We start from the raw sequence: 144,179 nt of genomic DNA on the forward strand, positions 1-144,179 counted from the left end.
AGACGTAATGTAACACAATATTCATTTAGTGTTCTCAGTAATGATAATAGCATTGCTTAGCACTGTAGTTTACCTCTGGTGTGTGGGTCAGTATGCTGCTTCCTATGAAGACGGCTTCATCGGGCTCGCATCAAATGCAGATGAGTGCAGGATGTTGAACTCCTTCAAGGAGCGGGGAGGGGAGGATTTGTATTAGTGATACTTGTCATGTCTGCTGTAAATCAAGCTGCTTTTTTTTTCAGGTTCCTAGGTTGTTGTTGTTTTGTCTCAGAATGCTGTGTGGCAGGGATGAATGGTGGTGATGTTACATTATCATGTGGCTGTCGCTTTCACTCCTGCTGACTGGTCTGTGACAGGCCCACACACACACACACACACACACACACGGTCGTGTCAGGAGCAGGCCTGATTTATTAACTGCTGAAACCCTAGATGACGTTTGCCCACACAATCAATACAGAGCACAGCCACTGCCTGGCCCTCTCTGGGGTCATGTGATGTGGAGCAGCGCTAGGCAAGGAAGGACACACACGCATACGCACACACACACACGTGCGTATACACTAAACTGCGGAGTGTATTGCATTACTGTATTGATGGGAAATGGATCCAGTCCAGTGTTGGCTGCTCGCTGCCAGTCAGAGACAAGAAGGGAAAACTTTCATCATGGCTGTCAGGGACATCGCTGCTGCCTTGTTTGACCGTAAATCTTCCTAATTGTGACAGAATACTTCAACATCATTAATTAAGCATGTTTTCATTTAAAAGCACTCGCAGGGCACCAGGCTGGGTGCTTAGGGTAGTCTGCCAATGTGCATAGCTGTGTATTTTTCCTGTGTGTGTGTGTGTGTGTGTGTGTGTGTGCTCACAGCCATGCACAATGTGTGTATGTTTGTGTTGTGTGTTTGTGTTGTGTGCACCTTGATTCCCCCTGTATGAGTGGGTGGCTTAATCGCCATGTTTATTTACACTCCTGTTGTCTGCAAACAGCAGGCAGTGTGGCGATGGGTATGAGCCAGCCCTTAAGGAAGTAAAATAGCAGAAATTAATTTAGTCAATAACCAAAACAAAGGCTTATTCTTAGAATTCCATTCATTATTCAGGAAAGGGCTCAGGGATTGTTTATGATGCGCATTTATTTTTTATGCCTTGCCTTTTTGGGTTTAGTGCCCCACATCTCAGGGAAGGAATTATACAAGAGCATGCACAAAGGAGAGGAGGAAGGAGGGAGGGAGGGAGGGAGGGAGGAAGCGACAGAGAGGGGGAATTGTGTCCTCTCATTGTTCAATTAAGTCTGTCGGTAATGATCAAGATGAGATGATGGCCATCTTCCTTTTATAGATAGGAATCTGTGACTGTAATAACTGGAATAAGGGAATCTCAGAGCAGCATGGACTTCGTGCCTTTGTTGCAACAGTAACAGACTAGGAGGTGCGTATAAAAGGTTTTTGGTGTGATAATAAAGTGTTGGGAGCATGTGATGTATTGTTATAGAGGGCCCTTGTGTCTGTCAGGTGATTATGTTAATGTATGGTCCATGGTTACAGAGTTCACAAGGAGCACTCTGACTGGCATCAAGGTCTAATCGATTTCATTGCTATTACTGAACAGAAATAAATAAAGCTGATGGCTGTGGTTAGGGTAATTATGCCACAGCACAGTGAATTGTTTGATTTTCCTTATTAATTGTATTTATTTAATCCATTTCATGCTTTTAGTTGTGCACTCTGGGACTCGGAGGGAATGAATAAATCACTCTTAGGCTCATTAGATTCCCCCTCTGGTTGGGATGTGCCACTATTTTGTCAGAATGAAACTGGCGAGTGTTATAATTTCCCGCCGGTGTGATTCACATGAAAAATATCCACATACTCATCTACCAGCACATGTGCACACGCGCCCACACGCACATGCGTCTGCTCCCCATCTGAACTCCTGACCTTTTCCAGCCGTCTGATAGCCATTGACATTTGCCTCTTGAGCTGAGCTCGCTCACGTGTTGGAGCTGATGGGAATGGATGATGTTATTGCCGGAGGAGGAAAAGAGAGGGAAGGAAAAAGGAGGTGGGGAGGGGGAGGGGGACGGGGGGGGGGGGTTGAAAAGAGGAGGACCAGGGTAGACAAGCTCCTCGTGCGGCCCCCGGGAATCCATCTGGACCCCCCGCTCGCCAGAAAGGTCACAGGGCGACTCAACCTTACATCCTCATTACAAAAGAGCCGTCGCTGTGACTGTGGACTGCAGCGTGGCTTTACTGCTCTGTCACACAACCTGTCATTTGCCCTCACCATCCACAGTCACCAGACATAGGGGGGGGGGGGGGGGGGGGTATTAGATCGTCTTCCTGAAACATTTTGATAGATGCATAGATTAAGGTGTGTTTGTGAAAAATGTCGTGACTGCGTAGGTTTTGTCTTTGTCCTTGAAGACAGTGGCTGGAATGGAGGGCTGCACCTGGTCGGCGGTTCTCAGCACCTCTTGAGAAAAGCAGGACACTCTGCTGCTTTACCAAGGGAGCCTTCTGGTGGCAGAAAGAGGCAGGGCAGCGCAGCTGATCTTTAAATACAAATTAACGTCGATATACCTGTATGTTTTATACTCCAGGATTGTAGTTGAATCAGCATCGTTCAAATAGTTTTTGGTGCAAATTGAGACTTTTGTCACGTATATTTCTCAGAATATCTGGGTGTGTGGATGTGTGCACGACCGCAGCCGTTTATGTGTACGTTGCGTGTATGTTGTTTGTGCATGTCTGTCTCAGCAGGCCTGTCGTTGTTGTGTTTACACTTCACTCGCCACACCATGGGAGCTGAGTGTCAGTTGAGAGCTGAGTGCCTGTAGGTGTGTGAATACGTGCAGGTTCAAAAGCCCCAAGCAAGTGTGTAAACAGACCTCGGTGTCAGTCGTAAAAGCATCCTTTAGTCCTGCCAAATGAAGATTGCAGCACTCTGAATACGGCACTGGTGTGTTCCAGGCGTGATGTTAGTGTGGTAATATAGTAGTTATTTGTATGATATGGGCAGAAGCAATGCAAAATAACTCCACATCCCGTTTGATGTTGAGATGAGAGAAGAAAACAAATTGTTTCTCAGTGTTAAAATAATTGACCGTAATGATCACACATGAAATGATGAATTTGACCTTTATTGTACTTTTTCCGAAAGTAGTGATCACATTTTCAATTTGAGTATCTTCATCCAGTTTTGGAGCAATAGGATTTTTCTGTAATCTCCTCGTCTGATCTGTGTCTTTGTGTTAGCACACTGAGCCTAACATGTGTTATTACTTTGCGTTACTGTTTAGATAGCATCCGAGAAGATATTAATAGCTGGAGCATAAGGAGAGCAATGAAAGATGAACTCTTGTAAAAGGCTGTGTTAATTTATTTATTTTTTTCACATGAAATGATGGTCAGAATCGATGGAATGATAGTTTTATGGTCCTGCCGAGCTGCCAGCCTCCGTGCGGCTGCAGGGTTTTATGGCACAGACTTGAACTATTAAAATCGATGGCCATATTTCAGGGAGTTCATTTGGTACGCTGGAGTTAAGACTCTTTCTCAGTCATAGCAGAATTATTATCCCTCGCTGCACATTTTGAGCAGCCATGTAAATAGGACTCTTTAGTAGCACTGTCTTCATGTCATCTTCTCCTTGTCCTCCACAGTGCTCAGTATCCGTGGAGCACAGGAGGAGGAGCCCCCGGATCCTCAGCTGATGCGACTGGACAACATGCTGCTGGCGGAGGGCGTGGCCGGGCCGGAGAAGGGCGGCGGGTCGGCAGCTGCCGCAGCCGCCGCAGCGGCCGCTGGCGGCGTCGGTGCCGACAACTCAGCAGAACACTCCGACTACCGGGCCAAGCTGTCTCAGATCCGACAAATTTACCACACAGAGCTGGAGAAATACGAGCAGGTGGGGAGGAAGAGTATTTTCTCGGTTATTATTCTCTATTAATTAGCTTATTGTAACACATGTTCATGTTGTCATGTAAGTATTTTATCAGTAAATGCAAAAAATGCATGTACCATACCATAAATGTGGATTGTAGACTTCATTGACCTGCTAAGCCTTAATACAACCCTCCCAGATCTGTTTTAAATGTTATGTTCCCTTCACAGTCAATATTTGGGGGAATGTCCTGTTTTCAGTCCAAATTTCATTGTTTCATGACAGAAAGTTCATATCAATGTTCTCTCCTCTTCCAAACTCCTCCCACTACGCAGGTGACGACTGTAGGATGTGTTGTAATTTTAAATTTCTCTTTTCTGTTTAAATGTGCAACTACTGAAAAAGTTGGACATCGTCCCGACTGGTGGTGGATATGGACAGAGGCAAAACTTAAAAAAAAATGTCAGTGATTTTAATCTTTATAATATGTTACATTGTTGACGTGCACAAATATGTGGCTTGACGTAATTCAATTGCAAACATGTGTAAGATGTAGTGGGGATACATGACGCAGATTCACACCACTTCCAGCTCACCTGACCTCTGACCTCTCCCTGCAGAGAGGAGGAAGCGAAAAGAACGTGTTCTTTTCTAGGATAACAAAAACAATATGAATAAATGCAAGAAAAATAATGAGGGATTGATACTTTGTATTGGTCCTTTTTTTTTTTAATGGAGTCTACATGTTCCCCCTGAAGTTCCTGTGTTTCCTTCTACGGTGAATAAACACGCAGTTGAGTTCAATTGAAGACTCTAAATTGTTAAGAATATGAGAGTGACTATTGTGTTTTGGCATTGTGTCCTTTTTTTCTTGTCCTTTGTCTAATGCATGCTGGAAAAAGCTCCATCTGTGAACCTAAATCGGAATACGTTGGTGAAAATGACGGAGGAGTTATTATCCTGAGAATTTCTAACTAAGAGTAATGCTCTTGAAATCAGCTCTCATGACAAGACAGCCTTTCAGAGATGTTATCTTCAGCAGGCAAGCAGCCATTATATCAGTCACACACCGGCTCTTTTCCAAAGACTGTAACGTCTTGTCATTCCCTTCGGAAGTCAAAGCGTCCTGGGTTTGTCATCTTCTCCGAGGAAGGCTAGTCATCGCTAACTGTCACAGTCAATACACACCTGAGCATTTTTGTGTCACCGCGCTACGTACACCTCGCGCACGTATGAGTGAGTAGTGTCTGCCGTGTGTGTGCAAGCAGAACGGCTGCTCGGTGCATCACTTTGACTGACGTAACCCTGGTGTTGACAAGCAACAGACACCTTGACTCTGAATGCAGTCATATCCAGTGACTGATTCAGACAGAGACAGAACAAGGTAGACTGAAAGATGGAGTAAAAAGAGAGGGAGACAGTTTAAACCTCTTGAACGTTAACGGGACTGAAAGCCAGCTGTCATTTTAGATTCCTCTTCACTTGTCACATCTTCTCTTCCATTGAAGAGAAGTCTTTTTAATATTCAGAACACCGCGAGTCTCGCTGCCTCCACTGTACGACTCCACTGCTACATTTGTTTGCCGTCAAACAGCGCACCGTGTGTGCTGCTTTAATTTAGACTGCTCTTATTACCTCCAACGCTGTTACACTGTCAGAACTGCTTCTGCGAGGCCAAGGCCCACCCAGTGAAGGTGCAGCCTCTCCAGAATCCAATTTCACCCTTTTGTTCTGTCTGAAGCCGTTGAGCCTCCATGGTAGTTCTTCTTTTTATGAATCCTGTCTGTCTGTGCATCCAGGCGTGCAATGAGTTCACCACCCATGTGATGAACCTGCTGAGGGAGCAGTCTCGCACACGACCCATCTCGCCCAAAGAGATTGAGCGCATGGTCAGCATCATCCACCGCAAGTTCAGCTCCATCCAGATGCAGCTGAAACAGAGCACCTGCGAGGCCGTCATGATCCTGCGCTCGCGCTTCCTCGACGCCAGGTCTGTATGTGTATGACGAACCTTTAGTTTTCAAAGATTGTGCTCCAAAGTGTTTTTTTTAATTATTTTTTTAGAAAGGTTTATTTACTTTTGTTGCCATTGGTCAGACGGATTCTATTGTGTGTTTAACTGGATTTTTTTGTTAAATTTCCTTCTTTGTTTTTTTAAATCTAAATGCATTTTAATTACCGTTCTTTAATGCTCCAGCACTTTTTCATATAAACTAAACTATCCTGGTTTAAATGAAGGTGCAAATGAAGAACGTTAGTGTTTTTTGTTAATTAATCTCTAATCTGTCCGTCCCCTTTCTGCTCTCTTTCCAGACGAAAGAGGAGGAACTTCAACAAACAGGCGACAGAGATCCTAAATGAGTACTTTTACTCCCACCTCAGTAACCCTTATCCCAGCGAGGAGGCCAAAGAAGAGCTGGCCAAGAAATGCAGCATCACAGTGTCGCAGGTAACCAGAATAAACTCAGCGATCTACTTAGATTGTGCTGTCAATTGTTTGGTCACAAATATTCTAAATTAGTGGCACTTTAACCAGCTGACTTTGATTGGAGTCACTTAGTAAAGCTGTATTTTACAATAAATGCATTCTCAACATTTTGGGTAAAAATGACCTCATTGTTATCAATGTTGCGGTTATGTTCAGTTGATGCTAAGTATTATTAACAATGGACAGATAGGTTGATACTAAATATCAACACTGACTGAAGTGAATCTCAATTTATAATCACTTGATACCACCATCGGCTGACTTTTGTTGCATTCATACAGTATTTTATGAATGGTATTTTGAATTTGTACTTTTTCAATTTATCGTAGATCCTTGTTCTTGTATGTTCAGAATGGGTTCTGTCCAAGCAGCAGCTTATGTTTACTGTGCATTTGTGATTACACAGGTTGGTGGAAAACAGTGCTATAAGAATAGAAGAGTAACATTTCCAAATAGATCTGGTCCGTTACTTTATTGTTTTAAAAAAAGAAGCATTTTGGTGTTGATTTATTGTTTGGTGTTTTACAACCAAACCACTGATAATCCGCCATGTGCCATGTGCCAATTATGTCATAGCAGCCTAGACTGCTGGTGCTAAAAGGTGGTACTGAAGAAACCAAAATCCAGGCTTAGGTATTAAGTATTACTATTCAACACTGCAAATAAAATGCTACCAGTTCCTCGGACTCTCATTGGGTGTTTTTGTTTCTGCTTCAATTTGTTACAACTCAACAGCTGTGTCTCCTGTCATTGCTATTTTGACAGGTATCAAACTGGTTTGGGAACAAGAGAATCCGATACAAGAAAAACATCGGCAAGTTCCAGGAAGAGGCCAACATGTACGCAGCGAGGACCGCAGTCAGCGCAACCAGTGTGTCTGCTCAGGGCAGCCAGGCAAACTCCCCGTCAACTCCCAATTCAGCAGGTGAGCTGAATCACAAAGCAGACTACAGACCACTGGGTTGTATCAAAAAAAAGCTTTATAGATTGAAGAATTAGTCAATTCTTTTCATACCGGTGCAGGTCGATGCACGAGATAGAGCACTATGATGTTCTCATTCGTCCCCCCTGAGCTCCAACTCAAGAATTTAGTCTCTTCTTCTCTTTAACTAACCCGGTAATATAATGCGGCTCTTCTGCTCTTCTTGTTCCAGTATTTCTCTTTCTTCGCAGCCTTTGTCGTCTGTGCCTCTCACTCATTCTCCCCCCCCCCCCCCCCCCCCCCCTGTCTCTGTTATTGACCTCTTGGTCTTGTGGACGTTAATTTTTCCTGCCTCTTGTCCGGTTGACCCTGTGCATGCCATTAAGCTGCTCAGAGGGCAAGCGGAGTCTTTTGTCATATAGAGACTTTCGCGACAGTATTGGATTAGGACCGGGTGTTGAAATCAAGTTACGCGATGGTCTCTTTACATCTGGGGAGCTGGGGTCCATTAAAGGACGAAGACAATTCTTTGGGTCTTCCTGCAGATCAATTGTTACTTCCTTAATGAAACACTAGCAGCACGGACATTTAACAACAATATAATCCATAAGGCCTGTTTTAACTGGACTTAAACAGTTTTATGACGATTATCTGTCTCATGGTTCTTGCTGGTTGATTTTTCCTCCTGAATTATGGTTCAGTGATATTTTAATGTGCACATACTGCATCTGTAGCGTGCATGTTTTGTAGAGAAAGCCTTTTCCATGACGCCTGCTGCCCTCAACTAACCCACTTAATGCTCTTTTGCTTATGCATGATCATTTTAACTCCTTTTTTCTGTTCCTCTTCTCTTCCCTGTTACCTCCTCTCTCTCTTGTCTTTCTTTGTCCGACTCTCTCGCTCCCTTCCTTCTTCTCTGCCTCTGTGTATTCTCAGGTTCTGCCGGCTCTTTTAACATGTCAAACTCCGGAGACTTGTTCATGAGTGTGCAGTCCCTCAATGGGGACTCGTACCAAGGGGGGCAGGTTGGGGCCAACATACAATCCCAGGTAGGCGCCTCTCCGAGCTTAGAGAACCGAAAGCTGACAAAACTCTTGAGAAAACTGTTCAACCACTGTCCAGTCTAGAAGTGCAGATGCCCCCAATAACTTGACCTCCACAGTGAAACAAAGGTTACACTTAGCCCGAAGCTTTACATTAATGTGGAAGCCATTGTCAACCCACAGTTGAGTAGACGACTGCAGACAGTTTTGGAAACGGTGCAACATTCATCAGCGCTCCTGACAAGAGTTCACATAGCCACTGGTGCACTGTAGCTCCCTGACCTTGCCCCAGTGGACAGTGATGACCAGCACAGTGTTTCTAAGTGTTACAACTCTCACCATAGATTAAGGAATCACCACCCGTGGTGATATTCTGATTTGGTTTCAGTGCTTTTGGCATAATTTTCTCTATCCCTCCATCCCCCCTTTTCTATTCAGATCAGCTCTCCAAATGCTTTAGGTCGTCATGAATATGCAAAAGGACAACCCTTAAAAGAGGTAAAGAGGTCTTCAGGGTTGGCCTTTAATTATTGAGACTCATGTAACTTTAAGGGGATTATTCTTCCGAGGATGTCAGAATGGCCTCGCTCTCAGGGCTGTGCAATTAAAAGAAAGACAAAAAGAAAAGACAAAGTACAACTTTGAGTAAATTGGCCTGCTGAGTAGAGAAGTCTTATGTGTTGTGAAATCCATATGGCAGGTGTGTTTTCATGATGCATAACCTGACGGGCTGCTCTGCCAAAAGCTACAAAGCAGCTTCCAGTGAATCTGTGAAAAAAATGGCGGCAAAATGATGTAAAATGTGACCTCACTTGCACCGTGTTTTTATTGGCAGCCACGATGGGTAAACGTGTTTCGATGTGAAATTTAATTAGAGCATTTGCTTTAGTGTCACGAAGAAATGTCTCTTTGTCTGCGTATACACTGAATACTATTGTCAGTAGTGTTCAGCTACATGTTAAATAACGAGTTGCAAAGTATATTTAATGTCTGATTTTGACATATTGTTTCACCACATCTACAAATGCATTTATAATTAGTTACTTCTTGTCGTCTTTCTTGTATTTTGTCCGTTTGCAACGTTTGTTATCAAGCTTGTAGTGGCAGTCAAATCCTTCTGATTCGCTGTTTGTAACCTTTTCCTGTTTCTGGTACCCTTTTACTATCAGACTGACCTTTCCTTGTGCATGGCTGTCTTTGTTATCCAGAGCTTTTGTCTGACCAGGCCTTTTGTCTGTGTGTCCCCGTTGTTCCAGGTGGATACCCTTCGCCATGTTATCAGCCAGACCGGAGGATACAGTGACAGCCTCGCAGCCAGCCAGATGTACAGTCCACAGGGCATCAACGTAAGACCTGTAAACAAGCCCCTTCTTCTCTGTTCCGTTCTCAACATTTTCTTTGCTGTCTTAGTTTGCAATGATGTCCCCAGTTGCAGGATGTGTATATTGTGTAATTCTGTGCGTACGCTAGGATGCCACTTAGCAGAGTTTGCCGGTGTTGAGCTGCTGTCCAGCCAGTTGCCCCCCCCCTGCTCCAGTCGTGCCCTAGGTGGCAGGCAATGAGGCAGCCACCAGGCTGAGTAGCTGGACACGCTCCTGGTCTGTCGGAGGATATTAGCGTTAGCGAGACACCTGCAGTCGACAGGAACAAGGACACAGGTGTCATCCTCCCTCCCGATGCTACTCTCGCCTTGGCACCATAGGACAAGTCATACCTCCCTAAACTGGCGTCACAAAAAAAAAAAAAAGTTCCAGGTTGCTAATTCTTAAAATAACTCTTTAAGTAGCCTGTCACAGACCGGGCCAGTTTTCTAGGTCTCCTTGCTGGGCTGGGCGGGGCGGGACAGGCAACACTGGAGGCAGTGTGTTAGCATGTAGATCCATAGCGACAGGCTGCGCGGGGTTGAACAGAATCAATACGACAGTCACAGGGACAGAAAGAGCGGGGCTTTGGGCTAACAGTCCAAGCACATTGGTCAGATCATTCATCCACAGGAACAGCAGCACTGACAGCCAAGCCTGCAACACCCCTCGTGCTAAAATAAGAACATGGATGCATGAAGCCAGTTGCAACATACAACAGGCTCCACTGGACATAGGTGTTCAATACACTGTGCTGGTGTGTGTGACTGATGAAAGCAGACAACACTTTGTTTATGAAAAAGTGTAGAACCAAAACTACCCTCCAAACTATAGTGCAATTTGGGCTTGGCAATTAAACAATCGTTTTCACAGAGCTAACCATACGATTTTGTGAAAAATAAATAGCCAGTGAACATAACAAAACATCCCACTAATCTTCTAACAATCTGGATACAAAATATTGTAGCCAGAAATTACACATTTTCTTTCTCAAGTTGTACAACAAAATATTCTAAACCAAAATATTTTTTTTATTTCTTTTCAACATTTTAATAATGCATTCACTTTTTTGTATGTTATGCTTTTGTTTTACAAACAGATATATAATCTCTAGTTACCTGAATTAGGAAATACAGTTGCAAATTGAGAGTGGGTAAAAAAATCTTTTAGTTATTCAACAAACTTCTGTGTTCCTCAAAGATTTATTTTTCAGAGCAACAGATGTTTACCGCTGTGACTCCGATGATTAAACTAAGGATAGCGACAACAACCAGGGGCATACAAACAGAAGTTCAACCAATCGATGAGTCGAGGATATTAGGAGGTCGTAGTATAATAATCAGGACAAACATAGTTAGAAATGAGGCACCATGAGAAATAAAAAAATATCATGCTGGTGATGAATTAGAAAAACAGAAAACGTAGCATTTATCGTTAAAACTAATTGTGACAGTTTATTGTGAAATGTATTTTTGGCTGTCATCCTTCCCAATTAAAAACAACTATTTTTGAAGACTCACAAAAGAATAATAACAATTATATTGGTGATGATGATATGAGTCTCTAATAGTTCTTTTATAAAAAATGCACTTTAACCAAAAAAATGCAGTCTTTCAGCAAAGCCAGTGAATTAAGTGTGTTTATTTAGCGCAGATGACGTTTTTTTCTATTTAAGATCTACTCAGTGAACTCTTGTGGTGCACCTCTCCTTCTTTATCCTTGAACAGCAATTACACCCCTCAAATTGCTGGTGGGTGTTGCCTCTCTCAGAGACTGGAAATGTTTTTTTCTCATTCTTTCCTCTTTTTTTTCACCCTCTTGCTTCTGAATAAGATGACAGACAGTCTTTACACAAAATAACAGGGTTTGGAAATAAGAGGCTGCCAAAGCACGTCCGCCGCTCTCGCTAATAGCGTGGAAATTGCAATTAATGTCTTTAATGGTCTTTAGTCAACCTTTTATCGTGATTTGAGAAGGCCTCCATTTTAACGAGCTATTTTTTTTACTGTGATAATGTATTCTTTTATCAACCATCTCGGGGGTATGTTCTGAGATATATGAAAGGTCTGCGTATTCTGTGTTTCATCTCTTCTGTTTATCTCACATTATGTCAGCCGTTGGGAGGGAGAGATGAGGGAAGTGGCGGGATGATATTTCGAATGAAGAGTCTCTTAAAAACAGTGTTTGGCAGTTTTTCGCACTGACTGTAAAGTAGCTGTAGTAGCAGACTAAATATACGGACTCAAAGCCCTTCTATCTCAAATTGAAATTGTTTTCTACGTACTGAATATATTTTTAAAAGCAACACATGACCACGGTGATCATAGTGACGCAATATGTCTTGTTTCATTCATTTTTATTAATACTGGTGATATTATATATCTATAGTCATGTCAACAAATCCCATGGAAAGAACAAAATAAGTATACACTGTGCCCATGTTTATGGTAATGAGGAATCTCTGCATCCCACCGAACATTGAGACTCACTGATGTGTTTTTTAAAAGTTTACAATAGTAACTCTCGTAGCTCTATGGCACATAGGAATACGTTATATCAGGCTTCATCTACACAGGCAATACTTGTTAGTGGGATCAATTCATTGTTTGTTTTGGTTTAATCCTTAAAGACACTTTTATGGCAATATTGTATCTTACAGTGTTACCATGAAGCTAACTATTTCCTGTCTTATCTAAACAGACAAACGGTGGCTGGCAAGATGCTCCGACTCCTTCGTCAGTGACATCGCCCACAGAAGGACCGGGAAGCGTTCATTCGGATACTTCCAACTGAATATATCCATCTCTACACCGCATCTACACAAACCATGGACTGACCTTGCTATTTACAGTATTAAACAAAGGAATTCACTGCCCCACAGTTTGGAAAGGTACTGTGAGTTTCTAACCAGAAAAAAAAAAAAAAGTAATATTTCCTCTGCTTATAACGTTGGACATTTGGGATACAAACAAAACGTTTGACAATAAAAATCAAAACAAGACCGCAATCAATGGAGACGTTTGTACAGATTTCACATTATATTCAGAGGGCTGGGGTTACTTATTCACTCGTAATGTTTTCACTCATAATGATGAAATGATATGATAAAGTAAATAAATCAAATCATTGGTTTTAAGTGAAAATACGTCATTCTACCTCTCAGCCACGAAAAAAAAAAAGTAGAAAAAATATGTCAGTGACCATTATTTGTTTTGTAAAAATGAAACTTTTGTCTTTGCAAGCAAGAGGCACATCTTACTTACATTTTGTTGTCTCTCACCTGTTCTACGGTACGCCATTTAGACCTAAATATTGCTCAGTTGTTTACAATGTTTTGCTTGATAAAAGTATGTCCATCTTCCCCTCTGTCTCTGACGAGTCAAAACCAGAGTTGTGTCAGGAGATTTTACCTCTAAGGTAACCCTGTGAAGTATGTTATCTGTAAAACAATAAATAAATACTTGTCATCAAATCGGACAAGCTTGACATCATTCATTAAGATGGAGGAAATAACTTAAAAGCAAACCATTTTTTTTATTCTGTTGGTTTTGGTTCTGCAGCATATTGGTGGAGTTACAGTGACAGAATTGCGGGATTCACTGACGCAGTTAGAAAAAAAAACAGGAATTTTGCTCTATGCTGGACAAGGAGAAAACCTTTTCTTTTAATTTACTTGAATGCTTTATGATATTTCTTATTATTTTCCACCTTCACCACTACAGAAGAAACGTTTTTGACGATGCCAAAATGCTGATTTAACCAAAACAAAAAAACGGTCAAAAAAAGTCATCATGAAGTCAGTTGTAATCTACTCTTTCATCAAATATAAACAGCATTTATGTCTTTTTCTTCTCATTTAAATCACCATCTCCTGTTATTCAGCTCTGGTGCTACAATCAAGTGAATAACACTGTTCCATTGAAAGGAATACGAGATGAAATATCACTTTCTACGGAGGAGAAAGTTTGTCAAGAGCGTCTGTAACTGAGTTTGTTTTTCAATACATGAACCACAATCCACTTAAACAGGGAAGTCATTATGTTAATAGAGTTTTATGGTGGATCCTCGCTCCTGAATCTACAGCACAGGTCCACAAATGCTTCAGCACGGAGCCACTGATCATCGCCATGAAACGAGCATCTGGATGCACCTGAACTGCTGCTCGGCTCTAACGAGGACCCTTTGGTGTAAAGATACTGTTATGTTCCTCATTTTAATGAATGGTGTCCTCTTCTGGACATTTATTTCAGTATAAAACATTCAAGTCGTTATACTATTCTGCTGGTACTGCTTTAGTAACCCTAGAATTGACCCCAAAACAAATGTAGACATTTGAATTCATGCTTGTCTCTGTACTGTCATACTGATTCTTTCTTTCAGTATAAAACATTTATGAACATTGTAAATGTTACCCATTAAGCACTAAAGAAGGGACAAGTCATTATGTCAAATAATGTGTTTTCTGAGCAGTCTAACCTTGTTTATAGACACTTTTTATGTTGTGTGGCTTCTTTGTATTTTGTTATTTTTTTATGGTATGCTTAATGTAGGCTATTACTTTTTTTTTTTTTTTTTTTTGCTTATACCCACTCTGGTGAATTGGCTCATGAACTTTCAACATGTGTTTATGTGCACCATTGTGCTTGACTTGCTTTGTTGGAAAGGGTTTTCAACACATTAAAAATGATATGTAATACTGCGAGATTATACATTTCAAAAAACGTCTTTTTATTGTTGAGTTTACAAGAGAGCAAAATGCTCATTTCATGTTGCTCAGCATCACGCTGAGGCATCTTACGGTCATCACAGTCACTGTTGTGAGAAGCCAAGTTGTTGTTGTGATGTCAATCAAGGTTAGTGGCTGCCAGTAGAAATCATCCCTCTTATGCTCTCTCTGTGCTCCCTGCCTATTATTATGGCTCCTTTCCAACATGTTAGTGTACATGCACAAGACAAACACCTGCACACGATGCTACATTCAAGTCTATGTAACAGTGGAGAGATATCAGTGACTCTGACAGAAAAAAAGAAAGATAAAAAGATAGGCAGTGTTTGTCAGGATTTCAGCTTCTTCTTGGACTTTCAGGAGCAAACAAACCTATTCAAAGCCCCTTCTATCTGAAAATGTAATCTTTTCAATCTATTTTCAAGCAATACCTGCACCAACGCATGACCGTAGCGATAAAGGTATTCATTTTAATTAAAGGATAAGTCTGGTGTCATTCTATGTTTGTGGTGTATAGTCAACAAATCTCACGAAAAGACCAAAACATAAACTAAAATGGGTTCATTGTCGCTCAATACTTTTTAATACAGTTTTGAAGATGTTTCAAAACTGGTCACAAATATGTTGCATTTAAAAAAACAAAAAACAGCTGGTCACTGTAGGTTTTTCTTTGAGCACACACACCACTCACACAAACATTCTGTTTGTCACCCAGTGCAACAATGTGGCTCATTGATGTGTGGGTTGTTCTTGACAACAATGGAGGTCCATCGCACAGAGGAATACAAAGGAAGGAAATACCCAACATATTTTGTATATATTTGGGTCATCTTACCGTTTCTGTCATATCCCAAATCTGAAGGAGGGGAGCAGTCACATCCTTGATAGATCTCCCCCCCCCCCCCCCCCCCCCCATTCAAATTCTGCAAACAACACCACTGACACTATCCGGCTGGACAGTTGTATGTCTGACAGAATTACTTTCATCGCGACTGAATATTCATAATTGGCCCAACAACGGGGGCGAGGGTACGAGGGAGCAGTTGGTTGTAAGGTCTGCGGACGGTCGCAGGCCTTGACTGCTGAGCGAGTGTGAAATGCCAAAGCCAGAGACTGCTCCGCTGCGCCTGGAGGGCAGTGAAAGAGCCGGGCCTGCTCTCACCAACAGAGGCATCAAAAGCAATGTGACAAGACTTCATCCAAAAAAACATCTTCCGGCTTTCGCTCTGCACTCAGACGCTCATCGGCATGATTATCACAGCATCAAGTCGGCTGCGTCGTCACCTTAAACTCAAATTGTAAAATAAGTTGTGCAGGGAATGAAAACTGTTCTCTGTATAGTTTTTCGGAGAGATTTCGTGTGACGCAGTGTACAACACCTCCTCGTTCCTCGGGGGTGGTGACACAGTGCGCGCTGATTGAAATCTAATGTTGCTGTTGACATCTGCCTCCCCAGCTGTCATTGTACCACTGTTTATAATTACAGCTGCCGTAGAAGAGCATGGGTGGGTGGCTCAGACACCTCGTCTCCCCCTCACACCGGAGCCCAGCAGACTGCTCTAATGTGCAGTGACACAACAGCCTAGACATACTGCTGCTGCTGCTGCTGCTGTTGCTGTTGGACTAACTGACCACATGAGTTCCTGGGTGGTTCATCCTAAATTCACTCATTTACACACTGTCACACAGACACAAATTATATTGTGCAGGAGACTGGGTGTGGCACGTGGAGCTCTTAAATTACAGGCTGTCAAGTCTTTCTTTTGTCTGTTGTCTAGGCAGACAGGATGAGACAATGTTTGAGAATGTTCAAGAGAGTAAATGCATCAAAAAATAATGGGAATATTGAATCAGATTACAAACAACATGTATTGAGCAGAACAAAAGCAGTGTACAAAAAGGCCAGAAGGCGCTGTCCCTCTCCACAAGATGGCGGTGCTAACACGTTTTCTCAAAAACATCCACAAGTTGAAGGTGGTATTTAAATAAAGTTTAAGGCGAACATGTAATTATTGCCTACTGGGGATTTTGTGATGAGTTTGGCTGGCACCGGATTGACACTATTTTGCTTGTATTCTGCTTTTCACTTCTTTTTGTTTTCTCGGTTACTCTTGTGTACCTCCAAAAGCATTTATTTTTCTTTTACTCAACTACATTTATTTAGCTATAGATTAAGATTTTACATCGAAAACATGGCAGCTTCTGAAACATGATGTATTTCTATGGATTTAATTGCTCAACTGTAGGTAAGTAGGTGAGTTGAGCCTCACCTTAACAGAGTATGGCTTGAAAAAAATGCTTGTACACGAAGGATTCAGCAATATTACTTCAATAATACATATAGTAACTCTGAAAGGGGTCATTCTGCATAATGGATAATTTTACTGTTACTCTGTGGTGGAAGAAGTACTCAGATATTTTACTTAAGTAAAAGAAGCAATGCCACAGTGTATACATATTCGGTTACAACTGAGAGTACAAAAGTATTCAAATCAAAATATTCTAACAATACAAAAAGTAAAAGTGCTCAGAATGCAGGATGGCTCATTTCAGAGTAATATATCATTAGTTTATAATTTCACTTTAATGTTGCTTTGTATACTGCTGAGTAGCTAGCAAATTTCACCAATAATCAATAAAGTTGTATCTTTAGCCAAAATAATACATGATCATTTATTTGTCAAATATATATTTTGTATAATTAATCTGCAAAGTAAGTAGTAAATAAAGCTGCCAAATAAATGCAGTAAAGTAAAAAGGACTTGGCAATAACATGTTGTAAAGTGTAAGAAGTGTAAAGTAGCAGAAAATGTAAATACTCAAGTAAAGTAAAAGTTATTTAAAATTATACTTAGGATGGGTACTTGAGTAAATATATGTACTGTATCTACATACCACCCCTGTTTATTCCTGTCCATGTAACTGATGAAATATTGTTGTACTTCTACTTTACTTTTTAAATTGTGAGTGCAGGACAATTTCTTAAAATGAGGTATTCTTATACTGTATCATTACTTTGAATAAAATGCGGTTCTGTGTACCACAGCCCAGGGCCGTGGCCGGCATAACCTTCCATAACGAGCTCAAATGAAGCATCCATGTTAGTAATAACTAAGTGTTATGTTGCCCCTGGCGGTAACAGTGGGGTACTACAGGCCACAGACGGCTGCAAATCGTTTGATAGTTTCAGGGAACATTCCTCCGGCCCGATGCTCCTCCTCTCTCCGCGAGCTGCCAAATCCTCCTGAAAGCGTCCACTGCTGCTCTCCTCAGACGAGAGCCTTTTCTTTTTGCGTGTCGGAAAAGAAAAACAACATGGCAGACGTTGCTGTCCAATCCCACGGAAGAAGCGGCGGCATTGTGGTAATTAAATAAGAGACGAATAAAAACACGACAGGGAGTTGCAGGACAAGTGCTGCATGGCGTCACTACAGCACCGGACAAAAGTTTACTCTGTTCGTGCAGTTTCTGCGCATTCGGACAACTCTGCGCACCTTGTGCGTGTGTAGCTCCTGCAGAGGCACGCTGTCTCAGGCCAAACTCGTTTGATGTTTAATGCTCAACAATGAAGCCACGTGATGCTTTGCGTTTATCTTTTCCCTCCCAGATTAACGATGACTGGCCAGGCTACAGTTTAGACCTCTTCAGCTATCCGGCGCACTACTGCGGAGATTTAGACTGCGTCTTCATTCCGCACGGCGTGATCATGGACAGGTACGACACCGACCTTCAGATCCCGCTGCCTGTCAAATCAAAACTGTTCGAGCTAACCAGATGTTTCGATGGTTGCGTGAGAGCTGTGCGTGACTTGTGGGGTGTAATTTGTTGCGGGCTGTGGTGTGGTATTTAACTGTTGGGGTTTTGGCGTATAATCTATAAAATGATCACTGTGACGCTGAAAATCCCCCCACAAAACAAACAACAACAACAACAACTCCTAAACAGACCATTTATACGGCATCCTGAGAGCGCTTTGCTACACAATCCCCTACAGTTAATGTCATGTTTAAAGCTAGAATATGTATAGAACGTTTATTAGACAATCATAGCATACATGAGTCAGAATCATTCTCAGTCAAAGGCTTTAAAATGTTGAAATCAATATGAAAGTAATACTCCCCCCCAGTAGTGGTTAATCACTATGGTAAAATCAAAAGTGATGATACCGTCATAACATGAGACTCGCCACACGTAAAACAAGAGCAAGAAATGTATTTGTTAATTATATTGAGAACTAGGGCCAACACTATCGATTAATCTGCAAGTGAATCGTTTATATACAGAACGCCAGATAATCGTGAAAAATCCAATTGTTCATCCCACATCCCAAGGCCACATCCTCCAACGTCTTGTTTGTCTGATCAACAGTCAAAAACCCAAATGCATTCAGGTATGTATTTACTTTCACGTATGGCAAAAAGAGCTTAACATTTTCACATTTAAGATGTTTCTGATTAAGAAATGTCTAAAACAATTACTCGATTATCACAATAGTTGTGATATGTTTTCTGTCAATCGACAAATCTCTGCAGTTCAAATCGGAATCGTTCATTCGGCTACATCAGCATGTAAACCAATAACATAAAACAATCGTATTATTATCATTTCATTGAAAGCTGAATATTGCCCAGCTGTATTAAAGGTCTCATATTGTAAAAAGTATGATTTGTTGAATGTCTTCTTTAAATGATAAAGCAGGTCTAAGTGCCACATAAATACTGTGAAGGTATCGAACAATCAATCCATAGAGAAATACACAAAGCCCGTATTCACAAACCGTGCCTTTAAATGAGCCCTCAGGATTTCTGTATGGTTGATGTCACACCTCTACAACAAAAACAAAGAGCATTTCACAGTTTTAAACACTCTAAATGTGTAACAGTGTATTTCCTTGTTGCGGTGTATGTGAATGACATCAGCTGACAGGAATTAAACATGGACTCAAGCTGTTGTCCATTAAAATGCGCTGAAAAGAAGCGTTTAAGACAGGGTGAATAAAGTGATATTCAAGGTTTCAAGGATTATTCAGACACAATATAAGAAAGATGAAAAGGCTTTTTTTTCTGAATAAAGCTTGTAAACATGTTGTAGTTGAAACCACAAGTACAAGTATGACCCTGGAAATTAGCATAATACGTCTCCTTTAAAGTAATTATTGTACTTAAAAATGCCTCATCTTGCATTGTTCAACAAATGAAGATATCGAGATCAGCACCACAAACTGTTCACTTGTCCTTTAGCCTGTGGCTTAAGCTTCCACCAACTTCCAATGAAATGTGTTAAAGTATTTGAGATAGCATGCAAACAACAAACAGGAGTGTGAACATCTGGACAGATTGTTGTGACACAGAGAGTCCTGGATGGTAAGTTAGCCTACAGACATGAATCACCCACAGCTGTGAGCCCAGGACCTGTGAGACAAGACCACCCCTTTGCTTTAATGCGCTGACGAAGAAGTTCACCTTTCACGTCGCTTACAGGACCGAACGTCTGGCTCGAAACATCATGGACGACCTGGGGGACCACGACATCGTGGTGCTGTGTGTGCTGAAAGGAGGCTACCAGTTCTGTGTCGACCTGGTGGACAGGATCAAGTCCCTCAGCCGCAACTCCAACCACACCATCCCCATGAGGGTCCACTTCATCCGGCTCAAGAGCTACCTGGTGAGCCTCTGCCCACTGCTACACAGACGACGTCCCTGTGACTTAGTCATGAGATGTGTGTTATATGTTATACATTATGACGGTGGTGCATTTGTGGGTCTTTGCCTTCAATGTGCTGTTTTCATGTGGCCACCTGAATACCAGCGGCTTTGAAATGAGTATACAGATGACATGTGATTACCCCGTGTGCTACAATACACTTACACCTTTAATTCATCATTTGTTTCAGGTTTGATGATTCCCGTCCATGCGTGTGGCAATCGTTATGAAAAACACTACTTAGCTAATGTGGTCCCGTGCAATTCAAAATTTTTATTTTTGTGTTGTGATTCCCTCAGAACGACCAGTCCACAGAGGATCTTCACATACTCGGAGCAGAGGATTTGTCTTTTTTAGCAGGAAAGGTAATGTTCTTCTTATCTGCACCGTTGAAAAACAGCTGGACTCTTGATAAAGAACTGATTCTGAGTCCAGTGAAACATAATCACACGCTCTTTTTCAATAAAACAAACCGAGGCGTTGAGATGGTGGGTGTTGATAGACGGCAGCCTCAAGAGGGCAGCCTTCCCTCTGATCTGCTATCTCCCTCTCCATCCCGAGGAAGTGCTTCTGCCGCTTCTGTAAAGGAGATCAAAGATGGCAGTTTCTGATCAGATATAACTTTTGTAATGTCATTGTTTAAGTCGAAGCAGAAGGCGGACTCTTGTGTAAATGGGAGGATATACTTGCTGTCACAGCAGATCAGGAGGACGACTGCGGTCGAGTTGTTACAGGCTCACTCTTCATCTGCTTGTCTTGTTATCATGTAATCGATATGAGCACATCACTGGACTGGAGGCTCTGTAAGTGTGTGTGTGTGTGTGTGTGTGTGTGTGTGTGTGTGTGTGTGCTGACTGTTAACTCATCTGATAGTTTATACTATTTACTAAAGGTGATATTTACAACCTGATTACAACCCTGTGGGTGGTCACGAGATTAATTGAAGGGGTTGTAAATAATAAGAAAAAAAACACATTCTAACGCACAAAATCATCTTTACTTTTGAGACGTTTCTCTAATCGAATCTAAGCTCTTCAAATCATAGACATGCACACTACCACAAAGAATAGCAAGTAGACTTTGCTGTGAGTGAAGGAGTAACGAGCAGAAAGGGTTAAGAAGTGCTTTTGCCCTTTTGAAATGGGTTGCACGAATACCAAGTGTCACATTAAACAGAGCAAAGCAGCTAGTGCTTTGATTTAAGTAGCTGGATCTGCAGAATGTTTTACCTTTCGCCATTAAATATGAATAAACGATTAATCAAGTGTCGCAACGGTTGTTGATTCGATTTTCATTTGCACATACAGTAGTAGTACAGTGATGTTTCTCTGCACACACCTGTGCGTACAGTATCTGCATGTGTGAGTGTGTGTGCATGCACAGGGATGAATAACTCAACCTCTACTACAGCAGTCCTACGTCAGCGAGAGTATTCCTCGGTAAAATAAATCAGCTGATCTGAACACTCGCAGTCACCCGCCTCTTAGCTGAGCACGCACACACACACACACACACACACACACACACTAATATGTCCTGTAGCCAGGCGTGGCATGAATGTCTGAAACATGAATAGGATATGAGGTAGTAAGCTCGAGTCATTGCCTGCTGCTTTGCTCACAGTATTTTAAGTGTGCCTGTGAAATCCCTGAGCTCCCTGTGATGTATGGCTAAATTTAATCACCTGTTTGTAACAGAGTGCTGCGATGTTTTGCTGGAAGAAGTGAACTAATTGTGTGACACGGAACATATGACATAGTTCACGTTACGCCCTCCCTACAGTGTATCTGAGGGTAGCTTCCCCTTTAATATAACAGCGTATTCCTTTGTCTTTCTCCAGGGTTTACTGCACTCTTAATGAATCTGTATGAGTAATGAGGCCTTGACGAAGCACGTGACTACATGCTTGGCTGAATCCTTTGTTTGAAAAGTAGAGTAAACTGCACACAGTTACATGGCAGTTAAAGTTGTTTTTGGTTGTTTTTTTTTGTTCATCGTGACCTAGCTAAGTTGAACTGTTGGACTGCGGCTCTTCATATAAATAGTGCCCAGTTGTCTCCAGCTGATTAGGAAAACATTTGCAGAATCTCAGCTATTTCAGTGTGACATTCAATGAGGGACCGTGGGGGACATAGGTTTCCAAAAGTGGAGTAGGCTGACATTTTTCTGCTGCATTCATGTCCCTGCTGTGCGACTGACATCTTTTTAAATCTGTGTGTGGTTCATTAGCAGATGCAGCAGTTTTTGCTTTCTGTCCTCAGCCAAGAATAATTGTTTGCCTCTCTCCCTCTCTTCTCATCCCAACATGCTCTCATAAGAACGTACTGATTGTGGAGGTGAGCCAACCATGTTTTTTTTTTTGCTTCTCTGTTTTCCTCTGAACCAAATGTGGGCCTATTATATTTATTGTCGTGGTCGGCTATCCGGGTCAAGAGGAGCCGTTTCAAGTTTTATTTTCGACATGAGGAACATTTTTAATTGGCTGACCTATATTTGTGAATAAGAGCTGTTTTTTTTCCCTCAACCTGGTCATGAACTCTCTCTTGTTAGCCTGTATTGGTTAAAAGGTGCACAAGGGAAGGAACGACATTTACAGCAAATAAATCAATGTATTCATACAGTCATGGTTACTTATGGTGTGCAGATATTGCATAATTAAACATTTTTTTATTGCAGTATTTTTGAAATGGATCCCTTTTAAGTCTTGCATTTTCTTTGATTCTTTATTCAGTATGTGTCTTTTAGATATGACACTCGGTGAACAATGGATAGCAACGAGCAGGCCAGAGCATTTAGCAGCCAAGGAACCAAAACGGACCTCAAAGAGTGAATATTGGACTTTCAATCATCAGTTGACAAAGACACAGCTCCACATAAATGCTAAAGCCGCTCACAGTTTGCTAACACGTTAGCCGAATCAACTTAAAGAATCAACAGCTTTTTCTCATATGACAATCTGTGAAAAGCTTTTTTTTATAAAACACAGGCAACTTAAAGTTGTTTTGATCTTTGTTTGATTCGTTTTTCATCCTTCTTTCTTTAAGTTATAAGAAACAGGATTCTACATGAGTAACAGGAAGCTAGTGCTCTCTCCGCCGTACTCTCTGCTTATATGCTGTCACAAGTGAAAAATGTTTAATGTAAGTGTTTAGGGACAATCCTTTCTACATAAAGGGCATGTTGACCTACACCTACATGACAAAGCATACCACCGCTCTTAACCTCTTCCTGATAAAGACGCCAGCGGCAGTTTTGTGTAACACCACCCGTTGGTTTTTTGATTTCCTCTTTTCAAGTGGAATTCATTTCTAAAAACAGCTCATAAACAGTTATGCAATACAAGTACAGTGTGACCAACTTCTTCCTTTTCACTTGTACTCGAGTGTGAGATGGATCTGTTTTCCGTCTGCATTTCCGTATTGGCACTCTCTTGCTTTTTTTCAATGGAGTTTTTCTAACTTTTCCTTTCCAGGCCATTGTAGGCACCGGAAAGACAATGGAGACTCTCCTGAAGCATGTTGAAGCCTTCAGGCCCAAAATGATCAAAGTAGCAGGGTACGTTTTTTTTCTGCTGTAAAGAACTTAAAAACTAAACCAGGCCTGCTTTGTGAATCACTTATTTTCTGGCCTTCCAGTCTAGACAGAGAGGGAAAGAAAGAGACAAAGAAAGATTAAGTTTCAAGTACTACTGCATTAAAATGAAAACCTGTCCTACGCGACGGGTAGAAAGAGATATTGTGTGATAATGTCTGCTTTTATTTTCCCACAGATTGCTGGTGAAGAGAGTGCCACATAACGCAGCATGTCTTCCTGACTGTATGTACCTGACCAACCCTTTTTATGTGTTTATGAGTCAGTGGTTCATTCGCACTTATTTTTTTGTTGCAGCTCGCTAGTCAGTGAGTCAGTGGGCCATGGAAATACTGCATTTAATGTTCCCCTTTGTCTTTCATTTCAGATGTCGGCTTTGAGATACCCGATCGGTTTGTGGTTGGATATGCCTTAGACTACAATGAGTATTTTAGAGACTTAAATGTAAGTCGGTAAAGTCTTTTTTAAAATTTAGACAACAGTGAAGAGATCATAATGACTGTCTGGTAAAACTTAGCATCATCAAACAAAGACTGTTCTTTCTACTTTTTTTTTAGCACATCTGTGTGATCAGCGAAAGTGGGAAGATGAAGTACAAGATTTGAAAAGAGGATTGCAAAAGGAGGCGGATGTCGTCTTAACAGGAAGCCTGAACATTTTATCCCTGAGCTGCCACTCACACACAGCTGCTATCGTGACACTTGATCTCAAGCATGCCCCGCTTTGTTATAACATTCCTTCCATGAACGGTTTTTAACGACAGACACCGTCATTTAACTGGTCATTTTAGAAAAGCAAGTACATGCTTCACCGTCGTTTGAGAGTTGCAACTTCATTCTTCATGTTTTGCAGACGTTATTCATATGTACAATGGTTACTGGTTACTATAGTTTGACTCTAACACAAATATATTTTACTTCTTGTATGCAATGTAAAGGACGTGATAATCACGACCTTTTATGAATGTGATCAATATTTGTTTAGTGTGTGATGAAGTAACATAGGAAACATACTGTAGCTTCTTTTTAAATGAAAGGGAGTTGTTTTATTAGAAAATTAGTGATAGAATTTTACATTTTCTTCACCTGTACCTGTACGGTGTTTCATTAGGTAGTTATCTTTGATGCTACGGGGCAAACAAAGTAGTTTATAAACTAAGTGTACTAACTACCTATTTTTGTTTATTCAGTATTTGAGGTGTAGTGGGATACTGTTGTCATTTCTGTGTTTCCTTTCATAATTTAACATACCAGTATAGTATTTTTTTTTAGCAATTCTGTGTTATCTATCACTGCATTCTCTTCACACTGTTTTGTTGACTTACAAAATGTATTTTCCAATGTTGATAAAACTAGTTTGAAGTGGCGTCTTGGTCAGAGTAACCTTGTGTATCTCACATGCTTTTCTTAGGCTGATGATATAAAAGGGAGGGCTTTGAGTCATTGAAACATCATGTTGAATGCTGTGTTTAAATCAGGTTTTTTTTATACAATCCTTATAGTATTAAAGTGCTGTTGAAAATATTATCACAGATTTCTTAAACTCCTAAACCTCTTGTTGACTGCTGTATGTTTGTGTCGTTCTGATTTTAGGAGTGGCTAAAGCCGCTTCCTGAACCGTTGGGCTACCATTCTTTGATAAAAGAAAAATTGGCAAACTACAAATGAACTAGAAGGAACAAAAAGAGTCAGTCGTGTTGAGCTGTTGTGCTCTTTGTACACATCTGACATATGACTCAGTCTTGAAGCAGGGAACACAAAGTGCCATAAAAACTCAAATGTTCTTTTCTCCGTGGTACTTACAGTGAATTTACTTTGTGACCTTCTAACTCAATTTAGCTTGCAAGAATTAATGACTTGACGAGGTACTCCAATAGAAACACATCACACTATTACCATCCGAGGATTTAGTCAATAGTTTTGGAAGTAGTGGAAGAAGTCTTCGGATTCTTTACTTGGGTAAAAGCAATAACACACTGTATAACTACTCCATTATGAGTAAAAAAATGTGCTTAAATTAACAAAAACTAGGTATGCAGAAAAGTGCCGTCTTTAAGTATATATTATTGGATTATTATTTCTGATGCTAATGTGTAAATACCATTTTACAGTTGCAGCTGGTAAAGTGGAGCTAATTTGAACTACTTTTAATAGCGTTTGGAATTGAATTTTTAACAATACATCAGTGAACACAGACGGAACGCCGCTACAATCAGGAATAAAAAATAATCTTACAGTATTTGGTTAAATGTACTTGGTTATTTCCAACTCTTTTTTTTTTTAAACACTAGACTTCATAAAGTCCAGACAATGAAACAAATAAGAAATGACAAGAGAGGTCAAGAAGAAAAACAAAACAATAACATTTTTTGGGATGTGGTTCAGAGATGTTCGGGTACCAATGGAGTTGGACTAACATGTCTGAAGTTATTTACCAACACTTCTATCCACGGTATAGCTGCTGACGGTAGGCCTGTCTGGGCAGGACAGCTTTGTGAAAGTCCCCTCTCTACACTGACCTCTGTAACAAAAGCTGCCAGTCCCAAGAACAGGTGGTCCCTTATGGCGGAGAGGAATAAAGGGGACATGTGTCAGGGCCCTGAGCTTCCCATGAGCTTCTTTTTTTGTTGGTCTACAGACACAATCTGCTCAAGATTTTGTGTCGAGTATTGAATTCGTGTTTTATCTGCTTTTGGGAGCAGACCATGGCAGCACTATGGGAGCAAAAGATTATATGCCGTGTGGTGGCTTGCCTGTGTGTGAACTCACTTTCCATATCCACCATCATCCACATGCCAGCCCTGCTCGACCTCACTTTGAACCAGGACATGTGACTCCTCGTTCAGCCTGGTTGTTTATATGAAACAAAATCGGGTACGATAGTGACAAATGCCTGATATGTGCAATGTGGATTGGATAGTGAGTCTGTGTATCTTCTACTTTGACGCACACAGACGGTGTCTGTTCCCGACTCGTTGAAATGGTTAAATAGCACCACTTTTTTTTTTTTTTTACAAGCGCGGCTCGCTTCTTGTAAACTCGCACCCGATTGGCCCGATCAAACTCAACGCCGCGTGTGATTGGCTGACAGTGTCCTGTTGACCGAAGGTGGACTCTAGAGTCGGGAAAGCTGGAAGCGAAAAAAAGAAAAAGAAAAAAAAAATCAGCCACGAAACTGCACCATGCGCCTCCCCTGAGTAGGTTTGGAATAATCACCGGGAAGACGTCCGTACAGAAACTATATTAAATCATGTCTGGCCATCTTGGACCTCCACAGCTATGATTTTAGTTTGTCTTCTCGCTTTTATGGACAACCGCCGCCGCTGTTGCCCGTCTGTAATGACGACTCTCAACTCCACAGGTAACTTTGTTTAAACTCCACCGTTAGCATCGGTGCTAACCGATAGCAGCCTGTTGTCTCAGTTGGTTTTACTTTACACGCTTTACAGTTTGCGTTCACAGCGCGTATAACGTGGTCAGCGGCCACAGCGCACTATGTCGTCATTTTAACTTTTTTTTTTTGTGGTGGTATTTTAATAAAAAGTAACAAGGAAAAGCTACTTTTGTTGGTCGCTTGAGAACAACAGCTCGACACGCTCTGTTCCTGACTCGGTTGACCATTGAGCTCAAACAAGAGACGCTCAAATAAGCCCTCTCTAAATCACATAAAAGGCGGTGTTGTGATTATAGTACACACAGTATAGAGAACGTGAGTGTCTCGTGCGTTATACTCCCGGCTGTAAACGTTTTTTTTTTTTTTTTGTAACTCAATTTCCAACGTGACGGACTTTTGTGTCGCCTGTAGTCCACTTGTTGCTGGCCGTTCATCATGTAGCGAGTGTTGACGATCCACATTGTTGTGCCTCGAGCCGAGGTTTGGTGTCGCGTGAAGAATGCGGTCATGATTGTTGCTTTGTCACAACACTGTCTTTACCACGTCCACAAAAAGGCGAAACTCCGTTAAGTGTACTTGGAATACTTTGGAACAGTTAGCAGCTTTTTCTTTAACTAACTTGTTCTCACGTTTCATTATATATTGTTACATTGTATTAGTCCAAATCAGCCAGTTTAGAGCTTTGTAAAGACCTGTTGCATAAAGCTGATTGTCCAAAATGAAGAACGGGTGATCTGCATAATGTGGGTTGAAGCACTAAGGTATTGATTCGTGTTGTTGTTTCACAGATGCCATTCCTGAGCAGTTCGTGTGAAGATACGTGATTGTAAATGCAGTTATAACACATCTCTTCCTCTTATCTCCCCCACAGAAGGACTAAGGAATCGAGCACGAATGGAGGAGTGAATTGGACGGAGTGGAACATCTTTTCTTTCATCCTGCTTGCTGGAGCTATACCTTTTTTCGATATGGGCTTTCACGGATAACAGGATTTGAAGTGAAGTTGAATGATGGCATCACGTTGGGTTCATTCTTGCGAGGATGATGAGAGGCAACAAGCTAGATCTTCTTTCTGCGAGGTAAACGACGACCACAGCTCAAAACCTCATACGTTGTGTGCCTTCTTATGCAATGATGAATTACATTTTATTTAAATGGTGGTCGTGAAAGTGATTTTTTTGGGAGGGTAACTGACTGGTTTCTCAATTAGTTGTTAGTGGGGGAGTGGTGTGTTTGACACTTTGGCCCAGCTGTTTGAGATTGTAACACCTGCTGAATTGTTTTGCTCCTTATCTCACCAGTGCTTCATTGTTTTGGTTCTTTTTTAAATAATTATAGACATCAGATTTTCTTTTTCTTGTAACCCGCTGGGGTGGATCATGGTTCATGTGGAGATAAAAACAACAACACAGGTTTCCATTGCAGGACAGCATTTTATTAGATTACATTTTAATCAAACTCATCACTGGTGGAAGTGGGAGGAGACAATGGCATTGAAGCAGTTTATTCAAGACCCGTCTTTCAGGTTGTTAAGCTGTGACCCCGTGTGAGACCAGACAGTACACCATCTGCTCCCCTGAAAGCTCGTCGCCTGAATGAAGACCCTCGTGGTGAACTAGGTAGCAACCCTGTACTGCTGAAAACGGAAGGGCGGCTATTTATAGAACCCGTAGTTTTTCTTTCATTCCCTCCATTGCCTTTAATGTAATATTCAGCTCTTTACTAATGCCTCCCTGCTTCTGCGTGAGTGGTCTGTGAACGAGGGATCTAAAGCTCCTCGTGTTGTCACTTAGATGTATTGAATTTGATCCGAGATCGTCGGGTGCAGCACAGGAGAGCAAAAGTTACCTCCGTACCCAACGCCACATTAAATCAATTCAAATAACAGACTCCGTCTCATTAGGTTTGTTTTCAGTTTATTTATACTTTACTGTATTTATACATTATATATATATATATTTTTTTTTTCTAGAGGCACAGGGATTTTTTGGGAAGTCTAAGAACATAAATTAAGAACAATAACCCATTTTCATAGGGGAAAACAAACAAACGATGCTATTTTAACACAGGGCTCATCCAGGAGTCACACTACAGAGACAGCTTGTGTTGCCTTTTTCACTGTCACAGCTAAAAACCTCCGGATAATGTGCTTACCTTTGCTACCGCGACCATCTGAATACAGCCTCTTGGCTTCAAAATGTGTTCGTGAATGAATCTAATGGCACTCAACGATTCCGATGCAGAAACATGTCCTCGTATTCTCTGAAAATAATCTTTTGCCTAATACATAAGAAACCGTGTTTCAGAGGAGTTCTTTCTAGCAGTGTTGCACGGCGTGAGGTGCAGGAAACCCTTCTGTGAGCAGTCCCTCTAATAAGGCCACCACACAAACCAATTCATGTGCTAATTCTGAGCCGGAAACCCCCCCCCCGGAGTCTCTGGTCCTGGGATTTTCTGGAAATGATGACATTGTGGATTTAATGACTTCAGTTTTTAATCACCTTTTTTTGTTAAATGTGACCTCACAAAAAACAGCTCTTTGATCTCAGTTGATGAAGATGATAAATGTGTGTGTGTGCCTTTTGATTTCACTAAGAGAACGGGAGAGGATGGTTTCTGTCTCAGATGTAGCGAAGCACAGAGAGGATGAAATGAATGGAACTGAGGTCTTAAAATTTAAGCCTTTAACGTTTTTAATAATACAAATGTACTGTCCTGTATCACAGAGAATAATGTTCAGTGATATTTACAAAGTCTATTCTTCTGAAGAACATAATAGAGTTTTTCGAGTTGTCTTCCAATGGTAGCTACTTTAATGCTTTTAAGACGACACTTCCTCAGTACACTAGTCACGTCATATACATAAGAGACAAAGTTTGCTGCTTGCTTTATTGTATCAAACTATATTACAGGATCACTTTGAGCCTCCTTGATGAGTAGACTTTGAGCTCTGTCATGATTCATAATACCTGTGCTTGCTATGCTCCAGCAGAATGACAGAAATGAGAGTGGAGGGAAATTAATTACTGTTTCAGACGATGAAGCATGCTCCATATTTAGCACTGCGGGGGGATATTGACATACAGACCCACCCCCCACCCACCCCATGTTCCCACAATCTTGGCCTCATTAAAGCTCAGTGTTTATCTCATTCAGGCTGGCTGCCTTTTACAGAACCCTCCGTGCCGGCATCGTATGGCTAACTGATGGCAATCGGAGGGGAAAATTGACATTCAATTGGATAGAAGAAGCCTTATTATCTGTGACGTCTCGGGGGGGGGGCCTTAGAGACGGGCTGTGGGATTCAGTTTTTCCTCCTTCCACAGTTTCTGTGCAGGAATAACACCCATGTCGTCTTCCATAGAAAAGCCAGTGATGTTTTCTGTGTCCTGTTTGAATCGCTCACCTTTGTAGCTCCAACACTGAATCATTGGAGATGAGTGAACAGACGGCTGTTTTCCTTTTGTTAGATCAGCTGTTTAATTCTGCTCAAATCTTAAATGCATATCATACAAGCGGATGAGAGTGGAGTGTGTGAGACTCTAACTTCTCACTACAGCACTCATTCGCTCCGAGTTTGCATGGTTGCTGGCTTGTTTGTTTTATTTATTTTTCTATTTTTGTTTTGCATTTAGGATTATGCAAGGGTGATGCACAGCCCTAATTCACTCAGTCACGTAGTTTGTTCTTGTGTATTCCAGGAAGTGTGGAAATACATTCTTTTGTGTATTCACTTTTGGGATGATTATATTTTCTGTTTATATGCTATAGAATGAACACACACACAGAGAGACTGGCAGACACATAGTGACAGCCTCTGGCAGGGAGTGGAAGGGCTCTTTTATATAAACTTAAAAATGACCTTTAATGAACACATAACTAATACACAGAGTTAAGACTTTTAAATTGTCCTTTTTAAAGGGGAAATTTATTTTTCAGGGTTTTATTTACATGTTTCTGGACATCAGTTACAAGAACAACAACATGTGGCCAGATCTATTTTTTCGACTATTTACCACATATTTATCATCACCGCTATGATTGTTTTAGCTGTTGGAAGTTCAATATTTTAACAACAAAATATTCAAAATGTAGCATTAGATTTGTGCCAAATTAACAGACGGCACACAAATCAAACTCACAATATTGGCGGCAATTTATGTGTATATTCTGGCATTATTTTTGAGGATTGGATGATGTTTGACGCCAAAACATTTATGTTTTCACAACAGCAGACGTTGAATGGAGCAAACAGCAGCCCCTGAATTACAAAGAGGGCCTATTACAGTACTGCAAGAAACTGGTGCATTGTGGGTTGTTTATAGCTTTAGAGGAAAGGTTTAGATCCTTTCAAGCGTGGCCACATCTATGGGTATCTTCCAAAATGACTGCCACCGTACGCACAGTTTAAACTTTAAAGATGGTTGTTCACAAAACAAAAGAATCTTGAGGAAACGTAATATGTTCAACATAGGCTTTGTTTACATGTAAATTAATAATCAGGAATCCAGCAGGTGCATTTTTATGTCCCGACTAATATGCTCAGTGAGTGATGGAAACACATTTTTACCGAGTAGAGCTCGGACACATCGTAATGTCAATGCAACCTCCGTTCAAGTTAGCGTTTAGCTCTGTCCTGAGCAGGACTGTGAGAAAGCCCGTGCTGTCAGCAGACGAACCGGTCACTGCGATTACACCGAGCCAGCGTGCCGACTCACAACATAATACGCGTCTCATTGTTCCAGATGTTTTCATGGCTGTTTCTCCACGGCTTATTTGGGACCTGCGAGAGAGACTCGGAGACTGATCGGAGGTCGTTAAATTGGTGCATCCCTACTCTTCTGTGTCTCATCTCTATGTTAGCCCGGCACTGGTGTGCACAAAGCACACACCACGTGTCCACATAGGCGGAGTAATGATGCTCTTGACCGTGTCTTGCACCACACATGGCTGGAACACCCAAGTCTCACCGGCGGCCCTCTCTATCATTACCTCAGGCTTTTCACAGTTAAGTGCTCCGTTTGGACGGGACGTGGTGTGGAATTTAGCAGCCGACAGAGAACTAGGCTTCTTCACATTTTAAGACTGTGTACTTGTCTGATGTCATGTGTTGCTTGTAATATGTCATTAGGTGACGTGAGCAGGGGTTTTTAAACATACGGGGCCATGCAGTGTGGTTTTATATTTGTTAGAATGAAGACGGCGGAAATTCCAGTTCTTTTTTCAGTGTGTACCGAGCCTCGAGATAACTACATTTGTGGTGTGTAAACAGCTGTGCGTGTGCAGTTTTCCCCCTGAAATATCTGATGTTAGTGGGTGGGATTGGTTTGCCTGCCCTCTGTGGTAGTGATACCGCCGAGGTAGTTGTTTTACAATCTCAGAAAAATGACCACTCTGTGAAAAGCTTCAATCTAAATAGACGAGAAAGGGTCTGACTTTGTAGTCTTAGTTCATTTAACTTTGCTGCATTGTGAAACAAATGTAAGGAAATGTCTCACAATGTCACATGTCTCTCAAACAGCAGATCCCTGAAAAGGACTAAAACAAAAGTAATTCTTCTCAACTCCAGTTTTTCTGCGGCTTTCAGGCCCCAAGCACGTAAATCCTTAAAAACCGTTTATGCATATTTACTTTCATTTTTAAAAGAAGCCCGGTACTTTCCTAAAACTACTGAGCATTGTAGTTTTTGCAAATATCACTGAATCAGGAGTAAATGGTACATATTTTGGGGGGGGGGGGCTGTTTTCTAATGCGGATTAATACATATTTGGTGTTCTATAGTAAATATGTTATGGATTCACTCAATTAACAGCAGTGCCCACGTACACTCACTCGTGGCTCTTTGATGTTTTTTACATTTTTTTTCTGTTTTGGGATGAACCGAAATTTGTGTCGTCACTCTGATGCCACAGCCACACTACTATGTTTTTTTTTCTTTTTTTAAAACGCATTAGGTTTCTGTCTAGCGTCCATACTTCTCCGGCGTTTTAGAACCAGGCGGCAACCTGCGGTTCTGCCGAGTGAAGCCAATGCGGAAATGTCATAAAACGTGCATTCTCTCTAATCCTAAACGGAGATGTTTGAAAACGCAGTGAAAACCGCTTTAGCAAGCTTTTGCCCGAGCGATTTACGGCAATTCCCGTCTCCAGCGGTGTTATCAGCCCTTACACACCGGCATGCGCATGCCTAGTGTATGTGAATGGTCATGTGACGTGCGTTTTCAGGCACGGTGGTATGAGCGGAGATCGTTTATCACTACTTGAATCCAAGAAATATCCAACAGAAGAGCAGCTGACTACTGAAAACTCTCCCAGCTGCCTCACCCAGTGCAAACATCAGTCTAGCATTCTGGTGATTCATAAATGGGTGAGAGGCTTTGTGGGCAGGAGAGGAGAGGTGTGAGTTTTGATGTGGTTTCTCTTTCATGTGCTTGTTCCTTTCAAGTAAAAGTAGTCTCATAATCTTTCTCCTTTTGTTGATTCCCTTTTGACCTCTTGTCACAGTTAATCTGGTCAGTCAGGTTTACATCGTACTCTTACTTTGTTCTAATCTCCATCCTTATCATTGGTGTTTTTTTATGTTGAGTAAGAGGGTAAACCATGAGTCTGAATGTGGGTCTGGGATTTATTGACCTGGAATGTCACAACGCAATTAACTATGCAAGAGGCAATGATAACTATGCTTGGCATGCACTTTTGAGGAGGCCCACACCCCCTTCTGTCCTCCATATCTAAAGATCAGAGGGTTGGAAATCGCCCAGTGCACTGGCCGCTAAATCAGATCCAGTTGACTGGGATTGGCTTGCCCCGGAGACACGAGGCAACGCAGGCATTTCAAACATCCAGTTGATCAATTGTCATATCTCCACAAGTGATTTGAATGTCTCCTCGTGGCGTGAAGGCCCCACCACTGTGTACAGACACAGACTACAACATGGAAGTGTCCGTATCACAGTCAGAGCTTGGTTGTGCACAGTAAAACCTGTTTTGCCAGATTCATCGAAATACATGCGTGTCAGCTGCACCTGCAGGCCTGTTTCCCAGCCAGCCACTGTGGTGTTATGAGTCCTAACTCTCTGCAGGTTGTACTTTTGAACTCCTTGTGTCTTATAACAGCCCTGGGTGCCACTAAAAAAAAAAATATGCTTTTATCCAAGTAGCTTGTCGATGCCTCTTTCAGAAACGGATGGTTGAACACAGAAAAAAGTTGTTGCTGAGATTGAGAACATGCTTTGGTACACACCTCCAGGCACACAGTTTGTTTAGAATGAAACATCGAGTGTGAGGCGGACTGCTCATCCTGTGACATAGTCTGAGATTGTTTTTATAAGTTGGTGTGAACAAACTACTTCTAATGGGGTTTTTTTTTTTTTTTGTTTCTTTGCGTGTCCTAGTTCAGCACCGGCTATGTTTACATGCAAGTAATTCACTTCTGACATTTTGCTCAACACATCTGCCCGGGCAGAGATAGTGTGAATGCAAGCTCATCAAATTCCTCACATTGTGGGGGAAAGTCCGGCGGGAGGGGGAGGGGGAGGGGTTTGTTTGAGACAGGGTGAGGATACTTTTTCAGTGTGGAAAATACAAAAGAGAGAGTGTTCCTTAAAGCCTCACTGGAGCAGGGAATATGATATGGGGAGACCTGAGTGGGAGGGGTTGCTCACATGCACACATGATTCCACAAAGTTGTGAGGCTATAAATGGCCAGTAAACAACACAGGGGTGACCAAAGCCCCGAGGCCCAACATGCTCTGCTCTCCAGCTGTGGAAATGGGATACTGTGACTTCACTGTCAACACTGGAACCAATTCAATTACATGATGACTTTAGCGACGGTGTTGTTTCGGTAACATTGTCGAGGTATTCCAACATTTAAACCTTCAATTTTAAGATGTCATAGCTACATGTGTTTCCCCGCCTCAACAGCGTGAATGTGAAAGTAGGACTCCTCCATTTAAATTCCTTTTCTCCACTTTTCCCTTTTTGTGTAGAATGAATCCCCAGAGTGGAGGAGCATGGCCGATTCCCCCGCGGCGCAATACCCAACAGAAGACGAGGCGTTCTCATGGCCGCGACCCAAAACCGTGCGTCTGCGGCGTACTTCCCACGGGTTCGGCTTCACCCTGCGGCACTTCATCGTGTACCCGCCAGAGTCCACCGTGCACTGCTTCCCGGTAAATTTCTAAGGATCGTATTTGCTATTAAACCTGTCTGAAAGCTTTCATGCGTTTCATACACCGGAGCATTGTTTGCTTATCATGTAAGATTACCCCGAGTCAATAAAAAGGCCGGCGCCTAAATCCTGTGACCGTGAACAACAAAGTCACTCGAGTGTTTCTGTGTTTGTTACAGGAGGAAGATCACGGCCACAGAGGTAAGCAGAAAAAAATTTCTCTTCATGCCCGCCCCTCAGCACCGCTGAGTCAGCGTAGTGCCTCTCACTTCTAATGACTCTTAATCCATCCACGCTTTCACTCTTTTTGCTTCCTTATGAATTGAGGACAATGCAGCTCCTGTGTGTCACTGACCTTTGTGAAAGCATGAAAGGTTTGGTCCACACCACCTGTTTCTGTCCTGCACCGAGCCACCTCTTCGTATTGTGTTGTTCTTGCCGCTCTTCCCCCTCACCGTTAAAAAAAAAAAAAAGTCTGTCAGAAAGAGGTGGCCTCAATGGTACTGGGCTGTGTGTGTGTGTTGGATTCTCTGTCCTCTTGTTAGTCTCATACAGACAAGCCTGGCATGCCCAGTACCCCCCCTAGTTAGTGCTTTGTCATTTTTCACTGGACTCGTCCTTCAATCAGAGGATTGCTAGTCCATGTGTCTTTGGGCAAAACACTTAACCCCAAATTACTCAGTTAGTTCTGATGGGTACAAGTACAAGTTCGTTCACCATTTACAAGCACAGGCGGTAACTAGAATATTTTACAGAAACAGCTCCTTTCGTCAGGGCTGTTTAGCTGAAGACAGAACTCGTTATCTAAAAGCAATTCACATCCAGAGGAAATATGATGGTGATATGTTTTGATTAGTATGTCTGTGGTGTTTAATCTTGACCCGTGTCCCGCTTATTGCCAGAGCATCACAAAATGACTTTTATCAAGCAAGACTTTGTAAGTGATTTGAAAGTCTGAATTGAGTTTCCAGCCCCGTACGGTCGCCAAAGAAGGAAACTTTCAAATCTGCGTGAGACTCTCCATGAATGAAGCAGAAGATGTACTGAACTCATTCAGGGCTTCTCCAACTAGAATGTGTTTCATTCAGATTTCCCCGATAGGAATTATCTTTGATTGAGTTAACTGCGTGTGATCGGTGTTTTATCGCCGAGAGGTGAGCTTGTTTGTGGGCGGAGCTCTGCGTTTAGTCTGTGGCCTTTTGTTTACCGTGAGGAGGTTGCCGTCTCTGGAATTCTATTCGTGTGGAAGTCGGTACTTCTATTAGACGTCTATATTCCTCAGTACAAAGAAAAGCACCGCTGTAATTCATCTTGAACATGTTGAGGAAGCAAACAATTGCACAAGTAATCTCTTTGTTTTCATTAGCCATGAGGAAACCTGTGATATACTGTATCACCCAGCTGTAGATGTGGGTAGAAAGCTGACGCGCGCTTGAATCTGTTTACAGTCCTGCACTAGTGATACTTGTTGCTTCCTGAACGGACTGTATATGATGTATGTACACTGTGAATCGTGGAGATCTGCACACAAATATCCAGCAAAGACACTAACAGCCTTTTTAAAAGCCGCAACCGAGCTTTTTATCTTGATGCTCTAAATAGCAGTCCAAGTACAGCATCTGCCCAAACCCGTGAGATACGATGGCATTGTGGTGTTTGAGTCTGTCACCCACACGCAGAGTTTGATCATTGTTCAAATTTAAACTTCATGTAACCGTTCAGCGGAGCCACCTCCCCTTTTTAAAGCAGTCATGATTTATGTTGCACTCAAACACTTCAGAAGGCCCTGTTGTCTGGAGCTTTGTTGCTTCTGACCGAGTAAGCCGGAGAATATTAAAGAATCCTGGCAGTTGCTTAATGCCGGACACGGGGGCTCATAGGCAGCGAGCCAGAATTGAAAAGGGGAGGGGGGGGGGGGGGGGGACAACGTGGGATGATTTTTAGTCCAGACTGGGCTAGCCTGTCTCAGTACCACATCAAAGACATAGCAGTAAGCAGAAATCAAAAAGGAGGGAGGAGAGAGCCGCAGGCTTGTACCGCTCATGCAGTCTTATTTACTCATGAATCACTTCAGAATAAAAGTACACTTTATCCGTAATATTTAGTCTATGCGGCAACTTGGATTATGGATATGAGAAGTCCACTGAGTAGTTCAGTATTAGACCGTTGTGTGTAGAAAAAGTCTTGTCTCTATATTTTACAATCTACAGTTTAAGCCACAGGGAAAACAAACCCGACCTCTTGCTTTGCCCATCAATGATGTCATTGTGTTGACCGCCTTTTCACACAACTGATTATTTAGAGGGAGTTTTGTTCTGAAGAAGGCAATATGTGCCAAAACATTGATTTATGAATAAAAACATTGCGTCAAGGTTATGAGTGTGCCGCTGTTGTCCCTCCACAGGGCCGCACCACCATCAATCCTCTGATTGTGTTCGAGTGTCAACAAAGCTCTGTTGTCGCCGCCCTCGGGTCAAGTTTGGGTGCACTTTGTGATCTAATGTTCTCTTGTCAACTCGTCCCTCTTTCACATTGGGAAGAGTTGTCTTTTACTGCAATCACAGCGGCCATTTAGTCTGCATTTTGCTGTAAGTGCTCGTTGAACACAAGGCACTGTTGAGAGTGTTTATTCTGAAACTGCGAGCTGATTGAAGGCTTTCTTCAGTGTTTAGTTTTTTTTACTCACAGATCACTCTGTCAATGTATAGTCTTCAATGTTAATGAGCGTGTACACAAGCCAACCGCAGGCCCTTTGGGCAAGTCACGTTTCTACAAACCTCCCTCACTGTATTCCCCAACTGATTTAAATTGTGCAAATGAAACCTGGCAATGTTTTCCTTTGCTTGGACGGGGTTTTAAAGGAACAGTCGCACCATTTTGTGTCTGTACTGAACACACAGGGATGAAATATTAACCGCATCTCAGCTTGGGTAATATAGCGAATAAGTGTAACAGATTAGGTGCCAACAGCATTAGTGAGGTGGTGAGTTTATGTATGATGTCTGTGTTTGGGTGGTAAATAATTAAGTCATTTGTTTTGCTCCTTTTGTACAGTTGCTGCGCGTTAAGTTGATGTTAAAGTAAGTGCAAGTTGATGAATGCAAACTGTCAATGCACAAATGTTTGGATCTTCAGATATCCTGTGTCACTATGCATTTAAATATTTACCGTTGGCTCATGGATGGGTTTCTGAACGGCTCCATTGTGGAGTTAGTGGTGCAGTTCTCTAGCATGCCACCAGATGGCGCATGTCTTGCTGCTGTAGCTTTGTGGGACTCCTGTTGCAGTATTACATAATGTGAGTCCCCCAGGATGTGGTTCTGCATGAGTAATCTTGTGTGTGTAAGAGAGAAAAATGGAGGCAAAGGTGTGTCTGTGAGGTTTACAGATTACTGCTGATTATTATATTATTGATTAATTAACCATTGAGTCTTACTAAGCAAACTGATTGCCCTATTCCTATGGCTTAAACACGAAACATTAAAAAAAAATAGCAATATTGTATCTTTAACGGGGCCAAAGGTGTTGTTTCTCATAAATGTGTGTTTCATTTGACACTAAGAATGTTTAACTTCTTTTATTGATCACGTCAGGACTTTTAAGAAGCTACCGTGCCCATTCCCATGTTGGTCTTCCCATCCACTTCAGTTAGTGAGCCATCGTGCACTGACTCACTACCAGAATGTTAACTACTGGTGAAGGCACTCTTTGGCTCTGCCCAGAGCTGTTTCTCACTTTATAAGGAAAGAGTGGGAGTCGTGCAGCTGAGCACGCTGTCACTCTACCTTCTTTCAGTCTCTCTTTCTCTCACCCCCTCGCTCTTTCTTTTCTTTCCTTCATTTTCTCTTTCTGCAGCCATGCAGCTGCTAGGAGACAGGAGCAACGTGAGCAAACAGGTTCCCTCTCTGTAGCTGCTGTTATCCACCCCACACCGTGTCCCCCCTTCTGAGATGTTTTTCTTCTCTGAGTCAATTACTGATATCTATTGAAAAAAGATGTTTTAATACGGGGCATGCATTGGTCTGCTCTGCCGTCTGACTCACATGTCTCCAGATCTCGTGACAAACCTCCCAGTTTCTCTCTCATTCTCATCCACAGCCATTGTTCTCTCTTCTCGCCTAAATGTCAGCGAACTATTTACCGCTCAGTCTGGCACTCATTAGTAGGTTTTTGTAGTTTGTTGTTTTCACGTTTCAAGTTCAGCTTTCATTTTGTTACCCTTGCAATGGACTTGCTTTTATGTCTGTGCATTACGTGGTTGTTGTGTGATACATCCCGACCCGCTTCTTTTCATCAGGGAGGCAGCGGAGTAGGCTTGAACCAATGGACACCATTTTCGTGAAGCAAGTCAAGGAAGGAGGCCCCGGTCACGGAGCTGGGCTTTGCACAGGTAATGACCAATCATCAACCAATCGGTCTCCTTCATTTACCAACACCTAGCAGAGATTGATTGGGGGGGGGAGTACTCAGAAGTCATGACACCACAAGAAGCCAGGCATAATCCTGTAACTGATGTCATACAGAACACAACACTCCCTCTTAAGTAATTGCACTGATGTGTAAGCAAAAAAAGAAGATAAAAAAAAAAAAATGCAAGCTGTGCAGTTTTCAGTGGCGACCTGACAGTGAAGAAAAACAGAAGGTGCTCCTTTTTGTGCCTCTTTACTGGGGAGATACACCAGAGAACATCAGGTGAATGATTTTATCTAGATTTAGATTATTTGAGCACTGAATGTACGTATCCTGACTGATAATACTTTGGTTGATGCAATCTGCTAGTTTATGTTACGTCTGTCGTCTTATTTGATGTGATATTTTTGTGTGTCTGCTTTTGTTTGTTGTTATTTGTGTTTTTATGTTGTGCTTGTGTGAAACCTTTTACGCTGCCATCTTGGCCTGGACCCCTTTGTAAATGAGATTCACAATCTAAATGTGATTATTCTGGTTAATAAATAAAAAAAACACAATAAAGCTTTTACTACGACCCGCCTCTCTGTTACTGATGTCTTGCTGCTGTTTTTTTTAACGCCTATCAGGTGATCGATTAGTGAAGGTGAACGGAGCAAGCATCATTGGGAAAGCCTATTGTGAGGTTATATCCTTGATCCAAGACAGGTGAGGTTTAATATTCATTTGTACGGATGACACTGGTCAGCCCGTGTATCTTCACTGTTGTAAATCTCTTTCTGTTCTCCAACAGTGGGGACTTTCTAGAACTGTGTGTGATGCCAAAAGATGAGGATATACTGCAACTGGTACGTTTCTCGATCCTCTTTTCTTAATGGGGTTCACTTCATGTTACCTTGCTTTCAAAACAAACAAAAAAACAAGCTCAGTTTTGAAAGTGTTTTTTCTTTCATAGCTGCTCTATTTGACAGAGTTCATGTTGGGACAGTAGTCATGCGATGCTGGAAGCCTGCATATCCCATCAGACCTCCCTATGTAGGCTTCCTAATCAGGCCAGAGCGGCCTCTCTGTAATCTGTCCTCAAACCGCTGCTGACATTACTGCCAAAATAGCCTAATTGAAATATCTAACATACATGTACAGACATATCAAGGAGTAATATACACAGCTCCATCTGTATAGATGATGGAACAAAGGTAAGAGTGCATTTAGCTAAAAAAAATGTCTTCAAACTGAGGTCTACACAAAACGGGCTTGCATCAAACAGTTGAGTTGTAGAAAAGTTGTTGCGCTCATTACTCAACGCACTTAGGCAATATGGATCACTGCCGCACTTGCTGAACTACATGCGACAGGCGTAGTGGTTTGTTACCTGAGGCAGAGTAACTACTGTCAAAAGAAGCAACAACTGTTTTCTGTGGTCATGTAGGTGTACAGGTGTGATATTGTGGATGGCTTTCAGAGACGTCTAGACGGACTTCCTTTGCCGTACCTAATGACAGTTGGTAATGACTCAGGGTATCTATGGCTGCTTTCACAGAAGCAGATGACACAGTTGGTGTTTGTGAGACATGAGTAGATTGTAAAGTTTAAGAGAAGTGGAAAACTTCCACAACAGTTTGAAAATAGCTGAAGATTTGCGCATTAAAATATAGAAAGTTAAATTATTAAACTAAAGGCTATAGATTATTCGTCAGAGAAAAATATATGGCATAAAAAAAGAATATTACATTTTAGGTGGAAAGTAAATTGTCCAAGTGTAAAAACCCTGGACTGAGATGCTTCGGGATATGAACAACTAAAGTTGAGTCTTCAGTTCAGGAAATTGCTCTTTGAATGTTTTCTATTCTATTCTCTTACATCTTTTAGTCAATAATGTGTTAGTGTGGTGGAATAAAAATGAGGTAATGTAGTTAAATGAAGGTTTATTTAATTGTCATATTGCAAAAGGGAAAATGTCTTTAATCCAATGAAGCTTCACATGATGTATTTGTCTTTCTTTGCACTAACAATGCTCTGCCAAAACAACTGTTGGGTACATTTTAATTTCAAATGTGGTTTACATTTCACCCAAATATTTCCAGTGCATAGATGGGCCTTCATACCTTGTGCACGCTTATCATTAACCCTTTATGCATACTGCAGGCAGCTGTTTCGCAGCCACTACGCATTCTGCACATTTGGAGCAAAGCGACGGTGCACTTATCTGTTCCACATCTAAAGCACACAACATTAAGTGCTTCGTCTGGATGCTCAGGAATCTCCTCCCTAGGGCTTATTATTATTATTATCTGACTGCCTGTTTATGAATTATGCAACGTTAGAGCTTGGCTGTTTGCTTCACCTGAAATATTCCCTCGTTGATTCTTAATGTCCAGATTGAATCCTCATATTTCACTTGATAGGAAAATGTCAATTGATAATCATGGAGATTGAATGGCATCCAGAATTACAAAATCAATATGTATTGTTGTAACAACCAGTCATCTCTCTCTTTAAGCGCCACATCCTCCTAAAACATATGCAAGCAGTCATTTCACCAAAACATTTTAAACTTGAGGTAAATGCTCTTTATTATTTAGATATAACATTCAAATTAAACTTGTAATGTCACAGAATAATACATTATTGTTCACATCCACTTATCGCTCTTCTTACATTTATTATTAGTGATATTCTTTCCTCTATGATAACCAACTGACTGTCACTCCGCCCCTCTTCCCCCTTGCTGTCCATTTCCACCTCTCTGACCATCTACACAGACCACTGTGTCGTACACGTGTGTTGTGAAAACACTGGCCACAGCGTTGCGTCATAAATTGCCAGCAGCCACACACACGCAAAAAAAAAAAAAGGAATCTATTAATGTAAGCAGGCAAACTGATGAGGGCTGTCCATAAGAACAAGAGGATTAGCGGTGATGCTAGCCGGATGACATTACACTGTAGGAGGCAGCGCACACTTACTGCTTGGAGACGGGCGGCAGTTGCTTAGCAAAGAGACGGAGAGGGTGTACATTCAGGGAGCAGAAAAAGGAGGGAACCGAACGGCAGGAAATCAGAGGTAGAAAAAAAAGAGGGAACAGCATGAATGATGAGCTAAAACCAGTAGATAAAATCAGCTGACTGTCCCTGTGTTTAGAACAGGTTGATTCTAAAAGAAAAGGAGGAGGAGGAAGGAGTGGGAGGGGGAGCTGTACCATCACAGCTGAATGTATAATCAGCAGCTGCTGCTTCTGTCATGTGAGCAATAGCAGAGGGAGGGGAGGGAGGCGGAGAGAGAGAGAGAGAGAGACATAGACTGGAGGCACCTTGTTCAGTTAGCGTAATATTCTGGCTGAAGGTGGATAGAACCATGGAGACTTGACAGCATCATGAGAGGCAAGCTTTTGGTCCTGCCGCCTCACCCAGGACAGACTGGCACAGGCGGGTCGTAGCGTGGCAGCCTTGGCTTCTTCGTCTCCCTGTATTGCTGCTGCAGCTCTAGTATATATTTTTAGCGTGTCAAGCACAGTCATTGCTGTGGCTGTTTTTTTAATAATGTGTGCATTTTGCTCTGCTGGCATCTTTTTCTCTTCCACCCTACCTCCCTTGATTTCTTGACACTCTCGTTTTCACATGCTGTAATGGCAGCCTTTTTCTCTGGAAACCACTAATAAGGTAAGCAAGCAGCAGACTGGATACCCGTTTAGATGTTGACATGATGTGCTTTGCTGTCTCATTTTGCATATGTCATGCATGTCAGCATTGTCATTACATGATGTGGTCTTCAGGTTTTACATTATTGTAAATATTCTTGGTGTTGCCGTGGTTGACTGTCGGCTCTGTGTTGGTGACTCAAACGTGTAGACTGAAGAAATGGCTGATGCACTGTGCCCGCAATACCTGTTAGATTGAGTACTCGAGTTGGCATCCAGCTGGCATCTCGGTGAAGCCTCGCCCCGTCTTCGTCCTGCATGCCAGATGTCATTAGTGTGATAAAGGCCAGTGACCTCTGAACTCTCTGTTGCACACTCATGCTTACAAAGGGAGGGACAAAAAGCCTGGCACTGATTTGCTGTGGCACAAACATAGCTTTATGTCAGATTGTAATTTGACACCAGGTAGCAGGATCAAAGTCCTCACACCTTTTACACGTCTTTTTGCTTGTTGTATGTACAGTATGTTAGGAGTAGCAGAGAAATGTAGTGAGGCTAACACGCCCGTAGAACGCTTTAGCTTAAATGTGTATTTAATGAGTGATTTTAGTAGTACATGCAGTGAAATAGTGTAGGCTACCAAACCTTGGATGATAACCAGGCAGGCTAAATATAGCACTATTTCTATGAGGGATGGGTGACCTGTCTGTCTGAGGTTACAGTCCATCAGTCTGAGGTGGGAAAATTAAGACACTGGTTACCTGTCATCATCTATGTCATTCTTTTACTGTACATTGTCATGTTGTCATGTTTGTTCAAATGTGTTTAGTTTTAGCTCCTCGATTGCCTTATCCTACGTGTATTGATTGTTATGCAACCGTTGCTGAAAATGTCACAATGAAGGCTAACTATTGAATGTAGTACAAATAAACAACATTCCACATTTATCTTATGGTTTCTGCAGTTGGAGTAAATGTTCATTTCTTCCAGAATTATTTTTTTTACGGTTGTTTGGTAGCAACAAACTACTTTTCTCTGGAGAATACAGGCAGGAATACAGGAGAAAGACTGCTGTACCATTAACAAATATTTTTGAAGTACCATCTCTCTTTTGGAGAGAAACAGTCTCTACATTGGCTTATATAGAGTACTGCAACAGATCTGCAACAATGAACATTTCCATGAGAACTCTAAATAAGGAGCAGATGAAGACCACTGACACCTCTGAACTGCTAACGCCTCCGCTCGCTCTGCAACATGCACTGCCCACACTCATGCATCCAGTTGCATTTGTAATATCACGCTCGACTTCTCTGTAAGCATCTAGTAGCACACTGTTGAATGTTACACACACTTGCTAATGCAGCTTGTATCGTATCTATTGTAACACTGCTATGTTGCTCTCTCTCTAGGCCTACTCCCAGGATGCCTACCTCCGTTGCCGCAGCAGCTACAGTGGAAACGCCTGTCACATTCCTGAGCCACCCCCGGTATGCTACCCCAGAGTAGACTGTAAGCCTACGGGCATGGCCCAGGTGACAGACACGGCAGGGCAGGTCTGCCGTGGGCCAACAGCACCTCCTGATCATGGGTACCGCAAGGAGATCACAGTGCCCCCATCCCCTCCGCCTCCTCAATCATATCCAAAAAGCCAGATGGCAGTGTGCATGCGCAACGACAGCGTGCGGACCGTGGTGGTTCCTCCTGACTCAGCCCAAATGGGGCGCATGGGTCCATCACATAGGATAGATTACATGGACCCTGTCTTTGTCAGAGGAAGGCCTGGGTCACTGGCCCAGTATCCTCACCCTCGGAAGGTCGATGTCTATCCCAGTGGTCCAGGAATGGTCCCATATGGAGGTCAGGCACCTCACTACCCAGGCAACAATCAAAACATTGATTGGCGCACTTACCAAACGTACAGGGAGTACATTGACAACAAAGGAATCCATTCCCATGCTAGTCGGACTATTCAGGAGAGACTGGACAATTTGCGAGCATCCAATCAGACCTCCTTTGGCGCTACTTATCACATTCCCCGGGGAGACTGGGGCCCTAAGGGGATACGACGGAGGAGTACCTCCCATGAACGGTCATACCAAGGACCTCCACCCCACTTTCAGATTACCCCACGCAGTGCTTCGCAGGACCGGTTGAGCGGTGCAGAGAGAATGGGCCAGACCAGGAACTGGCCTCCTCGAAGCGTGTCGCAAGATGGCCTGATGCACAAAGCGCGGGCACACTCCACAGACTATGTTGACCCTGCAGAGCTGGCTCGGCCCAATGAGAGGAGAGGAGGGTACGGAAGGGCAGACCAAGGTACGAGGCCCAGCAGACAGTCTGTCCCCAGACACGCCATGCTCCACAGACCTTCCGCTGGATACAGCGGTGGCATGAGGGGGGCACCCAACCCCTCTCTTTACTCTAAAGGACCAGATTCTCTTCAGACCCGCTCCTCGCCCATGCTCTTGGACAGACACTCGCATTACGTAAAGAGCACAAGTGCGGAACATTCTCTTATTGACCAAAGAGTTGCAGTCAAAGGAAAACATGCAACCCACACTATCCAACAAGGCCAGAGCAGGATCCGGGCTGAAATCATGCAGGCTATTGAGGCAGGTAGAGACACAGCATTGGTAGAGCACAGGTCTTCTTCATGCTCCACCCCAAAACACAAGCCTCAGAGGCCTAGCATCCTCAAACCACCCCATCCAGACTCCCAGGGTCAGGTCAATGGACGAAGCCCCACGGAGAGCGGCGTCATTCTAAGGGATAAAGCCCTCCCTGGAAAGAACCCCAGCCCTTTGCGGCACCACTCCTACATCCTGGCCGTAAACGACGACGGACCGGATTCCACGGCAGATGTGGCGGCATGCTGGCTTCCCAACGATGCGCGTCGAGAGATACGCATGCGCCGCCTTGGGGAACAATGCCACGCATCCTGTTCCAGCAACCTGGACGAGTCTCTGGACTCCATCCCGTTCATCGGTAAGAGAATCATCAGTTGTAAGCCTTTGCCGCCCCAAAGTTGCCATGGCAACGGCAGCAGGCAGTAGTAACGTGAGGCCGACTGGCAGCGCTGATCCTCTAGTTAAAAGGGCTTCCACTGTAAATGATGGAAAACTGACTGTGGACCCTGCAGACAGCTATAGTTTCACTGTTAATCTGATTCAGAGTGTTAGTGGTTTGTGTATAGACGGTGCCGGGAAGATGTTCATAGATAAACTCATCTTCCTGGGAAGATATTATTAATCAGGTTTTGTGGCGTTCAGTAAGGTTTTGTGGTATATTTGGCGTAACTGGGGCAGAGTGAAGGATGGTTTAAGCCTTTTGGAATATATTGAATTTCTCCTCTTAATATATTGTTTTCTCTCTTCAGGATGGATTGCATTGTGGTTCAGTAGTCCCATAACGTATTTTCAGTGTTTTGAAAGGAAGCTTTACATTTGTTTTTCTACTCGTACCCTTTAAGAGGTTATGAGAATGTTTTGCTTTTTGCTGCTTTGTATCAGCTTTTGGAAATGGCATCGAGAACTGTCGAGATGTTCCTCGTATTCAGTCTTGTTTTAGAGAAATGTTAGTAATTATTTCAGCAATGAGAAAGAAATACTTAATCTATAGGATTTCTTAGCATGTTTAGTGGTTTTCCTTGGTGAGAATATAGTTTATTGATTGACTGAGTGCAGATGGAGGACCTTTTTGAAATCTCATGTCAGATTGAAAATGTAGACAATATTTTATTTTCAGATATATATAGTCTGTCTCTCAATCTGTCTCTCCATATATTATATGTATTATGTATGTTTGGGTGTCTGTCTGTCTTCCTGTGTTTCTTTGATAACACATAATTTAGTCAAATGGTAAAGTAAGGACTCTGTGAGAGTTGACATGCTGTTATTCACAGTTCATTCTGGCGGTTTGTTTTTAGGTCTCGGTGTAACTTCTGTATGATTCGGCTGCTTCTTCAGAGAAATGACCTGTTCCTGATAGCGAAAAAGAAACAAAAATAGAAAGACTGAAGTCAGCGTATCTCTCGATGGTGGTTTTAATTTAAGTAAACTGTCTCTCATAGCTGATCTACTTTTTTTCCTTTTGGAAGGACATCAAGGAAACGTGATGTACTTTGCAGGTTTACTGTATGGATGAACTAGGTCACAGGCAGCAACAAGTTAGTTTCTGCGTTACAGTTAAATCTTTAGAAGCAGTGCAGTGAAAAATACATCTAGCATTTGGTGCCAAATACTTAAAAATTCCTGCTGCAAAACATCTAAAACTAAGAGTTGTTTCTTAATATTTTGTCTACACCATTGAGTTAGGTAGAGGGGGTCGGCTGGAGGGAGTGTAAATGCTAAGAAACCCACAGTACAGAGTTATCTGTGAGGTCACTACACAAACACTGTTTGGCGTACCAACAGTGTCTCCGCAGTCCCCTTTAGTGGTTCATGTAATGTCGGTCGGCCAGGTGCAGGTGCAGACAAAGCAAGCAGTGACAGTGATGATGCCGCAACACCACCATTCTGGGACCGTTGCCCCAGCCCAGGAGAACAGAGCCCATATTGTGTAAGCTGCTGGGCCTCCATCAATGGCCTGTTTGAAAGGCCACTGGTCCAGGCCTCAGTCATGTGGGGTAATTTGGTCCAATTGCCAAATCCATCTTTTTTCTTTTTAAGCTAATCTACAGGCAGCTCATATATCTCTTAACTTCTTCTATAGATGGTAATGCCAGGTCTCTTTCACTCTATTTTGTAGTGTATCTGGAATTTGGTCCTTACTTGTTCCTTTGAATTCATTTGATAGCGATGCAGTCAAAGTTTGGACACATTTTTTGACACCTATTTTAGTAGCTGTGAGAGTCTTTTGGAGGAAGACTCTTCGTGATGATAAACAGCTTGGTTGCTAATAAACCTGAGTTCTGTTATTTTTTGCTGCATTTGTGCCTCATATTCAGAAGTTAAATCGAGTGTAGTAAAAGAGATTGGTCATCTTACATTTTGGAGAGAGAAGACTTTGAAGTTACTAAATAATAGGCAGAACCTTATGGTAGCCAAGCAGACCTAGTTGGGGAGATGGTGACATCCTTTTTTCCTTTGCCCCGTTGCAAAGTTGGGTACAGGCTGGAACTAGGACAGTTGCTTTTAAATTTAGCTCCAAACGCCCCTCGGCTGCAGAGAGCAGCTTTGTACTCTGAGCGGTTTCAGGCTTGAAGTGCCAGGAGTGGGCGGTAGTACTCAAGTGTTAGGATCTTCCCTTTCCCCTCGAGAAACATGTCAGAAGATGATCTGTTCCGACTCTCCGCTGTGGTGTGGCATGGAAGCCATGGGAGTCGCAGAAGGACCGTTTTAAATGTTTCCTAAATCCCACAGATGATCGCTAGCAAAGTTGTCTTTTGATATGCAAGATAAATAGTCCGCGATCCTGCATTCTTTCAGTCATAGACATAATGTGGGAATATAGAGCAGAAATATATCCAGTTAAATATGTGACAAAAGCTGTATTTCATTGTCTTAGATGAGCCAATCAGCCCCAGTGTCGACCAGAACGCCGCTCCGATTCCACCCTCAGCTGTGATATCTGTTGCACCATCCATGACGACGGGTCCATCCAGTCCGGGCTCACCGTGCCCTCCCATCCGCCGTCAGCTGTCACATGACCAAGGTAAACGGCATTGGGTCGGTCGGGTGATGGATATGTCGGTCGAGGCTCGGCTTTACAGAACAAATGACTCCGATTTTAGGTTGTTTTATTTTTTATCACGGAATTGTCTAAACTAATTCAAATGTATCTTAATTGTCATTGATTGAATTTCTTTCATTCGATTAATCAGCTAATCGCTTTAGCTTTTGACAGTTTGGGTGTAGTGTTAAGTTGCTCTTTAAAGTAATTTATTTAGGCACTTAGAATATCTTTTTGTTATGAATGTGATATATAACCTGGGTTATAAATGACAAATATCATAATTTCTGTATAGAGTCCCTGAGAAGTGCTTTGCTGGAGTCTGATGCAGCCAGCAACACAGAGCGGTCCAAATCTTACGACGAGGGTCTGGATAACTACCAGGAGGAGGGAAGAAGGTGAGCGCATGCCAGGATTGGGTTAATGCTTCAGTTTATTCTCATTGGTATTGGCTCACAGATCTGTCTGACCTGGTCTCTGCCTTGAAATCTGCATTTTTTTTGTTCTTCTTCTTTAGGAGATCTTCCAGTAAGAATATGCCCAGTCTCAGGGGCCTGAGGAAGGTGAGCAACTATAAAACATGCAAGACTTTCCTATGTTGCTACACAACGTCTGATTCAATCAGATTGCTATTCGAATGCCAAATCAACCTTTTAGCAAATATACATGTGGACAAATCTTACTGTAGTTTAAAATATGGAGCTTGTAGGTTAATACATTTAGCTCTTTTTAAATTATTGGTGGTTATTGTCAGACAAGCTTTGATGCTTTCTCATTTTCCCCTCACTGGCTTCCTTTTGGAAGTGTTTTGAGAGACTCAAATGTTTTAGATATCGCTGTGTCCCGGTGATCATGCAACTGTGACATCACCAGTTTGATTTGCCTAGCGATCCCGTTTCATGACATCTTCCTCTCTCCCTTTCCCCCGTTGGTATCTGTCACACTTTACTCTTCGGTAATAATGCCAGAAATAAAAACGTCATGAATTCCCATTTGCAGACTCTGGATGGACATAAATCTTCCGGTGATTCCGGATCTCGAAGGGACTCTTCTTCAGATGTCTTTGCCGATTCTTCCAAAGAAGGGTTGCTCAATTTTAGGCAACTCAGTACAGATAAAAATAAGGTATGCCTGTACACTCCTGCCTTCATTTAACAACCATACATATCACTAATGTTTGGGTGTCTAAGTATTTCTCCTTTTTCTGTCTCTCTTGTCTCCCCATCTCTGTAGCGTGTTGGTGGAGGAATGAGATCTTGGAAACCGATGTACGCTGTTTTACAAGGTCACACTCTAACCCTCTACAAAGACAGGAAGGACGCGCTGTCTCACGCTTCGACGCCGCCCGACGAGGACCCGCTGCAAATCAGCATCAAGGCCTGTCTGATTGACATCTCCTACAGCGACACGAGACGCAAGAATGTGCTGCGACTCACCACCTCGGACTATTGCGAGTATTTGTTCCAGGCGGAAGGGAGGGAAGACATGCTGACTTGGATCAGAGTCATTCAGGAAAACAGTAACCCGGACGAAGAGGTGTGTTTTAGCATGACTTATATTGTGTTGCCAAATCAAGGTTATTACCAAATGATGATCTCACTTCCAGCTAAAATGATGTCAGAAGGCCTAAAGTTCCAAAATGACCGGGACATCATCAATCCACCCGGTGAAATCTCATCAGGGCAGAGCACAGCACCGGTTATTGACTGTAGCAGAAAAAGCATGCAGCCAGACTTCATTATAGTTTTGAAAGCAAGCCACACACGGGTTAGGTTAACAACAAAGTGAACCAAAGTCTGTCCCTGAATGAAACACAATGATGGTGGCAGTGAGATGGAGAGGATTAAAGCTTTTATTATAACGCCTAACAAAAGCTCAAATAAGGTGGCATTTGGAAACTTGGCAGGTGGCACTTCTAGGGGCGTGTGTGGGAAATGTCAGAGCGAGCCAATCGGTTAGCTGCCTTTCAGCAAGACCTCATTAACTGATGCCTCCTGGCAAGAACTGGTTCCGATATCTGAGATTGAGATCTGGCAGCACATGATTAGGCAGGGTTGGAAATGTTTTGGGAAAAATAGGGAGAATTAAGTGTACATATTGTGATACTTGTTAACTGCCCAGTAAGACTGCCCCTAGTATCAAGTGATTAACAATTGTTCATTTATATTATAAATCTAAGTTAACCTGCATTTCGCTTTTTTTTTTTAAGTTATAACTTTTTTAGTGACTTTATTTCTGCTGTCATTACAGAATGCTGCTGTAACAAGTCAGGACTTGATCAGTCGAAAGATCAAGGAGTACAACATGATGAGGTATTCAGGACTCCACATTGCCCCCTGGGGCTCAGCCACAGCACTCCGACCACATATCGACCCATTTTAATTGAATGCCGACCGAATGTTAATATTTGTGTGTTTTTGCCATTCGTCTGGATCAGCACGCCCAGCAGCAGGTCTGAACCGTCCCCCAAAAGTTCCCGCCAGTCCCTCAGTATCAAACAAGCCTTCCTGGGAGGTAAAACAGAAGGCAAGTCCCACAGCCCTCATTCACCCAAAACAGGAGAGGACAGGAGGGCGCTGAGAGGTAAAGACGCGTAGCTCCATTCAGTGTGCTTAGAGGGCATGTCTCATCTCAGATGCTCTAGTTTATCATGCATATATTTGTGTGTTGCCCCGTCAGATGACTCCAGCCCACCGCGGGACAGAGCTGCTTGGAAAATTGGCATTGCCGGGATCATGAGGAAGCCCTTTGAAAAAAAGACTCCAGCTGGGGTCACGTTCGGGGTGCGGCTTGATGACTGTCCACCTGCACAAACCAACAGGGTGAGTCTCAATCGCTCTTCGTGTGTTTGAGAGGAACTGCTTCTTCAGTTAAATATTCAGATGACGTTGAAAGCAGGTTGAATCCACACGCATGAAATATTTATGTTGCATCAACGCCGTCAACCAAATCATTCTTGCGAGGGTAGCACACTTGCCGGCTGTTGTGGACACTGATGTGTACGAAACGGCACATCAGTGCTCTTCCAAACAGCTTTTGTTCAATGTTCAGATTCAACACGATCAGTGATTCTGACGTCTTCCTGTTACGTGTTGTGCAGTTTGTTCCTCTGATCGTGGAGGTGTGCTGTAAGGTGGTGGAGGAGAGAGGCCTGGAGTACACAGGAATCTACCGGGTGCCGGGGAACAACGCCGCCATCTCCAGCATGCAGGAGGAGCTCAACAGCAAAGGCATGACTGACATCGACGTCGAGGAAGACGTGAGTGACTGACAGTCGGGGTTGCGCAGTACAGTGCGCCTCCTTTACTTTATCTTCTAGCAGTGACAGATCTGTGCCGTAAGCTTTAATGTAACACTCTCCCTGTCGGTCGCTTGTCTGCAGAAATGGCGGGACCTAAATGTCATCAGTAGTTTACTTAAGTCCTTCTTCCGAAAACTTCCAGATCCGCTGTTTACAAACGGTGAGCTGTTGTAAATACGCTGAAATTCATAAATCGTGACCAAAGAATTACAAACTACAACTGGATTATCTGTGTGATCCTCCCTAAGTGAAGGTTTTCCTGCTCTGTTCACAGAAAAGTACGGTGATTTTATTGAAGCCAACAGAACAGAAGAGTCGGTGGAGAGATTAAAGGAGCTCAAGAGGCTGGTGAGTGAAATATCTATTATGAGAAGCGTTCATTTGAATATCATATCATAAACGTACAATTAATCCCAAAACTCTGACCCTTTTTCTTTCTTTTTTTGTCAATTCTTGCAGACACAAGAATTACCCGATCATCACTTTGAAACTCTGAAATTCCTTTGTGCTCACCTCAAGAAGGTTTCTGACAACTGTGAAAAAAACAAGGTACGGCAGTTAACAGGATGTGTCAGTGCTAATGTCATTAGGTAACCCCCCCCCGTTGAGGATTATTTCATTAAACCTGATTTGTCCCAACCTCATCCTCTCAGATGGAGCCTCGTAACCTGGCCATTGTGTTTGGTCCTACGCTGGTCCGGACCTCTGAGGACAACATGGCCAACATGGTCAACCACATGCCGGACCAGTGCAAGATAGTTGAGAACCTGATCCAGCAATACGACTGGTTCTTCACTGACGACGGGGATGAAGACCCCGTTGTATGTGGCAATTCTTTCTTCTTCTTCTTCTGTTATCGGTTTATGAGAGATAAACAATTCTTACCATTGATAACGTAACTTTTATGCTGTTTATTTTATACATAGGGGTATTTAAAGTTGCACCAATCAACATCTTGTATGAGAAATGGCTCAAACGACTATGTTGGTGGAGACCAGAACAGGGTTGATTCAATTAATTCACCTTTTCAGTGAATCAACTAATACAGCGTTGGATTAAACGCAACTCGTGTCTTTTTTGTGGTTATCTTTTTTTCTCCCATTCATGTGTTGTGTTCAGTCACTTATCCTCTCTCTGCTCTCTCTTCTATTCTTGTTCAAACTGTGTCATTCCCTCCATGTGCGGCCTCAGACCACAGCTGAGCAGGAGAGCACAGTGCAGTCTCAGCCTGTGCCCAATATCGACCACCTGCTCTCCAACATCGGGCGGACCACAGCTTCACCGGGCGAAGTCTCAGGTAAGTCTGAGAGCGTTATCTCTGAGGAGCAGCGCTTACAGCATCACCGCAGCAGAGATATTATCACCGCAGCAATAATGTATTTCATTAATATTGTTCCAGTAGATTCATGTTTAAAATATCTGTGCAATAGATCCATTCTAAGATTAAATGTTAAGAGTGTGTCAGTTTTTTAAACAATGAACATCGTGCCTATTGTCCATCATTTTGAATGCTTTGAGCAAAAATAAGTTTTCCAAATTTTATTTGTTTCATTCATTTTTTAATTATTACACTTTGTGTTTTAATCATTTTAAAATACCTTACACTACGTTGAGTCTGTTTTATTCATTTGTTTTTTAATAGAAGTTTGTTTTGCTGTTGACGTTTTTTTTTGCCCAAAGAAATTATATATTTTTGTTCATTTCTTTGCTTTACTCTTTATTTCCTCTCGCTCGAGTCATTTTTTTTCTCCCTGTGCTTTACCTGTGTTGAGACGACGACTCCTTTTCTTTCAGTTCTTTTCTTCCCCTCCTCCTCGTCTCTCACATAATCCCGGCATGTTCTTTCCCAAAGAAAAATCTAACAAACAAAAAAGAAACGATGGAAGTTTTTAACCCTTCTGACCTTTGCCCTTCTGTGTGTAGTGTGTTGTTTCTCTCCCTTATTCCTGTCCAGCACTCACACATAACCCAATCTTGACACAGGCCAAGTGGGCGGCGTCTATCACTCGATGATGTCACTGAAGGACTCTGTTATGTCAGTGATGGACAGCTGGGACTGTAGGAAGAAGGACGAGTGTTGTGCCCAGTGTAGCTGCCTAGTCTGCAGAAACCCGCGGCTCTTTTAAAATTGGGGCGAAAGGAGGAAAAAAGATAAAAAAGAAAGAAAGAGAAGTCGATGTTTGTCATTTTTCCTGTGGTGTGCACGTCTCATATTTTAAACCAATACCCTAAATTGAGGGGATACAGAGCGATGCTGCTGTACTTTCTCTGAAAGCCCTTCTGCTGTCTCTTGTTGTCTCTAAAGCTGATCGCAAGGACAAGTAGCATGGTACGGTCAACCTCAGGTTCTCTCCCGGTCATGTGGCATACTCTGTCATGATGTCTGAGGGTGGGGTCGTAGTGGTGGGACTGAGCTGGATGTTCCCCAGCACACATGTGTTTACACTCACACTCACACACACACACAACCAACAGAGATGTAGTGACTTGTTGATGCAGAGGCACACGTGCAGTCATATGGCAGTGGTCGGGTATTTGCCGCGACAGGTAGTTTTTTTTTTTTTTTGTTTCAGGTGCTTCCTCTTGTGTCTTTTTGTTTGATTTGGTGTCTGTGATGTCCTTATTTCAAAATCTTTGTCTCCATGCAGCCACGGACAGATATTGCCACCTACCTCCTCATCTCCTACTGCTACATAAATGCACAACACCGACATCAATCACTAACACGCCCCCCACACGGTCTCCTTTGCTAACCCTGCGCTACACACTGAACACGCACAATTTGAACCTTTCCGTTCCTGTAACCATTCGGCCGGAAAAAAAAGGGGCTAGTAGTCTGCTTCTCCTTGTCAGCTGCAGTTTGCGTGTTTCTTCCTTTTTGCAAAGGGAGACAAAGTTTTGTGAACTCTTTGATTTGCCTTTTTATGTTGTTGAGAGACTGCCAGGTTACATGTTAACGGGCACCGCTGGAGTTAATGTAGCTCGGAGTAAGAACAATCTCTCCGCTATACCAAGGCTTGCCTGTGCCATCTGTATCGACCACGACATACACTCACTGATCCGTTCAGCTCAGGCCCCGTACGTCAGAGCAAACCCATCGCTCCCTCTCGTCTGTGGTGTCTTTTGAGTTGGGGAAAGAATGCCTTCAGCTGGTTGGTGGCTACGTGTTGATGCTCTGTGACTGGCGTGTTTGTCCGTGATGTGCCGTCGTTCCATCGATACATGGGCATGAGCTGCTTTTTGTGTCTTGGTTTACCGCTGGGTCCTCACTCCTTCTTCTCACCCCTCATCTCAGAGCTCTTCTGCCGCTTTATCCACGTATCCATATACTGCTTTGTGTGGTTACTCGTCCTCCCGTCTCTCTCTCTCTCTCTGAGCCGAAAGTGTGTCGTCTGCTTTCATTCAGCTGCTGTCATTGTCCTCACCGTGTCTGTCACGTTCTCTCTGAACAAACCTTTAATCTGCCCTTTCTCTCTCTTTATCTTGTTCACTGTTTTTTAGTAAGTCAGAGCGTTGGCAGGCTTTTTCTAATGGCTCTCTTCTCTTTTATACAGATTCAGCATGTAGTGACTCCTCCAAATCAAAGGTAATGTCTTCCTCTTATTTGATTCATTCTCTTTTTCTTTGCGTTTTTTTTAATATCCCTGAGTTGTGTTTTGATGAGTCTTGTTTCTCTATCAGCAGGGCTTGTGGGGGTCAGGGAAGGATCAGTGTAGCAAAGAGATGCTGCGCTCCTCCTTCTTCGCCAGCCGCAAACGTAAGAAGCCCAAGGACAAAGCTCACCTGAGCAGTTCAGACGACGACCTGGACGCTGTGTTCCCCAAGAAGGAGCTCGCTGGGGAGAGCCAGCTGCAGCCCATGTGGTCCCCGGACAGCCGGACCGAGGACGAGGGGGAGACGGATGAAACCGGTGAGAGAGACAAGCGCAGGAACAGCTCAGAGGAACTGCCTGACAAACCCAAGAGGAAAGAGTCTCTCTCGTGCAGCCTGATATCGCAGCCCTCTCCCTCCCTGCCTCCAGAACACATCTCCTCCACCCTCCAAAGCGGCTCCCCCTACGCCTCGCCCACCCACTCCCCGGACCTCAGCTACCGCATGCCGATGGCTCACCAGTCCTCCCTGTCGGACCCGCCTTCCAACTACGACGACACGGTGTCTGACCTCGGCACGATGAACAGCACCAGCTCCCAGGCGTCGGTGCCCAGAGTGAGGCGAGGCAAGGCGGCGGCACTGGGTCCAGAAGCCTGCCCCAGCGGGCTGGGAGCGGAGGTCTGCTCCATCACCTCCGACTACTCCACCACCTCCTCCATGACGTTCCTGACCGGAGCTGAACTCAGCACCCTCAGTCCCGAGGTGCAGTCCGTGGCGGAGAGCAGGGGCGGAGACGACGCGGACGACGAGAGAAGCGAGCTCGTCAGCGAGGGACGGCCGATGGAGACGGACAGTGAGAGCGACCTGTCGGTGTTTACAGTCGGCAAAGCGGAGCAGGGAGAAGCTCCTCGACCCCTCCCCACCCACAGACTTATCGAGTGCGACACCCTCTCCAGGAAGAAAGCTGCTCAACAGAAAACCGTCAGCGAGTCTTCACTGGATGGCGCTTGGTGCGATAAAGATTCCAACAGACTGTTGTGTGTGCTGGGGTCGGTCAAAGTTTGCTCCACGGGCAGCCTCAGCTCCTCGTCCCGCAGCGAATTAGACAAAGCAGAGCCCGCATGGAAGCTCAAGATCACCGACAGACTGAAGGTGCGCCTGCGAACGTCTGTCGACGACATGTTTGGCGTGGGCAGCCAGAGGAGCCGGTCCCCGGAGGGCCGCAGCAAGAAGAAGAACATCCGACGCAGACACACCATGGGCGGTCAGAGGGACTTTGCAGAGCTGTCCGTTTTGGGAGACTGGTCGCAGCATGTTGGCATCGGCTCAGGCTCTCGCTCAGAGCTGTCAGCTGTGGACCAGCTGAAGCCTAAGTGCAGCTCTCAAGACTTTTCCATTAGGGACTGGATTGTCCGCGAGCGCCACCGCACCAGCAATCCCGAGGTCAGCCTGGACCTCTCTGAACAGCAGGAGGGGCTGTGCAGCGCAAGCCCCCCGAACCTCGGAGCGTCGTCCTCTTCTGAACTCCCACACCGCTCCGCCGACGTGTTGAACGGAGATGTCCCCCCGAGTAAAAATCTGAGCCTGTCGGACACCGCTCACCCTCATAAACTCACCAATTCCCAGGTGGTCCATTCGCGCTTCTACCAGTACCTGTGAGAGGTGTCGGACACGTGTGACTGTGTATGTTCTCCGTCTGTGAGCCGTGTACGTACTCGGGAGTCTCGAGTGTGCAACACTTTTCTGCTTTCTCGTACTTGGGAGTCTGTCAGTTATAATGTCTGTTGTGCGACCAATGTCAGTGAATGAGCATGTTGTACAAAATTGTCTGGAGTGTGTATGGGTCCGTAACTGGTGTGTGTGTGTCTGTGTGTGCTTCCGAAAAGAGAATTACTGCACACAGGAATCGTTGATCTTGCTCACGTACAAGGCATGAAAGTAAAATGGTGTTTATACCTTTTTTTTTTTTTTTTTATTATTTCTCTTTTTTTTTTATGACAAATGACTTTGGGACGGCGCAGCAGGAGGAGATCGCTCATCCCCGTTATGCTGAAGATTCAGAGGACCTGTCGCTCACGAAACGATGAGCGTGTGAAGTCTGTGCAAGAAAGTGGGAACGGTGACACTCGAGTCGAGATTGTTTTAAAAGTTTAGCGAAGTGGCTTTAAGGATGAACTGACCTAGAAAAGAATAGGAAGTAGTGAGAAGATTTTAGTATTGCAGAGGAACTATTTTTTTGTCAAGAAAGTTACGATGTTCAAAGTCAGTGAGTCTCTCAGTAACCAAATGAAGAATGTACAGACATGCTTGCTGTAATACTGACTAAAAGCTTTAGAAGCTTGTGTTTCACTCTAAAGTGTACATACCCCTATTTTTTGGTGTACTCGAATTGTGGTTTTGGTACAGGCTGTGTGTGTGTGTGTGTGTGTGTGTGTGTGTGTGTGTGTGTGTGTGTGTGTGTGTGTGTGTGTGTGTGTGTGTGTGTGTGTGTGTGTGTGTGTGTGTGTGTGTGTGTGTGTGTGTGTGTGTGTGTGTGTGTGTGTGTGTGTGTGTGTGTGTGTGTGTGAGAGAGAGAGAGAGAGAGAGAACTGCCTACGAGCTCTCTGCTGTCAAAGGGGCCTTTCCAAAGGTACAAAGGGGACGAGGAGACACTGGATTTATGCAATAAAAAAAAAAAAAAAGGAGTTTGTATTCATCCCAGTTACGTGGTTAAAGAGCAGAGAACAACATCCCTCTAATGCAAATGTCATGCTGTGTTTAAGTGTTTGTGGTTCACACATCTGGCAGTGGCTGACAGTAGATTGCAAAGAGGAAGAAAAAGTGTGAAGAGGAAGAAGAAGAAAATGGGTATTCGAATCAGAAGATCATGTTTTTCACAATAGGAAGTGCCTCTCAATGAATTGTTAAGGGTGCCATATTGTCTTTGTTGAGATACACGAAGATGTTACTGTGAATGACATTTTTATTGTGGACTCTCTGTCATTCTAGAGGTTACATAACAAAATGCCGAGCTTCCATTCCTTAGGCATTCCACTCTGGTCTTAACATGTTTTCTATTTTTTATTTTCCTGTTTTTCTTTTTTTTTTTTTTTTTTTGATTTTAACAGAACTTGAATTTTAAATGTTTCTTGTAAAAAAAGAAGTAACTTAAATGTAAATATCGATGCCATGTTTTAGCTGCTTTTCTTTTCATTTCCATCAGATTGCAAGATTAAAGTACAGTATTGTGAGATGATGATGATGATGATGCTCATGAGGCCTGTGTGGGTGTTGTGGGCAGTTTGGTACTTCTGTGAGGACAGAGGTCCTCTGCATGAGGAAGCACTTCATTGAGCTGGACCGTTGTAACGATGCTGTGTTCCTCTGAATGTTAGAGGGGTGTGCACAGACTCCTGAAACACTGGAAATAAATTTTGTCAATGGAAAATGGTTATGTGTGTTTATTTTGTTCACATTATAGAAAAGCATCACATCAGTATAAGTATTTGAAAGGAAAGATTCAATGTAGCTTTTTTGACACTATTTTATGTTTAAATTTCACTTTGATACAATGTTGTAAAACAGTAAACATTTCATGGCGTTGAATACTTTAGAGGCACTTCAATCTGATGGGACAGATTAATTCCATTCGTGTTGATTGATTATCTTCGGCAGCCTGGATATTAGAATATTTCGTCCAATCCAATTTGTGAAACCTGTGTTTAGACTTCAGTTTGTAGATCTCAAAAGGGACCAGCTGAATTTGAGCCATGTGTGAAATGTTTGTTTTTTAACACTGAACACTTATTCTTGTCTGAATTTTTGAACCTTCTAAAAAAACTTGCAATCAAGTTTTTAAAATGGTCCTACCAGGATATTGGTACGATGCGAATTCAAACATACATTGTTAAAATGTCGGCCGCACAGTCTTATCAAATGCATAAAGGATAATCTGCACATTATTTATTACACTCACAATATTCTTCTCATTATTTTGGTGGCTAACCAAACAGCAGAACGACAGGATACTAGATGGGTGTTAATGATTATATACAAGCAGATACATTTACAGAGAAGGCTCTTAAAGTACATGACAACAAAATGATTAAAGTAGATTATGCTTCATAGAGGAGAGGCCACATCATGAATTACAACTGCCATAATTAATGTTTGGCAGAAGGAATGGGATACAGACAATAAATGGAGACATTATTATAATATACAAAGTCAGTGCAGGTTAAACGGTTCAAGGGAAGATATAACTGAAAACATGGTGTCAGCTTTCTGTCTGTCATCAGATAATACAATACCTTGACGCTCCTCCGATACAGTAGTTGACGGTGTGCACCTGCAGTTGGTTTGAAATCTGCCAATAAACACACAGATGAAGAAGACTGAACCCAATCAACGCATCATTGCCTACATCCTGAGCTCAATCGTTTTCAGCTCGCGCCTGACGACAACAACAACTCTTGGTCAATCCCTGAAGACACTCATTGTTGGATTTATTGGTTTTATAAACTCTGAAAACACAGTTGATCAATGCTGGATTACAAAGCTTTCACTGGAAAGAGCCGAGGCGCGGAAGTGAGTCTTTAGACCACATATCCATGGATATCCTAACAGGAGTCATTAGAGTACTTTGATTTCACATCGTACATAATTAACAACTGAACACAGCGGTTTACAAGGGAAATCATAGAGAAAAAAAATTAACTGGCCAAGAGGACAGCAAATGTAAAATGAATCAAAAACAGCTGATAAATGCACTTTACAGGACAGGACAAGACATTATATAATTATATAATAATGATTATTTATACACATTCTTATTGTGAATCAACATGTAAGTTGCGAGGTCGACATAACCTCACTGATAGTTATATCATTGGTTATAATAACAGGTCAGCTGTAGATTAAAGGACATGTAGTGTGAAGGCATCAAACATTCATTCATATATATATATATACATATATATATATATATATATATATATATATATATATATATATATATATATATATATATACATATATACACACATAAGTCATAGTATACTGTGCCAAATAAAGTCCTATTATAGCATGTTGAAAATACGCATAAAATAGTCATAGTTTAGCATGTTGAAGAAAAGTCATAGTATACTGTGTCAAAAGAGTCATAGTATAGCATGTCGAAAATACGCATAGAAAAGTCATAGTACACTAGTTCAAAAAAAATCATAGCATTTCAAAAAAACGTTATAAAAATGTAATAAAAAGCCTCAAAAAAGTCCTAGCATGTCGAAAAATTCCTAAACGGTCATAGTATATCGCCTGTCATAGAAAAGTCATAGTGTAGCATGTCAAATAAGTCGTATTATACTGTTTCAGAAAAAGTAATAGTATAGCATGTCCAAAAAAAGTAATTTGAAGTGATTATAGATCATTCTAAAGTCTCATTGTAGAGCATGTTGAAATAAGTCATGTAAGAGATATAATATATTGTGTTGTATTGCACCAGAATTGTAAAAGAATACAGCCAACGAAAGATACATTTCAAAATGCTTTATATACAAGTTGCACATACAACATAAAGACTTAAACAATATAAGATTTATACACTTTGTACATCAGCTGACTAGAAACCACTGACAATACTAACAGAAGTGACATGGGGAGAGAATCAATCCATTTAAAATACAAGTCAAAGTTATTGACAAAATCATGTAAATTCAGCGTAGTTAACTCACCAGAATGTGAAATAACTATTTGCAAACTAAATACTTTTTCTCAGTAAAACACCATATTTCAAGTTGATGTACAATTATTTTGTATTTAGTTCTTTCCATGTTTTGAGATCAAATGTGCCACAACTTGGGATTTTAACTTACCTCTCAAATAACTGGCCATTACTTGAGGAAAATGAAATCATCTGGTTTCGAGTCCACAGTTCAGACGAGGCCTATCCATATCCACTCGTTTCCAATGTCATGTCGGACCCCAACACCAACATTTCACCCACGGTAAGGCACAGTGACTCCAAGAACAAGAATTCAATTCAGAGATATGACGAGGGAAGATACGATTCCATACCATTTCAGGGATCGACACTTTTTGTAGTACAACGCAAGTTAAACATTGTGCCCTTGTTTTGTAAAGCAACTACACGGACTGATGCAGCCAGACATTCACTCAAAGACACAACACTGAACAGAGACATTCTGAGAAAGTAGCAGTAATCATACTCGTGAACAGAATAATCAGTAAATTGGTTGGCAAGGTAATCAGAAACCGGTGGCCTTTCAGAAGTTAAATCTCAAAAGAATGAACTGATCTTCCCGAGGGGTATTTTGTGCCGCAAAGTGCCCAATTAATGTTGCCTTGTTTGGAATGGAGACGCATTGATCAGTGGCCGATATATTGATCCTCTATTTGTCCACTAGAGGGAGGACTAGTTCATATATTCCAATAGCAGAGAGAGACGTGACTGTTCACATCTGAGATTTATTTAGTCTTTCTGACCAGCAGCCAGCAGGAGGTGAGGAGAAGGGCTGTATGCTGGGGTCCCTTGGGCCACATGCAGGTGCTGCGCTTCACAGGACAGCTCAAATCGGATTGGACAGCAATGTGGTGTGGGTTGATTGGGTAAGAAAGATCTGTTGCATATTGTGCTATAGCCGGGGGGCTTGCTCAGGGCTTGCTCGTGTTTAACTGCTGTCCTCGTCTGGCTGCTCGTCTGTCAGTATCTCCGGCACCCGGAAACACACCTCGAAGAAGTTGACCAGGGATTGGCTCAGGTGCCGCTGTATCCCATCACTGTGCAGGAAGTGTCCCTCATCCGGGTAGATCTGTGGATAGATATCCAGGAATGGAATTATATAGAGCTGCACCGCACCTAACAATATTCATTAGCAGTTCATCTTTTGTATTTTTTTTGTGAATTGATGAACCATTTAGTTTATCAAATGTGAGAAAATGCCTGACGATACAAAAATGGCCATATGTGCATTAAAACATTATGACTGGAGCTGAAACTATTTATCTAAATTGTAAAAAGTCATAGTATGTCATCAAACTGTCAAACATATGTCACAGTAAAGCAAACCATAACAATGTCTGTTTAGTTTCTTGTGCGTTTATAGTTTTTATCTTTTAGTTGTCGGTTCCTTTATCATCTTTACCCTTTAGTTCGCCTGCTACCTACCTGCCTCCTTTTTGTAGTCTCAGTTTGAAAGATATTCTTCCATTAAATCATTAAATGCACTATCTGCCTACCTGCTCGGCATTTAGGTGACACTATAGTATGGCATGACAAAATGTTAGTCATAGTATAGCATGCTATAAAAAATAAAATCCTTACTCATAGTATAATATGCCATGAAAAATGTCATGGTTTAGTAGGTAATGAAAAAGTCATAGTATAGTATGTCGAATAAAAGTCATAACGAAGAGATAGAATAGCATGTAACAAAAAGCCTATAGTTTAGCATGTGTAAAGAAATCATAAAAAGTCATATAGCCTGCTGGAAAAAAAGTAATAAAAAGTTTAGTATGTGGAATAAAAGTCATAGTACTGTGTCAAAAACTATAACTCAATAAAATACATGTGTGGATCAAAGCATTTGCTTTTTTTGTGTTTTCTTGATGTTTGAATGTTTTCAAACTACACTTACAACTATTTTTGTTTGTTTTAATTTTTCCTCCTTACCAAACTTAAATCTAGAGTCCTTGTTCTGTACAAACAGGCGATCTTACGTTCAGGCACAAATAGCTTCAAATCAAATAATGACAGTTATCGCAGGTACATTTGCCAGGTCGAGCGCTTATTTCAGAAACTCACCTGTAGAGTGTAATTGGCCTTCTCGCTGATTAGATGATTGATAAATTTGGCTGTGTGCTGGAAGTGAACCTTTTCTGTGATAGTGGAGAATATAAAATTGGAGACAACACATTAGCGTGTAATCACAGTGAAATTGCGTTTCACTCACATTGAGACGTAATACAGAAAACACATCTTTTACCGTCAGCAGTCGGGTGAATTATCAAGTACTGCTTCTGCAGAAGCTGACCAGGTCTGTGTGCTAAATTGGCCGTCTGAAGGAAAGAGAGAGGAAAATCCACCTCATATAACGACCCTGGAGTCCATCTCTGTACACTTCAGCTAAACATCTCGGTGTGTGATTTGGAAAAAGAGACGGAAACATTCAAACTTTACCGTATATACTCGTGAGTCTGTCTTTGAGCCGAGGTAGCGCTCTGAAAATGCAGATGCTGCCATTTGAAAATAGGGGGGAAATAAGTCAGAAAGATCGGAGCATTTCATTTGAACACATCCATGGAAGACAAATATGTGGAAGGGTATACCATATAGCTCGAAATCTGTGATGGGGGAGACTGCTGTTCCACATTTAAGTTGGGGAAACTCTTCAGAGCGCAGAAGCATCGTGGCTAAATATCCTCCATAGGCCTGAACAAAGGCAGAGGAGACACAGAAACGCATAAAGAAGTCTGATTAATTCCACTTCATGATAATGATCTCCATGTGAGGCAGTTGCTGTATCAACACAATTACAATTAATTCTCAAGATCCTTTTTGAGCATGTTCTCCTTACCTTTCCATAAACTCCCATTCGACTGTTATCAATATAAGGCACTTTGGATAAAAACCTAAAAATGAAAGAAAAAGAAGTGTTTTAGCGCTGTAACACCACAAATGCCTCCTCGTGCCTACACTTAAAGCAGAAGTCTGACCCGAGTGCCTCCAGCTGGTCCTTCTCCTCTTGTCTTCCCAGTATCCCCTTAACTTTGTGCAGAAGGTTGGTGCCCTGGAAGCCACTGCCGTGGCCATCGAAGCGGATGACGATGGTGCTGAAGCTGCTGACCAGAGCCGTGGCCCAGTCTACCCGGAATTGCTCCGACACCATCTGCCCGCCAGGCGTACCGTCCCTGTACCAAAACCACAGCACATGTTGATCATTTTGAGGACTGACAAATTTCTCAGAGATTAATATTAAATGGGAATCTTGTTAAGAGGAAGGCACATCTTTTAGTTCAGGATTGTTGGAATCACAACTGGACAAACGAAGGTTTAACATCAAAATGGAACATTTACAAATAAGACCAAAGGAATATTTTACACAGCAGCTGTGAGGAATGATGATGCAGCTTTCCCATACGTCACATTTCATTTATATCACTTTAAAAACGACAGCTCCGAAGCACGTATGTTTAATTTTGTTTCATCCCTAATTCCTCGACTCCTCTCTCCTCGTGCCTCTTCCTTGCCTCATGCGTTGGCATCTCAGGTGGGAGGTACTGTGACGCGAGGAGAGAAAGTGAGGAATGGAATCAGGGATATACAAACTGAGAAACGAAAAGAGCCCCGTCTCTTACAGCGCCAAACGTCGGGATTGGTACAGTACAGCCCGCTCACTGGCGTTCGATTCAGTACAAGACAGATGTTGAACAGGAGTACGAAGTTGTTTGAATGAGTGGTTCTTAAGAAAGCTGCAAGCAGCAACACCATACGCCTGGCATGTGGCTCATTACGAACAGGAACAAGCAATGCACTAAGATTATAGCATTCTATTGTGGCGTTAGTTTCTTGAACAAAAATGTTAAACATTTGCCATTTGTAGCTGCTCAAATGTGAGTCTTGGCTGTTTTTCTTCCTTTTTTTTTAAATATAATTTTGTACTGAATAGTGAATATCTTGAGGTTTTGGACAACATAAGCAATTTGACAAATTCACCGTGAGCCCTGAGGAATAACGACAAATTTCACTATTTTTCAGGGTTTCATAGAGCAAACAATCAAAACTAACCCAAACGAGGGAAGTCAGGATATCCAAACTTTTGAATTCTGTCCCCCAAATTTAGGTGAGTGCAATACTGAACTGCTGTAGTATTTAAAACGCACATGAAAGTAATTGTTAGTTGCTGCATTTAAGTGTTGACAATATTCTATGCACTATTATATACATTCATACTTACACCAGCAGCAGTAGGGGGTAATGGGCTGTATTTACAAATCCAGCTGGCTTCAGAATCTGCATTGTCAGCGCTACGACAGATAGGACAAGGTTAATGGGAATCATACGATACAAGACGGCTGGCTGTGATGTACGCATAGGTCATTGTGTGGTTGATTATTTAACAAGAGCACATACTGTAGTCGTCTATGGTGATGGTCTCGTACTCCACTCTGGGCATCTGCAGATTGTCGTACTTCTTGTTGACCCTTTCGTTTGTCTCCACGTCAAACACCTCTGCAGTGAAGCAGATCAAACAGGCCCTTTGTTAAAATCTCACAACGACAAATCTGTTCATCATTGGAAACGTGTTCATATCATTCCGTGCAGCTTGTTGAACACGGTGAAGTAGGAGGGCAACGCTAGGAGGCGACACTCACTCTGTTTGTCTTCGGTGCTATAGATAGCCACGCTCGGTATATCTGGACCTACACAGAACAATTCAGGGAAAATCAGTTAACAGGAATGCAATAATACTTTATTTGATGTAACAAAGCACTGACAAAAAGGCTCAAAGGCCTCTAATCAAGCCTCTGAAACCCCGATCCTTTTCTGCAAAGGAAACATCTCCCTGTCTCATCTTAAACAGACTTCAGCCCTCTTAGTCAGCTCTGCAGTTAATAATCTACTTCTGTCCCATGAGAAAGTAGCTTATTATTTCACAATGGAGCTGCTCCCCAAAGATCCAATTAATGTCGAAAGCTTCTAAACAAATCCGCCTCCATAGAAACCATGATGTTTTGCCCCTGCGATGAAGCCACAAAGGGCAAAAAAAACAACAACAACAGAGAGTTGCAGAGGTGCACAATGAATATCTAGTAACAACAAACCCAACGCATTTTCATATGACAAATGGTAAAAGCAGAAAGAAAAACGCTCTCTGTGAGCAGCTCAGTAGTGCTCACATGACTCTTGGCGTCCAGTCACACGATACGTTATTTCTGTGGCTAATCAGAGGGATCCAGCAGTGGCTTGAGGTTATCTGCTAATGTCCAGTTCGATAGAAGCTCTCAACCTGACATGGAGCGCTAATTCAGTTTCGCTTTCTACTGAATGCGGCTTTCCGGCTGCCCCTGAAAGACGTTCTTTCTGAGGAGTGCTGCCATGTCAAATGCTCTCCACTGCTATAAAGACAGATTTGACTCGAGGTCAAAGACACTCACCTTTACAGTTGAGTAAGTAGTACTGCATGTTGTGGCTGAATGTAACGTCCACATAGCCACACTTGAACTCACAAGACAGGCAGCAGCGGTTGAACGGAGGGATCGTGTCGGCACTGTGGGACGGCAGGGATTGAGTATCATGGTGTACCTTGCAGAAGACACAGAAGTACTCGTAAACGTGGAAGAAAATCCTACCTGTACAAGTGCCGTCGCTTGGGGTCGTCCTCTGTGCTCTGAAAGTATCTGGAAAACATCCAAACATTACCATCAAACTACAGAATAACCACCAATTTGCAGCACCGGCTGTTAAGAAAAAAAAAAAAAAAAAAGCATCAAAATGTCTTACATGAGGTTCCTTTCATGATTGTAGGCCAAGATCCTGGTGACGTCCCAGTCTCCAGAGGTCAAGGACTGAAGTATGTCTGTGCTGGTGTTAGGCTGGAGGAAAGTAAAGGCCCATAAACATTAAACACACTGTACCAAACCGTCAAACTATAATACCACAAGGGTAATTCTGCAATTGCTTACCAAAGAGGTGGACATAGAGATGTGGAAAAACTTTCCTTTCCCACCCTGAGGGATTGCTCTGGTGAAGAAGAACTTGTGTCCGTCATGGGAAAAGAGCGGCGCTTCATTCTGCAGAGAGGAGACAAACACATCTGCACACGTCTCTGCCTGCAGGGCTTTTATATTTTCCTGTTATTTACTCGCTTAAAGCTCAGACATACAAAGTAAGAACTATACGAAACAACAGCAGGGAAGCAGCGTTTTCCTCACGCACCTGTCTGTGCAACCAGCTCTCACTCTCATCCTCATGTTTCTGAAAAAACAAGCATGATTTTAAATACAATTCTGAATCTAAGATAAGTCTGGAGATAACAGTGAGTCAGTTTGTCTCTTTGTACTTTCCGACATCCTTAACTTGTCTGTGGCACTCAGCCCATTCATTACAGTAGAGATGAAATCTTAAAAGCAAAAGATTTACATTTTGTGAAATACGCTTTCTAGCGAAGAGTTAGATGAGAAGATTAATACCACTCTCACTCTGTTGAATGGTAACACAATCTGCCTGCCAGCGCCTCTAAATATCACTATTTAACACAGTGTATCTTCTTTGTTCAATCCATACAAAAAAAGAATGTAAAATGTAAAAACAACAATTGGAGAAGGTTATGAGCCGGACTATTTATATACTCCGAATAGGAGTATTTACTAAAAGATTGAACATTTCCTTTTAAAACTAGTATTGAAAGTGTACTAACAGAAAATCGAAATCATTTCTTAACACAGCTAAGCTGTGTAGTTTTCAGCAAAGATTACCCAAACTGGACTAAATTGTGCATTTGTTTGGGACTATTTTCTGCTGATTCGGTGAGCTAGTGAGTATTTGCAGCAGCAGGGTTGTTTACGAGGGATTGACTTCAAATAAACTACAGTGCCCATCTTCATAATAATAAGGGAACAAGTCGGCCCACTGCAGTGGCTGATTGCTGTGTTTTTAATAGTGTTTGGACAACAATAGATGTCTGAGGTACAAAGGAATAAGCTATGTCAGGCTTTAGCTGCACAGGCAACACTTGTTAGTAGGTTTAAAATCATTGTTGGTTTTCTGGTCTTTTTCGTGGATTTTTTGACAGTGAGAAAAACATCACCAGATTTATCCTTCACACAAACTAAACACTGAGAGCAGATTTCACACGTTGTCACAGAAAGATTTGCCGAAACTTTCACCTTAATGCAGACTCCAGTTGTAGCCTCACACAGTGTCAGGATAGAGTTGTTCTGGCCTCTGTTCAGCCAGTTGACAGCCACTTTTGTGCTGGTGGCCCATTTCACCATAGTGATGTAATATTCCCTCCTGGAAAACCAAAAAGTGAGAATGCATCACCACAACTGACAACCGCTGTCTGGGTTAGCTTAAGAAAATACTCCAGGGCTATCTCTGGTGATTGTTACTTCAAACATCGCTGAGCTGTCACTCACCCTATCCGGGGGTCATCAGGTTTCTTCATCACCACGGTGTGCAGGGGACCGTTGAGGCTCACCACCGACAGGTGAACTACTGGGTTTTCTTCCCCAGCCTGCGAGGGGCCAAGGAGAAACGAGATAGGTCAGACTGGATTTCAGCTAAAGACGGTGAGAAGTTCGCTTTCTGTTGTCTTCAGAGTTAAACAAGTTATATATCAAAGTCATTTAAACACACTTGGCCTTGTCCTGGAGGAATTTATATAATATTCTGTGATCCGAAAGATTTTATAGATAGATAGAAAATCGTTTTTACTGTTGCAGCAGACGTTGCCTTTAACCACGTTACATTTGCTCAGCCTAAGGACAGGTGTGAGGTCGTGGCCGTAGACTTGCCTTTGGGTAGCGATACTCCAAGGTGGCAGGGTACGGCATTCCTGTGAAGAAGGGAACTTCCATATTTGGCACCAGTGTGTCATTGATGGTCATGTACGCCAGACGCAGCCCGTCTGGAGACCACCAGTGGGCTATGTGTGTCTGCAGGATCTCCTCTGTATAAAGGAACGTACACGTAACACACACACACACACACACACACACACACACACACACACACACACACACACACACACACACACAGAGCTTGAAGCATGTAACTGAAGGCCAGAACACAAGCTTTGAAGGTGATGGTTTCCAAAGACCTGACTGACTTTGGGAACCATCCCAAAGTCATTCTAAAAACAAAATTGAAATCCAGCATATTTACAGCATGTGTGATCTATGGTGACCAATTACTGATATTACATTTTGACAGAATCCAGAAGCTTGGCATTGCAGTAGATACACCATGTTGATGTTATATCTCTTAGTTTTATTTGTGTTGTCAGTCATTGGTACTTTTTACATTTGTATAATTATTTCTATATATTTCACACACCTGTGTACATGGAGTCAAACTCCTTGTATGTGCACACATACTTGGTCAATAAGGCGGATTCTGGTTCTGATGTGGATGCCTGTGAATCACACTATTCATTTGAATCACTGTAAATATTATATATTGGAATACGTGGTATTTTCTTCTTAATTTTTGAGCAAAGCTAATCGAGTTTTGAGTTAATTCAGTGTATATAAAATGCTATATAAATATAGGTCCCTTTGCCTCGTTCCATTTGAAGGTTCTGCTGTTGGCAGAGGATGAAGCCTCAAATATTCCCTGCGAGTTAAAACTATAGGCTTCGATCGATCGATTGACATATGCACTGCAACTGAGGGAGCTGACATTCAGGAAGAAAACAAGACAAAAAGGATGTATTTCAGCCATCTGACAAGAGAGCTCTGATTATTTTGAAAGGCTCTGTACTTGAGCCTCTGATTCCAGTTTCCTTTTTTCAGTTTCCTAATGTGTGTTTCTCCTCCAGCAGGGGGCAGAAGAGCTCCAGGAAAAGCACTTACAGTAAACACTCTACTGTACCTATGTGTGGAAATCAAAATAGACTTTTCTTGATCCAACTCAACCTTGATGAGGTCTTTTCTAATTTTGTTATCATTGATGTCATCATGCTTTTCCCACTTTATGAATTGCGAAGGTTGAATTCTGTGGTAACAAGATCAGACTGAGAGAAAGGGACACTATTCAGTGTTTCAAGGCCTGTGCCCACAGATTAGCACACACAGTTTCCTCCGTAACCCAGGAAGAACACAACATATCATTTATCTGACACATTATTACATGTGGGTCGGAGCACTTAATAAGACTCCTGTTGCTTTATGAAGATAGTGCCTTCGTTGAAAATGAACATCAACACACTGCATCTGCAATTCATACAAGATGAAAAGATTCCCTGTCACAGCGGTACAAACAGATGGGGTGTTTTTTTGGTGTTTCTTGCCCTCACACACAGCACAACTGCTGTCAGAAGCCAACACACAGCCTCAGCTGGGGAAAGGGCACATACACAGACTGAAACGTGTGAATCATTCAATACTCTTGTCTGTCCATCAACTCAAATATTCCATTTGATGTAATGGTGAAGCCATAGAAATGTGTGAAATAAGTATTTCAACAATATCTGCATGACATACTTTATCTTCAATGAACTGTTCGACAAGCAGATGATACATTTATGTATGGCGCTTTTATACATGAATAAAAGACAATAAATGATTGAGCCTCTCTGTGACGGGAACATTTTGCAGCTCAAAATGTTTTCTCACAAGGTTCAGGATGTTTGACTGCAGAGCAGTACAACACTAGAGAGAAGCGAGGAAGCCTCACCTTGACCCACATTTAGACAACTGCCAAACAGGCGAACAACACAGCGCACACCGTCAACACTGTAAGCAGTGTAAGAGACGAAAAGCTAAGTGATTGCTGCTTTTGTGAGACTGTTGTTATCCGCCGGTAACTCCAGGGAACATAGCGGGAAAACATTGCAAGACAAATCTTTCTTTAGCCTTGAAAATGGATTACTTCTTATGTGTCATGTTCTGTGTCTCCAACAAAGGAATAATCCAATTAATGGAAGAAAAGCTGAAAGCCAACCCTGAAGCAGTTTAATGCACTGTAACAAAATGTCTCTAATAAACACTGGCATTTTGCAATTACGTTATACAATTATATCGAAATCATTAATTAAAACCACCCACTGAATAAATCCAAAATTAAGAATGATAACGATGCCAGAAACAGAAGTGGGGAAAATGTGTCTCAAACGTGGCAGCGCATCTGTAAACAAAGTCATATTCGAGCGATATGTAATTGCAATGTCTGTCTCACATGTGCAGTAAATCAGAAAGTCTGCTTCGTGAGATTGCAGCGCTGCAGTCATTAATTAATTAAAAGAGCCTGGACACAAAGACAAGGTATGGCTAGTCTAGAGAGGGAGGGGCACTGAAACGTAGCCAGCTGTGCACTTTCAAAATGGAAACATGCACACAAACACTCCCGTAGGTTGGGGGGGGGCAGGTGTCACGACATTGGATCGAAATGGTTCAATTTAGTTCCTGCACAAGGTTTGATCGAAGCACCGTAGATCCAATTAAAGGGTCTGTAATCAATATCTTTATTCTAACAATGATCACAGGGCTCCCTGGATTTTTAAAGAGGTTGCTCTCCACAAATGACTCTGTTCCGCATTAAATCAGATCAAACACCAAACAGCAAACAAAAAAGTAAGCGATTAGCTGGGGAACGCAGCGGAGCATTAAGCAGCTAAAGAGACAGACGACTCCCTCAGGAAACCCCAAAGTGAGCTGAAACAGAGTGAATATTGGACTTGCATTCCAAATGAATGCCAATGATGTGTCTGCTGGATGTGTAAATAATCAACTGTTTGCTAACACATTCGCCAGATCTTTTATTCGCCATATTAAGGTACCAAATATAAGTAAATGCAGATTTAAGGTAATGCTACTGGGTCAGTGATATTTAAGACAACAGTGTGATTTTAAACCTTTTTAAGGCCTTTTTCCTTTTAAACGTGACAATGCCCCCCGAGCACGAAGTGAGGTCTGAAAAGAAATGGTTTTCTGAGTTTGGTGTGGAGGAACTTGACTGGCCGGGCCGGAACAGAACCCCAACCTCGACACCTTTGAGATTACGACAGCGGGGACTCCAGGCCTACGTGGCAGGGACTACAAGCAATAACAGACTGTAAACCCAAGCTGTGAGGGTCGACCAGCACCAATGCTTTACTCCTAGACAGCCTGAACAGGTTCTCTGCCCGCTGTGAAAGTGACTCTGGACCACCAGACTATACACAGAACCTCGCTGAGCTCTCATTCAAGTGACTGAGGCTGATGTGAGGTTTTTAAATCTCTCAAAGCACACAAAGCTGCTGGCCCAGCTGCCGGCCCCCCGACGGTTTCCCATCTCATGTATTTTAGACCTGCTCTAGTCAGCTATTGTAAGGGGTATATGGAGAACCTTAACATGCCATGATCACTCTGTGTGGTTCCTACATGCTGTAAGAAAACCCTTTTTGGACAGTCTCCCCAGGACAGTGACCGACTGATATAATAGCAGGTTATAATGTTTAAATGATGTGTGCAAAGATCGCACGCAAGAGTGATACTCATGTGTCCACAGACTTGTGGCCGTGTAATGTACTTTTTTGAATTCCTTGCTGTCGATTCTGAAAGTGACAGAAATTCCCACTCTGTCTTTGGACTTTGGATCAAGTCTCCTATTTGCGACATGGAAATCATTCCGGGCTTTGTCGTGTGTCGGTGTGTGTAGCCGTGTTCGTCGACGTCTTACCCTCATACAGCCAGTCAGCAAGGCCGTTGAACACGACTCCCTCTTTACCAGTGGAAACCAGGCGGATCGCTCGTTTATCCACAGTCGATCTGTAGTAGATGTTGTTTTCAAATATGAAGATCTGGACAGAGAAATGAAGGCAGAAGAAAGATCAGTCTCCTTATCACTGGATGCAGCCTAGAATCGTTTTGCTGTAATGCTCGGCTTAAACCTGTATTTTCAATTTCCTGTGGTGCAAAGCTGGGACTCCTTTTTCTTCTTCTTCTTCTTCTCAGCCTCTGCATCTCACATCTTTCCATCTACAGTACATGACTTTAGGCTAAAGCCACCGGTGGCTTTTTATCACAATATGACTTTATCACAACCCAGATAGAAACACGCACTCAGTGACACCTACAAGCTAATACAGTCTCGGACAACACCTGCCTTCAGCACTTTATTAACAGATACCCAATTACAGTTTACGCTGGATTCCTCTCCAAAGCAGTATGACACCCTGTATGTTGCTAATCAAGGCGCCGGAGCTGGCTGAGGCCCCACAGGCACATACACCACCTCCGGTGTTTATTGAGACATTATACGGTCTCTTAAAGGGGGGCCAATGGCTGAGCTAAACTGTGGGTTAGCCTGCTGGGTTAAGCACCAGCGATGGCACCGCCTGAAGGAATTAAGACACGCCACTGGCAGATGAGTGCGTGACACTTAAAACTCCAGGGTGCTTCGCCTGGTGCCAGTATGAGGGAGATGAATGTGGGATTGATTGGTATCTGAAGCACAGGCCGCGTTGGTGCGACTATGGGCTGTCAGCTGAAACCTCTTCAGTTAAATGTAAGCCTCAAATTGCCGGAGCAAGAATCAGGAAAGAGAAAGACAAGGCTCCTTTCGCTCTGATCTATGGCTGCTGTGAAGAACATCCACGTTTTATGTTGTGGGATAAACATCAGAGGAAAACAGATCAATGCAGGGCTGTGCAAAGCAAAGGACGTTGGTGGTTGGCGAATGTTGCAGAACCACCACGGAACATACCGGAAATCAGGCGGCTGTCAAGAGTTACATAAGATATCTAATTCACAGTATCCACATTATTATGAATTACATCTTGGCCAAAGTCCAACTCAACCTCAAAACATTGATTCAACGTCACAATCTGAACACCAAATGATGAAAAGAGATACATAAAGAATCCAGGTTCAAGGGGACTCGTTGACATTACAGCATTTAGTTGTAATTGATTCTGAATGGCCTCTGAAAAGCAGGCGGCAACGTCTTGACTTATGCGCACTAACTCGATGACTTTTCAATCTTCAAGGGATTCAGATGAGAGAAAATAGAGAATAAGCAAAAGGCTGGAATAGAGTCATTTCAAAGGGGTGAAGAGATGAAAGTAGCAACATCAAAGATACCTGTGGAGCTCGTATAGCAGGGTTCTCTTTTTTTGTGTACGAGTGTGTGTTCATGAGTGTGTGTATGAGCGCGTGTTTTTAGTTGTGAATTATTGACCAATTTTGTCACACAATGCTTTCATTTGGTAAAGAATGTTTCTCTGAAATCCATCCCTTCATTCTTACCCCTGCTCTTTTGTGTCAGTATGACCTCTTTTTCAGGTGTATGTATGTGTGTGTGTGTGCGTGTGTGTGTGTGTGTACGTGTTGACCCAGCCTCACTGATTGCTCTGTCACGGTAGAGTAACTGCATGCTGCTTAATGAGGGGAGCGTCGCAGGATTCATCTCCACACTCCTCTCACTGTACATCTGATGCTTCACTGCACACACACACACACTGCCACAAACACGTCTTTATGTGCTGATGAAGCACTTGATTATAAATTGCTCCAATTGTGAAAAACTTAGAGAAAATCATTAAATTTAGAGAAAGAGAACGAGTGAGGGGAAAAAAAGAAACATGTCCAACATCGGCAGGTCAGACGGAGACGTGAAAGACGAGAGCTCATCTCATTTTTCTCGCATGGCTTCGGTTGTTCATTAAATGAAACGCGGAGCTACAGTAACAACAATCAGGTACGCTATTACCATATGCAAATTAATCTGCTTTTCTTCCCTCGGCAGGCAAAGTCTCATCGCACACTTGAAATGTTATTATTTTCACAGCAATGTATCTGTAATTTAAGCAAATGATGCGATAAGAGCAATTATGGAGGAAGAGAAACCTTTGAAGCTGCTGTTGTCTAAGCACCGCGATCCAAACAGGCACTAATTTAGAGTCAACAAGGTAGTACAGACGGAGTATTGCAGTATAGGCGAGAGAATAAAACAAAAGATTAGCAGGTGCTCGGGTCAATGGCACTTTTAAGCTCCTTAAAAGATTATTTTATATTTTTGTAATTGCCAACAAATTGCATGAAAAGACCAAAACCAACCATGTCTTAGTTGTCTCTCTTTACTTTATCTGTTACTATTCTTTGCACTCAGCACCAAGCCCAATGGTTTCTACTGAGGATGTAAATCTTTAAAATTTTTTATAAGTTCCTAAAAAAGCAGGGCACAGTCATTTTAAGCCAGGAGGACATTTTACATTTGTTTGGGGACTATTTTCTGTTGCAGATGAATACACACTTTTCATGACCCAAATGTTCTTATGAACACACATTAAACCGAACAGAACTGGTCTGGCGCCCCGAACACCTGGACGACATAATTCAAAACCGTTACAAATCATTGTTAATAAAAAATAAAACTGCTTATGCAAAACATATAACCACTAAATGAAGGACCTTTGTCATCATGATTGAGTACCGAACATTCATACTTGTACTTTCCATGGTCAAAAGAATCCACCAGTAATTAACAACTCAAAATAATGTTTTATTGAATTTACAAAATAAAAGTACCACTCTCCTGCTACTGTTGAATTTATAATAGCTTGAACTATTCTAAAAAAATAGTCAGGCATGAAAAGATTGAAAATAAACAAAAAGAGCTCACTTTTTGGATATAGATGTGTTGAATCCAAGGACTTTGTGCAAATGTTTTTTTCTAGACTTTCAGCTGTTTTTAAGACTACGCTACTTTTCAAAGCTTACTCCTCATTGCATAGCAACAGGGAAGAAATTGAATGAATGAAAATGCCAAAAATAACTGCGATGAAACCAAATAGAAGACACCAATTTAGTTTGCCCAATGTTACAAACTGTCTCCAATCAACTGGTGCGTTTTACAAGATCTGGCCCCAAATGTGGCTGGTGACACACACACACACATTGAAGTCAATGCCATGGTTTTGCCCCCCAACCACCAGCGACCCAAGACTGTCCAAGCCACGAGTTTGTGCCACCTAGATGCCATCTGCCACTGTGGCTCTCACCAGCTCATGTGCCGTCACAAAGCTGGGAAAATAACCATCGTGTGGCTTTAAAGTGCCTTTGATGGAGATCAAAGCAAGGAGAGCTCACCCTGGAAATCCTTAAAGTAGTCATTAACCGTGCACATAAACCTCTTATCGCCACAACATTTGTCTGTTCCACCCGACAAAGCACGAATCACTACTGTGCCTCTTCTGCGATGCCAGGCTGATTCTGTCAGCTCTCTACCAGTGTGCCAGTATTCACAGTGTAATCTCGAGGGTACGGCCTCCTTACCAGCTGCTCGCCTCGGGGTCCCCATCCAGCAAACTGCAGGACGGCTTCATGCACTTCAGGGGGCTTCAGAGGCCAAGTCTCCCTGTGCAGAAAAAATAATTTAAAAAAACAAAACAGTTTTTGTCTCTATGTACGATGCATGCACAATGCAGCGCGTCTCGGAATATAAATGCACAGTCAGAACAAGGAAGTTATCTGTTTTTGTGGCTTGTTCCCTCACTGTAGGCTTCATCAATCCTCCACATCGGGTTTTCTTTAGGTTTTTTTTAGCACAAGCTGACTTTGCTTTGCTCACTACAAATACAGAACAGTGGGGAAATAAGCAGACGTAGATGGATGAAAGGCTAAAAACAGGCCGGTCTGGATGCAAAGGCAGCGAAAGCAGGTAAATGAGGCTGACGTCAGTGGACTGGCTGCACCAGGTCAGGATGAGGGCAGATTATCGTGCAGTCACAGAAAAAAGGACCAAAAGGTGACAGACAATGAAAAGAAGACACGACAGAGGTTGGTCTTACTGTGTCACGAGGCTGTATATAATGTACTTGGCCACATAGGAGTGTTGGTAGATCTGCAGAGACAAACAGCATCACAGTTAAAAGAAGGAAAACTTCTGGAAGAGTTAGACGGTGCGAGGTAACACGCTGAGGGTTTCTCACCGGTTTCACTTCAAAGGCGAACAACACATGTTGCATGTCTGGAGACACTTGGTACCTGGCGGCTCTGGCTCTGTCCTGCATGGGTCAAAAAACACACTCGCAGTAAGTAAGACACCAGCTACAGCAGCAGGAGTATACTGAGAGTACTCTCACTCCTCTTTAAGCAAACTGAAATAGCAAGATGGAGTAAGATGATACTCACAAACAACTGGTTCAGAACGATAACAGTTCCCTCCTTTGTGTCAACATTAAGCTTGACAACATCCCCTTTCCCTGTACGATACAGCAGCTCATTGTCTGTAAATGGCAAATAAAAGTCAACCATCAGAGAGGGACACGGGAGAAACTGTAGCGGCATATAGTTTCTACATCCAGATTACTGCCGGGTCTTTATAGTGTCAATAATCTTGAGTAAGCCAAATTGCAAGTAAACCTGCACTAACTAACCCTTTTTTTTTTACCTTTAATCTACTTTCTATTTATTTGTTAAGGTATAAATCAATTCATAATATAATTATTACCTTTATATTATTGTTGTTGTTGTTTTGCACATCGTTATCTTTCTGACATGTTAAGGGAAGGGCTGATTCTAATATGCTCAATAATCGACGTGCCTTTGATATTTTTCCTCATACTGGATGAAAAAACATTTGCATCTTTGTTATTGAAAGTTATTTGAAAATATGAATAAAGATATTGCTGCGTATAGTTGATTTTTCAGAGCATTTAGACTGCAAACATTACTGCTAAATTCTTGCTGTTCTGTTTATTGCTGGCTAGTTTGCTAACTGTATAGGTATATCTTCAACTGTAACATGTCCCATTTTTTTAACCATGTTTTTAGGTCTAACGGGGAGAACAACGCTGCAGCCAGCAGCCCACACGAGCTGTAATGTAACCGCTTGTAGCAATTCCTCACCATCAATGTACGTCCACTAGTAAGTGCTCGTTATTGCCACTGACAGGCTCAGATTGTAATTCTACTTGTCTGACAACATTATGGAAAGGACCCTACAGAGAAGAATCTGCTTGGTCTGGTCTGGAAGGCAAACACCTGCACACTACTCCATGCAACAAAAGTTTACTGACCACGTTTTGATTCTACATCGGTCTCTTAGACACAAAAAAAGAAAATAAGGTTCAGGCAGAAAAATATCGAAGCTACTCTTAAGACCCCACTTCCATTATCAAAGCAAGTCTTAAAAGAGTGTGCAGGCAGCACTCAGCACAGCGTATCTTCCTCCTCTGTTATAATGCTCTTGTCCTTGTCGATCCTGTTCTCTAGAAAAGCCTCCTCTTTATGAGAAGATCCCATTAAATGTCAGTGTTGCTTTCTCCAGTTACCTTAGCAATAAAAAGCCAGAGTACACTGCATGTTGCTGCAGTATGCTGCTCGGCTTTAGGTGGCTTTAAACTCTCCGGAACGCAAACACTCTTGTTAAGTGTGTTTTCCTCAGCAGATTGACTTGTGATCAAACAAACATTTTTGTCTTTTTAAACGGCAAAAGTAATGCACCACAAATGTGATGGTCAAAGTGGCTGGCTCAGGCCATGACACCCGATCCAAATCAATTAGGCGCCACCTGTTTGTAACAGTGAAAATGTTCATCTTGTAGAGTTGCACAGTTTGTTATGTTGCACTTTACTGCCAATATTTAGGAGAGGCAGACACAAACGATGGTTGAAAATGGTCGGTGCATACTGGGTCCAGGATGGGAACTGTGATTACGCCAAATCAATTTCATTTCATCTGAGCGGAGAGTCATACAGAGAAATGACAGCGACTCAGTTGCCAAAGATGGTGCTTTACATTTTTAGGTCGATTTATATGTGCAGACGTTTCTTGTTAATACCTTGTTTACAGTGTTGGACGCTATTACATTGTGTTATATCGCAAAAAAATATAAACGCGTCAGACAGACAGCAGCAGTTCATTGTTTTAGAGATCAATCTGAAGGTCGATTGCGTTATCTTTGGATCCGAGTCTGTGTGAGGAACTCATAGGCGAGTCCAAAGACTACTGAGGCAAGCAGTGATCAAAGAGCAACCGGGATCAATTACACACCGCTGTGAAAGAAGCCCGCAACATATTGATGAGGAGTACTGAAGTGTGAGGTTGTCCCATTGGGTTTCTTATCAGAAGGTCATTAGCACCAAATGGAAGTTTATTGCATTAAGTTAACTGACAAGATGCGATGTCACACAATTGATTGTGAGGATTTCGCCGGGGGCTGAGGGCGTTCTAATCTCCGTCTTGAATGAAGGGCACAGAGACACAGGAACTTAACTAATTATACGCTAATGAGCCGGTAATGTAAGTAATCAGGGGAACGGTCTTCATAGTAGAACAACAATGACAGATGTAAGGTCGTAACGTGTCTGTCACACAAGCGGGAGACGTGGGTTTGCATGTGTGCAGGTGATAATGTGAATGTATTTATGGAGACAGCTGCGTTCAGATGTACACACGCAAGTCACAAGGTGTATTCATGCATAAGCTTGTGTGTACGTGCGCTGTAGAAAGAGATGGAGAAGCAAAACGAACTGTTTCCCCTCTGGGGTTTTGCCTTCAAACACAACTAAAACTTTTTTATAATGGCAACTTAGCAATGACGATCATAATAACTTTATTTTTACAACACATATTCAAAAGCTTGTTCGTACAGTATGACCCTAAAACACACTATAATGTTTAGTGTTGAAGGGAAACTGACAGTAAAATCTGCAGGAAACAACCTTTCAGGTTGTTGCGATTGAGACCAGAGGAGAGTGATGGCACAACATATATTTATTGTTTAATCTATTTAATCTAGTATTAAATATACTATCTTTTCTTTTTGTTTTATTGGATTTTAGATGACCAGCTGTGTATCATGTGCATTAATTACATCAAAATGTGTTTTGTACCTGGAGAAAAAAACCCTGAATCAAATAGTATACAAGACGACCAAGTTGATTTTTGACCTCGGAGACCGTTGTTTGAGGATAGAAATTCTAAACTAAAGAGGGTCACTTCATATTTATTTTCCTGCAGCTTTAACTACAGTAGCAGTTTGCTCTGACGGAAATTAATCCCCCAAAGGAAGCTATTAAGTTGCCCTTGGGTTTAGATCTTTTGGGAAAATTACAAAAAGTGATTGGTTAGCAACATCGGCTTTATATAGGTAAACTCTGAGAGCCCAAAACCAATTTGTATCTCAAATCCAGATGTTATAAGGTCCATCTGTACACCTTTCCACACAATAATTATGATTGAATTTATGTAACATGCTTCAGGGATCACTGTTCCTCATAGATGTCAACCAGACCTCTAACATACATAGAGCTGTTTCAATCCTGTAATAAGTAATATGGATACATGAATCAATCCCTCTGCGACCTTACCTCTATTAATGATTGATTAGCAGTAGTAGTTGTACTTACTACCAACACGGAATGACACTGGTCCAGACTGTTACACAGTGCACAACAAAAACCAAAATCCAAGTCAAAGGTACTTTTCCTGTTGAACACCAGAGGGCCCTGAGTCAGTGGATCCAACATTTCTGAGCACAGGTGGCGGCCTGCTACTTGCTACCTTGCCAAGGTCACAGAGGCCACAGCAGACCTGCTCGGCTCTACATCTGTTCAATTTGAACCATCCTACTGTACGCCTGGTACACCGTGTGCTGAATGTGTACATAATGCAAAATAAAGCTCGAACACCAGGTCAAGTGTTTGCCATGGAAACAGAAAGAGCTGTATTGTTGTGTTTTTTTTAATGTTGAGATCGTAGAAACTCATGTAGAAAAGTTTCCCCCCAAAAGTCAAAAAGCTCTGTGTTCACGGTTACATGCAGGTACATTAGCAGCAGCTATGGAGACAGCTAGGTTTAACGGCTACCCTGCAGAGAAACCTCTGTTATGCGATTGGTGGGACTGGAGATGAAGTGAACTTTATATCTTACCGCTCATTTTCATCCATAAAGCTCCACTGTTCAAGCCTCCAAACTACCCCACATCTCTTCTCTCTTTCAAATCGTGTAACTGCAGTGCACGATCCAATAACTACTTCTCCTTAGATATCCCATAATGTACATATCAATGGTAGCAGAACTAGTTTCAATGGTTTGAACTGCAAACTGCCCTCAAGCCGGCTTCCTTCGCTCCCCTCGGAGACTTTAAAGCTTTACTATGTGACGTTCGCTAGGACTCAATGCAATTATTTTAATGAATTCTATTTCACGCTGGTTGACTGAATGTTTCTTATTCTTCAGTAAGAATATCTGATGAAATAAAGTTATATGAGGATTGGGAATGGGAATCTTTTCTGTTGAAAGGAGATTAAGTTCTTTGTTTGCGATTGTAATGTTACATGCAACGTAATAAGTTATATTCCTTTCTGAAAGATGTTTCACCACTGTTATAAGCCCATGTGGGCTATAGGCGCCATCACACAATGCACAACAACTACGACAACAACATGGACAATTCAAGACAGTGGGTCAGATTTGAATACTGACGGTGTATTCTGAGTCACGGACGACGACACCTGTCAGACACCCGTCTGGATACGTTCTGCGTTTTGACATGAGAGGCAGATGCTGAATGCCAAACTGTTCACTCACCGCTGAGCCATTTGGCATCTGGGTCATGGATGTGAAGGTCCGGACCGAAAACATCCTCTATAGTCACTTTCTTCTTCTGGGCGAGGCTGTCATCTACACCTGTCGAGAGCATCACCAAAAGATCAATAAGCATGTGTGAATCCAAGTTGACGTGCAGCAGCTCACATGTATGTTCACAAAAGTTTGGATATGGAGATTTTTTTTGAAGAAAACTTCAAGTCGTCCTTCAGTCTTGTGAGATTTATTAGCATTTCAAGGGACCGAGTTTGCAGTTTTCAGAGCAAAAACTGAAGAAAATCCTTTGACTTTGTCGTCAGCGACTTGCATTGCAGCCTCATACCCGAGAATGTCACCATCTCGCTTTATTATACTCTTCTTCTCTCCTCCACTATGGATAGAGCAATTTAGAACAAGGAACAAACAAGAGAGAGGCCTCTGGTATTGCACTATTGATCTGAGAGCATCAATTCACATCTGCCTGCTTTGTTTTTCAGCAGCGGGGGGGGACACACACATGACTCCTTCCATCCCCAAAACTCCAAATGAGATCTGAAGCTGACAGCTGAAATGTAGGTGGAGCAGACAACAGGGGAACACAAGTGAGTCAGTGTGGATGTGAGAAAAGAGAGTTGGGCGAGCCCTTTAACCGTCTTTTTACCACACCTTTACTCAGGAAGCAACCCTCAGACGGGAGTTGTCAAGACGGTTGACAGCCCGGTGTTTCTCTACAAAACAGTTTGTTGACAGATTCCTCAACAGGCTTCGCGTTGTGACTGAGCAGCGAGATCCGAGTGTGTAAATATCAAGTCAGACGTTGTGAAGTGTTTATCGACTTGACAAATCGGAGAAATTCTCTCCTCTGGCAAGAATCTGCAGAGTGAGGGGAGAGAGCTAATTTCCAAAACGAGGCAAATGGTATCTCTGATGCTGTGCCAATCTGACAAATGGCTGGAGCTATTACTGCATAATCATCGCCATTAAACAGGCCTGAATAGCATTACACATTAAAAGGCCTATTACCTAGTGTGACGGTGACCCCGCCTTTGTGTAAAACCGGTATACAATCACAAACCGGAGACCGCATATCATCTGTGAAACCTTGACCCCTTGAAACAAGGTATTTAAATGATGGGCTGCAAAAAAAAGAAAAATCTGAATAGGGGAAAGAAAGAGGTTTAATCTGGTGCATTGTAGCCAATGATTTTCTCACACTATATTTATTTAAAATCCATCCATTGATCAAATGCACGTTTCAATTTTATACTGTTAAAATAATCAGTTAAGAGGATTGTGGCAGAGGTATGTGGTTTCTGAGTTCCATCTGTGGTGGCCAAAGTGTTTTGCTCTCATTTAATGTGTAGGATACAATGTGTAGGATACATACATACATACATACATACATACATACATACATACATACATACATACATATATACATATATACATATATACATACATACATACATATATACATACATACATACATACTGAGGCAGAGAACAGTGAGTGTTATTAAGTAAATATTGATTTGTTTGTTTGTTATCAAAATATTTCCAAAATGTAACAGATTTTGATGAAAAAACATTATTAGTATTTGGTGAGGATATAGGATTTTTTTTGTGTGTGCTAAATTTGCAAAAATCAGGGAGTGCAATATCGCTACAGATTACAAATGTTCTAATCACTTCCTACAATAAAAACGTCAGTTAGGAGGGGTGTGTATCCTTGGAGGATTGCACGCTCTGAATGATGGAATATGTATGTGTGTGTGTGTGTGTGTGTGTGTGTGTGTGTGTATATTGTACATACGAGGGGTCAGCAGGATGACGGAGGTGACAATCAGGGAACAGATGATGAGGATGACCAGCAGGGCGATGGCGATTCCTTTCCAGTTCCTCTGCGGCGGAGCGCTGCCGACCAGGTCCTGAAAAACAATATGACACATCACACTACTTTGATGCAAAAAAAACATCAACTTTAAAGCTTTCAGGTAACAGCAGAAATGATTTGTCACCACAGGCCTGATCTGCTCTCTGTATTACGAAAAGATGTTGAGCGATGACCTTCAGGTGATGCTTTTCTATTTCACAAAGGACACACAGCGTTTTAGATATGATCCTAACATACACGAGGCAGATGTATTTTGCACTGTCACAGTTGGAGCCAGAGGAAAGCTCATTCTCTGTCAGACAGACGCCGACAACTTAGCCACTTGTGTGCAGTAACACTGCGTCCACCAGCTGCTCCCCGCTGCTCGCACGCGAGAAGAGTCCCTGCAGCTTTGCCCGACAGCTGTAGAGGAGCTACGTCTTCAACGCAGACACAACAGGCAAAATAATGAGCGGCTCTCCTCACACAGCCCAGCAGATGGTCGATGGCTAATCAGCGCCATTCGAAACACATATACTGCAAAAGTCCACAGGACACAAACAACATTTCAAGTGCGGGAGGCAGCAATCAGGTGGTCTCTGTAGACCGGCCGATACGCGCTACACGCAGGTCTTGAGCTATTTTGATTTAGGAGCTCATCTTCTGGGGAGTTTTAGAGTGCGATTTAACAGATGGGCTTCGTATAAACACACACACTATCATTCACTCCTTGAAATACTGTGTCCAATACAAAGCAGGAACAACTTTAGAAGTAAGTTCACCTCAACCACCTCAAGTTCACAATATGCCTTATCTGTTAAATTTGTGCGTAAATGAACGCTCCTGACCATTGTTACTGCCATTTCCTCTGAAGTGCTATTAATTTAGCATGTGAGTAGCCCTACATATGTTTAAGGATACATTTTATGAATGAATGAAATCTTCATCCAGCAGGTCGAGGGATTAAGGTCATAAATCAGGGTTTCTGGTCGATGCGCGCATTTGGACAGACGGACCCATTCCGTGAGGAAAGTGAGCGGCTCCAGCCAGCCGTATCAGTCCAGCTGTTGATATCCTTGTTACCAATTAGAACCTGTCTGCCCGCAGTTAGTGGTTATACAGTATGCAGCAGCTTAGTGAACCATCCACAAGTTAATGAGGTGTGTGCGTACACATGAGAGTACAACAGACGGCTCGACTATCGGAGCCGACATGATGTTTTTTTATATCTATTAAGACTTTAAATTACTACATTGCAAGTTACTTTTTATTTAAATGTTTTAAGCGTACCTGTGTGTGTGTGTGTGTGTTTGTGTGCATTTACACATGTGCACCTCCTGTCTCTAAGGGAAGCAAATCAATACTGAAGGCAGTGAGTACACATAGAAAAAACAGCAGGCACGGCAATACGCTGATTTATTGCTGCAGAGGTAAGGCTTTTCACGATCAGGTGTATCCTAAATTCATAAGATATCAATGTCCCTGAAAGACATGCTGTTGAAGTTGCCTATATGATAAAGATTGGCCCTCTGAATCAAGCCAGAAATAAAACAATAAGAGGCTTTGACAAGCGATCACAGTCTTGTTTCTGCATCTGCTTACTTATTTCCCCCCCCCTATCTCTGCCCTGAAAATGGCAAACCAATCAGTGCAGGCAGGTGACTTGAATGCAGCACAGTCCGCTATCCAGTTCAGGGCAGCCTGTACCTGATGGAGAGGTACTAGATCTAAAAATGTGACAGCAGCTGGATCTACGCCACATAACAGAGGCAACGCGTCTCTCAGCAGAATATTTTCAGACACTTTGATACCAGCCCGGGAGCCATGCGAGTAAATATTTAGTTCTAGTCATTTCTTTCCACCCACAACAAATCCAGCATGCTCATTGTGCTGGAGCACAGGAGGCACATGGTAATAATTTCAGACAGCCTACTTTTAGAATCTTAAATACATCTTCCACAGGCCCCGTGGGCTAATTCAGGTTGTGGAAACGCAGGATGCAGACGACTTGATGAGCAGGAGCAGCTTCCCTCCAGCGCTTGGCATTTCTGTAAACAGAAACCCAATTATTCAATCAGAGGTCAGGGAGCTTTTCCGCAATATGAATCGATAGGCAATCAAATACTGTTGGACATTTTCCTTTTTTCACTATAAACTCCTCAATAAATCCAGTTGAAATGAATACAGCCATTAATCTTCACCGCCAATATTCATGGGTTCATAACACAAACTTAGGAAAGATGTATTGGATGTTTATCACACTTCCTGTGACGAGCTAGTAGCTAGCTGTACATGCTGGTCAGGACAGCCTTCACTGCTATTTAAACCATCTAAAAGCTATGCTCGGCAAGATACTCCAGTTATGTTAATTACCTGTATTTGCATAAATTCATGTCTGATGTTTCCATTTAAAAGTAGTCACAGTTCAACATGTAGGGGGAATCCTGTCCTGTAGGTAACGCAGCTTTATCTCCAAGAGTAGTTTCTATAAACAAGCAAAACGGCTGCAAAGCGCATTCTTCATTGACCCCTTCGCCACTCAATCAGACTGTTTGAAACCCCCATTAGTGGCAGATAGAGAGGTGGTTGAACTGTCTCGGGGTAAGTTTACGATCCAGTTTGTGCAACGTGTTGTCCGACCATGTCTGAAATCAAAAGCTGTGACGAACGGCTTCACAGGAAAGACGCCATCATGGAGAGGGATGGAGACGTGATTTAGTTCGAATGGGGATGAAGGCATTCATAGTGTTCACATTAAAAATGACAGAAACAGTTGCGGATCATCACTAAATACTGGCTGTTGTTTCCATCAGAACCAACCATTTCCCATGGTTTGTCGGGAATATTCAGTATGCAGTTGTGTTTCTCTGTGGTTCTGTTCTTTTGCACAGGTGTTACACTCCCTCCACCATGTTATGAAGTTGTGTGATTAGTCCAGGCCACCAGACTGTTTCACTTGCTCTCTACATTTTGCTATGCCCTGGTGACAAATGTGCAGCTCTCCCAAAAATCCCCTTTTGCAGTGACTTAGGAATAGTTGCGTGCCTTTTAGCAGCAAGCTATCATCATCTGTCAGATTCCCAGCATGCTGAAGGTACACGGCCACTTTATGCTAAATGTGTCAGGCCAACTGCTAATACAGTACTGCTTCACCTGTTTCCTCGCCGATTTGTTGCATTTTTTGCTCTGTCATCACGCATAACGTTTAATTTCCGTCTCTAGTTTTTTTTCACCTGCAGCCCTTTTTTGCGCTGAGGACGACAATGGCTGACAGTTAGAATGTTCTGTCCTGGAACGTGTGCAGCAGTGTATGAGTATCTCATCAGTCTCGTTCAAGTTCTTTGATCCCAGAAGGGGAAGAAGCCAAATCAAGTCTGAGAATCGCTCAATGGTTAAAAGCCTCCTTCTTTATTGCAGCAGATCTTTGTTCCCTGTTGTTGAATCAGGCACCCGGTTTCCATGTGCCATCCTCTCGTTTCTGGAGCTCTCAGTCCATACGCCGATGCATCAGCGGAGACTATTGTCTGTGGCCTGGGATTGAAAAGCGCCAAACCTGGCGGTTCGCTCAATTCTCGTTTGATGCTGTCAAAAACCCTGCGTTATACATTTTTCCAGATGCAAATGTTCTTTGCGCTCCCTCGGTAACCGTCTTCTCTGCTCGGGTAAGGGGGTATTTGTCGATATGATTAATCATCCCCGGAAGCCTTCTCACCCCACTCACATTAGTGGGCTCCTCTGTGTTGGTGACAGCTCTCACCTTGTTGTTGATCTGTAGCAGAAACTTGAAAGAGGTTTTGAGGAATTCACACGTTCACTTTTCAGCGTCGCACTTGCTTGGTCCAGTCACTTTAACACTGCCATTCATCCCACGTCGTGCTGAGCCTTTGGTTTTTGCACGGCTTTTCTGCAGCTGAGACATTCTCTTTTGGAAATGTTCTGGTGCAGTGTAGATGCCAAAGCAATATCTCCCAAATGGAGTAATGAATATATTTTTGCAAAGTGGATTTGCCAAAACGCCAAACTTGTGTCCGGTTTAGAGAATACTTTGGCGCCCTCCAGGAGTGTGATCCCCTGATGAACGCACATGTCCCTCTCTGTTGACTTAGTGGTCAACTTTGTCAGGTCTACACATAGTAGAACCTCTGGGTCATCAGGTTTTAGTACAGGAACTATTCTTGCACACCAGTCTGTAGGCAGCATCACTTTGGAAATCACTCCAAGCTCTTTCGTGCCGGCGAGTTCTCTCCTGACTTTTGGTGGGAGAGGTAATGGGACACCTCTAGGTGTCGATGGAGCAAATGGCACGGCTTGGTTACAGTTCAATTTCATATTCCCCATCCAATTTACCTATGAGTGTGTAAGTGTGTGCTTCTACGTGCAACGGTGGAAGAAGTACTCAGACCATCTACGTAAGTAAAAGTGCCAGTACAACGGTGTAGAATATAGAGATACATTGTGTGTATATGGAGAGGCTGTCTGCTGCTGTGTATATGCTGCACGTCTTTTCTGAAATGCCCAAGACAATAAAGACAAATCTAATGTCTAAAATCAATTTTAAAAAATTACTTGAGTAGGAGTACCAAAGCATTAGCAGTAAAATACTCTTTAAGTACCAAAAGTAAAAGTACTCATTGTGCAGAATAGCCTTTTTTGCAAAATAAAATACATATCATATAATTGTGTTGATGCATTCAAGTGAAAACATCACTCTAATGTCAAACGGTTATTTCTAACTAGAAACACAGCTCGGTAACTTCATCTATAATAATACAACACTTATTCATTTATTATATTTTGTATTATTAATGTCAATCTGCAAAGTTACTAGTAAAATAACCTGTCAAGTAAATGCAGTGGAGTAGAGGCATAAAGGTGCACACAAATTCTCAAGTAAAGCAAAAGTCCTCCAAAAAGGTACTTGAAGTACTTGAGTAAATGTACTTTAATCCTAAATCTCAACACTGTGTTTATATCTGCGTGTATTTTATCATCTTCACCAAGGGTTGAATCCTAAACTGAGTATTTAACACCATCTTCAGGCTGGTTTTGTTCATTTTCACATAGCCCATAGGCTTGGGTTGGTAAAGTTTAAATAGCGAAGATCTAATTTTCTACTAGTGAAAGCCATTTGGAGCCACCATCATGCTAAATGATCTGAATTGAGGTTGAAAATGAACGTGGTATGCCAACACTGTGGAAAGTTGTTATGATGAAACACCCCATCCATTTCAGTGCAATCTTTAGGAAGCTCCACTGGTTAAACCTCCTTACACGTAGATTTAGGTAGAGGCTTCATTCTTTTTATAAGCTCCTTTATTTATTGTCTGTCTTGCTAAAGACCCAACAACGTGCTCCCATACTCAATCCATGTATTTGAGAAGTAGACTGAAAAGCAGCAGCGTATGCTTTTTAAAATAGCACTGTTCCCTCTTACAATCCACTGCTATTAAAGTGGCTTAGCTCTGATTGCTTTATCCCTGCAGACTGCTTTATCCTTTTGTGCAGTGTGGAACATTTCACCCACCTACTCAACCACAAATGAGCTGGGAGCTCCGAACTCTGGCACATAAAATGTCACATAAAATGTATGAATCGCCAACACCTCCATTGTTTCCAGCAAACGAAAACCCTTAAGAGACGTACGGAATCTAACTTCATATCAGTTGATTTCCCCGATGTTGGACTTATTAAAGTATGCAACAAACAGCTGCAATCTCTTGTATTCCCCGGATGCTGACATTTACTGAAGAGCTCTTAACGAGGCAAAAAGCGTGACCGTGTGCTAAAAGGAAATCTTGACCTTTGGCAGCGTTTTCAGACACGGTGAGGTATTCCTGTCTGTCTGCATGAAGCCATCTCCCGTCTGTTAGTGTGTGTGTGAAGAGCAGGCAGGCATGCCATACAGCTGATAACAATAAAAGCTGCATCAATAAATGAGAGCCGGAGCCATTTTCACCCTCTTCTCTACAGGCGCCAAATCTAAACAAACCCTGTGCATTTCGGTACCGACGACTCTAAAGGGGTAGAGAATCCCACGAGGGGAAGCGACACCATTTCTTCTCAATCTATTTGTTACTATTTTCCTTTTTTGTTTCTAGACGAAAAGGTGTCTATGAAAATGAAGCATCTTTTAAGGTGAAGCTTAAAGGATGCTCCCATTCTCTCTCTCTCTAATCCTCTCTCCCTCCCACTTTCCCTCTGTCGAACCATCTCTTTGTCTCTGCTCGCTGCTGAAGTGTGAAATGGATCTTTACTGATCTCTGAGCACCTGGTTTCCAAGGAAACCAAGAGAGTCATTTGAGTCAGATTTGCAGTGAAGATGGTGCCGGCTGTGCTGTGCAGTACAGCCGGGACTAATATTACCACCGAGTGTCACGTGGGAAATGTGACCGGAGGCTCGCGGAATTAACCAACTAAAAAATATGGCACGGAAGAAAACAGACATTTGAAACGAAAGCAAACTTTCAGCTGCAGACATCGGACCCCTCGACACTCGATATATCACTCCACTGTAATGTAGTCGCTGTCTGAGTACAGAGTCAAACTCGAAGAGTGAAGCAGTAGCCTTCGGACATATGGGGTAAACTTTTCCTCTGGAACAGCATCAATAAATCATGGGCATTCATGAATGAGATTAAGAATTTATGCCAGCTGGCTTTTGGGTTCATGGATGGCAGCGCATCAGCATGTCTCCGTCTTTCCAGCCCGTCTTTGTCCCCTTCGGAAAATGTGGAGTGTGAGGTTTACACTCAACTGAGTGTAAGACAAAGAAAACGAAATGTTGTTCAGACGAGATATTGTAAAGTCAATGTGTTTGCTGATAAGCGATCCCCTGCGACAAGTAGAGACAAGCACAAAATTGTGAATTGAAACTTCACACTGTGGAGTGTACAGTAAACCAAATCACATAGATCAACATGTCTGACTATAACCGCTGAGGGAAAGTACTGTAAGATAGTAAATGTCACATTGTGGCATGTATTTTCTGTAAAAGTAATTTTCCAAAGTGAAGAAATAACAAAAAAATAAAAAAACAGAAGAAGAGGGGAGACAGAGTTTAGTTGAAGTTGCTCACATAACCCAAAGTAAATTGAGAACAGCTGATCTTTGACTTCAGTGCTGTTCTGTACAGTTGTCTAACAGACGAGGAATGAAAGGGCTCAGGAACATTTTCATCACCGGCTGATTACGTTTTGCTCTTACAAGTATCATCACAAGCAAACAAGTAGCAAAGCACTTTCAAAAAAATCCTCCAGCGAAGCTCCATCTGGTTGTAAGCAACTCTGCAATACGGGAAGACAATCACACAACAATCTCTCCGAATCCAACTTTGGCAAGTTGTCAATGTAAGGAGATGGAGTCCAGCGCTACTTGATTCTTTGGCTGATAACTCAACACTGACATATTATGACTTTATAAAGCGGATATGATGAACATTGTGAGCAAACAGTTGCTCTTTTGCACATCCAGCAGTGAACCAAAACACAAAGTGACATTAGCATTCAGTTGGAGTCACGTTATCTCAAATATTGACTCTCCTTCTAGCTGTTTTGCACTTCACAAACTCCTTAAGGAAAGTTATCTGGCTCTTAAGCTGCTAAATGCTCTGAATGCTAGTCGCTAACTTTGTGTGTCTGCTGTCTGGTGCTGAGCCGCTAGTTTACAGTGGGTTTAATCTGGCCTCAGGCCATAAAAAACAAAACAATGAGCTAAAAGATACTGAAACTCTCCATAGACCTGAGGGGATAATGATCAGAGATACAAATTGAGTCGGATAATAATTCTCTGTGGGTTTTTTACTACTGCACATAGTCATTTGACTCATTGTTAATATATAAATATTGATTAGTGCAGCTTTAAATATATACTTCCTTAAAAACGGATGGACATATTTGAATAAGTAGTAGTAGTAGTAGTAGTAGTAGTAGTAGTAGGAGGTTAGTTATGGTAGCAGTAGTGGTTGCAGTAATATTACTAGTGGCATTACTGATTTATTGGTGAGGTAAGTAAGAAGAAGTGCACTATGTTGTTCTTTCTCAACAACTCAAAATAATATTAAATGATTTAGACCGCTGCCTTTTATGCCATTATCGGATTTCACCTGGGAATGAATTATTCAATATCTGGGCCGATGCTTCTTCCCTTCCATGGCTCACTTAAATTCTTCCAGTCAGCTACAGTATTCTGTATGAAGGCAATGCTAAATTAAATTACACCCAGCCAGCGTGTCTCATTTAAAAATACCATGAGTGCCGCACTCGTCTTATTGTCAGAACGGATACATTACCAGACTGGAGAGGGAGGCGCTCCGAAGGATCTATTCTACATCTTCAAGAGTGTGTGTGTGTGTGTGTGTGTGTGTGTGTGTGTGTGTGTGTGTGTGTGTGTGTGTGTGTGTGTGTGTGTGTGTGTGTGTGTACTCCTCTATAACTCATCTAGTACTCATGTACTCATTTGGCTTGGAAACTTGTGGGACCTGGCTATCTCTCAAGTGTACCTGGATGTCTTTTTATATGAATTAAAACAGGAACATATTGTGCAATTACGTGGACATATTAACATGTACAAACCTACAAAATCCATAGAAACACACGGGACAGACTGCAACGTACAGTACAACATACAGTAACAGCAAACTGAAGAGTGGCGCCAAAGACTATAGTCTACAGCCAAGCCAGCGGCTCTGTGAGGATGTACTGAGCACCAGCAGTGCTTTGTGGTAAATTATATCAGCATGCTAACATGCTCACACGATGACAATGCTAACATGCCTAAGCAGGCTGCTAAACACATCTTCTGCTTGACATTAAAAACAGTCTCTTTTCCAGAATGGAAGGGGAACATTCAGCATCTACAGCAGAGAGCCAGCAAAAACAACTGGTTATGTGATGACAAAGCACTATGCAAAATAATTCAATTATAACACCGCTCTGTCATTTCCTACTGTGTCATGAGAACAAAATGCCAAAGCCTGTTGCACATTTAGTGCAGCACAGCTTTCCTCCAACATTTAGCAGCAGGTGACGGTGACGGATGAAGAGTTTAAATTCCAAGAGTCTTTCTTCCAAAACAGAAGCAAGTTTGAGAAGCTTGAAGTTCCAAAATGACTGTTTTCGTGAATATTGTCTTAATTTGCAGCCTGAGAGGTGACATGTACGCACGGACGCATAATCTTTATTATTGCAATTTAATGAATGCAAGTTTGAATACATGATAGTTAAAACATGTAGTGAATCATTGTAAATACAATTGGCTTCTAGTGCATTTTAGCCCTTACAGTCTGTAAATAGCAATTAATGTCAATTCAGAAAAGAAACAATGGGCCTACCGTTTAATGTGCCGGTCAGACAAATAAAAAATAGACAGTTGTATCGGCCAAAAGGTAGTTAGACCACCAGGAATGTGCCCAGTGGATGATGGCCAGTCCAGCCTTGTACACCAACAAAGGAAACCATAAAGTGGTTTAGCTCATAAGCTAAAATAAGTAACTATGGACAGAGTCAAAGTGTTGCCATAATTGAAAGCATTTCGACTTCCTGGGCAACTCTTCCTGAAGATAATTGTTTAAAAGAATCCACAACACATATGGGGAGGAAATCCCTCCCCATATGTGTTGAAGAATAAATAAATATTTGAGCTCATGCTTCAGATATTAGAAGTAAGAATCTGCGGGAAAAGATCCATACAAATAGGAAATGTGAAAGAGACAATAGAGACCAAACTTGGCAATATCAGTAGATACTTTCTGGGCTTCGTGGGGCTCTGCATTGGTCTTTGTAAGAATTAATAACATGTCGTACTGAGAGTGCGACACTGGGAGGGAGATGAGAAAAGCGGCGTTAATGCCTGCTGAATCTATCGACGGGGAAAAAAAGGCACGACCGAGGAAAATAAGGGTTTTCTCAGGGGATCTGAATTACCGCCCGCCTCTGGACAAAACTGGCACAATATATTTTAATCATCAGAAGAACTGCAGCGCACAACAACGCGACTGAAGTTGAATCACTCAAGAATGGATCAGCTGGAAGTAACCCTCGCTGCCGTTTCTTTTTCTCTCTCTTCCTTTTCAAACTGAACGTTATTTTTCCCTAAAAACGTCCATGAAAATTAAACCAATTTTGAGTTGAAAGAAAGAGAAGAGACCCATTATCCCTTCCGAATAATTACGGGCAGACCAAACGCATTTACAAGGATGAAAGTTTCAGATGGGGAGGGAGTTGAAAATAATTCACGAAAACATTCAAATTGAATTTAATCACAGCAGAGTCGACCCATCTCATCAATTATGTAAGAGGTTTTATACTGCATGAGTCACCTTTGATCCCCGCAGTGTGGATGGGTGCTTGTGTTTTAAATGACGGCTCGTCTGCTGGAAATAGATACTGTGCAAGTGGGATGCTACCTTGAACAAGACAATGACCTGGAGTTCAAAAGCAGCGCGTATACGTTAATGGATATAAACAACAGACAGAGAGAGCAACACTGTGGTGGCAATTCCGGTCCGCCTTTACAGCATCATGATCGGCAACAGGGTGAGGGGGCTGTTTGCGGGGGTGCTCAACAAAAGAGACGGACAGCGATGCCGTATCAGATAAACAATATGGAGGTGCACTTGCTGAGCCAGTAATGACTGCCATAATAAAAAGGCAGCTCAGCATTTTCAAAGGGAGAAGATAAAATAAGCTTGAATTCATTCACGTACATTCTCAGATTCAAGCTGGATAAAGAGCCCATGGTGCCCACAACACGTCGGCCAACTGCATTGAAACCTCCTTTTTAATCTCACATATTCAGGGCCGAAAACATATAGGCTACCATATAGACAAATACTTAATAATCAACAGCTGTTGCAACTATAGAGTCACGGTCAAGATGTTTCGACTTCACTGCGCGCAAACATGAGTTTATCTCTGTGAAGCACCTTTCAAACTAAATGAAATGGCGGGAGCTCAGTTATGTAAACCCATGAAGTGGATTGTGCCATTGCGTCACTTCGCAGTGTTGCCTATGGGGCCTCATACAAAACTCAATGTAAACTCAATTTAACACGCATCTGTCTGACGCATGTGCAAACTTTTATCTTTGGTGCAGAAACAAAACAAAAAAAGATTTTGTTCCTGAAACCAAACAAAAACTAAACCCTGTGTATGAGAAGACCAGAAGACGTTCTCACAAAGTACAATTACTCATGAAAACAGGACCCCGCACAGGTCAGCATGGTATAGATGCTACACCTGTGGGCTGAGGTTACAAATATGAGTTCATTAAATATTTAGGAAGAAGTTTGGAAGTCGGTGCATAACTCCAACCTAGCCAGAAAACAGCATACATATCGAATATTTTGGCTGTCCGATTAAAATCAGCTGTTTTCGCCGCTGCTACTACACACGCGCGCGCGCTTGTTAAGAGATAAAAACGCCAAAGAACAGCTCGTGTGAAGTCCTACCTGGTCCTGCTGCTGAGCCGCTTTCACCGGCCCGTTCGCGTCTTTTCCAGAAGTCATGACTGCGAATAAAGAGGGGAAGGAGGGAAGAAGAAGAAGAAGAAGAAGAAGAAGAAGAAGAAGAAGAGGAACGCGCGCCCGGCGTCCGCCGTTGACAGGTGCAGAATAATGAAGCGGAGAGAGAGACGCAGACCAAGAGAGAGAGAGAGAGAGAGTGGAGCGAGAGAGAGAGAGACGTACCAAGTGTTCAAGGATATCAAGTGATTTGTTAGAATAATGTAAGAGACCGTGGGTGCAGACAGCGCAGGGTTCAGCTGATGTGCAGGAAACTGTGGACGGCTGCGATGTGGGAGGTTCGGCTTGCCTTTCGGAGTGGCAGTGTCATCACCCGCCGCTCCCAAAACTCCCGCCTACAGCGCGCCGCGTTTAGTCATGAATTTATTGAAGTTATGGATAGGACTGAGGCGCACAGGTGCATGCATGGGCAATCAACGACGGGAGGATCAGACATCATTTTTCAACATCAAAATAAAAGAAGTAAAACATGTCAGATTGGAAACAATCATTTGTTCTTCATTATCTTCAAAAATGTGTAATTTAAAGCATCGTGAAACAAAAATGGGGACAAAAAGAAGCAACAACTTAACTTCCTTCATTAGCAAAAGTTTGGAGCTCCAATAGTGCAAAAGTCTTCTCTGCAGTCCCCCCCCCCCCCCCCCCCCCCTCTCCCCCTACCCCCACACACCCCCATCCCCCTACCCTCCGCCCCCTCCGTGCTAATACAAAGGAGAGCTCAAGGTTTTGTCCACCTGGACCTATATTTAGTTGTACCAGCCTCCACTTCCCGCCGCTCTGCACCGAGCTCGCAGCAACTGATAATATGGAGTCCTGTCAGTTCGGATCAGATCACTGTGGGCACTCATTACTGGCAAGTCCATTACACAGGAAATGGAAACAGGAATCAATGCATGAAGAGCAAAATACTTTCAGGTGTCAGTGGAGTTGTTTTCTGGGGGCAATTTTTAGTCTTATCTTGGTTAAATATACATATACAGTATACATTCGTGACTCACCGTGTTCTGTGCATTGCAGTTTAGGATTTGCATATACTAATTTAAAAAATCACACTAACTCCGCTATATTGTAAGCCAATACTGCTGTATTGCCTGCCAATAAAACAAAGGGTTGCTGCTGGGCTGGCTCTTGAGAAGCAGTGCTTACCGTCCTCCCACATAGAGCAGAAATAGTTCCCGTTCCCAACAAAACATTGTTTGTGCTGTAACTCTCTCCGTGTGTCACATCTCTGTGCACACACACACACACAATCCACATTATTGTTAGCACAGCTTGCCTGCCTTATTTGTGTTGCTCGCACACACGCACACACACACACACACACACACACACACGCACACACTGCACGCATACACACATGCGTAGCCCTCTGGTTCTGAAGAGAGCTTTTCCTCAGAAGTCATGAGCAGCCTCTGCGGAGCTCCTGGCTTTTTGAACCAGTCATCTGTTGGAGGGAAAGGAACTCAACGCTCTGAGATAAGACGGAGGGAAACGTGCGTCGACGGCAGAGGGGAGATTGTGTTTGGCATCAGTACAATGTCTTGGTTGTAATGGGTGGCAGTGCCTTCACTATCATCTTAAGGGGTTTGTTGTTTTCACAGGAATAAACAGAGCAATGTCTAAACTTCAGAGTAAAATCATCCATTTTATTTAATCTTAAATCCCAAATGATGCTTATCATGAATGTTACAGTAAATCATGAAATATGTTGATTGCTCCAGGAAATTCATCTGTGCAAGCTTATTCTGAGATCACACTTTTGTTCATTATGAAATAATGAACATGAATACATGAAGTGCTGCTAGATCATTTAGTCAGATTAGGCAAAAGTACATTTTTATCAGCCCAGGTAGGGAAAACGTTAATTTCATTATGATTACATTTTGGGGGATTTTGTTCCTTTTGTTTTGTCGACAGATCTCTTTAGACCAAAATCTGTGCTCTCACTGTTAGGGTATAAAGTGTACTTGGCACCATTTACAAAGTAAATGACGTGCTCAATTTGCATATTATAAGAAAAACATAATATTTCTCTTCATATTTGGGACGTACGGAGATGCCTACGGATTGCCGTGTAAGTACGGCCGCACCAATCCATTCTGCAAGGTTGGTATCTATTATGTGATCGAGATTGAATACAGTTTCTTCCTCAATGTCATTAAAATAATCTATATTTTCCGCTGTCAGTTACATATATTCGGTGACTGGGGGACCCTTTCTCAGTTTATAACGGCACAATGATCTCTGTCCTCATGTCATCTCCCTCTTAGTATACTTGGATTCCCTGAGCTGAGGTATCGGAATCTGTACCAGAGAGAAAAAGTCAAATTTATGCATCATTAATTGCTACATAATAGAGTGCACGCCCATGGATAAGCACAATCGCAATAATAAGTAACAATACCGCAAATAAAGATTATAGGTAATGGGAAGCATGTTATATTACCACAATAAGTCGCCATTGACCCAATTCTATGGTGCCTCTGAGCAGGATAAAAGGGAAAAAAAGGAGGAAATATAGAATAGAAAGAAATTCAAGAAATAAATGTAGACGGAAACACATTTCTGCGGCAGGGCGATTCTGACAATGGACTTTAAAAAGGCCAGACAGCGTACCAACCCATTTGGCACTGTTGTCACTGCGCAGCTCCACACTTGGCCTCAGGGAGCTGCACGACCAGCTCAGTGCCAAGAATGATTTCAGCACCACTGCTGTGGACAGCTCCACTGACACATGAGCAGAGAGCCTGGTTTCCTTTTCACCCAAATACATTCAAATGAATCTAGCTGGGTTATAAAAGCAGATGTAATTGGGTCTGTTCTGCATAGATATCCCAATAAATGAGAAAAAATTGTTTACAAATGAAATTAATTTCACAATTCAAGATTACAGTTTAATCCTCGAATGTGTGACAGTCGCTCTCCTCTCTCTATTATAAGACTTCACTCATGAGTCGCTCACTGTCAGATTAAACTCAACCCGCTGTCAGGGGATGCGAGCACCTGAAAATTAGCCGCACAAAAACATCAACAAAGTTTTAAGAGAGGTGAAAGGCAGCCGGACATTTAACAAGATAAACACACCGCATTCGACAAAAAAACAAACGTGGGGAGCAGAGGGACCTGCCAAGCTCCAATAAACAAGAGAAGAAACCCAAACACAGTGAGGGGCACCACCACTGATCATCACAACCCATTACTCGTAGGTTTCAGGCAACAACGAAATAAAGAAAAAGAAACAACACACAAGCAGGCTTAATTGGAGAAGTAAAAGATAATGCAACCATGAGGGGTCAGAGCGAGCCTTCAGAGCTTTTTTGAACCACATTTGTATCAGCTAATTGACATAATTTTCATTTGTATTCAGTTCTATCATCGAGTGGTTTATGTGCTGCCTGAGACAACATCTCTAGGCAGCCCTGTCAAATAAATCCAAAGCCCTTAAACAAGCACTTTCCACCAAGCAAGGAATGTGCAGGGCTGTTGAAGTTATTGACAGCGTCTTTTTTCCCCCCCTTTCTGTCTGGGGGACCAACAAACAATCATTTATTTATCTGTCAATAAACAATGGGATAGTCTTCCACTGCATGCTAGCTCCCCCCAGTGATCACTTGTTGTCTGACATCTTTATGTTGGTAAAGAAATGAATATTCAGCAGATTTCTCGCAGGACAATTCCTCGTTTAATCGTTTCCACTCCGAGGCTTGTGTTTATTTTATTACAAAAAACATCGACACAAATTAGAGATTATTATGAAGACATTAACTTGTAAGTTGGTGGGGGCCATGCAGTTACTAAAAATGCAAATCGTTTCCTGATTCATGGCAGAAAAACGTTTTCTTATGAAGGAGATTGTGGAAAGAGAATCCAAACGTGTGAATCCCTGACCAGCGCTGCCTGCAGTCGTAGCCATCGGTCAGTCAGTTCAGACTGAAGTCAAAGAGAGAAAAGGGCGAGAGAGAAATGAGGGCGCCTAACAAAGGCCGGTACAGTTTTGTTTGATAACCGATCATTATCAGCCCTAACAGCAGAGCAGAAAGCCTCACACAGCCACAGCCCCTTAAAACCAACAATGCCAGGCAGCACATCATCATCCATTATGTTTTTGTATTCATGCATCCCTGAGGCTTTTCTTTTTTTTTGCCATAACGTGCAGACAGCATATCATCGTAACGGCGATGAACATAATGTAATATAATACCTGTGCAATCTAACGCTATCATTTTCACATTTAGTCTAAACTGTGTGTGGTTTTTTGCTTTTGCAGTGGTGTTTCAGCAACCCACGCTTCGGGCTTTGATTTGGAATGTTCAATATCATGTGCCGACATGTGAAAATGTAACCTTCTCCCTTTTAGTATTTAGTGTATTTTATACTTGGCAGAGAACATCTCTCAGCAGAGTTATTGAGGAGACGGAGGGCATTTCATCTGCATTTTGTTTGGGAATTTGGATTTTTAGCAGCTACATAAAAAAAACACCAACATGGTGCGTATAGTATTATTTTGGGGTTATTGCAGTATTTTTTATTTTAACTAATTTTAGGCCATTAATGAATATAGTATTCACTATTTCCTCACCATTGTTTCATTTCTGGCAGTGTGGCTCTGAATCAGCATTAAACCATGTCGGGTTGGAATGCAAAAAAAAAAAAGGAGTGAATATAGTTCAGCAGTTTAGAGTTACAACCCTAAACATTTTAATGAAATCTAACCCGGTTTTCTGTGCCACTTTTTTCTGCCATAGCCAACCAATGTCTTTACATTCAGTGATTATCTCTCTATGAGTTAGTTTTTATTGGTAATTCAGGGCTGATGATTATTTATCAGAAATTGTATTGTATAAATATGTTGTGAAAGCACCAATGGTCAACCCTTATCCTTGCAATATTGATATAGGGATATTTGGTCAAAAATGTTCTCCATGTCGCCCAGCCCTCCCACCATTCCCTAATCCCTGAACATGGAGTGATTTTTTTATTGTAAAGGAGCCACAGAACAAGCAACGCACGTCCCTGCAGACAGCGTCAACTGCAATTGTCAATCAAAGTTGAATCTACAAAATTATACGAAGGTCATTATTTCAGCAAAAAAGATTGCAGGGAGTGATGGAACAAGAAGACAGCTGTTAGATGGAGAGCCACAGCTGCACATCTACAACTCCTCAGCAAGGTAACCAACGGAACTGTTCCCTGCTGTCGTGTGGAGAACTATACTTGCAGCATGTGCAGCTTGAACCCAGATCCCGGTTGCAATTATGGTTGACTCACTTCTATATTAAAACATGTTTGTTTGGTTGCACTGTAAACAGATACACCAGTTGCACTTCAGTTGTATGCACACCATGACTGTGATGACTGTTTGCTGTATCATTAAACTGTGCTTGCTGTTTGACTTTCAAAATTTTCTGCCGGGGAAGTATGCACTGTAGAGTGTGTGTTGGGGAGACTTTTTGTGTGTGGACCACTGAAATGCCAATGAAAATAAATGAAAATAGAACACTGTCATTTTAAATTGTTCTCATGCACAATGGCAATAAAATCCTATCAATCAACGATGGCTGCTGATTTAGGAACAAGCTGTTTCCACTCGGCTGTGCCGCCTGCTGTCAGCCCGGCCAACTCAATCATCAGTCACGTCCCTTTCGCCCTCTGGCCCGCCGTGGTTCCCTCAGCTGCCAGATTAGCCGCAGCGCTTGCATTCACCGAGTGTAAATACTGCTATTTGCATCGCCACTCCTCGTCTGCCGAGCCGCGGCCATAAATCTCGGGTTAAGGACAGTGCCGGCGTGTGGGCCGTGCTTCAGAGTTCATCACAGATCATTGCTGTACACTTCAACGACATCAATCCGGCCCAGAGAAAACACACGCCTACGTGAGTGACTAAAGGCAGAGAAGTTTTCAGACTGCAGGCAGAGGTAGTTTTTTCACTGTCTGGACGTTACAGAGGGGTGATTAACAAGTGCACAAGTTTTTAATCAGACTCATTATTGGTCTTTTACCAAGAGAGGACTTTCAGGGGGAAGCAATTAATCTACCATTGTCTTGTCTGGAAATGTTTGGACACACAGACGCACACACGCTATAAAAAATGACATTTACTTTTATATCATTCCCGAGCCTCTGAATCTCACTCCTTGACCCCCATCAATACTTAACAGTTTTTCTAGGAAGGCTGCACTGGTCATACTTGCTTGTTAAGTATTAACAACAGAACTAGTTGGTTATCGTTACGTAATGATGCTAAAGCCTGTGCTGTTGTTTTGGAATACATTCTTAAAGTAAACGACAATAACCGCCTCACGGGTGTATGCCTCTGCCAACCAGTCATGTTGTTGTTTACATCCATGTCTTTCCAAAATATCACCACATCATCATTAGCTATTCTTGAGTTATGACCAAAAACACGTTTTGTGAGGTCACGGTGACCTTTGTCCCCCAAATTTCAAATAGTTCAACCGTGATTTGTGCCAAATCTGAAGAAATGATGCAGGCGTTCCTGAGAATGGAACAGACAGAGTAAAACCCCCAAAACATAATGACTCTGGCCATGGCTGTCGCCGGCTCAGAGGCATAAAAATGTACAAACTTATAATTATCTCTGTATGCTGACATGTGCAGTGTCCGAAATCGCGTACTATGCACATACTCAATACGTGTGCACTATTGTTCAACATAGTTTCCTGTGAATAAACAGAAGCGTGTATCTTTTTAGACGCACCTACTGTAGTTACCGCATCACTTCCTGAGTGGCTCCTTGCTGGTTGGAGATGCCTAACCATAGTAACATGTGCCAACCTCATGTGACCAAACAACGATTTGTAAGAGTCATAAAGTCTGAACTTATTAAAAAATGATATTCCGCCTCGCAAAGTATATACTTACATTATTTAGTGTTTGCATATGGATATATTCGATCGGAAATAGAATGCAATCCGCGTACTATTGGTTTCACACAAAGGTCTTGGACAAACTAAAAAATACCACATGCTGCTTTAGCATACTAACGAGCATGTTAGTATGGAATTTCGGATGCAACCTTTTTTTTACAATTGGCTATGCTGACTTTTCCACTAAATCCTATTTGACGTAATCGAGGGAATCACATCTTATTTCCTGTCATGATTGCTGAATGGAAAACTGTACATTCATTCAATCAGTATTTGAGCCGCATTTTAAAGAGACCCATTGCACAGTATATTCTTCATTATTCAAACAGCGTTGTATAATATCTGTACGGAAATGAGACCACAGAGGATGAAATTGGTTTATTTTATGTTGTGCCTTTTTCCAGCTTCGTTATTCACTTTACATTATGGCAGTTTCACATTGCCTCCTCTGACTGACTCAGGCTCATGACAGTCATTTTTTTATGCTCTACAGTCTACTGTGTCGCTGTGTGCCCCATAAGGTGTATGTCGTACGTCGCAACCCAAAATATTCGCTCCTGTGAACCCGAAAAAAAGCAACATCCCAGTAGCTACCCACTACCTGTACTCACAAATTCTCTCCTGAGGAAAAAGATTATCTCGACTGCACAACACGCCACAGAGCAGCGATGAAACTCAAACAGAAACTAATTTTCATTTTCTGACCAAAACGACATCCTTGGGGACCAAACTGTGACTTTTCAAAGAAAAAGAAAATAACTGAGGAGAAACAGTATTACAGTGTTAAGGTTGCCAGTATCGGAGGCTCATAATGTGGTTCCAGTTTGGCCTCCACAATAGGTCTCATGAGTCCAAAATGAGTCCAGTGATAGGATGTCCAAACAAGCCTTCATTTATTGTTCGTGTTACAATAGGTTGCCATGAACATATAACCTCCTCCACTTCAAGGCTGCAAAATCTCCTCACATTTATAACTCTGTGACCACAAAACCAGACACTGCACACAGTGTAGACCGCAACGTTTCCAGGATAATGCATTCTGCTCAAAAAGCTAGGAGACAGAAAAGATTTAAAAGAGTCTCAATGCTTAGATGACAACAGCTTTTTGGGGCTCGGAAGAGAGAGAGGTCCACCGAGACGTCTGAGAAAAAGGCCTGCAGCCATGACAGTAACTGGCCCTAATGTTCATCTTTAACTAACTCTTGATATACTTGAATTATCTTCCGTTTTATTAGGGTTGACCGTGTTTATATCCCTAACAAAGGATGATCCATAGAGTTTTAGAGCACTTAATGATTACGCGGCAACACCTGTCCACTGATTTCACAAATCATGCCTTGCTCGTTTTGAATTAGCCTTCAAGATCCCCTACAGAAATGTTTTGAAGACATAGAGAAATACTTTGACTTGAATCATAATTTTGTACTCCTTTTGTACGTCTATGTGAATCTGCAAATATTTTCAGTTCAAAAGTTGAACTGCCAGACTCGAGATGTCTCCCACTTCCCGTGCGTCTCTCATGAGTTCATCCCATCAAAGTGTCTTTTGAAGAAAACACCCAAAGGCACCTTCACGCCACGCAACTGTGGTCAAAAAGAAATTAAGCAAGCAGATGTTGAGCGCAGCTCCACTGCACGGATATGATTCAGATAATAAAACACAACAGCGAGGAAATGATGTCAACAAGGAAACGGTAAAGTTGCTCATTAAGTATGTCACATGAGCATTTATTTCTTTAGGAGACGAGCGGGGTGAGTCAGCGTGCATTTACAGGGCATTAACCCATCTGCTGATTTAGTTCTCGTAAAACAGACTTACGAGCCTCATGAACTTTATGTGTGCTCATCAATGGCTTGCAAGAGGGTCGTAAAATGAAAAGAAGAACAAAGTTTAGAGTTACCACTGCATTTCGGCGAGTTGTTATGGAAATTTGTCGGAGACAAAGCTCAGCCACAAGGGCAATAAACAAGGAATTAGCAGCAGCGTGTGCTGTATATTCAGATCAGGGAGTTACAAATCATCAAAGAAACAAAAGGCACAGGTGTAAAAAAAAAAAAAATAGATTTCAGTGGGCCAAAAGGACGTGATAATGAATCACAAGGAAAAGATAATTAATATATCAGTGCTGTTCTACTCTTATTAAGAATGGAGTAGTTGAGTCACAGAGGGGATTGATTAAAAGCAAATTAGTAGCATCTGAATGAATAGTGCTCCATCGTTGCCCGTTCACCGTGGGTTTGAAAAGGTTTTCATCATCTCGCTACTCCGCCTCTCCAAGGACCCAAAATAACAGAAGAAAAAAAAATGCAATCTAGTTTATGTTTAATTATTCTCTCTATCAGTACTTCAGACCCAAATGAGAGGCGCACAAACACACACACACACACACACACACACACACACACAAACCTGTTTCTTTGTCTTGCGCACAAGGAGATAAAGAAATCCAAGACGCTGCCCACCCAAAACAGGCACAAAGCTATTCTAGCGATATTATTGTAATTTAAACCTTCATCGACTTTGGTTGAAAGGACGTTATCTCATTTTGCCAGGCTTTGAGATGTTCGTCTCATGAGGTTTCTGCCCCTACCTCAGTTCTATGGCGGAAAAAGAAGTTTAGTTTGTGGTGCTACAGCTTTGGAAAATACAAGATGAAGGTTGTCATTTTTCATTTCAAATAAAAGCGGGAATTCCAAACAAAATTACTTTCATTTCCATTGTATTGGGGTGAATGTAGGGTAGAAACCAGAGAAAGATATCTCAAAACCTGGACAAATAAAACTAAAAACTATCTTCATAGCCAGACAGCACTTATGGTGAGAAAATACATTCTTCTTCTGTAATTTGAAAGCAACAACCCTTTACCTTGATCATTCAAATGTTGGAACCTTTGCCACAATGGCAATGCTAAAATATAGATAATTAGCTGCAATGTTCACTACCATAACCACCTGATGTTAGCATGCTGACATTTGCCAATCAGCACAAATCACAAAGTACAGCTGAGGCCGATGGTTTTGTTAGATGGTATGTTATAAGTTTTGCACTTATTTTCTCACAAAACGTAATATTGATATGTAGTATTGAGTATAGATGATATTTTTAAGGATCACCCAAGTCATTAAAATTCATTCTAAGCTGTACGTGTGTGTACCAAACTTTAAGCTATTCCATACAAAAGCAACATCATCAATCTCATGGCAGCACTAGAGAAAAGGTCAGTTGATTCCCAAAGTGTCCATATTAGTATTAGCAGTAGTAGTAGTTGTAGTAGCAGTATTGGTGATATAATCAGCAATATGTACTTGAGACACAGAAAACATAAAGACATTGTGACAGCTTGTACACCAGCAGCTCTCTGCCAGAGCTCAGCCTCTCAGGGGATTTGGATGCAGTTTTGAAATGCTCGTGTCAAACTCGTATCGTGTCAAAACTAATACATATTTCAGGCATCAAGGCAGCCACAAGGACAAAACCCCAGGATACCCAGCTAGATCAGTATCAGCTGCTAAGCTGTAGCCTGACTCTATCAAAGCCAGACAGCGTCTCATTGTTGCCTCCTGCTCCCTGTGTGTCGCTGATAGCATCAAGTGAAACATCTGTCTACCAACACCAAGATATATGTCGTAGTATGTCTCTAATGAGATAGTACTGCTGAGTGAATCACAAATTTTAGTTTTATTAAAGTCACAGTGAAACGGCAGTGGGTGGGGTTCAGTTTTTAAAAAAAAGGTGCCTTGGCTTAACGCATGTAGCGCATTTTATATGATAGACGGGTTGATTACACACCCCAAATCCCATTTGATGTCAAGATGAGTCATCAATAATACTTTCAGACTTTACAAGAAGAGTGGGGGAAATGAGTAGGAGAATAACAAGCAGGAAAAGGTTCCGGCCAGCCGGGAATCTGCGCCCATGTGGTGTGCAACCTAATGATTCGGCCTCAAGTATTCTTTGTGGGACACTGTTTGCCCTTCATTAGAGAGAGAAGACAGTATAGAGGCGACAGCACACGAGGAGAGAAAGAGACGGACGTTGCTCGCAGGACTGAAATTGGGAACATTGTGTTTGCTGTCAGTTTCTTAAACCCCTTGGCAACCAGGAAGCCCTGAATTTACACAAGCAAGTAAAAAAAAAAGTGCCTTCGGGCGAAATAATTATATTTTCCATTTCAAATTTGAGGTGTATACAGAAACTAGATCCAGTGTACTAAGGCAAAGCTTGCGACAAGTTTTTTTTTAAATAAACTGTTGCATTAAGATTCAACTAAATTTGGGAAAAAAGTTTATTGTCATTAGAAACATCAACATACTAATGACCTCTTCCCATCGTCGATTCTTACTAAACGTTTGTGCTGTCGAGGTCCAACTTTGTCTAGTGGTGAATATTAAATATGTATCACAGTGAAAAAGCTGATAATGCACGACGGGGACTGAGGAAGCACTCTGTGCATGTACAGTGCAGCCTTTGCTTAACCACAATTAATGACTGTAGGGGAAGTGCATTAAGGTATTTCTATGCTGGATCCTGTGTGTCTGGGTTTAGTTTTTAAGCCTCACTGCAGCAGTCGAGTAAGACATTCACGAAAAAAAGTAGGGATGCAGATATGGTAAAAAGCAGTGACTGAATCAGTCACAAATCTATTTCTCCCAATAATACTTGATATTTCTAGTAGTATTTAACATAACTTTACAACACCAAGTTGCCCGTCAGCACGTCCCCTGAGAGCCTGGTGTTTAAATTTACCAGCTGATGCATTTTTAGATATAATAGCTGTGATTTTGCATCAAATTCTAACAACTTACAACACGGGCTGTCATCTGAAGTACTCATTATATCATCAGACTGTTTGAAAAATAAATATATAAAATGAACAAGTCTGACACTAACTCATGCATAGAAACAGCCTGTAATTACTTTAAAAAAATGCCCGTCGAGTGCTCAACAACAGACCGATTAGAAGCATAATTAGAAAGTAGAAAGCCCCTAAAATGCTCCGCATGGCAAACATTAAACAAAGGCAAACACGGGTTACACGTGTACCTGAAAAGAATTAACACACTCACCTTCCACAGTCTCTCCACCCGGGACAACTTGCGTGATTTCATTGTGACGGAGTGGCCGCATATGGAAAGGGCGAAGGAGGAGTGATGTACACGCAGAGAGGGAGAAGTGAATAATGAGCTGGTCATAAACGGGGCACACCTCAGCTCTCAGTGAGAATTATTCCATAGTCAGCATCTCAGCACTAACTTCCACACATTACGCTGGAGAGAGTGCCCACGTGGGTGTGTGCGTGTGTGTGTGTGTGTGTGTGTGTGGCTGTGGATGTTGGCATGGACTTTCTCGAACTGAAACACTGCCCAGCTTTTCTCAGGGAAAGACCGCATCATCGGGGGAAGAGACCCCCAACGAGAACTTGACACCGCCATCACGCCAGAGGACATCACGTCAGAGCTTTGAGGGAGAATCAGGCAGAGCAAGGTGTCGGACAGACGTCCACGTCCGCACTAATCCCTGAAACACAACCCCAGAGGAGGAGAGCATAGGGTGGGGTGGGGTGGGGTGGGGTGAGGGGGCGGTGCAGCCAAAGCCCTCGGCCCCTTCACAACAATCAGCACTGAACCACTTACCTGAGCCATTAGCCGCATCTTGCCGCTCAGCAGGGATCAGCATTACACACCGCACGCAGAGAGCTCTGCCACTTTATGGCACTTTTTACCCAGGGTTGTTTATACCGTCTCCCATCTGCTTTTCTCCCAGAAGCAATTTACCCACAACACCAACTTTCTGGATTGATAAAAGCATTGGTCATACGGCTACGGGCTGATGCAGGCTAGAATTCCACCAACACTTAGGAGGTCAAAGGGACCGAGACTGTGAAGCTAATACCTGTACGGCGTCACCAAGTGCAAATACTACCTGTGCCCTCGAGGCTTGTGACTGTAGCATGGATTCTCTCCCTGTTGAGCTTATTTTAATTTTATTTAAAATTTTAATCTTGCACAATGTCTGGAACCACAACCTTCTCTAAATGATATTACAACCACGGAAGTCATTCCTAGAACTTTAAGCAGCACTAATTCATTTTTTTAAACGTGAAACACAAAAGCTGCAGCTTACAGTGCCGAACCCACAGTGACACCTGACTCTGCAGTTCCCCTTCGCTCCGCAGAGTATTTTTTGCATCTTTCAACTCACCGTTTTGGATTTACAGTCCACATGCTAACTGATTTGGTTTAGCCGCAGCGAAAAAGCACTAAAACCCACTGTACTCGCCCAGCACTGCGCTAAAGGACCAGATGTTTCCCTCAGGACTCGGTGCAGTACAGCTTGTTGTGCTGCCCCCAAGTGGCCAAATATTAATTAATTAATGCAAATTTAGGAAAATCTCTTTGCCCTAAAATGTGCCTGTGGAAGCTGAAAAAAAAAAAAAAGACTAAACTACATTATTTCTGCTCACAAATTAAAAAGGGAAAAAATTGGATTTCCAGATGCATATTATGACAAAAATCGAATCAACTGGTGTTCAGGTCGAGGTCTATCCGACAATAAAACATCATGGATATCAAGTTATGAGAAGTCCAGCTGACAGACGGTCAGACAGGACAGACATGTAGCATTCTCTGTGAAGCTGATGAGTCGTGTGTGCTTGTCTCAACCCATGAGCCATAATGCCTTCCTCAACACAGCAATATAGTCGCTGTATTCCCATGATGCAACAGACAATGTGTTGAGGGAAGGAACATCAATCATTGCGGTTCGGCTTTCTCGTCTTTTTGTCGGCTACGATTTTGACAGGCTGCCAGCTCCAGAGTAGGGAATCACTCAATAGCGCTCTCACCCTTCTCTCCACCTCCGCTATACACCAAACAATCATTATCTCCCCCAATCTCTGTTCTGCTCCATGTGAGCGCCACACTGAACATCCTCACAGAAGTCAACGCTCGATTCCCCGGCTCAGGGAAAAGCAATCATTTTCCTCTCGTCTGGGTCTCATTCAAGACCACTGACTCCTGGCTTAGAGGAACAGGAGAGAATTATTGACTGGAGACAATGATGGAGGATAAGCTGCGCAATACAGAATGTGCCCAACAGAGGGGGGAAAAAAGCCCCCCTCAATGACCTACCTATATATGTGCCTGTACACAAGATGTAAGTTAGCAGATATACACGCACGCACACACACAGACACACAACACACTCTCAATTCAGAGCTAAGATGCAGCAAACAACTCTGACCGGCCACATTAGCGTTGAACCCTCACACAGAAGTAACAAGCTACCAACCCCACCTTCATGGCTGGAGGGACTCTCCCACGGCTCCTCGCAAAGACTAGAATGCACAGAAAGGTCCGGCGAGCATGCAACATGAAAACTGATCTCATGTGTTATTTAATAGAAGACTAAACCAAAGCCAGGAGGCAGGAGAGGGCCCGCTTAGTCAACAGTCAACGGGCCTGTGTCCCAGCAGGCATTTCGACTTTTTAAACACAGGTCACTACGTCCAGCAGGGCTGCTTTTCATTTAGGCGTTCTGGCTCCAGGGTTTGGTGCATGGAGTATACTGACACTGACGTGACAAACGTCTGCTACCAATACAAGATATCACCACATCTACAAAAGTTACGAAACACAAGTGTACAGAGCTCGACCCGCCACGATCATAGCATGTATATAGAGTTGAAGAATGCTTAAAGATTTACATTTTTTTTATTTCTATCATTTGTGATTGATGTAACTTGCTGCTGGCAAGCTGCACTAATACATACGAATGAACAGGTGAGATATAAAATGTAACCTGGTGAGCTTTAGAGACGCTGGAGGGCCTTTGGACAGATGCGGGCCGGCTGTTTCTACCTTTCTGGGAGTGGCAAGATGAAAAATGATGATTTGATTTGAAATGTAAGCACATTTACTGCATCAGAACAGAGATCTGTTGCTTCAAATGTACAAAAGCCAAAGTTACTTTGTTGCTTCCGCTGTCATTTCCCCTCCAGGGTTCACCCCGCTGTGATACGACCCTGCGTTGACTTTGCAGCTCTGCCTTTCTTTTTGCCGTTCTGTGCGTTTGCATGCGTTTGTGCACCGGTTCAACTGTGTCTTTTGCGCGTGTCTGCTTGCGCTCACCTCCCAGGGGCGTGTCGCTGCTGTATCATGGCGTGGTCGATAAGCGAGTCCGCCCGTGTGACACAACGGATTACCGCTGCCTGGTCTCAGACCAGAGAAAGGCTGTTAGAGGGCTCGGGAGAAATGGCAGCTCTGCTCCGCTGCTCTAATTCTAGCTGACAGACATTTCCTTCACTGGCTTTAAAGTTCTGTCTTCATTATTAATGATGTACTCCGGATTATTCTCTCTTTTGATTAGAAAAAGGACCATTTGTAAACAAGAGGCGCTGCTGCTGAGAAGATGAGTCACTGTAAAAAGGGAGCATCCAGCGCCTTGCTCAAAGACACTAAAGCGGCACACATTGCTGCCGGGGGATACATTGGCTGCTGGCAGCTGAAATGCACTCTCTCGTTCCGTCTCGCACCCTCTGCAACCGATATGATAATTTGACCTTTTCCACCCTCTTGAATTAAACGTGGTAATTAGGCCGCTGATAATTTCTCGGCTGTCTCTGCCATAAAAAGGCCTTTGTCTGTGTCTGCAGGTCAGAAATCCCTCAATTTGGCTGATGTTGCAAGGTGAACGTATAACCTTTCCAATCCATATGAGAGGTGACATTACGTTGCTCTTCTTGGATCTTGTCTAGACACTGTTAGCTGTGGCAGCTTGCCGGTTTTAGTTACAACGGCTGTGTAGGAAACCATCGCAACTTGGGTTTTTGTTTGTTTGTCTTTTGTGGAAAAGTAGGATTTTAGGCTTTATTGGTGCTGGCAGCACAGCGATGACAAATACACTCGTCTGTGTGAACCAGAGCCAAAGCCTGAGCTCACCTACTGGACTGTACGTTGATGTGTACAGTGCAGTGTAGAGTTGGTGCTTTGATTAGAACACAACAGTCTCTAGTGGCAAAACAGAAACAGTGCATAAGCTGTTAAAAAATATATATTATAAATAGTTTACTGCATGTGCTTTGCATTTCAAACATCAACGAAATGACAAACAAATTGCAGATAAAGGAACAAACTTAATCTGCAATTCTTACCCTTTCCTTCCTCCAAAAGAGCTGCACTGCTGTTTTTTAACCACGCAGCTAATAAAGCTGATCATTGATAGAAAAACGTTGAAAACATAGCCTGAAGTTGTACAACAAACAAACAAAAACTGAGACATGGGGGCACAGGGAGAAACGAGTGAGCTGATCTCCTGAAGCAGGAGAAGATGATGTGACTGCTATCAAGAGGCATAAGATTTCATTTTTTTTAACTGCATGAATATTTAACTTTTGACCACAAAGATGACCACTATTGTTTAAATATCAGTGAAAAGCGAAGATTTCAAATGTTAATGTTAACATTTGTGTTTAGCTAGTCTGACTTGTATATTTGACATACTCTGCATGCTTTACTGTTTTGTGCTTCTGACATGTATGTTTTTAAGTCTCTAATAATGCAACATAATTAGCCCTATAGTTTAATGGCTTCGTATGTGTTGTTATGTGAGCCTCTGTGTTGCATGTCTTGTTAGTACTTGACAATATAAGAGCGTCCTGAATGATGTTTCTACTTATATTAATATTCTCTCTTCTTTTATTGTGTCTGCATGCTTTTTAAAGGGTAAATATTGCGTAACTTTGTAAATTTAATCTTATATTCTGTTTTTAGGTTGACTTTGTAACATCTGCCCGGGGACTACGGATGAAACACAGCCTCTTGGCTAACTCTGGCGCATTTACAGAAATGTTTTATTAATGTGCACTGTCCCTACCAAATAAAACAATAAATAAATAATGTGAAAGAAACTCAAAACAAAACGCCTGCATGGAGGCTCAATAACAGCCGATGATATGTTTGTTACTTCGGGGGATCTTCAGAGCGGAAAGTCTACCAGGAGAGACTGAAGCTGAGCATCAACCATTGTGCAGGATCCTCGTCTCATCGGGGTGTAATAATGCTCCTCTGTATTCAAACACTGACTAATCTCCACTGTCAGCTTGTGTAATAACAAAGTAAATCATCAAGAGGAAGAGGCACAGCCTCCCAGCGAGGCAGCAGCCTGCTGACGCACTGTTGACAGGTCCGTGGAGGTGGTGGGGGAAGGGCGGTGTGGCGGGGGGGATGATTGATGGCTTGTCAACAGAACGTTGAGGTCCTGGGGTGAGGGATGGACAACCTGTTGAGATGCCCTCTGGAAACAGAGGAGCAGAAAAAAAAAAAAAAAAAAAAACAACAGGTCGATAACGAATGAGTCTGCAACCAAGCTCCTGAAACAGGAGAGGCTGATGTTCCTAAGAGCCAAAGGCAAATTACTGTTTTCAGAATAGAGGGGGGGAAAAAAAACAACTGGTCACGCTCGTTACGGTGGACGTAGCATGACGCATGACACCAGCGCAGGATGCTCAGTGTGCAATGTGAGAGCTGCGTCATCTCCAGACGGCAGTCAGAGTCCCCAGCGAGCAGCAGCGAGTGTGTGTGTGTGTGTGTGTGTGTGTGTGTTCCCAGAGCCTATACAGCCTCACCCTTTCCACCCTTTCCACCTTTGCAACCATGGCAACGGCGAGCAAGTGGTCCTGCTGAGGATGCTGGTGCTGTCCCAAGGGGAGGAGCTGCGCGGAGCGACAGAACGTTTGCCTCGTGCGCACCTTTCCTACACGTTTGAATGGTCAACCTTGCATTGAGTGTCTTTTCTTTATTTTGATTTAGCTTATTTTATGATATACATTTATTCAGTTTGACTTTAATTCACCTGTAAATAGCTTTTAATATTTGGGTTTTTAATGTTTTGACTTGCGTGAGGCACTTTGTTATGTGGTTTCTGAAAAGTGCTCTAAAAATAAACTTCTATTTAAGATGTGTTAAGTTTAAGCTCCCTGATCCAGGCCAAAACCTTAAAGCTGCTATAATCAACATTTCTATATTGACAATGGATCAATTGTCAACATGTTATGTGAAGAGGTTCATGGTGATGATCCCACAGAGAATTACTGTATTGCAAACTCTGCACTTCCCCTCAGCTTACAGAGCGTTTCAGCATCTCTCAGCTCACTGGTTTGGTTTTTGGGCCCGAAACTTTTCTGTTTCGGTTCACTCTCACCCACTGTACAGTACCTGCTTAGCACCAGACAGCAGATAGACGAAATAAGTGACTAGTTGGTGAACATAGTGAAGCATTTAGCAGCTAAGGAGACCGATATTTTCTATTCCAAAGTCGACTGGAGAGCAAAACAGAGCGAAACGTAGTATTAATATTGGATTTAAGATTGTCAGGTGGACAGACACACGACTCCAAATAAAGGCTAATGTCTCTCCCACTTTTGGGAGACCATGTGTGTTTTTTTCTAAGGGAAGACAAAAGAGTAATGGGAAATGCCCCATGATGTTACATTTTTAAACTGTACTATGTCTTTGCCATTGTCAGATAAAACAGTAGGTAAAATGTGACCTCAACACCTCACTTACGACCGTCATGCCTCCAGTCGTAAAAACAAAAAAGCCAGTTGTTAGAAAATATAAAAATGTGCTGACCATGAACTGCAAAGTCACTGGTTCCAATCAGTCTGACCTCTCTCTGTCCCCTCATTCCCTGTCATCTCTCAACCGTTGACTCTCATAAGGGTCGCCTATTGAAATGTATGTGAGCTGTTCAGAACACCAGCATGTGTCCCATGAAGTGCACGTGCTTTGAATTCACATCTGGCGTTTTTGCACTGGACTGTGTTGTTAGTGGGGGGGGCATCATCATCATCACACCATATAGTTTTGGAAGAATGCAGCAGGTAACGAAGAAGCCAGCGGCGGCCATCAGTTAACAGTCGGCACCTGAAGCGTACACAGCTGTAGCCCGACCACAGAGATAATGAGGACGGCCTATCACATCTCGCTGCTCTCTGTCTTTCGTCTGGCTGCTCGTGTTGAGCTCCATCTGGCTGACTTATCTGAGCTTCTGGACCTCAAAGGGAAGCACACTGCTAAAACTAAGACTTGGGAACTGGGCCAAACTGTTTAACTCAGATCTGGAGTATCTCTGGAAGTAGAAGGCACAGCTAAGTGCATATGAGGACAGGCAGGGCGTGTGTGTGTGTGTGAGTGTGGTGTGTGTGTGTGTGTGTGTGTGTGTGTGTGTGTGTGTGTGTGTCAGCCCTGGCCAGTAGTATCTGAATTAAATTTTACACTTAAATCACACAGTCAAGGTGATTAATGAGTCACACTGTTTGGGATTTACCTTTGACAATATTACCAAAGTGTATCTTAAAATTAAAATGAATTCAAAAGATGACAGCCATGCAGGTATGATGACGTTTTACAGGATGAACTCCGCGTATACCCAGCTAAGAATACTGAAATACAATGGTGACACAATAAAAACACTCCAGGAATCTCTAAAAGAGAAACCTCATATAGTTCACAGCTCTTTGTGTTCATCCCCGGAGATGTAGCCTGCGTAACCTCCGTGTTTCAAAACCAAGTCTTTGCCACCAGGATCCTCAGGGAGAATATCCTACTTTTTCTCTATCATCTGTAAATTCCAGTATACTTTTAATATAAAATCTGTAGCCTAGGAGGAGAAAAAGAAAATCACTAATGCATTGAGCAGCATGCCAGTCTCAGATCCCTGTGGGAAATAGGTTTTTCACTAATGACTCGCGCTTAAACATGAACATATTTGCTTATAAAAAATGTATCTATTTATAAAAATAAATATAATCTGACTAAGTATTAACTTTTTGATGTAATCATGATACAGGCCAGTAGCTGAAATCGGTGACTTAAGTGCAGTAAGTGTTCCGAGATCCATCTTGAGGCCGGAACCTGCGATGATGTGCCTTAATTGTGAATCAGTAAAAATGTAAAGCTCATTTACATAACCGACAGGTAATGAATACCAAAACTTAGAAAGCACATGGAGACGGTTGAGGTCACCAAATCAAAAACAATAGAACTCTAAAAATAGGACCTTCACTTTGAGATGAAGGACGTTTGACTGAAAAACAGGAAGTCAAACTATTTTTAGTGGCACTTTAAAAATGGTCGTCTGCCATTGGAAGAGTCAGGTGGACTTGATTCTCTGAAGGGCAGTACTTCCTTTGAATCTCTGATTGTAAGGACTAATTATTTTCAAGGGAGTTTCTTTTAAGCTTGGTCTTATATTTGAATTTAGATAAAGAAGGAAAAACAATACCCGTATAGACATAAAGTAAACACTACTTTTACCTTGAGAATGTGCTGCCCCATTTTTGATGTACATATATCGCGTTTGATCTGTCTTTAAATTATTTCCTGTAAGGTGTCATCTTGTGTTGCATACTGATCATTATATGTTGGAAAAGTTTATGAAAATAAAAGAAATCACATTTTTAAGTCCAACTATTTCAGTGAGAAAAATGAGCAAATCTTTTTGAGTAAGAGTCGAGAGCCTTCATGTATGCGGTTCTGAGAAAACGTGCACGGTTCTGAGAAAACATGCATGAATAAACATAACATAAACTTTGTTAAATTTGTCTACCCAGACTTCTGTAGAGTCACTTGTCGCCTATCCATGTGAGACACAAACAGAGAGAAATGTTTATGTTTTCTCTCCTTTTGTCTGTGCAGAAAGAAAAAGTCAATACAGGTCGGCTCATAAAAGTATCCCGGGGCTCCAGTCCGAAGGTTAAATGTCAGCGTATTTCACCTTTACATACAGCAGCCATTAATTAAGGACACTTGTGGGTTTCTATTAGCAGTAAAGGGTACCGACGAGGAGAAAAGAACTACTGCTGATGTCTCCTAGGTGACTCAAACTCTACCACAGAGTATTGATGCTTATACCCCGAGCACAGCAACAACTAATCAATCCTGCAAAACACACACAGACACACACACACACACACACACACACACACACACCAAAAGCTGCAGTAAACAAAGTAAACAGCTTTTACAAAACAAATTATTTCCCATTTTTCCCCAGCTTTGATTAAAACAATGCAGCTCAACTTGCATCTGAAGGATTTTAGAAACAAGCTGAAAAACCATGCAGGTAAATATTTGGATACATGAAATGAAATTGACTTTTCCAAGTCAATTTGTGCCCTCTCCCTCTGCAAAATCAATGCAAACAACAACAGTGTGTTAGAACTTTTACAGAGCGGTAGGTGGGGTAGGAAATAGTCTCATCTCCTGAGGCTAAAGGCAATTTCATGCTCCAGCACGACTCGGGGGGACATCAGGACTAAAGGTGACCCCAAGATTAACGGTGCAAACCTAATAAATATGTTGGAAATCCAGCAGCACAATAGCATCTCCTGGTCACACTCCTAAAATCCAATCCCAAGGTTTAATTGCTAGGGAAAATCACAATTTTGCAGCAGTGAATTATCATAAAATGAACATATAGAGGTCCTTAAAGGAAATGGGGCAAATATGGCAAGCCTGTTGTTGTTGACAGCCCCCGAGCAGTGTCAGAGTTCAGCCTGTTGCCAACCGTACCGCCTGATGTGACGAACATCAATAATTCAGAGGAACATCACAGCGTTGGTGGCTATTCAAAGATCAAAGGCCAGTCATGTACACTTGTGTTTGCTGTAGGTTGGAACTAGTGTCATCTGCAAACAAGCAACACGCATATTACGTAAGGAGTCGCTTCATCAGGCCTCACTTGGAGGCAGAGAGAGTCAAACCAAAAGACTGAAGCACCTGTGTTACCTTGTTGGTTTCTCCTCTTTGGTTCAAAGAGGGCTAATCAGTGAATATCTGCCTCAGATGTCTCGGGTTGGAAACATTTAAAAAGACTATATAAAAGCACCAGGAACACCACGAAGGCAAGGTAGCCAAAAACGTTTGAAGAATAAAGCATTATCTGTTGGAGAGGAGCTGTGCAATGCGCAACTTTTAACTATTTGTATTTGCTGTTCTGCATTTTTACTGTGTGCGCATTCGCAGAGAAAGAAACTGTTGGAAAGACAACCTGGACATTGACAACTCGAAGTGGTACAAAGCTCTATAAATACTGCTAAAATCTAACATCTGCTCAAAGCAAAGCCTTACTTTCATTAGGCACTTGTATTTAGGAGGCTAAATCTGTCAATAGGTCACATACTGTCTCATATGAGGGAACTTAATCCATTTTGGGGTAACTTGAAGACAATTATAATGGCAATAGTGTACTGTAACAACATAACCAAATGTCAGAGACGTGAAGCCGACTCAGAGTCACAATAGAGATCTTCTCATTGTTGCTTTATAGTATAGGTCCAAACTGGATAGGATTTATATCCAAACAGTGCAACTAATCTCTCATAACATAGCAGTAGCAAGTCAATGTCTACTGGCGTTGGGTTTCAAAGACAATTGTGCAACTCATCTAAGAGGCCCAAGGACGTCTTCCCCTTTGACTAAATTTAGATTTCCTGGCTCCAGTGCATTAACTGTCAAGATGGTGACCAGCATACAAAACAAAAATCAAAGCTTTAAAAACATGAACTTAAAAGGATAAAAAAACGTCAGACTACACCCATGTTTTGCCACAATCATGACCAAATGATGTTCTTTGCTATTTCAGCACCACGGACAGTGCAAGAGGGAAGCGCAGGCTCTCCCTCCAAAAAAAACACACACAAAACCTAAAGAAAATCACATCAGACGGTGATGATTTTCATATTGTCTTTGTCTGTTAAACAATGCTGTGGATGCTCCAAGAAAAATGAAGTGAAATATGAAAGAAGAAGGTGATAAACGACAAAAGACACAGACAGTGACCACAACTTTCACAGGCCCTCTTAGATGTTTATCCAACAGAATCTGAAGACAGCTTGACAAAACAAAATGATGCAACCAAACAACACAAAAAACAAAACAAATTCTAGCAAGAGTTAGTTACACTGCTAACTTCTTGACCAAAACTGTAAACATTTCTATACCTCCATGGATATACTCTCGGCTTATTAATGTGTTTGTATGAAGCATGTGTCTTATCTAAACTAAACATCTGGAGACGTGTTTCATAAGGGAGGGTTATGTCGGGTAATAAAGTAGAAGTGTCTTACATCCTCATCCTCCTTCGAGCTTTTTTTGTGGTACTGGACGTGAGGTCTGCCATCGGCGAGTTGCTGAGGGGTCTTCGCTGCGTTTTCCTCGTCTGCAACCTGACCACCGAGAAGGTGACTGGCCTCAGGTGGGTGCGGGAAGGAATTGGCCGTGCTAATCTTCCCGTTGAATCTCTGATACAGCGAAGCCATATTATAGGTCCAGTTCAGATAAAGCAACTTACAGCATGTCAGAGCCACGGACGGGTCTCGCCTGAGTCGAGTATTTAAAAAAAAATGTTTTAGGGAAGATCTAATGGTTTTCTGTGCGCCTCGAGGAGGACCGATGGCAGGCGGCCAGTTTTCACCTCCGGGTTGAAGCAACAACAAAAAAAAAAGATAAGGTGAAGATACCGAGCTAGTAAATACGCATCTGTGGATAGCAGATGACTCACAACCTGAAGTGATAGACCGATATAAAGCTAAATGCTTGGCAGCAGCGATGTCCTTTCAGCTTTTGTCCGGGCGCACAGCAGACTGGTAGGCTGAAGGTGTCAATAGTTGTCTCTCATCTGTATTCACAGCACGCTGTCTCTCCAGTTTCCTGACGCCGCCAACACAGCGAGGCAGCAGGCGGATGCGCGCCGAGTTTCCGATCAGATACTCGATCCCCCCGCCAGACTCCCGGTGATTATCCGCGAAATGAGAAGAGCGCGAGATAATGTTTCGATACTTTCGGCTCGGTTTCGTGGCGGCCCGTCCTCACGAAGAGTGTGTGTGTGTGTGTGTGTGTGTGTGTGTGTGTGTGTGTGTGTGTGTGTGTGTGTGTGTGTGTCTGTTTGTGTGTGTGAAGGACGAAGGGAGCTCGGCGGTGTACTCTCCGCAGACGCGCTCTGCATGAGAAGTGACCAGCGCTGAGAGAGAGCAGCGCTACTGTATTGCGCTTTCTGTCGCCGCACTTCTCCGGGGTGCCGTTTTACGCACAAACACGCCACCGGCGCAGCGCGAGTTTCACCAAATTTTTGGTCATTTACAACGTCTGCTCGTGTACGATTTCATGAACGAGGTCATAACATTTTCTCCCAAGTGACTGTAGACCTATTTGGTCCCAGGACGGAGCTCGAGTGCCTCTCTGTGGCGCGCTGGATTAGGGCAGGCTGGCCACACCTCTACCTCAGGTGTAAAACAACAAACCCTCTTGTTTTTGCTCACGTTTTCTGAGAACATTCAGATCTTGAAGCTATAAGCTCGAGAACAATAAATCTACAGGCAAACATTCTTTTCATTGTACTAACAGCCAGAAAACACAGTCACATGCAGCAAATGTGTTTGTCCTGCAACAAAACAAAACGCAAGCAAGGTCCTGTACTTTCCTTAAGATCCCTTACAGTAATAATTAAAAACATAAAAGTGTCTCTCTTCCCTGATGCAGTTTCCCTTTTTCTATCATATATTTGCAGCCAGTCCACCACAAGTATCATTGGGCACTACAATTCACGCTTGAAATGCTCACAGTCCAAAGATATGCAGCTCTCTGGTAAATGCAGAATATTGGCTTATGTGTGGAGGGAGGGGAAAGACTCTCGAGTCAAAGTGTTAAAATCTGTGCCATCCCTGTCATGGACGCCACAGGCTAACACCCCACAGCCTCGTACTGTGACAGCTCAAACCATCACTCCACCGGGCCGAGCCGTATTTCTGGGAAATAGGTCATCTTCACATGGGTACAACTTCAAAAGCAGCACTAAAGCGTGGCTCAAAACAGCCCCTCACACATTCGGCTGAATAGCACTCTTTTGCATCTCACATTAAGTGAAATCAAGTATATTGCAGAGAGCACTCAAGGCAGACTGAATACAACAGCAGATATGAAAATATTCTCTTTTTGACATTGAACAAAGAGCGAGTTTCAATTATTTTTCCCCCCCTTTTTTGACAAATGGTGAGTCATCTTCATTTCTGAAAGAATTGCTGGAGGCTCATTGAAACGTGGCTTGTATTATGAATGTCACCTCTTTAATAGAACAATGATCTAGAATACAGAATATTGATTTCAAAAGGTTTGTTCATCCATTCAAAAACAAAAAGTATAGGATATTACTGCATTTGTCTAATTAAAGTTAGTCCCTTTCCCTCCTGTTTCTCTTCACTTGGAATCAATTGTCCTTCATAAACAAACTGAATTTGTTTGACGCATGCTTTTTAATTGCAGCAGAGAGTTATGTTGCGGGCAGGCTGAGCATCCGGGCTTCCGACAGCCTCCGCTTACACTCGCCTTGGTCCCTGTCATCATTTGTTTCTCTAGTTCATAAATGCCTTTCCTGGGTCTGCGCACCCACCGGGGAAATAGGTCCGAGTCACTTGACATCTGTCCCCAGCCTCCCTGATAGATGTCTTCCAATCTCCACCACCTTGTTGGGGAGCTATTGTGAACTGCCTGGCTGCTTTAACGCTCCCCTCAGGACCTCGCTCGAGAACCACAGGCTCAGCTCGACTCCCCATATCGCCTCCTCGCAGATACGCCAGCTGACTGGAGCTGTACGCCTTCCCCGCTCTTACAAACATCACTGCAGTCAAGCACATGCATTATTGGAGGCAAAATGCGGAGAGGCATGTAATAACAGCTATGATGATGATGATGATGATGATGATAGCTGCAGCACACCTAATACCTCTGTGGATACCTAATGGTGCTGGTGGAGCCAGTGCAAGTTACTTCAGGTGTGATATGGGACATTGTAATTATTTTTCAGGCTCATAACAGATGCATTTTAATCTGAATGACGTAATGCACGTCTGTGCACTTTATCACGCCGCGAGTGATGGATTTAGGGCTCAGTGAAGTCCCTTGGGTGAGAGAGGGATTGAAACACAGAAGTAACCACATCATTTAACTGGAAGTGCGCAGGTGTTATCTTGTTGTATAAAAGGGCTGGAAGTAAGTCGTTTGCTTTCCGGTTATTGTGGAAATGAAGTTAAAATACTAGTTCTCACATGCGCCAAGGAGTACTGGAACCCTGAGGTAGCCTGCAGGTAAAATCCCAGCACTGCCTAGAAGACACAGACACTTTAGTTTTGTTGGCAAAAAAAAAAAAAAAAAAAAAGACTCAAGAGGAACCGAGAAATTAGAGAAACAAAAAATGGTGAGCAAACTTATGTCCAGCACGTAAATAAACAGTAAAAAGATTTATATCAACAATTTGGGCTTTCTAATATTTGGTTCTTTTCTGTTTTAGTGTAAAGACTTCCATCCATGAAGCGTGTTTGAGGCCATTTATAGTATTTTCTTGTTCAAAAATATGTAAAACAGAGTTAAGTGGGGTGATAAGCTTGAGGCTAAGCTCAGTGTCTCACATGATTGATATTATATATAAATATAATGTGATGCACATATTAATGTGTTTGCACTAACTGCAATGTGACCAGAGGCCAACTAGTTTCCATCATCATGCGACTCACAAATTAATTTGATGGAAGAGCAAACGGATCAATCAATCAATCAATGTCTGGTGGGAGGCCAATAGCCTAATATCTAATTTCCTCTGAACATCACTTGGCTGAATAAGGAAATTACCTCTCCACATGCATGTAACAGAGTGGATGTATTTACAATTTATAATCACATCATTTTTGCACCATTTTTCCATTTGGTATTAGCAGGACTCTAATGATTTCCCTTGATGCTGAGCTGAGCCAACCGAGGAAACAGCCTGTTTATTTCGATTCACCCTGCTGACTGTGTCAGATTAAATGCCCCTGCTTTGCTTTCTGGTGGCCTGTCTTATATATTTGATCTTAAAGCATGTCCTCAAGACAGTCCATTATACTAGGGCCGTAAATAGGTTACTCTCATGTTGTCACTTAAACTGAGTTGAGTACATCAAACGTGTATCAGAACAAGTGTGCAAGCAGGAATTGCACACTTCATAAAACTTCACTCTAGATCAGAGGTCAAACTGTGAGAAAGAGATGTGAGGCAACGATACTGCGTGAGTGGAAGGAAACTGTGCATGCAGTTGTTCTACAAACAAAATTTGCTCTGCTTAGCTAACGCGGGTCCACAGCAACAACAGCGGCTGTGACAATCAGCCCATGGAGGTAACAAACCCTTAGCGCCGTAACATTAGCTGCTTTGCATCAAAACATGTAGCGTCATACGTCGGTGGCATCTGAACACAAAGACAATACACATATCTCTAGATTCAGTGTGACTTACCCTTTTCATGGATGTATTTATCTCTGATGTCCATCACTGAATTAACCTCGCTTAGAAATTCTCCCCCCAAAAAATAACGCGGCTTATAACTCGAGAACTTACCGGAGATTCAACAAAGTCTTTAAGTGTTCTTCGATATCAAAGTCATACTGTGACAGTCATCTGTACATCCATGCTTACATTGCAAACAAATACTGCTAATAGCTTATTCTGCCTACTTTTAATGGTGCAATTGTGCCCAATTGTGAACCAATATAGGCTAAAAACGGGGCTCAAGTTGCAGCCCGCAGGTAACTCGACGTAACGTTTCAAACTACTTCCTGTTCCCAGAGACCGCATTTTATGAGAACTCTAGTTCCAAAGTTTAGAGCGTTATTATCCCCCGAATAGCTGTAAGACAAGTAATGATAATAGGAGTGACAAAATATTAACATTAACTTTTTTATGTTGCACTTGGGGGACTTTGAAAACCCCTGCTCTAGATTGGATAGATAGTATATTAGATATATAGACAGATAGATAGATCCAGTGTTATCAGAATGAGCATCTTATTCTCAACATAATCTCACTGGCCAAGTAAGTGTGTGCACATACAAGCAATTACAATCTGTTGGTCTCTTTTTGCTGAAAGAGGTAAACATGAACACTGACTAAATATACGCCTTTCCCATCAGGATCACAATGTTATATTGAACATGTCTAGAAATAATAGCCATTGCTCGCTCTCTCAGAAACATCTCCCTCTCTCACTGTTTATCAAAATCTAATTATGCCTCACTGAAGGCCAAAGTCAATAGGGCTGTGCAGAGGAATACGTTAACACTAAATTACACCCCAACAACAACTCTCGGCTCATTTTGGGCCTTGTAGCAGCGGTGGATTCATTTACTGTGCGCTGCAAGTCACGACACTTCGTTGCGATCGCTGCCCGCTGCCTAAAACCAGAAAGCTTCCACAAATCCCTGAAGCAGTCGCTGATTTCAGTTCACCTCATATTTACTTGATGGTATGCCATGACAACCAGCTTCAACGCATACTGAGTCTCATGTAGATTCCACAGTTCATGCACCATTGTTGTGGAAATTCCACTATAAATTCCCATTACTGTAAATATTCGAGTATACGGGCTCATTTCTAAAGTCTGTGCCCTGCGTAAAAATTCAACTTTGTTATACTGCTTTCCAGGACTGAAACCAGCTGACCATGTAGCCTGTTGGAGCTGCCATATTATTTATCTTCTACGGAGAATAAGTGCTGAATCTTCCAGTACATCACGGATGAAAGGAAGCTGTGTACTGAGCCCAAATTGAAATGGCGGCAGATAAGTCACTGAGGAAATGGAGTTTAATTCAGGCTGATGTGGTAAAATAGACTGTGGCTACGTTTGAGGGGAGCAGCAGACTACAATTGTGGATTGTGACAGCAGCAGATGATGGGGGAGAAGGTGGAGAAGGGGGAGAATCGGGAGCGGAGAAGCTGAACAGGAGAGTCACTAAGAATTTATTTCCTCATGTGTGTTTGAGTGTGGATGGATAGTGTGTAGCAAAGCAAGGGCTGAAAAGGCTTTGGGATGAATGAAAGGAGGGAGCTCATCACATGTGAGGTCGTAATCTGAGCCACTCTGCTTCCCCCCGCTTTTCTTTTCATTCAGATATTAGTTGCATTGTTTTTCTGGTGTTACAAATGAACGCCCCTTTGGTCATTTAATATTCCACATGGCTCTTTATAGATATCTATACATTCTTAGACATCTCCAACCACTGAGAAAAGTGTTTGTGTTTAGAGTCTACTTAAGTGTTTCTCTGCTGGAGACACAAGCCATTCCTTTTAACTCTAACAACCACCATCAGATTGTGTCTGTTCTTACATTTGACATCTCTTTAATTGCTTGAGAACAACAAAAGTTATCCTAAACTTCTGCTCCTCCTCAATCCTGCTTGCAGTCCTATTTGCACGCAAGAAGGAACGCAGCAAAAAAAGTCAGCATTGAGCAATTAGCTGGGCTCAAAGAAAAAACGGAATGATTTTTCACGTAAACAAAGAGGAAACAAAAATGTTTAAATTCAGAACATGCCGAAGAGGAATGAAAACCGATCATCTGGAATTCCAGATATCTCTGGCATCAGCGCATAAATACTTCTATCCAACTGTTTCCCCATGGCCAGAACTCATTAGATGGCAACACATCACAAAGAATAACAATGAGGCACTAAGTATTCTCCACAGCATATGTAGGCAAACCATTCATTAGAAGTCAGCACTTGAAAGAAAATTAAGCGGGACGCGTTTGTCCATCAAGATCACCAGAAGAGACGCAGAGAACCCGCCGCCGCCGCCGCCACCACCCCACCCAACAGCCACCCTTTCCTGCTTGTCCAGTTGTTATCAAACACATTCAGCAGCCTTTTTTCTGTCAGGAGCAGGAGATACCCATAAACACAGACATTCCCTCACAGCGTGCCGTGCATGCTAAAGAGGCCCCTTACCCTTCTGGAAGGAGTGCTGGTGTCTATCTTCAGCTGGGTGGCTATGAAGACTGACATGGTGGCGAAAAAGTGTCACCTTCTCGCTGTGTGTGCTCACACCTTTTTGTGCTGTGAAGTTGAGGCTGCTGGAGGTGCCTGAGAAGTCCCCCCCCCCCCCTCCCCTCCAGCTACAGGAGAGGATAACCCGGGGGTCCAAGAGCCCGACCAAAACGCCTCCCTCTCTCCTCACCGGGTGAATCCATCACACAGACACTGGCATCGCCTCCACCGGGGGAGGGTGGGGGGGGCATCTCCACTGCTCAGGCTGTTCCAAACACTACTTATCTCTCCCGTCCTTACTCCCTCCCTCCCTGGCTCACTCCCTGTCTCACACACACTTCAACTGAGTTTTCTCAGCGAAGATGGAGAGTGTAAGTAAATCAGACACACACTGTATATATAAACAATAAACACAAATTGTTTCTCAACATATCAGCACCAATACTGCCTGCGGGGCATTTTTTTTCCCTTTAAGTGTGTGTCTGTCTGTCTGTCTGTCTGCCAGTGTGTATGTGTGTGTGTGTGTGTGTGTCTGTCTGTGTGTGTTTTTTTGTGTGTGCTCATATTACCAAGAAATGGATTAATTCAGTCCTCTGTGCAGCTGGGTTGTGATTAGGCCCAAGTAATATTTATGCTGCCTGTCTTCTATATCATAAAATACAACACCCCCACCCACACACACACACACACAATCACTCACACACACACACACACACACACAATCACACAGACACACACACACACAAGCACACAGACACACACAGACATCAAGCCATGCTAACAGGACAGAAGCCTGGTACAAGCTACACAGCTGCTTTTATTTATGTAGCGTTTGAGCCTTGTGTATTGAATCCCAGGGCTGAAACAGCGTAAGCAGTTTATTCAACCAGACCACAGCACGGAGCAACGGGATAGAGGGAATGAAATGGCTTTTATAGAACTGGAAGTAGTCATATTTTTTCAAGGAAAATCACAACCGTCCTCCCCATTCTTCAACCAATCTGCCCAAGTGAATATGACAAAAGCCCGCGGCAAGAAGCACCGTACCTGGAGAAGACCAGCACAGAGAACGCATTCATAACTCATTCAGGAGCAGTGAATCACAGGGCCACACACACACACACACACACACACACACACACACACGGTCAAACCCCGTTCAGGAGCGGCCTCGGTCAGCTGAATCATGGCTCGTATATCGATGCTGATGTCCAGCATTTTGCTCGTGTGTGAAATCAAGATGCTGAGGCAGTGTGAACATTCAAGCGGCGCAGGGTCGTTAAGGCGCCATCACATTGCAGAACAGTGCCTCAAGCCGGCGGCTTTTAACATGCATGGGACAAAATGTGCACCACTCCAATGTGACCTAGCCACATATTCTTTGGAGCGAAGTGAATAAGATAAAGTTGTGACGCCTATGTTCTTATTTCACGGACAGCGGCATTTTCTACATCCCTTCATAAATACTTCTATTCAAAGTCAGAGGAATTTATTTCTGACCATGACTCATTGGCTCGTTTAAAGAGGGATTCTTCCCCCTGCAACTGCAGCAGTTTGTCACTAATGACTGCCGGGCCTCAGCTCATATTGTACGTGTTTGATTTGCACACAGACACCAAACTCAGGCAGAAGAGCTGCACGTATAGTTGCAGGTATGGGCAGTATAATCACAGAACATGAGACGATAAAATTTAAATGAAGAACACAAGAACAAAAGGAAACAGCATGCACGCTTAAAGGTTTTTCTTTGTTCCATGTTAATCAGGCCAGCATGTGAAGCCATACGCTACACCGAGGATAAAAATGAGCTTAAGTTCATATTTGCATGCACACCACAGGAGACAAGGTTTCATCTGAGAGAATAATTGCTCCAGTGACTGTACCGGGGAATAATAAAGTCCTTTGAGTTTATACAAGTCTTGGCGGTTGTAGTTACAGCCATTGCCGCTAACGAGCTGATTTTGTGCCGTGACATTTCCCCGGGGTCCTTTTGAGAAGCCCCTGATTGGTCATCTTCTGTATTCATTTTTGTCACATTTACAGCCATGACATACACTCCTATGTTTATGAACATTGCATGGCTCACGGTAAGTCACTGTAATTGCAATTAGTGCAGAAGGTCAGCGCCGTTACTGTTGTAAAGCACAAAGGTGACGTGTTGTTCCATCATCCCGGCAGACGATTAACAATGTGATTGTTTTTTTTACTTGTTTACTGAGACTCACTTCTTCCGTTTGTCACCTCCCGCTGATTTTTGCAGAGCGTGAGCCGGCGTTAAAGCCTTTTAAGAGCTGGTGTCAAAACAAAATCATTAATTAAGTGCGCGCAATAAAACGATGGCACAGACAAATTGAAGACATATTAGTTTATATTAGTACTTAAAAAATCCCAGTGACAGTGTGAGTTTTGGTCTTATTAAATCACACATACCAGCATGTTTAAGAGAAACATTATGGCTCTCTAGATCCAGAGAGAAGGCTGGATTTATCACCAGATAGCACAGCGAAAATGAAATCATCAGTTTAGGGTTTGGCTTATCTAAGAGTGACTACAGCTGCTGAATTAAATTGATGAATCATAAACAGATCAATAAAGGAGAATGGTAAATACCAAACAGCTCTATGTGGATTGCAAGAAGCAAATCATCCCTTATAATGTATTACTCTTACTTTTGTTTTTTACTGTGAGCAGCAATGTTTTCCACACTGCTACAAAGATAAACTTGCCAACCTTATAGGAATAACATCCAAATCCAGATGGACATTCAAAGGGTGTGTGTGTGTAGAAATGTGTATTAGTGTGTCTTTGTGTGTGCTACTGGGCAGCATGACAGTTTCAATCAAAACTCACTTCACAACTTTATGCCCCATGAAACCTTTCCCGCTTTCCGGGCCTTAGCCCCGGCTCTGATCTTGACCTTCAGCCAGACCACAGCACCTATCCCCGGCTAATCAACTCAAAGGCCACGAGCATCCTCCACCAGCGCTCCTCCCCGCGGATCCTCAAAGTCACATTGCTGTACTTGGTATGCCTCTCAGACCAGCTCCTCCTTGAGCTCAGGGAAGGGCGGCGGTGCAAAGGTATGAATAGAGAACACAACACTGTTTTTTTTACAGAATGGGAATGAGTCCAGGAATTCGTGCCTATCTTTCCACGGTGCGTGTCTTTATCAGCGAGACGCAAGCAGCTTCTACACGCAGAGTTCTATCAGGTCATCTGCTGCGGGTGACAGCTACAGATGAACCCTGCGCCTCGTGGGAGCAATGCAAGAGCATCATAGCACCCACGGATGAAGAGCTGGCGGTGCTCGCCCGGTGGCCAGGAAAAGCTTTCATATACACGGTTCTCATTTACAGCAAACCTTCCCTGGAGAGCCAAACCCACGGCACAGCAGTTAGCGGTGACAAATGACTGCTGTTGAATGGTCGTTGTCCCTTGCCGGCGGCCATCCCTCGTTGTTTCTCCGTCTCCGGATTTCATTTCATCAAACAATGTGCCATTGTTCACCACCGCATTACCACTCTCAATGCGGCCTCTGGATAAAATAAACAGATGGTATCGAGATGTGCGCCTGGTAGCACGGAAAGCACGGAAAATGAAAGTCATTTTGCCCCGGCTAATAATGGCTGTGGGTAGCGATACAAACATTTTAAGCAGGCGATTCAAAGCACAATGGTTTGAATGCAGGAATACAGAGCGCTCACTAGATGAATACAGAATGCTTTTGAAAGGCATTTCATCCGCACGTATTCCTGCTGCATACAAATCGTCTCGGTGAAAGTTTGTCTGTACGAGTCTACTCAAGGGAACCAGCAAATCCTTGGAAACATACTTTCAAACAACCTCCAACGCAGTTGCTCTCGAAACTAAACCCGATCAAACAGATCAAAGTTATGATCATGTTCCATGGAAACATACTTGAATGATAGCCTAACGTGCAACATGACCCCCAGATTTATACAAACAGTTGAGCTGGGCCTGAACATTACAGACAGTAACTGAGACTTTGTTTGCAGAAGGTGAAACAATACTGTTCGTATCTTGGAAAATAGGGAGCGCTGTCAGCCGTCTGACTGCCTCTCAGCCTCTCCCAGTAAATGCAAATGATGGAAGGCTACACTCAGGAGAAAGGTACTGGCCTTGAAAACGTCAGGCAACACCAGAGGCAGCCAGCACAACAGATGAGACACCGTCAGGCAAAACACAAAGTGTGTTTCCTGCACGTCTGAATGTGATTAAAAGCTGCTGAGTACTCTTTCCGTTACGATTTACATGTTTTTACAATTGTGGATCCTTGTGTTCATGTGTCCTAAAACACCACAAGATACTAGAAACAGAAAGCATACAGGTCCATGTACCAGCCCGGCTTCTCTTTCTGCAGAGCACATTTTGGATGTTGGGATTTGTGAATCCTCTCGGGTGTCACAACATAATCTCTACAGAAAAACATCAAAAAAAGGATTTCACCACAGAAGCAGCAACAGCTGACAACAAACATTGCGAGGAGCTTAATAATGCAGTACAGTTGTGGACGACAGTAATCAACACCGTAATGTGGTGACACCATCAAAACTCTGGAAAAAACATGATAGAAATGTTTTGCATGTAGAATAGCTGCATTTTAGTGCATTGTATATTACATTTTATGTTCTGGTAAGAGCCACTAAATCCAAATAACTGTTTGAGCTTTGTGTAGTGGATCTCCCAAAATAAACTACATCTTCTTTCTTATTATTCCTGTTATCTCCTAAGGCGTGAAATACCCTTACTGAAAAGGTATGATTACAAGAGATATGCAGTGGTTTTATTGAAAGATTCGCTGGGATTAAAAGCTTGAAACGCCATAACTGCAGTTACTGATGACCTTTGATTTTTGACACTTTGTCTGTGAAGGGCAGTGTCTCTGACAGTGTCTGTTCACAGTTATACTTTCCTAAAGTAATGTCAAAATTGCTGTGATTACTAAATATACTTAACAAAGTAAAAAACAAGAGGAGGAAAAAGGGTCAAGAAGAAAATAGCAAAAAGAAAATAATGAGAGTGTATCCATATGGCTAATACGTTTCTATAAGTCAGAGCTCTCTCATTCTCATGGCAGGATCATAATAACCAAATCGAGTGTAATGAGTTTCAGTGAAGACATGTCTGCATTTTCTCCGATTTTGCTCTGTCCTCTGAGAGCCGGGGGAACTCGGATATCGACTGCCAGACTTAATGATTTCTTTTCTATGCAAATTGACAGCAGATTATATGGTAAAATGTAATAGGCTATGCCCGGGAGCCCTTAAAGAGTCGAACTCTGGTCACAGAAACTTTACTCTTCAGGGCCTTTGGGCATCGAGCAGTAGAGGAAGTGGAGTCAGCAAAACTGTGGGATGTACAGAAGCAGAGCTTCTCATCGGAAGTGGTGAAATTAGTTTAAAAAAAACAAAAAACAGACTGTAGGCTTGTGAAATCTAAATAATAGGGAGAAATATCTGTCAGGATGCCGAGAAAATAAAAATAATTTTGACAAAGAAGCTTGATCTGGAGTCAGTGTGTGACTTTGTGCCTCCAGCAGAGGGCAAACTAACTCTAGCATCGGTTCAACAGAAGTCATGATGATATCAAGAGTCAGTCAAAGTCTTATCTATTTCAATATAGCACTGACAAGTGAAATGAGTGAATCGTCATGGAAAGCCACCGCACATCCATGTTGGACAAGACTGGATGAAACACTGTCACATCAAACAAAACGTGCAGAACTGTGAGATCTAAACATGAGGAAACTAATTTAGTGAATTGATGGGGCAAAATATTTCCACATCCTATTGACTTATTCTCAAGGTTTTTCAATTATTAATCTTTAATCTAATCCTTATATATTTTGCTATTTTTTGTGAATCCTGCACGTGGCACTAGGTCTCATCCAGTTTACAAGAGCATTTAAAAATAGCCAACTACAGCCTGCAATCTGGAAACATTTTTGGGGGTCACATGCCCCCCAGAGGCAGACAGATTTGTCACATCCTCAATATTTCACGGCTCCTCATCTGAGTACCACATGCAGGGAAACTGATTCATGCTTCAACATATTTGTTATCCCCTACTTTTATTTGAGTGGTGCTCAGAAAAGGCATTATGGGAGTGCTATCGCTGGGGCATTGGCCTACTGAAAAACATGTTTCCTCCCCTTATGGGTTGATTTGTGGTGGTTTCTTTGTGAGAATATCGAAAAGGGCAATCCATCCACGTAATTACAGACTTAAAGTTAAAGTTAAGTAAATGAAAAAAAAAAACATCAAGTCAGAGCTGTGAGGGAATATAAAATAACCAGACTCTTATCAGGACAACCTAATTGGGTTTTCTACACATGGAGGAGCTGTGTGGACAGACACTCCATTTAGCGCAAGAACTTCGCAAACAAGTATCTTATCAAATGATTTGGTCTATCGAGTCTTAACTCCTAGAAACAAGTGGAAAACTACCAACGAGAAGACATTTTCGAATGCCTTTCTATACAAGCAGATGGGGTTGTTGCAAAACAGTGGCACTTGTTGTTCCCATACAATTCCTGATTTAAGTGATCCTGCACTTGAATAAATGCGTATCAAATAAAAATGACTGAATATGACGCTGGAGTAAGCTGCAGAGGGGAAACTGAATCGGATCTTTAAAAAGTTACAGTTTGAGATTCATTTTTAAAAAGACCGCAACAGACAGCAACATCTCGACGGCACGTAACACCTCTCTGATCGTCTCCTGCTGCTGAGGGTGATGAGTCCGCAGCAAAAGGGACACGAAATTGTCTCCTCGCGCGCCAGCTGTGCACCTTCAAAAGTACACTCCAACAACGCCGTGCCAATTGGCGACGGCGAATTCTAAGCCTGGTGGTTGGAAAAGAAATGCCGGCAGAATGTGAACAAGAGGTGGAAATGAGGAGGCTTCAAATATAAATTACCTTCTCTCCCTTGGTGGATCCCCTGCGGTAGTTTCCTGCACCTGCGGACGAGTTCATGGTCTAGTCTGCAAGACAAAAACATTCACCTGAAGCACACTGGACAATCCACTTTGCGCTCTCTCTCGCTCACGCTTCCCCCCCCCCCCCCCCCCCCCCCTCCCCCCTCCCTCTCTCTCTCTCTCTCTCTGAGCACGCACGCACCCGTATCTATCTATGCTTTCCACGCATATGGCGACACATGATTACTGATAATTGCATGCGACGGAACCCCAGCTATTCCAGCAACGACCCCACCTGTAGTAATGCTGCTTGAAAGCGCCGTCCAATGGAGAATCAAAGCGCCTGGGGCGCAGCCTCTCCCTACAGCTGTTATAGTGGGCGCCTTCTGCCTCGGCAAGTGAGACAGATGATCCGCAGAAAGTTTCCTCCCGATGGCAAGTCACTAGAGGAGTTTATTTTAGAATGCTGTGCAGTGAGCAGGTCCGTGTTCAGAATGATTAAAAAAAACAAAAAAGCAACAACAACAACTACGCATTTAAGAAAATGAGGAAAAGAGAAGCGAAGCTGTTCCCAGGAGCGAGGACCCACTGCAATCCTCAAAGTGTCCACTTTTAACTGTGCAGTTTGAATCCCTTCGTTGAATAGGAGTCTGCACTGGCCGTATCATCTGTACCTTTTTAGGAAACGTTCACGCCCCATCTAGTAAGCCCATAGGCTATATGTCGAGATATTGTGACGAGTCATAAAAGCGCTTTTGTTGGGGGCAAATATCAGCATCTATGGCTTGTGCTTATCTGGACTACGAGCTTCTGACTGTTGCTTTCACAACTCGTTTATGATTTGTTTCTCTGATCCCGTTTTAAGATGGGCAACCTGTGCGTCACGTGCCCCTCCTGTTTCAGGGCACACAAGTTTCCGCAATAAAGCCAGCAATTATAGGCTTTTAACGGTGGGTGGTGGTGATCAAAGGCGAAACTATGTCGCCCTGCGGGCCCCCAACGCGGTTCGAATTGTTTCCATAGGTCTAATGAGGAAGGGATGCAAAGGAGTTCATTACGGAAAGTAAATGTGAATTTAGTGAAACCACAGGGAGCTAAGCAGCGACGCAGTCAGCAAATAGGCTACTAATGATCCGGGGCTGGGGAGTTTTCTATAACTTCAGCATGCAGCTAATTAGACAGAGAGCAAAGGACAGACTTTTCTTTTGTTAACAAGGAAAATATGATTGATATGTATCTAAGGATACTTGTGTAAATCCTATGAGGGCACAGACTGTTTCTTCCACTTCTGAGTCTTTTTTCTCCTCTGCAGACTTGAGGTATACCTGCGTGATTGCAGTCAGTGAAGACAACCTACTGCTCTCTGTGGAGAGGTGAGGAAGTCTGTGCTGTAACCCCCGACTTTGTTTCTTCTTTCTGTTATGTTTTTGCCGCATTGCACTGGTGTTGGAATATGAATAATTGAACAGTGGAAATGTAGTATTGTACCCATAGAAACACAGTTTATGTATGACAATTCCCAACTGGGCTGCGTTGGTGAAATAGCAACAAGGCAACACAAAAACCCCCACTTTAAGGTAGATAATAAAGAAGAAGCAACAAAGCCAGGCACAATGTGTGCTCTTTGTTAGGCCTATCATGTGGAGACAGTATTAACTTCCAAAAGCCCAATTGCAGAATAATTTGAATTCATATTTTATGTGAAAATAATACATTTATATCAACCTTGTTTTTTGGTTGCCAATCATTCTTGTTTTCTGCATCACTTTTAGGTGAAACTTATTATAATAATAATAATAATAATAATAATAATAATAATAATAATAATAATACATACATTTTATATCGCGCTTTTCAAAATACCCAAAGACGCTTGGCGGAACTTGTTTTATATCTTCAAAAAGGACACTTCATGGTGGTTTTGTAGGATGCCTTTTTTTCGTATTCGAAAAGCAATCATGCATGAGACAGGGGAAAGTATAAAGCGTGCAGCATGGAGGCCTCCTCCATCACAAAGCCATCATTTACAGATCAGCACCATGGACAGCAGCCAGGCAGCTCTGTGGCGGTGTTAATGAAGGCGCTCCGGAGCCACAGGAGACCAATTATGGTTGTTATACTGTTGTGGAAATGCTCAAGTGGAGTAGAGGTCTTCGACCAGGAACCGGTTTACACTAAACAAAAACGAAATGGAAAGAGTCCAGATGAAATGGACGAAATCAGTGCGGGAGGATAAATGAGGGAGATTTGCAAAACGAAAATGCTTTATGATGATTTATCACGACAGATAGAAAACCTTCAGTATCAATGGAGACGAGAAGACAACTCTCAGTGGACCTTCATCAAAGTCTGGTATTTGTGCAAAGTAATTAGAAAATGTAAACAATTTTTCACAAAGAAGACTTTATTTCCATACTTTCTTTGGAGAAATGGTAAATATTTTGGGCAGAACCTTGGTGACAATGCTAGTAATGATCAGTATTTCCCCCAAGAAGTCTTCATTTATAATTACTGTGCCCTCTGTTAGTATACTGAATCACATCTATATAGCAAGAAAGCTGACCAATTGAAAGTATCAGTGTTCCAAAGATCCTGTTATCAATAAAGTGTTTCCTGTCTGCTGGTATGTGATAGCGCTGTGAATCCTCTGCTGCATTTCCAGATCTCGTTTCAGTCCCTGTGGTCATTAGCCCTTTACTTAGATGAAGCTAAATACGCTTGGGACATTTAAAAAAGAAGAAGAAAAAAGACACACAGTATGATATAGGTCAGCCGAAGGATTCCTATTTTTTTCTTTTTTTTTAATCTGCAGTGGCAATCGTGTTTTTGTATCTCCTTAAAAAATTAAAAATTTCAAAGTCTTTGATTTGATTTGACAAGACTAGGCGAGTTCAGCCTTTGGAGAAAGCATTCGAAGTTCCGACAGTTTTTTTTATTACTGACAAGGCAAGACCCCCAAATTATTGCAAAAGTTTATTTCAAAATGAGCTTAATTTCCGTTTGACTTATTTATTCCATCACCACCTCTGAAACAGCAATCTGGATGCAAAATATGTCAGAGACTTCTTGCTTGAAATCCCAGTTGGCCGTCCTCTTTCCTCATCAGAATATCAACAAACTTGACCACATGTGCTGCGGGGCCATAAATAAATCTCTGTTCGCCACTGACTTAATGGACCTGAGGATCTCAGGGGCATGTGGAAAGCCAGGCCCTGTAGTGATAATGACCCGAATGACCAGTGGAAGCAGCACCATTAGCTTAAAAACCTCTTCCATTTAGCAATGTGTGGGCTGCTTTAGGGTTGACATGAGGTTGGAGTGATATAAGACCGTATACAGACAGCAGCATTAATGGTGTGGAGCCTTTTAGAGGGTGAGCCACTTTCCAAAAACCTGTTCCGATACGCGTGGTTTACAAACAGAACACAACAATAAGAAAAAAAAGAACAAAGCCGGTTTAAACCTTGAAACAAATGTTGAATAAAGGACTCTGCTTTCTTACCAAGAGTTAGACGAGATGATTGAAACCACTCTCATGTTTGTCTATTCAGTACGAAGCTACAGCCAGCAGGTGGCTAGCTTAGCTTAGCGTAGCATGAAGACGAGAAAGAGAGGGAAAGGGCTAGCCTCGCTATGTCTAAAAAAGGCGGCAACCTCCAGGTCTCAAAAGGGAAGCCAATGCGGACGAGTGTTAAACATGCATTCATTCTGATGGCCATCAGGGGGTTGCAAAAAGAACTCCGATTGTATGGAGGTCTATTTGAAAACGACCGTACTTCTTACTTGATTTCTTACCCTCAATAAACATTGTCAACATGAGTTTATGGTCTCAATGACTAGTTTCAAGTCTTCTTTTATACAGCATGATGCTCATTTAGTAAATTATGGTCCCATTTAGAGTAAAATAGACGATAAAGCAGGGTATGCTTTAGGGCGTGGCTACCTTGTGATTGACAGGTTACCACACAGGGTTGTCCGGTCTGGGAGATGTCCATGTTTTAGTCTGAGAACTTCAACCCTGTGTGTTTTCAGGTCATGAAAGTTAACAGTTTGATCGCCTTAAATGTCTCATGCAGAGTTTAGTTGTACTTTGCTCCAGCCTGTCGTGTCACTCCTGGTTGCACAAACCCAAGGTGAATACGTCCTGAGACTATTCATCAAACCTTCATCAAACCATTGGCAGAGCTTGTAATGCGTCATCTTTGTTATAGAGCATCTTTGGTATCCTCGTCATCCTGAGGTTGCCAGGCAACTCGCAGAGCCTCCAGGAAGTCACTGATCCGGGCCAAGAAAGCAAATGCGAACAATTCTCAAAACATCGGACTATTCCTTTAAACTATAACAAAAATGAGTCACCAGCCCCTAACCCTATCCCTAACCATCACAACTAACCCCAACCCTGACCCTTAACCTCATTTTTAAGTCTTAACGCTTAAACCAAAGTTTCCCTCACTCAAAAGTTCTCTATGGTCCTTGAACAGACATACATATAAGAGCACACACACACACACACACACACACACACACACACACTTGCAAAGACTCACAGCCCTTCATCAGCTTTCAGGTGCAGGTCTCAGGATTTCAGCCACTTTATCTCAGGTTGTGGTCAAGAGGGCCTTCTGGCGGATTGCCTTTCAGACATGCAGTTCCACACAGCTCCTGTTTACCACTCCCACTGACACACATAAAGTAATTACAACTGACCCCAACAAGGCAGCATCAGAAACAGCACGTGCAGACTGCATGCAGGCTGCACAGGACGTAGTCCGAATATCCTATCTGTATATAGAATTTCGCTGGCGGCTGGCGGACAACGAAATCTCCTCTGCTCTTCCCTGAGCCATTTGCTGTAGAGTGGACGGGAAGATTGGCTGTTGGGAGATACAAAGTGTGACTGTCTGTAATAAAATGAGCACTTCTTGTCTGTACGAGAAGCAGTCGAGAGTAAGAAAAGCTCACAGAAACAACTCACATGAACAAATGTGTTTTGTAACGTGAAAGTGTTTCAGTGCCACTTGGGGGATGTTAGCGATGCTCCCTTGCATGCAGTGTGGCCATTTGTTGTGAGGCACAGTCAAATTTGTTTGTGTGATTTCATCAGAGCTTTCATGGGCGCCATGGAAAACATTCATCACACGGTGTGTATTATGACTATACCTTACATCGGCGTGAGGAATTCCCAACCCCAAAGGCAGTGTTGTGGCTGTTTCAGGCGGATACGTCTTGCCATTAGCGGCTGTGCTGTTTCTCAATGCCACAAGGAGAGTGTTGGCCCAGATTAATCTTCAAAATGAGCCAACAATTCAATAATCTCCACGGTCCATGTGCTAACCGTCATCTTTTATTATACAATTTGTCAACGGGAGGATGAGAGGAGACAGATAGCACACAAATAAGCCTGCAAGAGATTTGATTTGGACAGATTTGTGTGGTCTCACAACATTGTGTCATGTAATGAAGAGCTAACAACATTACGTGCACACGCTCTGAGTAAGTGGCTGTCATGTAAGGTGCACGCAGCGCGTTTTCTCATCTGAGCTGCCTTCCCTGTAATTGGTCATCGCTGCGACGCCTCAAAAAGGCTCTCAGCTACAGGTGTCAAGAGGTCAAGATGTTGCATCTAGCTTTAATCCCAATCCACGCGCAAAGGAAACTAGCACCCTGATACCATTGCTCTATCACATTATACTTATAAGGACCCACCTTCATGCATCACTTTGGCAGCACATTAAGCCTTGTATGCGTTATGAAGGGGGATTATAAAGGGAAAAGTGAGCCAAATATTTCATGTTGACAGAAATGGTCTGCACACATACAGTTCTACATATACCTGCTCAAAAACAATTACTCATCATCAAAGCCTTTTGTCTCTGCATGCTTTGTTTTTGACAAAGAGAGGGGGTCCATTCATCACCATGAATGGAGGGAGACACCGTGAATTTTCACAGTACTGTATTTCAACATATTCAGCCACAGTCAGCGCTGCAGGATCTTTGGCTTGTTAGATGCTGGGGATTTGTGCTTTATGATTTATGATTCTTTGGCCTTGGAAAACAAACATGTCCTGCATGTGTAAATATTTTACTGTGAATGAAAAGAAAAAAAAAGTCGGTGCTCTCTAACACTCTTGCTGAGCTAGATTAACAGGTAAGGCCCCCCCCCCCCCAAACACCACATTTGACCCCTGTTATAACACATTAGCCACACTCACACTTACACTTTGTGTAAGGTTTTAAGGGTTTTCTAATGCAGTAAATAAATCTGAGGGAACAGGAAATGTTGTCAATCTTGTCATCATATTGCAACCATCCTTTCCAGAATCCAACCCATAACTAATTTTTCCAATTATTCTAAAAAAAGTATGCTCTTTGAGACCAAATGTATTTATTTACACATGTATTTTATTTGTACAAATGTGGCTGTAAATCTAATTTCCCATCCCGGCTTAGATTGCTCAATTTAGAAATCCAGGATGCCGCCCTCTAAATCTCCCCGTAATTTACAAATAAACGTTTTTATTAATAAAATGATAAAAATATGAACTTGTCACAACTGGCAAATTTATGCAACCAGTGACAAATGGTTGCAAGTGTAGATTAGCCAAAACGGTTGGGCCCCACCGTTCTAATGTACATTATTTAAACAGAAAAATCACAGCTTTCTGAACAAAGATGTTTCACCTGAATCAGCTGCCTGCGGTTTTGCATGTGCCTCAGCAACAGCTTCTTTCTTCATTCGCTATTTTTGGCCCAATAACCACTCTGTTTGGGTGAGCATTAGAGAAGACCTTAATTGTTTTATGTCTGAGATTATATTTAACATTTCAAAGAGCCAGCAAAACTGCAGGGCTTTCTTTCTTTTGTGTCTACTTCCAGACAACATACACAACCTTAGAGAATCTGAGAAGCCCGATCTCTTTTTCTGTCTGCGTGTTTCAGCTGCCCGCACAGCTGCTTTTTATCAACACCTTGTTTATTACATCTAAGTTAAACTATGCCATTCAACAGAAGGTGAAAACCGGACAGAAAACCACCATTATACTTGTTTTGTTTGTGATCCAAGAAAACTTTGCTCATCACACCTAAAAGACACAGGTTTGTAGCCTGTGCGGTGTCATCGCGCACCTCATTAAACCTTGAAGTGATCCCTTGATAGCCAACAAAGAGTGTTCTGCCAATTCCCTAATGGACTTGGATGCCGTGACTTATTTATCAGCCTCATATTCAGCCCAGTAACTGAATTCTGGGTAGTTTTCACCTATTTCATGTTGGTTCACTGCATCTTTCCCTGGACTGTCAAAGACCCTTTTCTAAAATACATGATAACATGAAGGGTCTGCGCCTGATTTTTGGACCTGATTTAGACAGTTCGTATATATTATCATAATAAATCTCTTTGATAATTTCAGTTACCTTCAAGAACGTATTTAGATATTCACATTCATCCAAAAAGACGGACACAGATTTATGATTTATATTTTGTATAGCTAGGAATGGTAAAGCAGCGCCTATTCCTTTTCATGAGGATTTCTAAGTTGGGTCTGCTGACCTCAGCACCTTCTCCCTGACCAGCGTTGAAAAGCAGCCTTGGGTAACACAAACAACAAACACTAAAACTGGGAATTCACTAAACCCGCTAAATTATCCTACTATGAAGTTATTGACATGTGATTGTTTTTTTCAGCTATATTACTGTCACAGAAATTTGGATTTTTCAGTGCTTGGGTGACCTAAATATATACCTGCAAACTGCATTTCTTATGAAAACATAATTAATTATTGACAGATGGACTCCTCACTCTGTTGCCTAGCTGAGAGATTTAGGACAGCTGCATCGGCTGGTTCAAGAAACTGGTCTACTTTGAAAGGTGATCTTGTTCCCCCGCGGTGTATATAATCCATCTGGATGCTTAAACCTGACTGTAAAGGAGTTAACAAGAGGAGATAACATACTACAACATAATCTAACGCTCAGTGTGATGACTGCAATGCTCCTACAATTGTCAACTTGCCGGTGAAAGGTTGGGCTAGTCGAACAGGACCAGCACGTCTGCAACCTGTTTGCCTTAAATAATTGTTCTTCTTAACAAAGTTCAACAACCTGCAGGAAGGACAGGGACTGATGCCAGGCATGACTGAGTGTCTGCTTGTCTGTGTGCAACCAAAGACTCCTGATTTCACTGATAAGCACACCTTCTATAACATGAGTCTACTACCAGGCTAGTGGCTCTACAAGGCCATACTTACGGGCCCAGTGGTGCTTGGAGCTAAATGCTAATGTCAGCATGCTAACATGCTCGCAAAGGAAATGCTAACATGCTCATTTTCAGCAGGTGTAATGTTTTTTTCAGTATTTACTATAGTTTAGCATACTAAGCATGCAAACATTTGGTAATTAGCAATGAGCCTACACACAAAGTAACTGAGGCTGATGGGAAGGTCTTTAGTTTCTCAGATAATACTGTATATGAACAATTTCATTGTCTTAATACTGTAGCTTGGCTAAGTAAATGGTAAATGGACTGTACTTGTATCGTGCTTTTCTAGTCTTCCGTCCACTCAAAGCGCTTTAACACTACATGTCAACATTCACCCATTCACACCCATTCATACACTAATAGCAGGGGCTACCATGCAAGATGCCACCTGCCCATCAGGACCAACTAACATTCATACAACATGCACAGCTACTGGAGCTAGGAGCTGGAGGTTGAGTGTCTTGCCCAAGGACACATCGACATGGACTAGCGGAGCCGGGGATCGAACCACCGATCCTCTGATTGAAGGACGACTGCTCGTTAATCAGTTGAGGTCTGACAATTTCTTACTTGGAACATCCACAGACTTCTTTAAAATCATTATCATACATAAACCCAAATTCTCTTTTACAGACACAAGAGGAAAACCACCTCGTCAAAAAAAGGCTGAAACCAAAGCTGTGTGGACAACATGCTGATTATTCACACGTGAAAGGCCATCTATAAAACTGGGCCTGTTTGGTGAACCACTGCAACACAGAATTGAACTGGCTCCAATGAGTGTCTGTGTTAGCCCTGTGGTAGACTGGCAACCTGCCCAGGGTTTATCCCCATCTCTCGCCCAATGTGTGCTGGGATAGCTTCCATAAGCAGATGGGTGGACGGATACTGAGATCTCCCTGTTTAACTGCTTGTCCTACACACAAAATTCATTTCCATATTCTCTACACACTACGTAAATCAGAAAGGGAAGGCCTTACATCACTTGTTATGCTGCACTTCTCAAGGAAATGTACTAGATAAAAGTCATTGTTAACCTGTCAGTTGTATCCAAACAGCATGCATACGGATTGTGGAATCAGTTTTTTCCCTCTCCTCCCTAATTGAGTTATTTGTTAGTAAACTTATCTATGTTTTTTGACGTTGTCCAGGTCAGAGCCAAAAAGAGGAGGAATATGTATGCCTGTAAATTACTACCAGCGACACTTCATCACAGCATATTGCTATGTAAACAAACAACATGACAGCTTGATAACACAAAGGATGACTAGCTGTATTTCCTGTCTAATATTCAGTATCACACTTGCAACAAACTGTCACATATTTCTCCCCTCAGCACAAGCTTATTTCCAGGATTCATATTTCTGGGGAGAAAAACAAATAAATAGGCTATAACATAAATAAATTGAAGGATGGCTTGACATTTTTTGGCACACTGACATTGGAGTAAGTGTGATCTGTGCAGTAATGTTATAGCCTTGTTCCAATAGCTTTGGCAAGCTCCTGTGCAGTGAATGGCCTTCGCAATGAATCTGGTCTCTTATTGTCATGGAAAACAGACACTGGAAACACAAATATGTCCTGTTTTCCTCTCAAATTTCGCAGGTGGCTGTCAAAATATGCTAAATTGAGTGAAATTATAAAAACATTCCTACAGGCGGGGGATGTTTTAAAGTAAACTTTTAATAAACTTTAAAAAAAATAGCACGGATGTTCCTTCGTAACCTTGGGGAAAGTGTGACAAAATGAACACGATTCAAAAGTTACGCGAGGAAAAATAATAAAAGAAACGAAAGAAAGAATTGACCTTCGAGTTGTGATTATTTTGTCACTTAAAGCTGCAGTGACTCATGAAACAGCAACACTTCAGCAGTGGACAAGAGGAAACATGCGAGCACAGACTGAAGTGTATGAATTACAACTTTTAATTCCATTCAAGAATGCTGTGAGGTTTATCATTCATGATCTTTAAACTGTGAAAGATTCAGCCTGTAAACTCACAATAGGTTTTTCAAATGATAAAAATAATAAAAACACACATGGAGCCCTTTTTAATTTGTCTGAATTTTGTGCCAATCATTTCCTGGGTATTAATATCTCATATTTATTTGTATATAGCCCTGTAAGGATTGGCATCTCCAGTACACATCTTCTCTGTCACGTTCACTACTCTCACCAGATATGGCTTGAGGGCAGAGCATCGTTTCTGGTGTCTCACGCCCCACTACCATTTCTCCCGGGTTTATATGGGAACCTGAGCCCCGTATATATATATTGTTGCAGCAGGCTTGAGAAATTCCACAAGGCATTTTCTGAGTCAGACAGTAGATTTATGCAGAGAGCCTGCTTTATGGTGCCATAGGACCAGCTGAATTTTTTCAGAGATACAGGAGAGGATGCTACGAAAACATCATTTCACATGGAAGGTTTCCGGCGCTGTTTTTCACGGGTGAGCAAATCACTGCAGGAGAGGTGACAGCGTTTCAAGGCTCACATGGGACTGCAGCGACATTGTTTGCCTCCTTCAATCAAAAACAGCTGTGTAAAATGGAACAAAAACAACTTCTACGAACACATAATGAGGTGAAATAATGCCTGACCCCAGCCAGACAAGCTCGAGACAACCTATTGTTCTCCTTTCCTCCGGGTATTCGGAGCAAAAACATCTCACCTTGGCTTATTGCAACACTACCAGGATTACATCCTGTACAGTGCTCTGAGGTGTCTCTGAGGAGTGCAGCAGAGAGTCCAGGATATTAGAGAACTTTTACAGTGTATATACTAGTATGTAGTGTAAAGCAGAGCAGAGTGGGGTTCAAACCTTGGCCTTAATAAGGCCTCTTGGGTGTGTCTGTAAGGGAGTCCACTGTCTTGCTGCCCTTTGATGCTTTTGCAAAAGAGAAAGAGGGGGCCGGGTCTCTCCTCAGTGGAACCTCACTGGGTAGAACGGGACAGTTTGTGTAAGGGAGAGAAAAGATGGCAGCGTGGAGATGATGCGACGGAGAGGAGTAGTGAAGGGAACGGTATCTGATAATGTCATATTTAATAAGCCGGTCAGATGTTTTCATGCTGTCGCATCAATCAATTATTCTTTTTTTTAGTAATTGGACCAGAGGCTATTTCTGTTGCACTATTTTTGTGTCCTTGCCTCTAAATAAACACCAGCTTAGAAAGGGACCAGTGCGCTGCTCATCTAAGCCAGCATGACACAAACAACTATTGACCTGTCTGCTCATGTCTGTGTCCTACTTTGTCTGTGAGCGTGTGCCTGGGTGTTTTAGTGATTCACAAGTCAAGTCAGACACACTATCATTGCCTCCCGGTAAGTAGATGATGGGTGGTCCACACTAAACTCGCCGGTTTGGGTCTGCTCCGGGTCACATCGTTGCATAAACATTAGTCGCCGGCTGCCGAGAGCTGACGGCGAAGCAGAGCCCAATCCTGGTTGGAAGCTTTGATGATGCAGCAGCTCGGTGCAAATGAAGGTTAGCCAGAGAGACGTACAGAAATTAATGTGCAAAAAGTGTCTTGATATTATTGATCAAACAATGAGTTGGGATAGTTTGATCATGGGGCTAACACATTTTGCTGCTTCGTTTTCTCTTCTCCTTGTCCCCGTGAGAGGGGCCTCTCTCTCTGTACCGGCCCCTGAGATCTTTACAGAAGAATCGACGACTGAAAGAGACGTTTTTGAAACTTTCAGATCAAGTGATTCCTCCTCAGCGC

General features: G+C 42.4%; 4 protein-coding genes across 14 annotated transcripts in view; 3 read left to right on the forward strand and 1 right to left on the reverse strand.

Annotated features, from left to right (window-relative positions):
* Window positions 1-14,850, forward strand: part of pbx1a (pre-B-cell leukemia homeobox 1a) — a 78,791-nt gene extending 63,941 nt beyond the window's left edge. For 6 of the 11 annotated variants that reach the window (XM_076097717.1, XM_076097720.1, XM_076097721.1 and 3 more), the window contains 9 exons: window positions 3,665-3,909; window positions 4,291-4,347; window positions 5,685-5,875; window positions 6,199-6,334; window positions 7,139-7,298; window positions 8,232-8,344; window positions 8,777-8,836; window positions 9,595-9,684; window positions 12,400-14,850. In XM_076097717.1, the coding sequence (XP_075953832.1) occupies window positions 3,665-3,909; window positions 4,291-4,347; window positions 5,685-5,875; window positions 6,199-6,334; window positions 7,139-7,298; window positions 8,232-8,344; window positions 8,777-8,836; window positions 9,595-9,684; window positions 12,400-12,492 (1,145 nt within the window). In that variant the 3' untranslated portion in view covers window positions 12,493-14,850. The remainder of the gene's footprint in view (window positions 1-3,664; window positions 3,910-4,290; window positions 4,348-5,684; window positions 5,876-6,198; window positions 6,335-7,138; window positions 7,299-8,231; window positions 8,345-8,776; window positions 8,837-9,594; window positions 9,685-12,399) is intronic. The other 5 variants (XM_076097722.1, XM_076097723.1, XM_076097725.1 and 2 more) reach the window with 5 other exon arrangements.
* Window positions 14,851-17,725: 2,875 nt separating this feature from the next.
* Window positions 17,726-25,084, forward strand: prtfdc1b (phosphoribosyl transferase domain containing 1b). The gene is made up of 9 exons (XM_076098283.1): window positions 17,726-17,788; window positions 18,033-18,139; window positions 19,906-20,089; window positions 20,428-20,493; window positions 22,447-22,464; window positions 23,601-23,683; window positions 23,898-23,944; window positions 24,087-24,163; window positions 24,277-25,084. The coding sequence occupies exons 1-9, from the start codon at window positions 17,741-17,743 to the stop codon at window positions 24,322-24,324; spliced, it is 678 nt and encodes a 225-aa protein (XP_075954398.1). The 5' UTR covers window positions 17,726-17,740; the 3' UTR covers window positions 24,325-25,084.
* A 1,145-nt stretch (window positions 25,085-26,229) lies between these two features.
* Window positions 26,230-58,473, forward strand: arhgap21b (Rho GTPase activating protein 21b). Its single transcript, XM_076098284.1, has 24 exons — window positions 26,230-27,079; window positions 27,984-28,191; window positions 35,103-35,285; window positions 35,464-35,485; window positions 39,582-39,674; window positions 40,321-40,399; window positions 40,485-40,539; window positions 44,741-46,316; window positions 48,837-48,983; window positions 49,297-49,399; window positions 49,519-49,564; window positions 50,001-50,126; window positions 50,235-50,537; window positions 51,252-51,313; window positions 51,439-51,584; window positions 51,681-51,823; window positions 52,102-52,260; window positions 52,384-52,462; window positions 52,577-52,650; window positions 52,762-52,851; window positions 52,956-53,123; window positions 53,494-53,599; window positions 55,857-55,888; window positions 55,984-58,473. The coding sequence occupies exons 2-24, from the start codon at window positions 28,120-28,122 to the stop codon at window positions 57,550-57,552; spliced, it is 5,433 nt and encodes a 1,810-aa protein (XP_075954399.1). The 5' UTR covers window positions 26,230-27,079; window positions 27,984-28,119; the 3' UTR covers window positions 57,553-58,473.
* Window positions 58,474-61,404: 2,931 nt separating this feature from the next.
* LOC142956063 (A-type potassium channel modulatory protein DPP6-like) lies at window positions 61,405-95,503 on the reverse strand. The gene is made up of 27 exons (XM_076097364.1): window positions 95,447-95,503; window positions 87,713-87,769; window positions 83,941-84,055; window positions 82,132-82,230; window positions 77,728-77,822; window positions 77,526-77,600; window positions 77,385-77,437; window positions 76,870-76,951; window positions 73,274-73,394; window positions 69,409-69,563; window positions 69,031-69,128; window positions 68,779-68,902; window positions 67,829-67,867; window positions 67,576-67,683; window positions 67,394-67,485; window positions 67,243-67,290; window positions 67,048-67,160; window positions 66,265-66,312; window positions 66,023-66,121; window positions 65,847-65,916; window positions 64,606-64,800; window positions 64,467-64,521; window positions 64,219-64,321; window positions 64,070-64,125; window positions 63,876-63,948; window positions 63,695-63,768; window positions 61,405-62,702 (listed from the first exon to the last, which is right to left on the reverse strand). The coding sequence occupies exons 1-27, from the start codon at window positions 95,501-95,503 to the stop codon at window positions 62,562-62,564; spliced, it is 2,445 nt and encodes an 814-aa protein (XP_075953479.1). The 3' UTR covers window positions 61,405-62,561.
* Between the last annotated feature and the right edge of the window lie 48,676 nt (window positions 95,504-144,179).

Source organism: Anarhichas minor, unplaced genomic scaffold (assembly GCF_050575085.1).
Source record: "Anarhichas minor isolate MPS153535 unplaced genomic scaffold, ASM5057508v1 ptg000024l, whole genome shotgun sequence".
In the NCBI taxonomy this organism is placed as follows: Eukaryota; Metazoa; Chordata; class Actinopteri; order Perciformes; family Anarhichadidae; genus Anarhichas; species Anarhichas minor.

Bases quoted from the DNA above. Each gene is read 5' to 3' on its own strand.
- arhgap21b (XM_076098284.1), top strand. From the start codon at position 28,120: ATGATGGCATCACGTTGGGTTCATTCTTGCGAGGATGATGAGAGGCAA. The intron at 40,400-40,484 runs GTGAGGTTTAAT...GTTCTCCAACAG, and splicing joins ATATCCTTGATCCAAGACAG to TGGGGACTTTCTAGAACTGT. The intron at 51,314-51,438 runs GTATTCAGGACT...CGTCTGGATCAG, and splicing joins AAGGAGTACAACATGATGAG to CACGCCCAGCAGCAGGTCTG.
- prtfdc1b (XM_076098283.1), top strand. From the start codon at position 17,741: ATGGCAGACGTTGCTGTCCAATCCCACGGAAGAAGCGGCGGCATTGTG. The intron at 23,684-23,897 runs GTACGTTTTTTT...ATTTTCCCACAG, and splicing joins AAAATGATCAAAGTAGCAGG to ATTGCTGGTGAAGAGAGTGC. The intron at 23,945-24,086 runs GTATGTACCTGA...CTTTCATTTCAG, and splicing joins CGCAGCATGTCTTCCTGACT to ATGTCGGCTTTGAGATACCC.
- LOC142956063 (XM_076097364.1), bottom strand. From the start codon at position 95,503: ATGACTTCTGGAAAAGACGCGAACGGGCCGGTGAAAGCGGCTCAGCAG. The intron at 67,684-67,828 runs GTGCGTGAGGAA...TCCTCTCTGCAG, and splicing joins AGAGCTGGTTGCACAGACAG to AATGAAGCGCCGCTCTTTTC. The intron at 63,949-64,069 runs GTAAAGTTTGAA...TCTTTCCTTCAG, and splicing joins CAGACTCACGAGTATATACG to ACGGCCAATTTAGCACACAG.